This window comes from Camelus ferus, chromosome 10 (assembly GCF_009834535.1).
Source record: "Camelus ferus isolate YT-003-E chromosome 10, BCGSAC_Cfer_1.0, whole genome shotgun sequence".
Lineage (NCBI taxonomy): Eukaryota > Metazoa > Chordata > Mammalia > Artiodactyla > Camelidae > Camelus > Camelus ferus.
Window position 1 is genome coordinate 57,692,804 of NC_045705.1, and position 137,750 is coordinate 57,830,553.

Here is a 137,750-nt window from a genome sequence, read left to right on the forward strand (position 1 = left end):
GGCCCCAGGTAGGGAAAGTCTCTCTTACCCAGGTACTGTATCTTGGAGCACAGGTCTGTGAGAGAGGCTGAGGGACCCCTCTGGCCTAGAACTCAGTCGATTTGAGGTCACCTTAAATTCAGAGAACCAGAAGGATGTGTCCTCACAGTCCGCTCTGCCTGGTGTTCCTGAGTACTTCAGGAATTCCTGAAAGTCAAGGGGAGTCTAATTGCTGGCCAAGGGAGCCCCAAAAGCCCTACCCTCCTAGTTTTTTGATCATAGTGTGAAGCTCAAAAAGTTTGACAGGCCCACATCTTGAGCACCCCCGAAGAGAAATCCTTCCTCCTCTTCCCATCTGCAGGAATGAGAGAAAACCCTTCTGCTGCTTCCTGGCCTCCTTGTCCTGTTGCTCCTCCCTGCTGAGCTGTAACCCTCCCCTGTGTGGTGCCTCTGTGTAGGGTGTGTGAGGACAGATGTGGGAGGGAGGCAAAGAGGCAGGGAGGTCCTGCTCCTTGCCAACCATGGATTGAAAATACTGGGGAAAAAAATTTCAGAAGGTTCCAAAAAGCAAAATTTGAACCTACCATGCACCTGGCAACAATTTACATACTATTTACATCATATGTAGAACTATTTACATAGCATTTATGTTGTATTAGGCGTTGTAAGGAATCTAGAGATGATTTAATGCATACAGGAGGATGTGTAGAGGTTATATGCAAATACTATGCCATTTTATATAAGGGACTTGAGCATCCTTAGATTTTGGTATCTGCAGGGGGTTCCTGGAAACAATTCCCCACAAATACTGAAGGATAACTGTATTAGGAAGGGTGGGGCACAAGATCATTTTTGTGGCCCATATTAGTGTTCATGTCCCCTAAGACATCTGAGGTATCTGAGGTATCTGACTACAAAAGTGTATACTCTGTCTTCAAATTTACTACCGAAATCCCTAGTCTCTGGACATTTTGCTATGATTAACAAGCAATGTTTTTATGCACTATCAGCAGTGACAGTCTTAAAAATGCAATTTCATGGTGATGAATGTTATAATCTAAAGAAATAAACCATTTATAATCACATCTTGCTTTTCTGTTACCTATATATTTCTACAGTTGTATTATTTGCTCAAGAAATTCTCTTAAAGCATTAGATTTGATGCTGGCATTTTCACAGTTGAGAAGGTTCATGTCTCATACTTATCACAGATATCCCTGCAGCCCTGATTGAGCTAGCAATACAAGTGCTGTCTGAGATAAATCCCTCTTCCTACACCACCCTCCAGAAATCCAAGCACTCACCAAGCCCTGTCAATTACATTTAATAATAGCTCCTAAATATGTTCCTTGCTTCTCACTTAAATTATTCTTGAGGAAACAGACAGGTACGTTCTGATGTGCAAACAGCCAGGATGTCCAGACCCAGAGCCTGGTGGTCTACTCACCAAGGGTGGGTTTGGCTAAGAGGCACAGAACTCAACTCACTTATCATTCCCCACTCTCCATGCTTGAAGAGTGCCCTGCTCTTGGCCTACCAAATTACAAAGCTATTGAGACAGATTACAAAGAAATGGTAAGTGACACCATAAAATAAAATGGTATAATAATAGACAAAAAGAACATTGGAGAGAATAAAGAGTTAAGACAAAGATCTATGCAAGCACAGGCACTCCAGATATGGCAGGGGGTGCCTCACAAGTCAGGCGGAAAAGGTTGTTACTGAATTCAACCTTGTACTGCTTGCCACACAACAGGCCAATAAACCAAGAGACGAGGTGTTGGGGCAAGGAACAGCGACTTTATTCAGAAAGCCAGGAGACTGAGAAGATGGTAGACTAGCGTCCCAAAAAATCATCTTACCTGAGTTAGAATTCAAGCTTCTTTTATACTAAAAGGGGAGAGGGTGTGGTTGGTTGTTGCAAACTTCTTGGTACAGGAATCTGTTCTTGCAGTTGTCCAGGTAGGTCAGGTCACAATGTTCTTATAAACTTCCAACAAGATAAATATTAGTCTCTGTTGTGCAACTTTTTATCTCTATATGAATGGAAAAGCGTTATATCTTTAAAGGTCAGAGCTTTGAGAATAGGCTATCCTGTGTATTTCAGGCTATAGGCAACATTCTTAACTTGTAGCAAAAGCAACAGAATAGAAGGTTAAAGTAAAAGAAACAGATCCAACATGGAGTCAGATTTGTTCTTCCCTATTACAAGATGAGTCAATGAATAGTGTTGGGATGACTGGCTCTCCATATGAAAAAACAAAAAGAAAAAGGAATTGCACCATCTATAAAAGTAATCACAAAGAAATTAAAGACCTATATTTGAAAAATAAACCTCTAAAACTATTATCAAAAATGTATAATTTTTTTAACCTCAGAGAAGGAAGATATTTCTTATAAACAGACAAAGAAGAGGTTTACTTCTTATTCCTGCTTAATTCAGGCCACAACAGGGCTCTGTTCATAGTCACACAGGAAAGCAGGATGCTGGAGGCTCCGTCACAGAACACACTTTCGTTATTACCAAGTTGGGGAACGGGAAGGCAGTGCATGGCTGACTGTATCCCTGATCTCATCACTTCCACTCCCATTTTGTTGATCAAATGAAGTGGCACGGCCACATCAAACTTCAAAAGGGGCCTACAATGTTCCTACAAGAAGAAAGGAGAAAAATTTGTGGTAAGTCCTATTGACTGGGTAAGTATTAACTAACTAAGACCCAAAAGCACAAACTATAAAGAGAAAATCAATTTAACACAGTAAAACAATATAGCTAAAATTTACTGGGTGCCTGCTGTATACTAGGCATTCATTGTTCTAAGCACTTTACATGTTTGTTTACTCATTTAGTCTTCATAATAACCTTATGAGGTAAGTTCTATTATTTTTCAATTTTCCAATTGAGGCACTGAGAGGTTGTATAATTGATGGTCAAAGAATAAAACACAAGTAAGAAACAAGGGAAGGGAACATACTAGGGAAAGATGGTAGGGGATGGGGGAGGAGGTTAAGTGTTAGGAGGGCTTAGGCTAATTATGCAGTGAAAACTAGCACTCTAGATAGGATGGATTGAGTCCAGAGATCCCCACACAATTGGCTACAATAAATCCTATTGTTCTTTGGTAAGGACAGAGTCTTCAGTTAGAATCTTGCATACAGGAGTCATTAAAAATTCATGATTGTTTATCAACTTCAGCAAGAAAGAGCCACTTGTGATGAAATAAAGCATTCTGTTTTACTATCTCCTCAGGAAGTGCTTCTGCCAATCAAATTTTTCCTCTAACACAGCAGGTAAATGAAGTCAGGGTCAAACATTTAAACTTCTGAATGGCAAAAGACACCACAAACAAACTTAAAATGCAGAAGCAGACTAGGAAAGGATCTTTGCAGGATTTATAACATGTAAAGAATATCTACAAATCAATAAAAAAGACAAACAATAGAAAAATTGGAAAAACATATGAACAGGCAATTGATCAGTGAGAAAAACAAACATTTTTAAATGCTCCTTTTAATGCAAATTGCAACTGAAATGCAAATTGAAACGAGATATTACTTTACCTATAAGATTGGCCACTGACCTTATCAAGCTGTTGCTATTTAAGCAACATCTTATTCTAGCTATGAATCTGCATGAGATTCTGTAATCGAGCAGGACCCTATGAGGCCTTCCCAGGACAGACTCCTACTGCTTCTATCCCAGTGTCCTCCATCTGCCTCTTGTTTGTAGCAGTAAAGCTTTAGCCTCCTAGGCTTTTCTCAAGTTCCAAAGAATAAATTTAATAAGAGAAGTGAGAAAATGCAGAAACAAAGAAAACAGTGAAGCAAGACAAAATAATAATAGTTTAGCCATTAAACAAAGTCAAGGACATTTAGTTTCTTCTCAGGGGCTATAAATAATTTCTGAGCCAAACTCTTCGAGCTGTTTTGCAGATATTGAAACCCCTACCAGGTAGAAGAAGTTAACTGTATGCTACCCACAAGCACATAGACCCAAGACCGTTGAAACCAGAAGGCTGATGATGTTGACTCCTGATTACCTCACCACCAACCAATTAGAAGAATGTTCATGCACAAATGAAATTGTTTGCAGGACAGGGACAGACTCACAGACATAGAACACAGACTTATGGTTGCCAGGGAGTTAAGGGGGTGGGAAGGGATAAATTGGAAGTTTGAAATTTGTAACTCTTGGGGAGTGATGGAAATATTAGCTATCTTGATTGTGGCAGTGGTTTCATAGGTGTATACATCTATCAAAATTCATCAAATTGTACATCTGAAATATGTGGTTTACTGCACAGAAATTATACCACAATAAAGTTGTTTTAAAAAGAATGTCTATGAACTGATTATACACCCCAAACCCTCTCCCTCACCCTGTCCTTAAAAATCTTTCCCTGAAAGCCACTGGGGAGTTTGGGTCTTTTAAGCACTAGCTGCCTGGACTCCTTGCTGTGAGCCCTGCAATAAACACTGCACTTTCCTTCACCACAGCTTGGTGTCAGTAGATTGGCTTTACAGCATGCCAACAGACCCAAGTTTGGTTCAATAACAATTCAATATCTCTTGTTCTTCTATTTTCCTTTTCAGTGGACATTGTTTATTTAATATCCTGAGAAGAGGGGTCTGGATGTATCCTTTAAGGTTATAAAGTATATAACAGTTAATAAGCAATCCTGTGTATAAGCTAGTATTTCCATACCAGTGAAATATTTTGTATAGTTTTTCATTCTATTCAAGAATGCATAAGTTTGGGGGGAGGGTATAGCTCAGTGGTAGAGCACATGCTCAGCATGCATAAAGGTCCTGGGTTCAATCCCCAGTACCTCTATTAAAAAAAAAAGAATGCATAAGGTCAAGAAGTGTGTGATGCCTCTTTCCTTTTTTTCTCTTCTGCATCCAGACATCCATGACCCTTTCATTTTCACTTTCCATTTACCAGACCTTGTTCTTGTGGGCTCTAGCAGACCTCTCTTTTCCCTTCTCTGCTTTTCCCTTTCCACAATCACAACACTTCTGCAAGTTCCTTTTCTTTCAAGTCATCGCATGCCCACCCAACAGACATTAGCTTGTAGAAGAGGTCAGCTGCACACTGAGGCTCGGGCCTCCTTAGAACACTCATGCTAGGTGAGAATGAGTAAACTGGGCTTCAGAGATACTTCTATAACTGAAAGACTCTTTTTCCTCAGTTTGTTCAATAAATCGTGACTGGAATCAAACACAAACCAAAAATGGCAGAGCCTGACCTCTGAAGACAAGGGTCTGTGTTTAGGCTTCTCCTGTTCTCCTGGGCATCAGGGGTCTTGTCCACTCTGGCTGTACCCAGACTCTTCAGCCAGTCTGGTAGTTTCTACTACAACTGTCCAACATCAGGAGGATTCTGGGAAGGTTTTGAAACATGTATCTTCTGGGGGAACATTTTAGCTGATTAAAAAGCCAGAAAGTTTTCAGAGAGAATGTGCTGGAATCTTAAAGCACAAAGGAGAAACAGAAGGAAATTGAAGTGGCAAAGAAGAACAGCCGAGGTTTGGTGGGGGAGCAGCTGGAGGCTGCATTATGAAGTAAGACTGTGATATTCCTGAGCAAAGATGCTCGTGGGAGTTTGGCCCAGTTCATGACAGACTCTTGCTGGTGGTTGTAGATTTACCAATGCTGACCTGGAGAGCCAGGTGGGAGAATTCAGAGATGCCTTAGGTACTTACTGCTACCACTGCTTCCCAGGATAATGAGGCACTGACAGGACTTCTTATTTACCTAGGAAAAAGGTAGCATTATATTCACAAGGGTCTTATTGTTGGGATGACCTAGAGCAGTGGTTATAGAATCCTGGTTCACAAGGCCCCATCAACAAGAGTCGAGGTGGAGCCCTAGAACTGTTTGTATTGATAGACCTCCCACCCTTCCCTCACCCCAACATTCACAGGCTCACCACCCCTTTCTGCCTGGGGACCATAAGGACCAATCTCATTTTGCCCTTGGCCCCTTTTTATGAAGCCCAGATATCAAGGTCATCCACATAAGGCTCCACACATTCCCATCTCTAGCCCCAGATCCCATACTTCTTTACCTTCTGAAATGCTTCCACCATGCCCCCTGGAACTCATGGTCAATGGTTAGTAAGATACCCCAGATTGTCAACCTCTGTCTAAGGGTTGCCTTCACCTTTAGGCTCCAATTGAAACATGCCCACCCCTTAAGACACTGCAACTTCATTCTCCAAATGCTTAGACTGAGAAAGTTGGGGTTATCCTTGACTCTTTCCTTTCCCTCACACCCCACATCTGGTCTACAAGCAAAACTTGTTGTTTCTAACTTCCAATTATATACTGAATCCAAAACAATCATTTCTCACCACTGCATTGCTACCACTTTGGTCTCAGCCCCCACTATGTCTCACCTGGATTGTTTCAGTGACCTCTGCTATGGACAGCAATCAGATTGTCTTTCTCAACCTCCCTCATTGCTCTCCTCACTCTTGGGGAGATTGGAGAGCTAAGAACTACATTTCCCAGACCCTATTGCAGTTAGTGTCTGTCAATTAGTTCCTAACAGTAATCACACACACACAATGCAGAAGGTGGAAGAGGAGCTCATCTTACTGCTGCTGTGACTGCAGACAAGCAAAGGTAGACAGACAGGACTATTTCAGTTGTCAGATTCTGGGCTCCTGGTTCCTTGCAAGGTCTCTCCATCAGCTTCATGGGTGTGAGAGCCAGTTGTGGGTGTAACAATAATTGTAGTAGAATCAACTTTCTGATAACTGGGTTTCAGTCACAGTGGTGAGACTTTGAAGTCCATGCCAGTGAGGACCCCGACTGCTACTCCTCCAAGCCCTTTCAACAATTTTATAAGCTCTTATTTCCCTATATTGAATCCCTTTCTGTTTAAAATGCCTGAGCGGTTTCTGTTTCCTTCACAGAACCCCGACTGATACAACCTCCTAACCAATCTCCCTGCTTCCAGTCTCACCAGAATGACTGTAAGCTTCAGTCTAAACATGTTGCTTCTCTGCTCAAATACTCAAATGGCTAACAGCCAAAGACTATCTACTGTCCCAAAATGGCCATAGCCAGTTTGGCATCCCATAAACATTCTGATCTCATCTTCTATGACTCTCCAAATTGCTCACTCTGCTCCAGCCATACTGACCACCTTATAATTTCTGAGACATGCAGGCACATTTTTGCTTCAGGGCCTTTGATTTAAGTTCTTGCTGCCTGGAGTTCACTTCCCCCAGATATCTGCCTGGCTGACACAGCTTACTTCAGGTCTTTACTCAAATGCCCTGTTTTCAGTGAGGCATGCCATGTTTATGTGCAATTGTAATTGCCTCCCTAGACACACACACACACACACACACACACACACCTCCTGCTTTATGCTTCTCCTTAGCACTTGTCACAATTTAAAATAATATACATGTATTTTTTACTCTATTTCGTATCGCAATCCACCTGCTTCATACTCCTGGTCATTCTTGTCCTTCTCTAAGTTTTCTTTTTGCCATAGCAGTTACCACCTGCAAGCATCCTGTATTGTTTATTTCTTTGTTTGTTTATTGTCTGTCTCTTCCCATCTCTGGAATTTAAGCTCCAAGAGGGCAGGGCTCTCTGTATGTTTACTTCACTGATGTGTCCCGAGCACTTAGAATAATGCCTGGCATGTATTTGGAGTTTAGGAATCCTTTAATGAAAAAATTAATTACCTTCATTCTACAAATGGGGAAACTAAGATGTAGAAGAGGATGCTTCCTCGGGGTAACCAACCAAAAAGAGGCAAATCTGGAGTTATCCAGGGCAATGGTGGGGGTGGAGCAGGGGAACTGCATTAATTTTTAAATGTTTTATTAAAGTATAGTACGCGTACAGGAAGTGCACAAGTCATAAAGGTACAGCTTGATGAATTTTCACTAAATGATCATACCTGTGTAACCAGCACCCTGATCAAGAAAGAGAACATTACCAGCAATTCAGAAGCCCCGGTGCACCCACTTCCCACAATAGTAATCACTACTGTAACTTCCAACATCACAGATTTGTTTTGCCTATTTTATTTTTTTACTTACTAGATTACCAGTTTATTATACAAGAATACAACTCAAGAACAGCCAGATGGAAGAGATGCACGGGGCATGGTATGGGAGACCGGGAGCTTCCACGTCCTCTCTGAGCATGCTACACTCCCAGCACCTCCACATGTCCACCAACCTGGAAATTTGTTTTGTCTGTTTTAGCATTTTATATAAATGGAATCATATGGAATCTATTCTTTCGTGTCTGCTTTCACTCACTTAAAATTTCATTTTTGAGACTCCTTCATGTTTCTTCATATAGCTGTGTTTCTTTGCTCTATTCTGTTCCATAGTATGGAGGGAGATATGACAATTTATTTGCCAATTGTACCACCCATTTTGTTTTTTTCAAATTTCAGCTAGTTGGAATAATGCGACTATGAACACTGCTGGACATGTTGTACACATGTGTACACACTGTTTTATACATCACTAAATTCTGTTGGGTATATACCTAAGGGTGTGATTGCTGGACACACGATAAACATACATCCCATACGTTGGTGTTCAACTTTAGTAGGTACAGCCAAACAATCTTCCAAATGGTTCTATCAGTCCACATTCCCACAGAAGTGAACAAAGTTCCTCTTGCTCCATTTTATCATCAATACTTGGTATTGCTGATCTTTTTAACTTAGCCATTTCGGTGGGTATCTCATTGTGGCTTTATTTGCGTTTCCCTGATGTCCACTGAAGTTGATCATTTTTTCATATGCTTACTGATCTTTTTAATATCCTTTTTTTGTGAAGCGCCATTTGTCTCCTGCCCAATATTCTACTGGATTTTCTGTATTTCTTTTATTGATATGCAGGAGTTCTTTATATAGTATTTTAAACAAGCCCTTTGTTGGCTATATGGGTTACAAATATCATTACCCATTCTGTGGCTTACATTTTCACTCTCTTAATGGTATTTCTTTTAAAAGAAATAGAAGTTATTTATTTTAATGTAGCCCAATTTATTTAGTCTTTTCTTTTATGGTTGGTGTTTACTATGCCAAGTTTAAGAAAATGTTCTCTACCCCAAGATCAAGAATTTCTCCAATGTCATCCTCTATAAGGCCTGTTATTATGTCACGTATAGATCACCAATTCACTTGGAATTGATTTTGGAGTATGACTGAAGAAGAAGTCAAATTTAATCATTTTTCATATAGAAATCCAATTAATCTCAGGTCAGGGTTACGGTAGAGGACCAGCCTGCTGCTCTATAACACTGCCAGGAGTTTCCTGGAAGCTGTCATATCCTACCTGGACCTCAAGTGAGAAGCAACTGGTCCCTATGTTTAAGAGAAAAACAGGGAGTCATAGCAAGAAGCTGTTAGATGGATGGGGTACATTTTCTTACAGTGAGAACACAGGATCTAAGACTAAAGTCTCTGGCACTCCATTTGGCACCCCAGTTTAGTACTTAGCACAGCTTGGTACAATCCCTTCCAATGAAGTTCCAATGATGTCTTCCTTTGATAAACATTACATGATCTCAGTAAACAGCTTTTGCCATTCCTCTGTCTATAGAAGTAAGTTTGTTGCTGATACACAGCTTCCATGCCCTAGACAGAGTTTTGGATGAAGTAGAAAAGGCAGCTTTATGTCTTTGCCAGGCTAAGGAGGTCACAGTGAGCTAATGCCTCTAAGACTGTGAGCCTGCTGGGAAGAGAAGACAAGGAGTTTTATAGTAAAACTTCAAGAGCTCAAGGGGTGGAGCTAGTTTCCATAAAGATCATACACAGGGTAACAAATTGTTGCAAAGTTGTCCTTGTTTTTGCAGATGCACTGGTCCCCTTCCCTCTGCTGGGTATGAAGTTCGCCTCTGGCTTTGGGACTCTCTTAATATTCTTGTACCTAGAACAAAGGATGCATAGGAAGAGGCTCTGTGGAAAAGATCTCTAGAGAAGAACATATGCAGTTTAAAGTCAGGATGATAAATGCTTTTAGCCTTTTAAGCAGGCTGAGGCCTGGGACCTCCTGAGGCCTGCAGCTTGAACAATAGGATACAAGGAAATCACAAGGGGTCAAACACAACTGCAGACATGCACAGTTGGGACAAGTTATGAACAACAAGATGCATAAAACATCCAACTACCACTTCTGAGGTGTTAGGGTCAAGAGGAGGACACTGAGGTCAAAAGCAGGACACTGAGCATGATCCTTGCACACAACACCAAGAGTGTGTTGGGCAGACCACCCAAGCCTCCCTCCTCTCCAGCCTACCCCAGTCGGCAAGAGCATGAGAAAAATCCTTTAAACCGTTATACAGTTAAGCAGTTACAAACAGTATTACAGATATCAGATGGTCACCGATGACAATAGGGTCCTACTCAGTAGGTAGTTGGTAGTTGCACCTGGAATAGAATCCTTGGATGCTCACCATTAGTGCTTTGACATAATCAATATAACATTATCTTGCTCACAAATGCTCTGCCAGGGAGTGGCTACCAAAAACTGCACAGGCCTCCCGCAGATGGATCAGGTGCAAAGTCTTGATCTTTATTTTGTGGTAGATATCACACTCATAAGGACATCTTAATCTTTTTTAGAATCTCATTTTGAAGTTTCACCACCTTCCCTGATTCCAGATAAACATGAACCAAAATGGCCTGCATGAATCAAGAGGGCTTTACAAACTATTTATAGACAAGATTAATCTGAGCTTAAGAATAAACCTTTAGAAAACATTTAGAACTCTTTGCCAACAGACACTGTATCAATTCTTGCACCTGGACCCGCTTTAAAAGTGCATACACTCAACTAAAATCTACTCATGCATAAAATTATCCTCCCAAGTTGGGATGGGGTGGGGAGGAGGAGTTGCATTTCTCTCTCTATCTTGACAGGTTTTCCCACATTGTAGTCTTGAAAAATGTGTAGTTCTTTATGATACTATTGAAAAGTTCTGAAAATTCTTGGTGCATTCCAACATGCTGATATTTCCTGGATTCCCTTTGTGTTTATGGGAGTCATACCAAGGGTGGCATGTACAAGATGAAAGAGAAAATCCTTGGTGCTGCCAACCAACCATTTGGGGAGCACTGAAAGTGGTCTAGGAGAAAAGATGCCATGGTCAGTCTCCAAAGGTTATGAATGTAGTGGCTGATCTTAGAGTGAGGCAACATCTGAAAGAGATGCTGGAAGATGTCTGTTGATTAAAAATGAGAACAAATTGCCTGAGAAGAGGAAATGGCTTCAGCCTGTTCAGTTATTAATCAGAGTAACAATAGTTTATGATAGCCATAGTAGAAGGTAACATAAACACCATAAGAAATTTTAGTTCCTCCACTAGTGAGGAAATAGTGGCATTTTTCCCCCCACAGTTGTCTAAGGTTATGAAGTATTCAAAAGCATAGTGAGAACCAATACAAAGGTGAAAAGACTTCTGAGATGTGAGACTACAGATTCAGGGAATGCAACGAGTTTTGCTACCAAAGCAGAAAATATAGAGCAAATTTTACTATCTCATGTTTAGAGTAGATTGCACAACCAAAGGCCATTTTCCTTTCTCTTGTCAATAAAAAATTAATCAGTCAAAGGGGGAGGGTATAGCTCAGTAGTAGAGTGCAGGCTTGTATGCACGAGGTCCTGGGTTCAATCCTCATCAAAATAAATAAGTAATTAAATTAATCTAATTATCTTCCCCCAAAACAAAAACAAACAATTTTTTAAAAAAATTTTAAATTAATTAGTCGATCTAAGAAAGAAGTGGAAGATGTTATTCTAGCCAAATTTGAGGATTATAACCTGGGAAGAGCATCTCAGAAAGCTCTGAGAACTGTTCTGACAGTTAGAAATCAAGGCACAGCAGGGTGGGTATAGCTCAGTGGTAGAGCACATGCTTAGTGTGCATAAGGTCCTGGATTTAATCCCCAGTACCTCTATTAAAAAAAGAAAAAGAAAAAGAAATCAAAGCACAGTTTTAAAAGTTTTTGAGACAGTGGACTATACATCAAATTACAAATTATTGACAGTTTACATAATCCAGATCTAAGTGTCATCCTGGTGGGTCATGTGACCCCTTATAAGATCAAGAAGGAATGTTATCTTTTAAGAAGTTGCCTTGTGGGTGCTAGGAGAATGTTGCTTTCTATGGTTGAGCAGACATTCCTGCCAACGATGACGGGGGAGGTTTGGTCGATGCATAATGCAGATACACAATGCACAGTCAGGGGAGAGGAGGCCAAAGGGCAGAGAAGAATTTTTTGTTTAAATTTTTATTGTTTTGCCATAAGATACGAATTTTATCCCCCACACTGACAAGCCAGTCACTATTCTTGAGGGATTTTCAACCATTAACTTTAACGTATGCATGTGCACGCATGTGCACACGTGTGCATAATGTATGCCCTGCATACTGTATGTGTGCATGTGCACTACCTCACATTCTCTCAGCCTCATCTACAATTCCTGTCACATCTGCAGTGAACAGTTCCATGCTGGCTTCTGTTGCACACCTCTCCCCAGACGTGCTCTGCCTCTCTCTTCCAGCCTCTAGCCTCTAACACAGAGGCACAAAATGCCTGGGAGAACCCACTTTGCATTCATACCTCTGCAATCCACAAGTATGAGGAAGTCAAAGTTCCACGGGGCAACCCTTAACCAATGGAGGTCACAAGCTAGAGAATTAAAATGTCTCTCTTTTTTCTCACAGCTAGACAATTCTGAGACCCACTTCATACAGCTCCTCAGAGGGCCCCACAGGATCAAGCCCCAGTTGCCCACAGCAGTGGTCCACTCTGTTATGCATTCTTATGTTGACTTTGCTCCTTCCCTGTTCCAACCTCTAGGCCCTGCCCTTCTGCTTTTAGGACCCCAAATAAGCCTCCTAAATGTGTAGGGGCAGGGAAAAAAAACTCTCTTGGGTTCTGTCCTCGGAGGCTGTGAATTAAACTGACAGAAGACAGATAAGAGAAAAAGAGTTTATTTCTGCATGTAATGTGCATAAATGCAGGAGTACTGAGTAATGAGTAATTCAAAGGCATGGTTAGAATTTGGGGCTTATATGCCTAACTTAGTAGGTGAAGAGGAACGGAAGAGAGGGCACTTATGGGAAAACAATTGACTTTTTGGAAAGATAATTAGGCTCTTAGGAGAATAGATGGAGACATGATAGTCTTCTGACAATATCTCATTGGATGTGGTGCCAAATTCTAGACTCTAAGAGTACAGTTGCTCCTGGGGAGGGCATTTATGACAATTGAGTTCTTTTGGGAAGCTCCGCTTTTAGGCAGATAAAGGATTCCAGGAACTCAAATGCCTCAGCTCAAAATAGTTCTTATGCTAAAGTGGCACATTTTGGGGTGGGCACATCTTGATCCCCTTCAAATGCGAGCCCATGTCTCAGGTTAAATACATACTCACATATAATCATACCAAACAATATGCTTAAATGACACTATCTAGTTTTTAAAATCACAATTAATAGTATCAATCACATTATAAAGCAATGTTTATAATACTTAGATAATTTACCCTCTTGATTTGAATATTTCAAACACCAAATGTGTTTATACGTAAGAAATAATACACAGATTAGAAATCTGCATGGGATTATATGGAAAGCACATACTTTATTTTCTGTCTCTCTGGATTTTAATTTCTTTAAAAATCTCCAGATAAATAATAGTAATTTATTAATTAGCATAATATTTCATCACCTATGATTCAGAATCATTTCCAGATTTTGGAAAATATACCAAGTTAACATTTAACAATCAATAATTATTGATTAGAAGATTTTGTAAGAAAAATGTGATAACAAAATATTATGCATTTTAAGTGAAAACTGTAGATGCATATAATTTGCAGTATTACATAAATACTATATAAGGCCCAGTAGTACAGGAACCAATTTATAAAACATTGGTTCTTTAAAAGAATTAAATTAGTTGACTACTCATTTACATACTCTTAAATATTAGTGTAAGTAATAACAATCAGGAAACTTGAAATTTCCACTTCACTTAGTTTTGGGGTGGGGGAATTAAAAAATTAAATTCAAAGTCTTGCAGGAACTAAAGTACCACATTTGCATTTTCTTTTCCCACTGTGGTAAAATTAAGGAGAAGACTTATAGTCACTTTTTAACAAAAAATCACAGTATAATTTATTTTATCAAAGGGTTTGCCTTGACTGACAATACTATGGGCACATGTATTAGCATTTAATTTCCTGGTATTTATTTCCATTTCCATTTTATGTCTGTTTGAGAACTTTGCCTGTAAAACTCCTAGTTGTTAAAGGCACAGGGTTGCAAAATACCGGGGGGACAAATAAGGCAGAACTCCATCTGATAAAGGATGCATACAAGCAAGATTAGATGGCTGTTACTTCCTTCTTCTCCCTTTCCTCCCCCAGTTCCAAATCACAAGCAGCAGCTGATTTCAAAGCCTAAGCTGTTCGACCAGCCCCATCCCGACTGTGAGGGCTTCTGTTACACTTGTCTAAGATTAATTCCTCAACTAAGAAGGATCATACAAAATGCACATTCACATCAGAACATGTTTTTTCTCCTAAACTCGAGGATTCTTAGGGACCCATGCAGATCAAGAGTCCATGATTTTTGATTCTGGTAAGATTCTCCTTCAAACAAAACAACATTCAGAGGACACTCCCCAAGGGTGAGGGTAAGAGTTGCTGGATCAGAATCAGCAGCTGGTCCACACCACCGGAGCTGGGCAGTGAAGGTCCTTCTGTCTTTGGAAACACACCCTTGGCCTGTGCTGCAGGGAAAGCTGAGCTAATCAAAACACCAGATACTGACTCATCAGAAACCAACATTTCTTCTCTCAGAATTCTAACAACTTAATTTTATTGTTTAACCAGATATTTCCTTAGAAAATGAGAAACATTCAGGAGATACACTGAGTAAAGTGTTGTGTGCTGGAGAGGGTAGAAGGGTTCCCACCCACAGAGCAGCTCTGTGTAGAGGTTAGAAAAAGCTAGGGTGTTTGTTTGAATCAGAGGAGTGAAAGATTCAGCCCTCATCCAGTCACTTAGGAGCCCTTCCAGGTTGTATCAGCAGCAGTTGGCTAATTAACCTTTAATAGCCTGACACAATGGATTCAAATGGTAGGCAAGTGCAGCCACCAGGGGGAGTGGTGTGCAATTCACTCTGGTTTCTGAACACCCAGAGTATCCATCACAAGTCTTCAATGTCTAGAACTCTCAGACAGGTCAGTAGCTTGAGTCCCTTGACTTGGGAAAATGATGGGTCATCAACATAAACACGGGGGAAAACACCCTTGAAGAGACTGTCGACTGAAAAAAACACACAACCTGAAAGTTGAGAGTTATGTTTTACTTGGTGGACTGAGGACTCACGCCCAGGAGGCAGCCTCTCAGATGGGTCTAAGAGACTGCTCTCAAGAGGCAAGGGAGGAGCCAGAACATACGTGAATTTTTGCAACAAAGACCATGTCGACTGAAATAAATGCACAGCCTAAGAGTTAAGAGTTATGTTTTATTTGGCGGGAGGACTCGAGCCGGGATGACAGCCTCTCAGATCACTCTGAAGGACTGCTCCGAAGTGGTAAGGGAGGAGCTAGGATATATAGGAGCTTTACAACAAAGACCAGGTAGTTGGAACAATAAAAGATTGCTTGTTATCTAAAGAAAAACAGGCATCTTAAGTTAAAGAATTTAGTGCTTTTCTATGTATGGGAGGAAGCAAACATTTGGGCTCAATGAATTCATTCCTTTGACAAGCACCTAGCTATCTAGGGCCAGCATCCTGTGCTTTCTTATTCTGAGTCCCCTCAGAGTGCACCATTGTGAGCGGCTGCAGAGGCTGGGCTGCAGGCCTGTCCTCACTAGGGGGTGGCAGCAGCTGCTGATGACTTAGTTTCAGCATTCTTTGTTTACTGATATGGTTGCAGTATTTTCATTCACATTGCAGTATTTTGGTTCACAACCAGGTAGTCAAAACATCAAAAGATTACTGTTAATTTTAAAAAATTAGATACCTCAAGTTAAGGAATTTAGCACTAGTCTATGTATGGGAAGATGCAAGAGTCTGGGCTCATTGAACTCATTCCTTTGATAAGCACCTAGCTATCTAGGGCCAGTATCCTGTTCTTTCCCATCCTGAGTTCCCTCTGGGAGTGGCTGCAGAGGCTGGGCTGCCAGACTGTCTCCATTCTGAGTTCCCTCCAGCTCACTGTTGGGGGCAGTGGCAGTGGCTGATAACTTGGTGGCCGCATCATCCTTTGTTTACTGGTATGGCTGGCAATATTTTTCATTCACAAGACTAAAATTAAGAAATTGAAGAGCATTGTCAGTGATTTGTGCACACACTGTCATTTACTGGTAATATCCTCCAGATAATTAAACAAGGAACAAATTACTTTAGAAAAAAGGGAACTCTGGAGAGGAAATGAGGGAGTTTGGAGGTTCTCAACAGAATTCAAAGGAAGACTATGCTGAATCTCTTCATCTTCAGTAAAATATAATCTGGGTGGTGGTGTTATGTGTGAAAGAAGCAAAAGAATTTTCCATAATTTCCAGACCTGGAAGGAAGCACCTGGGCTGTGGCTGCAGACAGGTCACTTGGCAGAGGGGATCAAAGGCTTCCTTATATTTATTTACAGACTAGTGGAATTCTCTGAACCTTATTAGAAGTCTTAGTACTGAAGCTTTTCTTAAAATCTTTGTGCCTACCAATTTTTGGCCTGGTGTGAATTTGCATATCATTGGACCTGATCTGCATATTTATTTTGTAACTCAGCAGGAACCACGAAGCCATTAAACCAAAGTTAGATTTTCCTGTTTCCCAGCCAAAAACATTTTGAATAAAGGGCTTAGCTCTGAAAACAGGAATAGTGCTTAAATTTGTATTAACAACATAGTTTATTTTCCAAAGTTATTTAGACATGCTCTATTTTATTCTTTTAATAATATAAAATTTACCTTTTACCCAAAGGTCTTAATACTCAATTGAACAGTTTCACTTTTTTCACTTAGAAGTCATTTTTCTAAGTTAAATACTGTTAAAAGATTCATTCTTTTTGTAACCAAGCGGGACCCTATGGGCCCCCCAACCAGGGGCAGAACTTTCCGCCATATCCTCTGCTGTAGCTCCTCTCTGAAGTACCTAGAAAATAGTATCTGATGCACATTTCCTAAGTTTTACAGATAAGAGAAACTCCCACCAAATCAAAGATGTTAACTACTTGATGACCACGAGCACATAGCTCTCAGATCTACTGGTGCTTAAGAACTGATAATGTTAACCCCTGTGACACCGCTCTGTTACCTTGTCATTAACCAGTCATAGAATTGTACATGTGCTGATTGCATACCCTATGACACCCCATCCCTCACCTGGTCTTTAAAAATGCCTTGCTGAAACCCTTCAGAGAGTTCGGGGGTTTAGAATACAAGCCACTCGTCCTCTTTGTATTGGCACCTTTACAGTAAATGTTGTGTTTTCCTTTGTCACAACCTGGTGTCGGTAGGTTGGCTTTACTGTGCATGGGTGAGCGGACCCAAGTTTGGCTTGGTAACATTTTAAAGTATGAATGAAAAATACTGCCCGTCATATCAGTAAACAAAGGACCCTGCAGCCATCAGCCACTAGCACCACCCCCAACGCTCCCACCAGCCAAGGTGAGCTGGAGGGAACTCAGGATGGACAAGCAGGCTGCCTGCTGACAAGTCCTCAGCCTCTGCAGCCACCCCCAAAGGTGCCCCCTGAGGAGACTCAGGATGGGAAGAAAGGGATACTGGTCCTACATAGCGAAGGTGCACATCAAAGGAATGATTTCAATGAGCCCAAACTTCTGCACCTTCCCATACATAGAAAAGTGCTAAAAATCCTCAAACTGAGATAATCTGGTTTTCTTTAATTAACAGTAATCTTTTGATGTTCCAACTATCTGGTCTTTGTTGCAAAAATTCCTATATAGCCTGGCTCCTCCCCTACTTCCCTAAAGCAGTCTCTCATAGCTATCTGAGAGGCCACATCCCAGGCTTAAGTCCTCAGAAATGTTCACCGAATAAAACATAACTTACAACTGAGACAGGAAGGGGGCAGGGCACAGCCATTCAAGGAATGCCACAGCAATTAACATCAAAATGGTGAAAGATTCAACCCTCAGTAGGTCTTGAGGCTCAGGATGATGAGATTTAACTTCTGGCAGAATTTGAGCTTCATTATACGCCCATTGTAATATATTAACATGGTGAGTAACACACCCACAGGCACCATGGCAGTCCCAAGCTAGCCACAAAAAGGTCAAAGAGTGGGAAATGGCCAAATTCCTGGGAATCCCAGCCCCTTCCCCTTAGACTGGTACTTCTACTTATTAGCATATGAAGCCACCAAGCCCATAAAAACCAGCAACACGGCACCTCGTGGCTGCCCCTCTCCCTCTTCGGAGATGGCCCGCACTCTGTCTATGGAGTGTGTACCTACTTTTAATCTGAGCACTCAACCCCCACACCTCGTGGCCTTTCTCTTGCCTTTCAATGTATCTCTCTGAATAAATCTACCTTTACTCAACTGTGGCTCACTCTTGAATTCTTTCCTGCACAAAGCCCAGGACCCATGCCTGGTGGGGCATATCCCAGGGGCTCAACTGAAGCCTCGGACACAGCCCTTCTCACGCCCCACATCTGTTTTCCTGTATCACACCTTTTAGGTTGTGCATTTTTTTTCCAGTTGACAGAAGACTAGTTTATTTAAACGTATTAACATAAATTACAGTGTAATTTACAGCTCAAGTCTACTTGTGTACATGGTGTTCAGCAATTTGGAAGGTTTTCTTTTCTTTTTCTCTCTGGAGGGCTTTTCATAAAGGGCTAGCACATTTAAAGTATTGGAAGTGTGGCTCGAGTTCCTAATTTTCCCTCTGGGAGACACTGAATCCCTTTATCTTAGATTTATATAAGCACTCGGGCGTTTCTTGAAACCAATATGAATAAGAAATCCACTGATGTTGAGAGACATTACAGAAGTGTTTTCTACAAACCTACAGAGGAAGCCTAATTAACTCAAAAGTATCTTTGATATCAAATTAATTTCTGTGTCATCCGTTGTGTGTCCAGTCCAATCCTCCAGAAACAGGCAAGCTGAAATATCTATTGGGGTTCCAACCCCTGGGTTCCCTACTCCCAGTTCCTCATACTAATTCAAACACAACGCAGATGGGCTTTTACAAAGAGAGCCAATTTCTTACTCCAACAGAAGAAATTAAATTATTGGACAATCTGAAGATTAAGTAGTAGCATTTTCCCCCTAAAGGGAAGAAACCAGGCATATGTTGGGAAAAGTACACAGTTGCCCCAACTTCCATGAACCGTCACACACATATTTATCCTCTAGGGGGCAGCAGTCCCCTGTTTCTGGGGGAAAACAACCTTCTTCAGGCCAGAGTTTTGCCTCCTGGAGCCTCCAGGGAAAATTCCCTTAGAAATCACTCTAGCTTTAAAACAGATAAAATTCTAATCTAGAAACCAGAAACATTCATTCAAGGAAACAGAAGAACCAGAGCCCTTCCATCTGCTCTGACCGCTGGCAGGCACACAGATAAGACTCCGCCTGAATTCCCTGGATTCATACCGATGAACACCTGGCAAAAGCCACAAGACAATAACCCACACCAGAAAACAGAAACTGCACTTTTTCACTTCCTAATGCTCCATAGATGTTCTTAGCCAGCTGAAACTTGCTGTCCTTGTTTCAAAATGGTTGGAAACAAATCTCAGAGACAGGCAGGTAACCCAGCAAGACCAAATGGGTTGTCACTGCCTGGGTTCCCTCTGAAAACAGAGCCCCAGACAAGGACTTGCCTGGAGGGGATTTATTGGGAAGGAGATGCAAGGGTACAGGAGTGAGGATCTGTTAGGATGACCAGCCATCCATGCTTGCTGAAGGGTTCCCTGAGATGCGAGACTGTCATTGCTAAAATCCAGGAAGTCCCAAGCAAACTGAGACAAGTTGATCACAGTGGGAACTGGAGAGCTAGCCCCAGAGGAGTGAAAACCAGTACAAGGCTGAGCTGATGAGTTGGTTTGATCTCACAGGACCTTCTAAGATGCATCTCAGAACAGGAGAACATTTACCCACCACTTCTCATCCCCTACTGGTTAAGCATTGCCCCTTGGAGTGTTAATCCGACCCCAAATTCAGGGTTCATATGCATGAGGGCTGATGAGTTCCTATTGGCATTTCCCACTGTGGCTTCAGAAAGTGAGAGAAACACAATGCACCTGAGGCCCAGCACCGCTGGGTAACACCTACACAGATCTGGTTGTGGCTGCAATTTTTCTGGAATCAAAATTGGACTGAAGAGGTAGGAAGTGGGGCACAAGAGTCCAATGAATGAAGATTAACATTACCTCCCTTTGGTTGGCTCATGTTTGACTCTTCATGAGGTTATCAACCCCTATGGCTTAGCCTCTCATTCGTTTATTAATTTAAATGAGATAAAACACTCAAACTCTTTGTTTAAATAAAAGTTCTGCAGAATAGCTTTATTTTACCTCATGTATATTGAGGAAGATGCCTGCTAGTGAAAAAAAGACAATTCACAGGTGTTTGCATCTCCCTCCAAAATGGAGATGGCAATTTAAATGTCATAACTGGTATAAAACATTAAGACAACCAATCAAAATCACAGACTTTTTAGAAGTTAAGGTATACATACAAGACACAGCACAAACCTCTGAAGCCTGCATGTCTTGCCAAATTTTTTGGAAATAATATTTGCAAGGATGATTTAGAAATATTTTTATCTCCATAGTTCTTTTAAACTTTTTATTACAGAAAATTCTCAGAATCCCCTTGTACTATCAATAACCAACTTTTGGCCATCTTTTTCCATCTCTCTCTCTTAAGAATGCACAAAGCAGCAAGCAACAGAAAAACTAATTATATGATCATAACCAAATAAAAGCACTGTTTGTCTCAGATAACATAAAATCTAGAGACAGGCAGCCTAGGCTGGTGTAGAACTGAAATGATGTCCTCGAAAATTCCTCTACTTTTTTGGTCCACTGTCTTTAGAATGTGATTGCAAGATGGCTGACAAGCCTCAGGAACTCACATCCTTGTTCCAGGAAGGGAGAATGAGGAAGAGCAAAAGGGACCCTAGGATACAAAACCAGATACTTCAGTTTTCCTTCAGAAACCTTTCCCAGATGCTGTACTCAGCAAGGGAGTATGGGAGGTGAGCAATTTTAGCTGGAATACAGCCACCCTGAATCAGAACAGGGTCCTGTTAGTCAGAAAGAAGGGGCCTCGGTCTTTTCCCATGTTTTTCTCTGCTTCCAATGCCCTCCCTCCCCTGACCACCCAGGTTATTCCTTTATTTAACAAATATTTATTTAATACTCACTCCCTGCCAGTCCCAAGGCCAGGTCCTGGGGCTCTAAAGGGAATACAAAGTAGTGTTTGCTCTTTCTTGAACAAGCCCTAATCTCAACTATAGCAGAAAGCCAATACATAATACCTGAACTTGCTAAATGCAGAGTCACACAAACACACACCTTATTTATAGGTATAGAAGATACAGAAGGAATTTCTCAAAGATATAAAACCAGAAATGGTTCAAAGGAGCTGCCTCTGGAGGCCAGACTGAGACAGGAAGATGAAGGGCCAGGGATTGCTGACACCATTATAAGCCCTTCCATACTGCTTGGCTTTTTTTTTTTTTAAACCACGTGCCTACATAACTTTGATAAAATGTAAAAAGTAATTCTGAAAAATAATACTGCAGCAAACATCTTTTTGCATAAAGAATGGTTGCCTTTTTTGGTTATGTTTTCATGATGTATTCTTAGAATTTCTGTGTTAGAGACTGCAGATACAAATTTGTCTCCAGAAAGTATGAAAGATGGTTGTTTAAACGGAGTGATATATGTAAGCAACCAAGCTCATAGCCGGCCCTCAGTATACATTCGTGAGAAACAAATAAATCACCCAGCATTTTGTCAGGATTCCAACCCTTCCCAAGAGCTGCCCCAAAGAAGAAGCACAGCTCCCTTGATGTTCCTCTGGGTCTTTTGCTAATACAACTAGCCCTGCAGTGAGTAGTTGGTGCCAGTGTCAATTCAGGTTTGTGCCACTGTGTATTTGGGATCGATTCCTAGAAATGGGTAAACACATACATCTTTTTGCTGGATATTACCATGTTGCCTCCATAGAGGTCTCCCCGTTTTGCACTCCCCGCAGTAATGTGAGTGTACATTTTCCTCACAGCCACATCAAGAGAAATTGGTGTCCCACTGTGGGGTTGATACTCAACTGATAGGTGAGAAATGGTTTCTCCGAGTAGTGTGAATTTGCATTTCTAACTGATACTTACCATTTCTCCCTGCCACAGCCCATTCTAAATTTCCTGCACCTTCAGCCAGCACTTCAGTTGGTCTAGCTGCTTGCCAAGGGGATGACCTAGACTTTTGTCCCTGAGGGATCTGAGCCCTTGGTGGCCTTGCCTTTGTCAGGCCAAGGATGCCTCGGTCACCCAGGCAGTGTTATTACTGAGCACAGAAACACCAAGAAGCATCCCAGGGAATCTGAGCTCCACACACTCTCCTTTCTGCCCCACTAGGTGTCAGTAGCCCTGCTTCTTCATGATAGTCAAGGTTGATTCCACCCTGCCACCCTTGTAAACCCGTTTTTGCCTTCAGAGCCACTGGTATAGAGATTCAAAGTGACCAGGTGGCAGTTGTAGCCTTAGGTTAAGTGGAAGCCTCCTGTGTTCCTTGGTGAAGAGCTCACCCCTCCCTGGCAACTAGGGCTTCTTTCCAGCAGAGCCTAAAGTGGTAAGAAAACAAAGCAAAACTTTTTGCAAGTGAGTCACTGGAGATGACGGTAAGAGGGGCCTCTTCTTCTTCTACCCTTTGGTTCCCAGACTTCTGTATTCCAATGGATGAAGGCAGAGCACCACATAACAGCCATTGGTTCAACACATACTGTATATCCTCCAGGACAGCACTTGACCCCACAAGGAGTCATCCCCAGGCTAGCACCCTCACTGAGACTTTCAGGCCAGGCACTTTCAGGTGACACATTCTACAGGAGGCCCGGTGGATCCCGTGAGAATGTACCCATTCTGCACACACCTTCTGCATCATAAGATGGGGCCCTTAGGGTGAGGCAGGGTGAGACCGAGGGCTTTGACAGGAAATCAGGCACACCGTCAGCTCTGTGCTGAGACCCTGGAGGCTGGGAAGGCAAACCTATCCCCACAGCTAGTTTTAAGTTCCTGGAAGAAGAACCACTTTCCCTTCCAGGTTAGAAGGGATCGGATAGAATCAACTTGCTTGATCTTCCTGAGGGATGGAACTGCACTGGGGACTGTGAGTGGCAAGTTAGAGAATCAGCAGAGGCAGTAGCTGGAACAGCCTTGGTGAGTAGGAACCCATATAGTTGGGCCAGTGTGTAGCCTCTATGCCTTTCACCATGACTACCCCATTCGTGGGTCCATTGCTCCAGCACTGGAGGGGCTCAAGACAGAGGATGGCTGACATCCGCCAGAGAAATCGTCCTGTCCCCCAGGCTGTGGAGTGCTACCTCTGAGGTAGATGCTTCCTAGTGAACACTGACATGAGACATAAACGTCTCCACACTTGTACCCACCCCTATAGGTCATTCGCGTGCCTCTTCCCCCATCTTCCCACGGTGCTTCTTTTAGGCCCCTGACCAGCCAGCCAGTGGTTCACCACTGCTTAGAAGCATAGATTGCTACCTTTGGCCACTTCTCACTCCATCAAATGCTCGCAATGGAAATTAGTGCTCAGAGCTCCGCCCATTAGGAGGATTTTCCTTCTCTATTGCCTTTTAGGGCCACCACTGCCTAGGGCTTTAGTGTGTCAATAGTCATATCAACTGGTAGGTGAACCTACCCATGCATGAACTAGGCCAAGATGTTTTCTTTCTTCATCATCTGGTCATAGGGAAGCCCCCACAAGGCCCTAAGTGTGAGCTGCAGGAGAGGCATCAGTGCAACAGATTACATGACATGGGCCACCTCATTTGTGCCTGCTAGACTTCCTCAGGCCTGAATGTACCCTTTTCATCATACAGTGGGTTGCTACTGCACCTGCCTGACTTTATTATGACTTGATGGACGTGACAATATCCAGCCCATGATAGGCAGCTCCTGTCTCATAATCACTTGGTGTCTGTTCCCTGGTCAGCCTCTACTGGCGCCCAGTTGTCCATCAGGAGTGGCTTTTCGAAGATACGGTTCTTTGATGCAGAAGGCATGGCCTAGTTAGAGGATCCGTGCCATGCATCTCCTCTTGGGGCTTGCCAGAGACTCCACCCAGCATCCCTATATCATGGGATGTCTCTAACACTATAGCCAAGTGGCGGAGCAACTTGTACTGCAGCCTGGTCCTCACGCAGAGTCCTCTCTTCCTGTGGGCCTCACACGAAATTGGTAGACTTCTGACTACTTGATTAATGGATTGGAGTATTATTCTCAATGTGTCATATGCTGCCTCCAAAGTCCAAAGGACCCATGAAACACGTATACTTTGCTTATTAGCAATGAGGAGTACAGGTGATAATTTGTTTTTGACCCTAGAGGAGATGTCCCAGCGTGCCTCAGACCCCTTAAAACTTTCACCTTTGTAGTAGGTTCCTGAATCTTTGTGGAGTTTATTGCCCATCCTCTGGCACATGTATGTCTCATTAGGACATTCAGAGTAACACCATATTTCTGTTCACCCGGTGCACTTAGCATGATGTCATTAATATAGTAGACCAGAGTGGTGTTCGGTATAAAGTCAGGATGACTGAGGTCTTTGCAGACTACACTGTGACAGAGAGCAGGAGTTATCATAGTCTTGGGGCAGGACCATGAATATTACTGTTCTTCCCATATACATCTGAAATGCTCTTGGTTCTCCTTACTAACGGGGACTGAGAACACACTGACAGATCCAACATGATCTAGCATGATCTAAATGGTTTTTGCAGATATTAATACAGGTGGATTACATGGGGTTGGGGATTTAATGGGAGCCATCACCCCTGTATCCTGTAAGTCTTTAAAGGAGACATTAATTTCTGAGCCCAAACAAATTGCCAACCTACAGATTCAGGAACTAAGTAAGTGGTTCTAGTTTTACACTACTAAATTCGGGGCATGGTTGTCATGTAGCAAAAGCTGCATTGGATATGCAGGCTGGGAATATAGAAATCTGAACACGGCATTTAGATGAGACTTTCCTGGGAAATTATGTAGAGGAAGAACAGCTTGAGACCCCCCGAAGTCACCATTACCAAACTACGTGCAGTGATTCCTATCTCAGAAAATGGCACCACTATCTACTCAGGCACCCAAACTGGACACATCATGCCTTTCATGACCTGGCCCCACCAACCTCATCTCTCTCCTTCAGGCACCCTAGTATAGGGAGTATCCAGCAAAACAGACTTTCTGATGCTCCCTACATGCACTATGCCCTCTTCCCACCACCATGCCTTTGCCCACACACTTCCTCCTATCTGGGATACCCTCTGCAGCCCCTTCCTCATACATTTACCTGCCATTTCCACCTCATACATCACTACTTCTGGGGAGCCTTCCTTGACCATCCCTGGCCAGGATTTAGATTCTCCTTGTCCCATATCTTCCTATGCACAGCACACTGCACACATCATGGGGTGACTGCTTTATCTCCGCCAGTTCTTCAGTCCTCCCCCCAACTCCACCTTTGTGGCCCTGAAGGGCGTGGATTGTGTCTTTTACATTTTTGTATAATCAAGAACTTAGCATCTCCCTGACAACAAAGAAAGCTAAGCAGGGTCCTGCTTGGCATGGGGAGATTTCAGAATGGCCAGTCTGAGAAAATGACAAGTCATTATTTTTTCTCTTTTCCTTTGAAAGAGCATATAGCAATCACTGTTGATGGGCTAATATAACACTCATTCTCAAACCACTTCTTCTTTGTCCACTTAACTACAGAGGCTGGAAAACCCAAACTATTGTCTCAGGCTCCCTTATATTTAGTGTGGCCAATATGGTGAAGCAGAAGTCTGCTAGAGGCTTCTGGGAAATCTTTTGCTTTTCAGATCAAAAGGACACATGGGCTGGCCTCACCCCTATCTCCCATCTTCCTGCCAGAAACATAGACGTGAAGCCTGAAACTTCGCCAGCCACCTTGTACCACGAGGTACTAAGGGCGCCAGAGGAGGAAGCCACCACAAGTCCAAGCCTCTGATGGCATCTCAGAAGCACTGCCCCAGCCTCGGGCTGCCTGCCTCCAGACCTCTCCTTGGGTGAGATAATTAAGTGGTCTGACTGTTTAAGACACTGCCTGTCAGGTGTTCTGTGGCAGAGCAGAAAGCAGTTCTAACGGATACAGAGTATATAGAGCAGTGGGAACTAACTGCTGGAAGAGAGTTCGGAGTCAAGATCATGCTGGAACCAGTATTAAAGATAAACCCATCAATTAAGGAATAAATGGGGTTGTTGTTTTTCAATTCAGCTCCTGGTTCTGTGGGGGAGACTTGGAAACAAGAGATGTAGCCTCTGTTCTTAAAGTGTTTACAGTCAAGTGGGAGGTGGTTGGATGAAATAGCACGCTGAACAGCATGCCATCAAGAGCTGGGTTTTATAAAGCTTGGGGGACGAGGATGCTCAGCTAAAGGGAAGTGGCTCAAAAGGGGAAGGTTTCCTGGAGGCTGAGGGGCTTGAGCCTCAGAAGATAAGTGGGATTGGTTGACTTACTATTAGCCCATCCGGGATCTCTGCCGCGGGGTATGAGGATGCTCCTGGAGCTACCTGCTGAGAAGCCCTGAGCACCCAGCGGAGGCTCATTAAGTTTTAATGCCTTCTGCGTCTCCATCCAAGGTGGTTTAAAAAGATGTTTTCCTCTCTCTCAGATTCATTTATTCAACACGTATATATGGAGCCTTTACTCTGGATGAGGAACTGCAATGCGTACAACTGTGGGCAGTGCACACACAGCACCTGACCTGAGAGAGCTTCCGTTCCAATGAGGGAGAGAGATGACAGATAAAGGGAAAACACAGGGCTGGAGGGGGCAGGATTAACCAACTCGGCACCAGGCAGCTTCCCTCCCTTCTTTAGGCTCCTGCCTTCCCAGATTGGTTATACGTCTGGGTTCCTTTGGCCCATGACTCGTTAGGCACCCCGCTTCCTAGAGTCCACAGGAAGTGGCCTGGAAGGACACATGCTGCGGGTGCTGTGTTCATCCTCCATGCCCAGGCCACCCCCATGTTGCTGCAGCCTGCAAGCCTCTGCCATTTCTTTCTGTCCCTCCAGGCTAATCCCTCTGTACCACCGCCTCCATCTCCCTTCCTGCATCACACGTACGTCGTGGGCCACAGCTTAGCTCCATCCTGCCCTCATTCTTCCTGATGTGCCAGGCCACTGCCCCTGCCAACACACTGTCACACTGCTCTAATCTGCAGGGGAGAGCACTGCTCCTTCATCCTAAGGAGCACCTCACTTCCTCCTCTCCCTGGGAAACCCTCCTCTTCATCCGGAGCTGGGTGATCACACAGTTGATCATCCCAAACTGGGACACAGTGAAGAGGGAAAGCAGGCACTATTAACACATCAGACAACAGGCAAACCAAGGTATGTGGTCTCCTATCCAGAGCCCAATGCTGAGGTCAGATGCTCCAGACAGACTCTCCCTCTGTTACCTCACCATTTCCAAAACTGTGTTCTGTGGAACACCTGGGAGAGATCAACAGGGCTCCTCAAAAACAGAAAAAAACTAAAAATTCCACATTGAAATGATTTTGAAAAACTGAATTAACCCAAGATGAATGTGAATTGGCAAGACTGTAACATGTCATGTCTCCCAAGCCCATTTGACCATATAATCCTTGGGCAGAGAGCATCTCATGGAAGTAACATACTTTGAGAAATACTGTTCTACACAAAGGGAATTATTCCCAGAGTTTGTCTTCTCTCTGTCCTAATGTTTAGTATTAAGAAATGAACACCAGGGTGGAGATGGGCTCATACCCAGCTCTGCCTCTTTCCAGCTGGTTGCCATTTTGCAGCAGGCTGCTTGTTGGCAGCAGGTAACAGAAATCAGTAGGTATTATAGCTCATCACTCTCAAAACAACAACTCCTGAGTTAAGTCCCTCCAACCCAGCAGTGTCCTCAATGACCCAGGTGTTTTCCATTTGTTTGCCCTGCCATCTTTAGCTTGTTGCTTATCTCCTCTCATGGTCACAGTGATGGCTCCATCCAAATCCAAGCATAGCACATAGAAACAAAGACATTCAGTGAAGAAAGGCTTGTCCTCCCACATATGTCCTTACCATTTATTCTTAGCAAGGAGAAAGTTTTCCAGATGCCCCACCACATACACACACACATATCCCTGTAGAAGTTTCCTCAGTTCTCTGTGGCTAAGTAGGGTGACCAACCTACCCAGTCTGCCCAGGACTGATGTGTTTCCTGGGAATCAGTCCTAATAGTACTAAAACCAGGACACTCCTGGGCAACTTGAATGAGTTCATAGCTGGGACCATATGGGAACCACATGACTGCTTAAATCAATCATTGCATAGGGGAATGGACTTACCCTTGATTGAATGGACTTACCCTTGATTAGTTTAGACTAATCAAGATTTACATTCAAGGCAAGAGAGGGAGCCAGCTTTCCTGAATGCAGAATGATGAACACCCAAACAAAACCTAGTTCCTTACAATGAAGAAGGAGGGAAATGCTGTCGGGGAGGCAATCAGCAGGACTGCCTTTTCTGTAAATTGAGATACAGTGATTAGTCTCCCCTCATGATGTCGTAGTAAGGACTAGATAGAATGACATAAGAGTGTCTTACATACAGAACTCATAATGGTATCTTTTAAGCACTTACTGTGTGCCAAGCACTACGCTAAAGACATGACATGTGTTGTCACTATATCCTTACAACATTCTAGGAACTGGGGATGTAAATCCCATGTTACAGATGTTGCTGAGACATAAAGAGGTTAATGATTTGCCCAAGGACATACAACTAGAAAGCTGCGGAGCCAGGTCTCAAACCAAGTCTGCCGAACACCATGATGCCCATCTTAATCCCTCTACCCCGCTGCCTTGCAGTTGGGCACTGACTGTGAATTTCCTTCCCTTTAATCTCCAGCACCTGGCACAGAGCCCTGCATACAGCAAGCACTTATTAAATAGTTTTTGAATGAGTAGATGGTAATGGTAGATGACATCCCTCAACCATAGGGTTTACAAAGAACAATTGCCTGATTTTAGGATTTTCTCCCCCAAATTTGGCCCTCTTCCAGGGATCCTTCTCCCAGCAAATGGCACCACCATCTATCCATTTGCACAAACCAGAAAACTAAGAGTTACCATCAGCCCATCTCTCTCCCTCCCACACACCATATCCAACCCATCACCAAGGCTACCTCTCAAATCTGTGCATTTCTTTCCATCTTCCGTGACCTTGGCCCATGTTTCTATCATGTTCTCATCTGAAGTGCTGTGAGAGCTCCCTCACCGTTCTGCCCACAGCACTGAAGCCATCCTCCAGTCTCTTCCCTGTGCCACAGCCAGAGTGGGTGTCTCCATTTCTGACCAGGCCACCTGCCTACTGAAAACCCTTAATGTTCATTCCTTTGGGGATAAAGCTTAAACTGCCTCACACAGCCTGGTCTCTGCCTGCCTCCCTTGCCTCGTCTTAACACACAATCCCCTCAGTCTCATATTCTCCTAGCCACCCCCTCCCCTGACCCTCCTGAAGTCTCTCCTTGTGGTGCCTCCTCCTGCCATGGGACCCCTGCACACACTGTTCCCTCCCCTCTTTGCCTAGTTAACTCTTACTCACCTCAGGCCTTAGCCCGGGCTTCCTTCCTTCTGTTAAAGCCCTGCTGACCACTGTGATGTCAGATTCCCACCCCCAACGCTGTCAGAGGCTCTGGTAGCACCATCTACTTTTCCTTAATGGCCCAGTTGGCACAGTCACGGTTTAACATTCACTTGTGTTTGTCTTGTTACTGACTCGGGTCCTTGGACTCTTTAATTAACAGAAATTGGTTAAAGTCCAGACGAGGAGTTCAGGCAAGACTTTATTGGGATATTGCTGTAGCATGAGGGAGCGAATACAAGTAACAGGTGCCCTTACTTGCTCTTGGCGGTGGGGGGGCTGGTTCCTTAAATAGGTTTGGGAGGGGATCGGTGGGTCGGGTCGGAGGGGTAGTTTAGGTAGACCGCCCACCCTCTTGGTGGTGCTGAGTGCAGGGATCATGCACAGTGCCCTCTATTGCTCCAAGTATCTCCTAAATGGCAGTGGGTTTGTGGCCTTTTCCTATTTTATTGTTCCTAATTGCCCTGACTGCGTGTGTAGTTACTAGTCGTTTCCTTGCAGTCTGTTGCTGGAGGAGGCGTTTGTCCAGGCGCAAGCACTCCAGTGAAGGGCCCCAGGCCCCAGGCCCCATCTCAGTTTGTCTGTCCATCTATAAGCTTGGTGTCTGGTTACACTGATCTCTCCGCAGTCTCTCCAATGCCCAGCTGGGGACGGCATAGAGTATGTTTTCAACAAATGTGTGTTTAATTCATTCATTCATTAACTAGTTGATTAATCAATTAATTAACATTCCACCCAGGTTACTACGACCTCCAGTAGGGCAGGGTCCTGCCTTAGTGCTTCTGCACCACCACCAGCCCCCACAGCTTGCCCAGGGCTGGGCCTGGGGAAGTGTGTGATGAACGCTCTGAGTGAGAGTGACCACGTGGTGGACGGGATGGGAGTGCTTGTACCCTGACCCCTGCCTCACCCACTGGGTTGTTTCCTTGGGCAGTCATAACAAAGTACAGCAACTGGGGAGGCGTCAAACAACAGAAATGTATTGTCTCACGGTTCTGGAGGCCAAAAGTCTGAAATCACAGTGTTGGCAGGGCTGTGCTCTCTCTGAAGGCTCTGGGGGAAGATCTTCCCTTGACTCTTTCCTGGCTTCTGTGGTTGCTAGCAATCTTTGGCATTGCTTGGCTGTGGCAGCATGGTAACAGGGAAGAAGAAATCTGACTCCATATTAGATCTGTTCCTTTAGCTCTAACCCTGTGCTCTGTTTCTGGTGCTGAGTCATGCTGGTTCTGCACCTTTCGTAAAAGAATGTTTGCCTATAACCTGAAATACACAGGAGAACCCATTCTCAAGGCTCTGACCTTTAAGGGTGTAACACTTTTCTGTTCGTATAGAGAGAAAAAGTTGCGGAACAGAGGATAACACTTGTCTTGTTGGAGGTTTACAGGGACACCACCACCTGACTGACCTACATGGATAGCTGTAAGAACGAAGGATTCTGATGCCACAAAGTTTGCAACAATGAACCACAACCCATTCCATTTTTAATATAAAAAGAAGCCTGAATTCTGACTTGGGAAGATGGTTCTCCAGGACATTAGTCTGCCATCTTCTGGGTCTGCCAGCTTTCCAAATAAAGTTTCAAATAAATTCCTTGCCCCAACACCTCGTCTCCCGATTTACTGGCCTGCCTTGCAGTGAGCCAAATGAGTTTGGACTTGGTAATAGCATCATTCCAATCTTTGCCTCTGTCTTCACATGGCCTTCTTCCTGTGTGTCTCTATGTCCAAATTTGCTTCTTTTTATAAGGACCTCATCTTAACTTAATCACATCTGCAAAGACCCTATCTCCTAATAAGGTCATATTCAGAGGTACCAAGGTTTGGGACTTGAATATATTTTGGGGGGGAAACAATTCAATACACTAACCCCAAATGCCACAGTAACCTCTTTCGAATTATTTTGAACCTGCCCTTTCTGTAGCTGAAGCGAAAGCCTTCTTCCTGGGACCACTACCCCGGCCCCTAGCCTTTGCCAAAGATGAAGTTATGTTTCTCATTTTCCTGTTTCCTCCAGAAACGCACCCTGACAAAAGCCTGCAATTCCCCAGCTGGCAGCTTTGACAGTGGCCAAAGGCTGTCACGCCCTTTCTCATTTAATCTTCACAACAGCCTCAAGAAGGTTTACTCTTCCTCCCATTTTATAGATGGGGAAATTGAGACTCGGGGAAGGGGGAAGGGAAGGGCCACACTCAGTCTCACAGCAGGGAACCAGCAGAGCAGAGACTTGACCCAGGTCTACCTGATGCCAGACACCACATCCTTCACTTCCTGTCTCTACCACCCAGCTGCTTTCCTTGATGGGACACCTGCCAGCTGTCAGGAGAGCCCAGGTAAACCCATCTAGCAACTTAGAAGAGTGTTGTGAAAAAACTGGTAAGAGATACGAGAAAACGCAAAATTAGGGGTCTGGGTTTGGTCACTAGAAGAACCCAGGAAGGAGTCACAGGTCACATGAAGAGACAAGAAGAGATGCTTAGGGGCAGTTTGGGGTGACATTTCTTTAGGGAGGAATTTTCCATTAGTGATTGTTTTAAATTGATTTGATGATGATAGAATATAAATTCAGTTATTTTGCCCTGCCCTACTTTTATAATGCCCCACTCTTGGTGAATATCATTTTGCATCCGGTAGCCTGCCGGTGTTCTAGAAGCCAGTTTGTTCTGATTGATATTCAGCGCTAGTGATGCAAGCATGATTCCACTATGAACATGATTTCCTCTGAGGGGATACCTGACTGTTTGTTAGGCAGGCATGGTTTTCCTGAGAAGACTATTTTCTTCAGCTGAAGTAGTAAGTCGTGCGTGTCGGTGATGACTACTGAGATACCCCTCGAGATATGCAGGTCAGCCCCAGGTCCCCTGTGGCATGCAGTCACTCGGGTTGGATTTATAATGCCTAACATTTCATTTAAGCAGTCAATACGTTTGCTGATTGCCTACTCTGTCTTAGGCTCCGTGTTGGGTACTCGTTTCTCCCCTCAGGGAGCTCATGTTTTCTTAGGGGAGATGAACAGTTACAACCAATGGGATCAGTGCTTCAAAAGAACTGTCAGTTGAGGTCCTTAGTTGTATATGCCATAATCCACACAGGTTTAAGCAGAAGGAAAAAAAAATCAGGCTCAGTGCTACACAGCTAAAGGCCAGAGACAATGCAGCCAGCCAACACACCCATCCACACCACGGGAATTTTCTAGTGGAAATATCATCACCCTGCCACTTGTTGCTCGGCACCTATGTGAGGGGCTGGCTGTTAGAAACTCCTTCATGGATGCCCCTAGAACACCCAGACACCCCCAACACAGCTGCTTTCCAGGTGATCTTATCTACCGGCACGCAGACCTCAATGCCTGTACGTACTGCCACCTCCGCGTCGTATCAGGAACACCTTCTATATGGAAACCAGGTTACATGTGAAACCCACGTGGACTGTGGGAAATGTTACATTAGTTTAGTTACTTTAGTTTCCCAGCCTCTATAACAGAGGAAGGCAATCTAGAATCTAGACTTGGAAACTGGATGTTTGCATCCGGAATTCAGGAAAGATATACAGACCAGTGAGCTGGGCCTGATCACCGAGGGTTCACCCAGGTGCAAAGACTGGGGAGGATGGTGATTCAGACCAGACACAAGGGTGCTTCCACTTTGGTTCGTCACCGAAACAGCAAATGAGCTGGTAGAAATAGAGATACAAGTGGGAAGGTCGCCCCTGGTGCCTCCCTATCTCCTCATACAGGTGCACTTGAAGCCTAGTGGTCGAAGAGTAAGAAACCTGCAAGGGCAGGGGAACCCTGGCTGCCTGCGAGCTCTTCTTTATTCTGCTGGGCTGGAACTCAGCATTCGGGGATCTACGTACTGTCATGAAGGGAATCCCCCTTCAATGGGAAATCCAAACTCCTATTCTGAAATGGAGAAGTTCTGAACAGTGAGGTACTAGCCTGTTCTGCATTAAAATGTAACTGTTGACTGAGGCAAAATTTAGAGAAACAGAGAAAGTAGTTTTTCCTTCTCATTGGCCATCAGACAAAGGGTAGAAAGTTTTGATTCCAGGTAAGGATGTCTGGTCAAGGACAGATCCTTGGGTTGTAGATCAGGAGCTAAGGAGAGAGACCATCCCTGGTGATCCTTCTCCTCTCCTGAGGAGGGGTGTGCATTTGAACCCCAAGGACAATAATCTAGTGGTGGATTTAAAATATTTCCCCACCTCTGCATCATTATTTCTTTCCTGTTATCCCAGGAATTCAGTAAAATTTTGTAGAACTTTCTTAGCATGCATTGAATTATGAGAAGTGACTTATCCACACCTGATGAAGATTGAATTGAGAAAAGGGAAAATCATCACAGATTCAGAACACATTATGAATCTCAAGCAGGCTAAACACAGAGGAAAGTATACCTAAGCACATTGCAGTAAAACTGCTGAAAACCAAAAACAAAGGTAAAATCATAAAAGCAGTCAGAAAAAGAGATGCATTACTTTCAGACATGATAACAAGACTGGTAGCTGACTTACCAGAAGCAATGAAAGTCAAAAAAGGAATAGAATGCTACCTTCAAAGTGCTAAAACACTACCTAACCTAGAATTCAGTAGCTTCAAAAACATCTTTCAAGAACAAAAGGAAAACAAAGACATTTTCAAACAGGTAAGAACCAGGAGAATTCAGCAGCAGGAGACCTACACTAAAAGGAAATACTGAAAGTGTTTTCAGATAGAGAGGAATGGTCCGGAGGGAAACTAGAAGATATATATCAGTGGTAGAAGTAGATAAATAAAGATATTCATACAATGGAATACTCAAAAAAAAATATATAAGAATATGTATATGTAAATGGGAACATTGTTTCCAATAGCCAAAACATTACTATCCAAATGTCTGTCAATATTCATACATGGAGTACTATACCGCAATAAAAGTTAATAAAATAGACTTACACTCCCATCAAAGATGAAATAATAAAGACTGGACACCCTCCTGCCTGAAATAATAATTTAAACAAGGACAAAATGTATGAAAAAAGGTTTCAAGGCATTGGATACCAGGCAATGAATGGGATCCTTAGAGGCAGAGAACACATGTAAGCCCTACAATTGCCCCTACTGCCTGGAGGGAGTTTCCAGGCCACCCCACACGGAGGGCGAACCCAGGTGCAGCCTGGAAGTCTCCCTGGGTTGAAGAGATGGAGCTGTGAGTCTGAAGAGGCTAGCTGGCTAGAGTTTACAGGACAGAGCACCAGAGATGAAAGGGCTGCAGAGAGAGAATTCTGCAGATTTTCAGAGGGTCCCTCTCAAGTGTTAAGCTGAGTTTTTGATCAATGCATGCAGTGGAGTCCAGACTCTGCCATGGTCTATCAATCAACAAACCTGTTCTGAGCACCTACTATCCCTGAGGAGGGATGTGGGAAGCCAGAGCTGAGGCAGATCTGTTCTTGCCCTTATGGGATTCCTAGCCTAACTGAGGAGAGAAACCACACACACCCAGCAGGCACATCCCGCCCGGGGAGTCTGAGCTGAGAGCTGGAAGAATGGTTCAGAGCAGACGTGAAGAGAAAAGAGGGTTAGCTGTCCCAACGTGTACCGTCCCCCTCCCTGACCCTGACCCCAGCACTCAGCCATGCGGAGACACAGTGATGTGGGAGTCACAAACCAGGTCTCTGGGGCTGCAGCCAGGGTCCTAGTAAAAGTCTGAGGAAGCAAAGACTGCCATCCATGGGAAGAGGGGAGAGCCCGGGGCCAGGAAGTGGGAGCTGGTGCCCATCCCCACTCTGTTTCTGGATCTTTGTGTGAGCTTAGAGGTCTGTTGGGCTGCACCCCCCCAGGCCTACAAGTCTTGTGCTTGCCCAGCTTCAAGATCGAAAAAAAAGCTGGGAGTCAGCAACAGAGACCACAGTGGTTTAATGGATCGGGGGTCTTACATGTCTAAGACGAGGACCTGGAGCAACACCCCACTGCGTGTGTGGATGGTGGGCAGGACAGGCGACACCACTGGGGGCTGAGGGAGGTTAGCAAGTTATAGGGGGAATTGACCTCAGGTTGGCTCATCAGTTACCAGGGAAACCTGCAAAGGGACACACCCCTCACCGCCACTTTGATAAGAATAATCACTAGCTGGGACCTGGGACCAATATGTAGGAAGGTCAGTCAGGTGACTAGGGCATAAGTGAAGCAGGCACTGGTTGAGCAGGGGATGTACAGAGAACAAGACAACAGCCATCTTGGGTGGCCTGACCATACAAGGTCACTGCCCTCTCTGGGTCCCAGTTTCCTCATCTGACCCTGGGAAGGCTCTCTAAGCTCCTTTTACTCTGAGGGAGGTTCCCACAAGCTGAGCTTCTGAATCTCAGTTTCTCTTGCCCACAAAGGGGCCAATAATCCCTGTCTATCCGTGGGAGAGCCTCCCAATCAAGAGATCATAGTTTTCCTCCGGCTACTGCCAAGAGAGGAAGAAGCCCCAGGAACGTGTGCAGAGGTGAGGGGACAGGCGGTGAGGCGACAGGCAGTGACTGACAGGGATGAGGCAAGTGCTTTCTGCCAACCCAGCATCCTACTTTTATCTCTCCCCAACTCCCCAACTCCACCACAACCCAGTCGATTTTTCTTAGTTCCTAGAATTCCATGCCTCCTGCTCAGTCCTGTGGTTTCTCCAGGGATGATTCAGGAATAGAGGGTGGCAGCCATCTTGTCAGGAAGTTGCAACACCTACTGTTCTCACAGCTACCACGCCCGCTAGTCTTCAAACTTGACGTGTACTTTGCGTCCTGTTGGGACCCATCTTAGGGTGCCCTCGGAGAACAATCTGGCTGTGCTGTCTATAAGCTGATTTCACTCACACTAACTCCCCAGAACTCGGTGAACTCCCTCCCCGCACACCCTCCTGTGTCCTGAAGGCCTCCAGAGAACGCATCGTTCTGGTTTATGGACAGGAAAACTGAGACCAGTGAGGAATCCCGGTTTTCATCCTGCCAGGAGGGAGGGGAGAGCCCCGGAGGGGCTGCAAACAGAGGAGGGGCCCAGTGTATGGTGATGATGGCTGCTTTGTGTTTCACGAGAATCCAGCAGTGAATTTCTGTCAGGTAGGAGGCCTCCCCTGACATTCCTGATCTTCTCCACACCAGTCATGCTGACTCCTTCTTCCCCCTCCCTTTATTCCCTCCTCAACCCCAACTCTCCCTTCACTCCCCAGGTGCTGTCCAGAGTCTAGCCTTGGGGGTGATGGCTGCCCTGCTCCCCCAGAGCCAGCTTCTGCTCAGAGCAGGCCTCTCTCACCCCTTCACCTCCCTGCCGCTGGCCCCCTCCCAGGAGACCACAGCTGAGGCTGTGAAAACAGCATCTCCCCGCCATCCTTTCCCGCACCCCCCACCTGTCTGGGCCACCTCATGCCATCCTTGTCTGGCTCTGCTTTCCACCCCAGGCCCCACCCACCCTGAATCAAGCTGACTGTGCCCTGGGAGGCTGAGCAGTTGAGGAAGCACTGAGGCCTTGAGCACGACCCCTGCACCTCCCACCACCCAACCTGCTTTCCTGGTCTGTCTGCAAAGCCCTCACCTCCCACCCCAGTCTTTGCCACCCAAACTTCAAGAGCCCCTGAGCCCCAGCCTCCTCCTGATGCCCCTTCACACTCCAGCTTGTTCCTGCTCTGACTCTCCCTCCTCATGGAGCAGGACCAAGCCTCACAGGGCTCTCTCCTTACTTCATACCTAGAGGAGGGGTTCTACCTACACCTGACCACAAAGCTGGTCCTGCCTTCCCAAGGATCCTTCTGTAGAGGGAGGCCACTCGGTGGGCAGACACCCCCAGCGGACATGGGGTCTCGCTCAGGTAGAACTGATGGATCTCAATCCTGTTTGGAGAGGCGCTGAAGGAGCTGGAGGCTCCGGAGAAAACATTTCCCATCTTGCCTGTGGAGTTTGTCTAGAGAGTATTCAGTCTACGTCAAGAGTGTGTCTGTGTGAAAAGAGAATGAGCGTGTGAGTCTGTGTGTGCGTGGGTGTGTTTGTGAGCATGAAAGACGCTTGCACCAGTGGATGGGAGTGAGGTTAGCCCCCACAACCCCACCCACCCACTCACATGCCCTTCTCAGACCTCTGGGCAGATGAGGACAGCAGGGGTTGAGCGCCACCTGGTGGCCATGAGCTGCACTACAAGCCACCATCCTCTATGCCTTTTCTCATGTCCCTCCTGCCCCAGCAACACAGGCACACAGAGCTGATCCCAGACCCTTCTCTGGGGACCCAACCCACTTGCTCACCGCCCCTACCCACCACGACAGCCCTGCAGAGGCAGAGACCCTGCCCTACTGAATCTCCTTCCTCTAGCCCAGAGAAAGAGCCCTTGGAGGAAAGTCAGGCTCCCACCCAAACTTGGCCAATAACTTAACCTGAACCTCAAGCTTCTTGGCTACAGAATGAGTTAATAGTATCTACGCCACAGATTCCTTGTGAGGTTTCATGTAAAATGAAGCTATTAAGTTGGGAGGGCAGGGCAACTACAAAAAGCCCTGGGGCCAAGCCTTGTGTTCTCTGACCTGGTGAGGGGAGTCGGCAGGCTCTGTGCAGAAGCGTGGCCCGCCTCTCATCCGCCCTCCCCGGCTTTCTCCCGCCCCTGTCCCCTGGCAGCCCCAAACAGCTGCCCCGCCCATCTTCGCAGGGAACTTACCTCCTGCCGGAGGCTCCACTCCACACGTGGTTACCGGTAAGGGTGGCGCTGAGCGGCTGCCCACGGTTGTTCCCCGGGCGGCACCATTTTCCCGGGCACTTGCTAGTCCTCCCCCCGCCCCCGTTCCCGCCCCCGCCCCATCCAATTGGTCACAAGTTCTGTCAGTCCAGTGAGTCTGACTTCCTCCTCCCTCGCCCCGCCCAGGGCACCGAGCACCTGCACTAGAATAATCCCCGCCCAACTTCTCCTTGGGGCTCTTGCTGTGCCTTCCAGAAGCCTTCAAAAATGCACGTCTGAGCTACTCCCCACTGAAAACCTTCCCCTACCCACAAAATCAAGCCAAACTCCACAGTCTCGCATTCATGGCCCTCTCTGATCTGGCCTCACTCCCCCTCCAACTCTCCTTTCCCCGGGTGCCAGCCGCTCCCCTTCTACCCTTCTCCCCTTCTCTCCGTCTTTGTAGTAGTTCCTCCCTCTAGAAGTGCCTGCCCTTTTTTGCCACAGGAAAACAGGACCTGCTCATCTTCAAACCTCACTGCGGTTCTTCTCAGGCCCCTGCCTGAGGCCATAGGTGTCATGGCATTCAGAGCCTCCTCTCGGTCCCCAATCTCATGTCCACCCTCTCTGTGCAGAGGCACATACTATTACAGCCAGGAAAGCAGGAGAGTAACCCCACAGACACAACCCAGGGCTGCATCTGATGTAGAGTCAGACAGGGATACTCCTCTGGCTGGACTTAAGGGACAGACAGGCATCCTTGTGCCTAGCATTGGGTTCAGAGGCCCAGGCCCTGGCTGTGAGGGCCCTCATGACCAGGGTAGGCCAGAAGACAGAGGATCTAGGAGGAATACCAGGCCACCTTCTCCAGGCAGCCTCCTTGATTGCTTCAGCCCCTCAATTCTCCCTTTCTAGTCCACGGTCTCTGCCATGTCCTCTCACTGCCCCATGCTCAGGCCTCGCATCTGCCATTCACACCTAAGCCCCCACTATCTGGCACAGGACTGGTCCAGGGGTACCCCCAACAGGTATACGACTCCGCCAGAAGCAGGGCAAGGCAGCAGAGATGGGGGATCCACTAGACTGGGAGTTCTAAAAGGCATTTGCCTCCCCCATTGGTGTTTTCTGCTCCTAACCCCATGCACAAAGTCTGCAGACAGCCCCGTGGGGGAGGGTTGGTAGAAAGAAATAGATTTATTCTCATGTACAAAGCGGTCAGCCCACAGGACCATATACAACAGTGGCACAGAGTCCTAGAAAAACACATCTCTCTAAAGGCAACTCAGAATAGGTAAGGCAGGTGGCCCCCCTCCCCCCACCCCACAACACACATAGAACAAAACAGAGAAGGGGGAAGCCCGGCCCTATGGGGTCTCCCAAGCCCTGGGGCAAGGGTGGATATGGCCTTGAAGACAAGAGAAGCCCTGCCAGGGCTGAGGCCAGGCCCTCCTGGCTGCAGGAATGGGGGAGGGGCTCGGGCTAAGGGGGTACACTCAGGGGGCCACTGAGGGACTCAGGGTCGGCGCTCTGCCTGAGGGTGCCAGGGACATTCCATGGCCTCCTCTGGGACTCCACAGAGCTAGGGGGACTTTGATCTAAAAGTCATCTTAGAGAACGGATTGTCTCACCCTCTTGTTTCCCTCAGATGGGGGAAGGAACTTGCCTGGGTCACACAGCCAAGAGGAAGCACTGCTGACCCATCCTGGGCCAGTCTCCCAGCCCAGGAATCCTTCCTGCCCACTGTTCCCATCCTGCTTTTTTCCTGAGCCCCCTCTCCCCAGAGCACTGAGCTGTCCCTCTGGCAGCTTCCTCGTGGGGCCCTGCGTCTTCCCAAGTCCCAGTCTTCACCATCACTACAGTGGCAGACCTTGGGGACACCTGTGGCCCCATGGCTATTTCTAGTCTTCCAGCCAAACTGATGACTGTCTCTAAGACTCAGCCTCTGCCCACTCAGATGTCCCACATTCTCCTTGCATGGGGATCCTGGGGGGTAGGGGGTGTCTCCAGGAGAAAAGGGCACAGAACTGGTGGGGCAGGAATGAGGCCCAGGAGAAACTATCTGGGCTGCCTCAGAAAAGGAGTGGCTTGAAGGGTGATTTGCCAAGGTGTGGTCAGAGGTGCAGAGCAGAGCCCACTGCTCACTGATCACCCCTGTGCTCTCAGAGGTCATATATATGACAAAGTCTTGGTGAGGCTGGAAGTCTTGTTTCCATTATACAGACAGGAAAGCTGAGGCCCAAGGAGGTCAGCCCTTGCCCGGGATCACACGAGAAGTCCTGGTCTGGAATCCAGGACCCGTGGCTCTGGTCCCAGGGTATGTGGCCAGGCCAGTGAGGGGTTGTGGGGGGCGGCCTGGGCAGGGAGGGGTCCCCGGAGGGACTCACTCAGCATCAAGGCTGCAACAGCCATTGATGGGGGCCCTAGCGCCACCCAGCTCAGGCACCTCATACTCCTCATCCAGGAAATCTAGCGAGTTGTTGCTCGGGAGGCCACGGATCGTGAACTTGTGTGACACCTTGGTCCAATGCTCGCGGTTAGAAGCCACGCGTTCATAGAGCTCTGCTGCCTTGGGGAACAGGTCCTGCAGCAGCCTGGAGGTGCATGGGAGCAGGGTTAGAGGTCAACAGCAAGAAAGGTTAGGGCTGGACCACAGGTAGAACTTCCACAAGAGTGTGAGGCATCGGACTGGATGCGCAAGGAGAGCATGATGGTCACTTTCCACAGGGGGCCAAGGATGAAGTGAAGGGCCCATTGAGGTGCAAAGCAGGAGATGGCTGTGCCCAGAGGCAGGGGGTGGATCAGCTGGAGCTGGGCCAGGCCACCCCCACACCTGTATCTGCTGTGATGATCACAGCCAGGCCCGTCCCACACACCCCACCCTCTGTGTGCTCGCTCACTTGTAGATGGGCATTGCAATGTGCTCCATGAAGCTGATCTGCAGCTCAGGGATGTAGGCCTTCTCACGGTCCATCATCTCCATTGGCCTGTTGCCCATGGCCTTCTCCTGCGGGCATCAAGTCATCAGGTCTGGTCCTCTCCTTCCTCCACCAGGCACCCAGGTCAGGCTAACCCAGTCCCTCCCAGACCCAAGGCAGGAACCCTCCCCCAGCCGAAGTCACTCCTGACATACCAAGTCTCCCTGGGAGAAGAACTCTTTGTAGATCAGCTCCTGAAAGGCGAATACTCTCATTACCTCCTGTGATTGGGAAATATCCTCCTCCACAGCCCACTTCCAAGGAGGTAAGCTGAGGCATTGCAACCTCAGGACCTGTGCTCTGCATCCCCAGCAGACAGGGTTATAACCCCAGATGGGGAGGAGTGGCTGGGTTCCAGCCCACCTTCCACCAGCCACTGATTGCTGTGACCCCTCAGTAAGTCCGTGCCCTTCTCTGAATCTCTCCGTCACCCTGAGGAGATCTAGGTTTCTGTCTCCCCAAAATATAGCCAGGCTGAGCTCAGCACAGGGAGGGTGTTCATGCTGCAGGAGCCACACAGAGCCAGTCAGAGTATGTAGCCTGCACCTTCTCAGGGAGATGGCACTTACTGCAATCTTCCTTGTGGTCTTCCAGCCCTTAGTCTGGTCAGAGAGGTCACATGAGGTCATAAGGAGGCAGAGAAGGAGGCTGTGGTGCTGCTTGTTGGTTTGGTCATAGCCCACTGTTGGGGAGAGGACTGGGTCAAGTAGAGGGGTCCAGGCTTCTGGCACCCTCTCTCCAAGGGCAAGGCCCTAGGGCCCAAAAGGGGTCCAGGGAATTCAGCACCCTGGACGCGAGCCAAGGATGCTGGTCTGGTCTGCCTGGTGGGTTGATGATGGAGGGGGTGGGCGTGAACCCCTGGGGATGCTCTCCAGGCGAATCCCCTTCTTGGTGGTCCCTCCCCAACCATGAGGCCCAGGCTAACAGCAGGCACCTTCAGCCATCTTCTGGAGATCCTTGAAGATGCGGAGGTGGTGGGCCAAGTCCGTGGCCAAGATGATGTCCCGCATCAGATCCAGCATGCGCTGATAATCCTGGGCCCGGTGCAGGGTAGGGGGAGCAGCAGTGTTAAGGCCTCCTGCCAGATACCCCTACCCACTCCCCGAGACCTAAGGAGCCTCCACCCCTCGGCTCCTTCTCCCATCTCAGGACAGCTCCCAGCTCCCACTCCCTCACTTCCACCCCCGACCCCATTACCTTCCGGGAGAAGTGGTCAAAGATGTTGCAACCATGGGTGTTGAGGATGGCTATGGCCTGAGCGAAGTGGTGCCTCTGTGGGGAGAGGAGTGATGGGGGCCCGGCTGGGGCGGGGCCCTCACCACTGACTCCAAGAGTGGGAGCAGGCCCGACCCAGCCCTGGCCCCCAAGGTGAGCAGAGCAGGCAGAACCGGGGAGTCAGGGGGTCCCAATTCCCTTTCTGGGCTCTGTTTCAGTCCTCTATGTGACCCCAGGCAAGTGTCTGGCCAGCTCTGCGCCTCAGATTGCTCAACAGTCACATGGAGGGACACGACGAGGTAAGCTCTGAGGGCCTCTCAAGCTGGAATGATTCTGAAATGATCTGTTGGAGTCCTGGGCACTAATTCATGCAGTCAACGTTTGTTTGCTGACAAGGAGGGTCAGTGATGAGGCGAGGGCAAGGCTCCTGTCTCCTGACGCTGAAGGGCCATCACTCAGAGGAGGAGCAGGCCTAGCCCAGGGCATGGAGGGCAGACACAGCGCTGCCACCAGGCCTCCTAAAAGGGAGGAAGTGAGCCCCTTGTCTCTGGGGGTGTGCAAGCAGGAGCAGTCTCTGAAGGGGCATTGTGGCAGCAGTGTGGGGAGGGGCGACCTTGGAGGTGTGACAAGCCCTATGCCAAGTGCAGGGAACTCAGAGATGTCTCCGATTTTGTCCCACTGGGAAACTAGCAGCTCCCACTGTGGGTAGACAGACCCAAACCAAATAGTCTAAGGCAAAGCTGAGTGTAACAGGAGTGGAGCTGGTGCTGAGCTGGGCCAAGAAGGGAGGCATATAGGGTGTTCCCAGACATGCAAAGAGAAACGTGCTTAATACAAGCCCTCCCTTGGCAAACTTGGGCTCAGGCAGAACCTGCAGCCTGACTCATAGCCCCATCCACACCTGCACCTCTCCAGGAACAAGAGCCAGAGGTTCCCTGGGGGTAGCTGCAGCTCTCACAGCCTGTCTGGAGAGCAGGGCTTGGGAAGGGGAGGAGCTGGGCCACAGTCTAACTTTGTAAGTCACTGGCCTTAAGGGGATGACGGGGACAGGGACATTGGGCAGAATGGGGGTACCTCCATGACAGAGCCCTCGGAGCTGTAGAGTGCAGCCAGCACAGATTTCTGGAAAAGCCCAAGAAAACTCCATCACTCTTCACATCCAGATGCAAGTGCCACCATATCAGGCTAAGTGTTGACCTGCTCCTCCCCACCACCGCCCCCGCCCCCAGCACTCCTCCATCTCCCAAAGCCTGGACAAGCCTCCTTCTGGCTCTAAATCAGCTCCTAGTCTCACCAGCTCCCACCTCTCCTCAGGCTGGAGGGGTGAGACTCCCAGACACCCCGGGTAGGGTGCCCACTGCAAGGAGGGCAGGTCTCACCGAGGCCACCTGGAAGGAGTTGTTAGTGCCTCTGTGGTCCAGGTCGTGACACATGCAGGAAATAAACAAGGCAAAGATCTCGATGTCCCTGGTTGGGAGACAGAGGACCTGAAGGTCAGCCACAGCTCCCTCCCCAGCCCCCAAAGGAGTGCTGGCTGGATGAGATGTCCAGGAGCCATCTGGACAGGAGCACAGGACACCTGGGCTCCCTTCCTGGAAAGAGGCCCTGCGTCTTTCTGGGCTTTGAAGAAGATCCCAGGGGGACAGTGCATATAAAGCACCCACCACACAGGAGGTGTTGCCCCATCCCAAGGAAGGAGGCCCCAGTGGCTGCCAGGTCAGGGGATGCGCAGCTACTTACTCGAGGTAGTTGGTGAGCTCCAGGTTCTTGTAGAGCAGGTAGCAGAAGTGGGAGACAGAAAAGGCGTGCATCCAATTGTGGTAGGGAGGATCCCGGTAGCCCTTCTTTACCATCAAACAGAACCTGGGGGAGGGGAGAGTGGCCTCAGGCTCTCCTCCACTAGGAACCCTCCTGGATCCACCCCACCCCATTCTTTTCCTTTACTCCTGGTCCCAGTGTCTGTGAATTGCCTCTCACTCACAGATCCTCCCCAGACCCACAAGACTGGGCCTCCCCTAGTTGTCCTCAGAGCCCTTCCCAGAACTTGGGGGGCAATGGATGTGAGACTAAAGGACAGAGGGAGGCAGAGATGGGGCTGCTATCATACAGAGGGGAGGGCTAGGGGCACACACCGGGCCAGTGTCGGGCAGTCGATTTTGTAGTTATTGATGAAATTCATGTCCTGCAGCATGCTCAGGATGGCCTGGAGAAGCAGAAAGGAGGTATCAGAGGAATTGTCAGTTTCAAGATGGGATCCCTGCCTTGGCCCTTCTTGAAGTCTCCAAAATCTGGGAGTCTTAGAACTTTAGATCTAAACTGGATAGTCATAAAATGATAGACCAACCATTTTCAGAGCCATGAACTTTTAGAAATATGAGCTAAGAACTCTTAGAACCAAGCTCACACAAAATCTTAGAAAAACAGGGAGGGAGGTGCCAAGCCTGAGGCCATCTTGATTCTAGAGCAGCCCTTGGCAATTAACCAGTTCAGCCCCGGGCCCCTGGGCAGGCCCTGCAACTCATGTTGGCAGACCACAAACCTGCTCCATCTCCGAGGAGACTACAGCCTTCCCTGATGACTCTGTCTTGCCAGGAAGTTCCTATGCACATCTAACTTAAATCTCTGGCTGTACACCCTCCACCTCCTCAGTTAAGTGGGAGTGGGCCAGCTCACCATGGAAGTGTCATCCTCGGGCAGAGAGCGAGGGGTGTAGGTGAAACTGGCAAAGTTGGAGTCAATGGCAGCCACAGGTTGGATCCCATCATGAAGAAGTTTGGTGTATTCATCATCAGAGACCTATAGTGGATGAACCGGAGCATTAGAAGATGACCTCCACCCCAGCCTTCAGTAATTCCCAGGTTGGGAATCATCCCCGGACATAGGGACCACCTGCAGGCATTGCTCTGGGTCTATCTTCTTACCTTCAAGAGAGGGCAATCAGAAAGTACAGCCTGGTCCTGAGCCCCTGAGGATTCAGGGAGGCAGGGAAGGAACAGGTGGGCTGCAGGGGACCCTGGGGCCCTGAGAAGGAGGGCAGATGCTCTGTGCAGGGCTCACCTTCATGTGGTACATCATCATCTCGTTGGCTAGGTGGCTGCGATACTGGGCCTCATTCACTTTCTTGTATAGGAGGGACTAGGGGGAGAGAGATGGGGCTCAAGAAAGATGCCTGTGAAATCTCAGAATGCCCAGGACTGGGACAAAGGGATCAGATAAAGCCCCCTTCCTGTCCCATGCTGGCACCTGTCTGAGCCTTCAAGCACCAGCCCAGAGTAGGGAGCCCCTCCAAATTTCATGCAGACCTCCCCTTGCTCCTCTTCCCCAGGGCCTCTTAGCACTTGATCTGGCACTTTGCACGACCTCCTGAGCCTGCCCCAGTCTTCAGTGATGGAGCCTGAGGCCCATAACAGAAAAAGAGAAGCAAGGAGGGGGAACAGTGTCAGGGACCTTGGGACTGGATTCCCAGGCCAGAGCTGCAAGCTCTGGACACTGAGACCAACATTTCCCAAAAAGAAGCTGGCTTGGGTTGAGGTTGCTTCCAGAGAAGAGGGGAAATAAAACTGAGGTTTCCCATAGTCCTGAGAGGCCAACTGGACAGGACAAGAAAGTATGTCCCCAATTTTCTGATGGGAAACTGAGGCCAGAGGTGACCAGTAGGTACTGAAGGCTGCACAGCAACCTAGCAGCTGGGCTGAGTCCCAGGTGGGAGCAGGGACCCAACTGGACAGAGCAAGGAGAGCCAATGTGAAGAGGAGAACAGAGGTTCCTCCATGGGCCTGTCCTGCTCACATGGGCAATGCTGATGCCGCAGTAGATGGAGAAGGCTGTGGCCAGGTCCTCGTCGAACTTGCTGAACCATGGTCCGTTGATCTTATTCACCAGCTCAGCCACACCAATGACCTCTGGGGACCAAAGAGGGGCTAGGATGGGCCAGTGGATGTGTCTGACGGAGATCTGCCCTCCCAGGCTGTCCTCAAGGGATGTCCCATGCTCGGAGAAACCCTGTCCCTTCTGCTTCAGAACACAAGGGCGCTGGAAAAGGCTTGCAGACCCTTCACTCGGCTCTGCCCCATCCTGCTCAGGCTCTGCCCTGGCCTGGTCCCGCCCCTCTGCCCAGAGCGGCCAGGATCCCGCACCCTGGTTCTCATTCTTGATGGGAAAGCAGAGGATGTTCCGCGTCCGGAAGCCGGTGCTGTCGTCCACGCCGCGGTAGAAAAGTGGATGTGCGTAGGCATCCGGGATGTTCAGGATCTGGCCCGTGGTCGCCACGTGGCCCGCGATGCCCTGATCGGCTGGGATGCGTATCTCATAGCTCTGCAGGGGCAGGAATGGAGTAGAGAGGAAGTTAGCCACCCATCACAGGGCAGACCATCAACCATCTGGCCTGCTCCTCAGCACCTCCTGCGGATTCCTGGCCCCCAGGACCGCAACCACACCCTCCCTCCTCTCGGCCCAGCCTCACCTCATCATCCACCACGCCCCCATCAAACACCTTGGCCACCAGCTCGTTCTGATCCAGCAGGAACACAGAGCAGCTGTGGAGAGATGGCCTTGGTCCACGGGGCCCTGACACCCCTTTCCCACCATCCCCAAATCCCACAACTTGGGGCAAGGCCTAGATTGCTGAGGCCTGGAGGCAGTGACCCAGGGTGAGAGACCCTCCTTAGGGATGGCTGACTTCAGACATTAGTCCAGGCCAATAATTTTTTTTTTTCTTTGAAGTATCTACTTATGTGCCAGGTATGTTAGGAATTGAGGATTCATGGCCAGCAAAAAGGCCCACCCCTGCTGTCAGTGGATGTTACAGTCTAGTGAGGGACATAGGCATGAAATAAAGGATCACACAAAATGTGACTGGGTCCCACAAGAAGGCAGTACAGGGGAAAAGAGAGGGGAAGAAAGGAGAGATGAAAACTAAGGCCCAGGGCCTCTCTCACCCCACTCTGGGGTGGATTCACTCACATCTCAGCATTGCTGAGGTTTCTGGCCTCTGTGATGATCTCCTGGAGCAGAACAGAGACATCATCTGTGGGAGGAAGAAATGTGGGGGGCAGTGGTAAGACCAGGCTGGAGTGCCAAGCCCACCCACCTCCCCTCTTCCAAATACCTGCCCCTGCTCCCACCTCACACCCAGGCATGGAGGAAGGCAGTGCACTCACCCAGGTGCGTGAAGAGGTTCTTTGCCACTTGGAGAAGAGCCTGGAATGGAGAAAATGGAGATCATAGGGGTTCAGGTTACAGGGAGTCACCCTCTGCAGCCCCCTGCCTCCAACAGCCCCAGGGTCTTCTCATTTCTCCCCTAGGGCTCTCTGGATGGGCTGGAGACTGGCAGAGTCTAATTATATCATTTGGCTACTAAGTGAAGGAGTGGGAGGAATAGCCCCAGTGAAGGTGCATAGGAACCCAAGATGTCAGATGCGCATTCACTCCCAGCTCTAGCCACCCAGATGTGCTGTAGTGCCCAATCTGAACACTAGAAGGCGATAGCGTACAGTGCCTGCAGCCAGACGCGCCGTGCTAAGGAGCTACTGACCTCCCTCTTGAAGAAGTCTCCAGGGCCCGAGCTAATCTCCTCACCAACCATCCAAAAACACAAGGACTTTTCCCTTGTGGCTGACTCTCTGGGGCTGAGAGCTGGGCGACTTGGTCCCCGAGAGGGGCACAAGGCAGGGCACTCACCTGACACTCATCCTTGAGTTTCTGCTCCTTCTGGAAGGCCAGGGTGCTGGTGAGCACCGTGCTGGTGTAATGGAAGCAGTGCTGGATCACATGCTCGTCCTGGTCTGTGAATCTGGGGGAAGCGGGACCACGGGGTCACGGGAGAGGGAACAGACGACAGGCTGTTCTCCCCATTTCTCCATACATCCATTCTTCCAGGAAGCCCACTCAGAAGTCCACCAGCTAACCTCCCTTCCCTCTGCTAGAGCCGCTTCCCCCTCAGCCCGGGGGCTTCTGTGGGGAGGGCTCTAATCCTCCTCTGACCAAAATGTCTTTCCCCCTTCAGACTATTTCTTCTTGAAGCCAGAGCCATGTCTCCCTTCTCTGACTTCGGATTCACCCAAATGGAGGCTGAGTCTCCTCCCTCAGACTAGAGACTTGCCCAGGCCAGAGCTGGGTCACCTCCTGCTCTTCTCCAGGAGCCCCTCCAGTCTCAGGGAGGGTTGGTGACACTGTCTTGTCCAGCTCACATCACTGTCCTACCCTCCATGGACTCTGTGGGCTCTGATTTAAAGCCTTCACAAATCCTACGGTGGTCATGGGCAGGGCTGTGGTCATAAGATTCATGGAACTGGCTCTTGTCTGAAAACATCAGCCCCAGATCCCGAGGAGTCATTCAATCCAGCTACCAAATGACTTGTCACCAGGGAGTTTTGTGGGACTCGATGGACCAAGCTGGGGTGGGACCTGGGCTGGGGATGCGGGTCAGCCTTTCCAGGTGGGGATCATGGGGACTGCGGGAGATGGAACAATCTTCAGAGACCTTGACCATTGCTCAGCCCCTCGATTTCCCTGCCTAGCCCCTCCCCATTTGGGGGATGCCCTCAGTGCTCCTCTCTGCCAGGGGATCCCCCACTTGTGCTGGCTGTCTAGTGATTTGGGTCTAGACCCCAATCCCCACCACCCTGTATCTATCTGCCCACCTTCCTTCTCATGGCATCTGAGGCCCCTCTATCTGGTCTCACCCACCTCTCTCCCCTCATCTATGGGTGTCTCTCAGCTTCAGCCACAGTAAGATCTTCATCATTCTGAGAAAACCTCAGGCTCTTTCACACTTTCATGCTTTTTCCCACACTGTTCACTCTGCCTAGAATACCTTTCCCACCCTCCTCCCTCTATACCCTAAAAATAAACACCAAGTCTTGAAGGCAGGGACCATGACTGTATCACTCCTTGTCCAATGCAGAGTCTGGTACAGGGGCGATATTTGGAAAGTGTTTGCTAAATGTCTTAACTGTCCCTCTGCCCTTGCTACCAGCCCCATCATGCTCCCAGCTGAAGGGATTCTGGAGTCCCTGTTCTCTGGGTTCCAGGCAGCTTCTCTGCAGCGCCTCTTCTTAGCTGAGCCCCATGTAGGCTCATGCAATTGTTCAGCACTCACTCCCTGAAGTCTTGGGAACCCAGAGCTGAACTTACCCCTGCCCTGGCCTTGGGACTGTCACCAAGGCCCCATCTCATTTCCCTTCTGGTACCACCTCTCCTCCAAGTCCAGGACTATCTCAGATCCCAGTCCCACAGCCAGCAGCCAGAGGAGAGGTCACAGCCCCTGTAGGACACCCCTACTCTACATTCCCCTTCCCAGAGGCCTTCCCAAGACCATCTGGCCAGCATAGGGCCAGGCACAGTAGGTACTCAATGAGTGATTACTGAATGACACAAATGCTCCCACTACTAGGATGTTCCAAATGGCACAGATCCCATATCCTCCCTGCCTTGTCCCTGTCTTCATTTCCCCAGGCCCATCCAACTGCCAACAGAGCTCCATGCTGGCAGGTCTTGCTACTCAGACCTCTGACTCCCAGATCTCTGCCCTATCCCTGCAGACCCCAACCCTGGACTTCTGATACCTCTCTAGTCCCAACATCTCCAGTCTCCACTTCCTGCAGGAGTCCCAGGCCTCCAAATCCCACCAGCCCCAGGGCCCAAGCAGCTTGTTAGCATCTCTCTGTATCCTGAAATTATAATACAACTCCTCACCTACCTGCTACTCCCTACTGCTAGGCCTGCTGGACCAAGTGTGGCAGCATTCACATCCTGAATCCACACGCAGGATAAATACGGCTAATCAATCACAGCATTGTTTCTCATTAGACTAATACAATGCTTCAGGCAGCGGCTACCAATTAATGAGTTGGTGTAGGACATGAAATCTGGTACCTCTTCTAGACCCCAAATCTGACCTCAGTACTTGAGATATGCTTCCTGACTAAGCCTGTTTACCTGATTCTGTGTCCTGACCGCCTCTCTGTTTCACATGATTCTCACAGCTGCCCTATCAATGCCTCTAAAGACCCTCAGCTTAGCCCAGTCCCCACGCCTATCCCCTCAAGCCATTGTCCACTGTGTCAGCGATGCTCTGTAGGTCCCAGCGAGTCCACCCATCCCAGAGCTCACCGCCCCTCCATCAGGCAGTTCCCAGAAGAAATGCTAAAACAGTGGATGGCAAGTTGGGGGAAGGCCAGTGCCTAAAAGCAGATAATCTGAACTGCAGGAAGTGGGCAAAAAGAAGGGGATCTCGCTTGGACTCTAAAATGATTTTACATAAGCCAAAATGGGTGATGGAGCAGTGGGCAAGGGTCTATCACACCCATAATCCGACAGTCTCTTGCACAGACAAACCATTCAGCCCACCACTGCTGGAGTAGTACCCTCTCTCCAGTAGCCTTCTTGAACTGTTACTCTAGTCCAGCCCTGCCCAGCCTCTCAGCTCCGTCTCCTGAGCCACGTCACTCCGCCCAGACTCACAAGTCTCCTCCGAGCTTGTTGAAGGCGCAGGCCAAGGCCACCACCTTGTCAGTGGCCCGGCTGATGACAGGGACACAGAGCATGGCCTGCACCTCACAGCCCAACATGCTTTGTAGCTGCTGCACATCCTCCTGCAAAGGGGAAGCAAGGGAGAGGTGAGTGAGGGAAGGAGGGAGAAGGTATGCTGCCCTCCCCCATCCCCCATCACACTCTGCAACAGGAGGGGCTGAAGGACTCATGCAGGGTGAGGAGTGCTATGACATTGGGGTGGGATGGGAGAAAGTCCTGGGGTCTTGTCTCCCCCATTCCTAGGCTGCTCTGGCCCAGAGACCCTGGCTCTGGGGACTGGGCAGTGGGCTCTCCTCCTGTCTCCTCCCCTGGCCCAGCCAGGCCATGGCTTACAGAGATGAGATCCTTCAGCTGGATAGACTTCTTGTTTTTCACCACCTGGCCCAGGTGTCCTGTCGTCAACTGGGGAGTGAGGAGAGCCAGTCAGGGCCCAGTTCTCCCCAAAATCAGGTGATCTCCGGACCTTCCCCTCGCCAAGTCTGGAAGTTTCAACTACCTCTTCAGCCAGTCCAAATGATGGATGGGGTTAATACTGAGGAGTGGGGGTGGGGTAAGGGGAGGGGAGTAGGCTCTTGACCAGAATCCTCTATGGAGGACTTGAGGGTCTTCCCTAACCAGGGAAGAGAAAAGCAGAATCCAAGGATTCTCACTGATCTTAACAGATTCCAAGACAATCCAATCCAGAAATACTCTTAACAGAAGTGAATTGGCCCCAAGTAAGCCTTTCTGTAGACTGTGAGAGAGTTCTCCTAATGGATCCTGATTGTGCGAGGTTGTGGTCTCTCAGAACTTTTCTAAGTAGATCCCAAGTCCCAGATAATTCCATCAACTTCCAAGAGATTCTAGCAGATCCCAGTCTCTCTAGGCAGAACCCAGGAGTGCCTACATGGCTTTAACTGCTTCTGCAGACTCCAACACAGGGAATGGACACAAGACTCACCGGAAAGCTGATCTCTTCCTCCAGCACTTTATCTCCGATGACCTGATGAGCAGAGAGATGTGGACCAGTTAAAAGATGGGCAAGATTTTTCCTCTCAAGAGATCCAGGTCCCTTGCCCTACCCCGGGGCCCTCACCTTACAGGAAAGCTGGAGATTGTCCTCGGATACTAGCAGGAGGCAGCAGCGGGATGCCTGGGTTTCCTGCTGCAGCTGAGAAGGAACACAGCGATGGGCTGACCGCGGACCTGGGAGCACCCCCACTCCCCACCCTCCCGCCTTTCTGAGGCTCCTCAGATAGGTGGAGAAGAGAAGAGGGGTAGGACATCGTGGTCTGATCTGGGATGGAGGGCTCAAGGGGGCGTCGGTCCCTGAAGGGACACTGTGGGGGGAGGGGAACGGGGACTCACGTATTGGAGGACTTTCAGCTGCAGGGAAGAGGCATCCAGGTCGTAGAGTTCCCCTGCAATGGAGGGGCGCGGGTCAGAGAGGGACCACAGAGCGTCCCCAAGGGTGCGCCGCCTCCAATTCCACCCGTCTAACCGGCTCTTGATCTCCCGCTAATTGCTACTGGGGCCCGCCTCTGGCCGCGCCCCACCTTCAGGCCCCGCCCATCCCATGCCCTCTACCCCCGATCCAGGTTCGGCCCCGCCCCGCCCCAGGTCCCACCCAAGCCCGGTCCTCACCACACAGCTGAAGGATCTTTCGGTCTTGGTCTGTGTACTCAACCCCGCCCTTCTGGTCTCCCGCCGCCCCCTCTGGAGGATTTTGGGTCTCTTCCGGAGCCGTGCTGAGCCCGCGTTGCTGCAGGGCCTGCACCCTTTTCAGGGCAACCAGGGTCTGGGGCGGGCCGAGCGGTCAGCAAACCACACGCCCCACCTTTATCGTGCTCACTACCTCGGGACTCCTAGCCTTTGCTTGAGACTTTTCCCTCTGCCTGCAGCACCCATCACCCCCACCTCCACCCTCCCAGCCCACCTGAGTGTCCCAAACAACTCATCTCTCAGCGCTCCACCCTCCTGTGGGCTCCCACTGCCTCTGGAGCGTCCCTCGGTCCATGAACAGATAAGTTACAGGGTTGTCTCCACCCCAGCCCTCAAACCCTTACAATAAAGGACAGGATCAGATTTCTCTGTGTCTCTAGCACCCATGGGGAGACATAAGTTCTTGTTAAAAATCGCAAAATCATAAAATCTCAAGAAAGAATCACAATATCATTATGTAGATAGTCCTTCCTAAGTATTAACAAGGTATTTGATTGGCCTCATTTCACCAGTACCCTAAGTAGGTCAGTGCCATCCTTATTTTCATTTTCAGATGTGAAACTGAGGTTCAGAGAGGTTAAGTGACTTGCTCAGGGTCACACAGTCCAAAGTGGTGGACTGGAACCCAGGCCTGTCCAGCTCCTTGGCCAGATCCTTTTCCCATCAGTTGGGAGGAGGGTCTTCAGCAGCCCACATTTTGCCCTAGCCCTACTCCCACTCACATGCTTCTCCATGGCTTGCAGGCTCCACTCTTCACTGTCACTCAGCTGGCCACAGTGCACCTGGAGGAAAGTGGGAGGGGGACAAGCTGTGACATTCCCTAGTCTCTTGTCTCTGCCGGAGTGCCCTCCCCATGCCCGGCACACACCTGTCCTCACCAACACATACACACTCCAGTCTGTGGGCCTCAATGATAAGCCTACCCTCTGACCAAGCAGATGACTCTGGGAAAATCCCCTCCTCCAGGAAGCCTTCTAGGGCTAATTTAAAGAAGTGGATATTTTCTGATCTCTGCCTTTTCAGTCACTGTCCCAACAACAGCACAATCCAGATGTACAGTGAGGGAAGGAAGGTAATCTTGGACCCCTCTCCATCTCTCAGTCCACTCAGCCCTTCAGGCCCTGATTATGGAATCAATGGTATTGGTCTCAGCCTCTCAGCCCCATCCTTTCTGAGCTGGGATTTGAGCCACCCCAAAGCTGGGGTAGAGGAAGAGGTCCAAGATTTATGATGTATCTGCTCTGCCTAAAGAATTTGGGAGAATGGATGGATGAATGAATGAATGAATGAATGAAGTGCCTTGCCTTACATGTGATTCTCACCAACCTGTAAGGCAAGCCTTCACCTTGCAGGTGAATCAAGGCCCAGAAAGGTTGAGTGACTTGCCCAAGTCACAGAGCAGAAAGTGGCAGAGTTGGGACAGTACCACCCACTCCTTCACCTTCTCCGCCCTGACCTTTCCCTATCTGGATCCATTCTCACTACCATCCCCATCATCCTGTCCCTCTCCAACTTCCCGGTATCAGTCACCTGGAATCCCCTCAGCCCATCTTTCATACTTCGTGAAATCCCTTCCCTCAGCCTTGCTTGGGTGCTTGGCAAGGATAATGGAAGAGAGAGGGGCCCCACTGCAGGCCCCACCAGCAAGGCTCCCACCTTCGTCACTAGCTTCTGGCTCCTACTTAGAGCTGCTCACCACCTGCAGGGCTCCCCACAGTGCTTGCACTGGGGTCCCCTCCTTCATGCTCCTTCCCCACTCAGCAGCCCCTGTCTGCCTCTGCTCTAGGTCCCCTGCCAGGAGCAGATGGAGAGGAGGAGGCCAGCAGGTTCTCAAGAAGCTCTCAGTCTGGCTGGGGTGGGATGGAGTGCGGGATGTCATGGGTGGGGCTGCAGAACTTCATACCTGGGAAGAAGCAGAGGGCAGACTGGGTGGGTGGGAACGTAAAGGCTGTGGGAGCTCAGAGGGGGAGGCTTCCAGAACTGGCACTAAAGCCTAAGGAAGACAAGCAGAGTCTGGAGGGGACATTGCAGGCAGGAGGCTGTCCTGGCAGTGCTGGGTAGTAGGTGGTATGGGGAGATGAGGACCTGGGCAGGGGTGGCGTCCATGGTACCACAGGGGGAGGGCCTTGAGTGCAAGCCTAAGGAATCGGACTTTTGCTTGATTGTACTGGGGATCCATGGCAGACTTTAGCATCTGCAGACCATGGTCTATGAGGCAAGGTGAAATGGAGGGAGCAAGACTGGAGGCAGGACATCCTGGAAGAGGCCTCAGCCAACTAGGATGGTGTTGAAGATTAAGCTCTGGGTGAGGCTCCATCTATGATTCCCATAGGACAGGTTGTCGAAAGAGGCTGGGGCATGGTTCATTTGCGTATGGTGTACAGAACCATGTTGGCATTTTACTGTTAGCAGATGGGGGAGGACATCGTTCTTGTTCCTTCCACCTGACTCATATCTCAGGAAAAGGGAAGGTTGGGACCCCTCTAGAGCTGTGGGGGCAACCAGTTCCTGGGCTGGCAAAAGAGCCTGGTCCTAGGACAGAGCTAGGAGACTGAATGAGGGCCTCAGGATGTGGAGGGGAGGAAGGAATCATGGAGCCCTCCTCCACCCACTGGACCTGCCCCTCCCTGCACACGCTCCTGGGCTGCCTCGGCCCATCCCCACCCAGCATGTGCATAAACACACTACACACTCTCATAGAGACCCTCAGCGCCCCTCAACACACACACACTCATAATTCACTGTCCCATAGAGATACTTAGGCATGTGCACACCTGCACACACACACACACACACACACACACACACACAGTGGAGTCACAGACTCAGACATCCACACACCAACACTCACATGTCTACCATCCACACATTCACATGTGCACATTCATACCTGTACACAGGATATCTGAGTTCACAGACCTCAGAACCATGCACACACTTCTGCCCCTCACCAACATGATCACCAGTACACACACAGGGCTCTTCGCTCACTAACAGGAACACACACTTGAACCTACTCTTGCTAACCAGGGAGGAGGTCTGGGGCCCAGTGTGAGCACTCAAGTGTAGGCGCTGGGGCTGCAGAGAAGGTTGAAAGCCCAGCACAGCCCCCACCCCCTCACCCTCACCAAGTTCAACGTGGCTAGTCTCAGGGACACACCATCCCCATGGAAGGAGCTGCTGTAGCTGGCGCAGCTCAGGGGAAGAGTGAGCGCAAATCACAAATCAAATGCCAGAGACCAAGGGCTGCCTGCTCCTCAAAGGGACTTATCATCCCAGAACTGAAGAACAGAGCCAAAGACTCTTTCCACACAAAGAATCTGCAATCAAGGCACCTCAAGCTGCGAGCTGCAGAGGCCCAGAGCTCAGCCAGGCAGCCCTGCACTGGACAGCTTATTCCTCAGAGAGCCCTCCGCTGACCCTGTCTCCATCAGGTCCCAATAGTCCTTGCAGGACCCCCTGGTTTCCTTGCTAGCACTTGCCATCACTTGCAATTCTCTCCTTAATTTGCTCACTCGTTTGATGTCCAGCTCCCCCACCCCTCCAGACCGTGTGGTCTGTGGAAGCAGGGCCTGTCTGGTCTGTCTTAGTCACTGCTGCTGTGTTCACAGCGCCAATGCCCAGTGCCTGGCAGTGCTCAAGAAATATGCCTTCAGTTGATGGATGGATGAGTGGAGGATGGAGGGATGATGAATACAAAAGCAGAGACTCAAAGAGGGGAATGGGGCTAGTTGAGGAAGGAGTTGGTGAGTCAACCCTCCCACCAGATCTGCCCTGTGGCACCCAACCCCATTACCCTCTAGATCCTCAGCCCTCAGGATCTGGTAGCAGCTGGAGGTCTGGGGCCACCTGCATGGACTCTCAGAGAATGTGAGACTCCTTGACCCCAGGAGCACGGGAGTGGAGCAGCAGGACGGGGTCTCTCAGATGCGTATGCATTGGAGAGGGGGTGTCCCACAGAAGAGCATTTCTACATGAGTAGGCTTCGAGGAGAGGCAGACCATAAATAATCCAAACACCTTTCAAAGGCTCTTCACTGCCCAGGGTATTTGAGGAGGTGAGGGGATGGTTATAGGGAACCTCTCCCCACATCAAAGCTACAGGTAGCATCTTGCTCACGAGCACGTACCCCACTCCTCAGCCTTGCCAGGATCACACTCTCCCCCCAGCACCCCACTACCCTGCCTCTGCTTGTGCTGTTCTTTCTGCCTAGAATATCTTTTCCCTTCTTCTCTACCTGTTCACCCCCTCTTCCATGCCCCAAAGCCCCCACTTAAAAGCTGCCTCCACTGTGAGGCACCCCTTAGAGCTCCAGCTCCAATAGTGCTTCTGCTGGCAGCATTTATTTCATTTGGCTAGTGGTGGTCTGAGGGTGACCCTGTCTTCCCCCAGACTGAGCTTCCAGAAGGCAGAAATGGGTCTGATTCCTCTCTCTGCCCCAGCACCTGGCCTGGGGCAGGGCCCAGAGCAGAATTTGTCTAGGGTGGGGATAAATTTAAGTGATCTGACCTACCCCCTTCCCAACACACACTCCCACTCCCCCCCCCCCCCCCCCCCCCGCTCTCTCTCGCTCTCTCGCTCTCTCGCTCTCGCCTTTCCTACCCCCAGAAGGAGCCTGAAGCCTGGACTCCTGGCCGGACCGGAGCCACTGTGGACAATGGTCATGGCAACCATCCTCCTGCCCACAAGACAACAACCTTCCAAGCGTCTTCCCATTGCAGGAGCTGCTTCCCCACTGACCCGGCCCTCAGAGCCCCAACGCAGGAAGTTCTTCTCAGGACCCTGGCACCCCAAACCCTTTTCCAACACAGGTAGGCTACCAAGCCACTGCCACCTATCCACCACTTCCGCAAGGGATCAGCTCTGGTACAGATTGGGACTAAAGGAGGGAAAGAAGCGCCTCTGAGAACTCGGTGCCGACAGCAGATCCGTTCCTTGAGAGGAACAGAAGCTGGGGTGGAGGAGCAGCTTGCGGGAGAAACCAAGGCGGCCGCGTCCCCCTCAGTAAGGCAGATGGGGCGCGGATGAGACCAAGCCAAGTACCCCTTTCTTTCCTCTCCTCTCCCTGCGGCCTCCCCTCACGCCCACCGCCCTCCCCCGCCAGCAGCTCCAGAAAGGTCAGGCGCCTCGGAAACCTTTAATGGCGTTTTAATGAGCTCGGCAGGAGTTCCCCAGGCGGGAGCACCAAGACCTCCTCATTTATCTGTCCGCGCCCCTACAGAAGTGGCGGCCGCCTCCGCGGAAGCCGATCCCCAATAATGGCGATCTGGCCGCGCTAACCCTTCGGTTCTTAGGACAGGACAAAGATTTTGAGCGCCCTCCTCCACAGGGGAGGAGGGACTAGAAGAGCCGCAGAAGTCCGCCAACGCAGCTAAACTCCGCTAACCCCTCCGCCTGGGGAGCCGAAAGCGGGGAGCTCCGCGAGGGGGCAGCAGAGAGCAAGGGGCGCCCTGGCCCGGGTTGCCCGCCCAACTACCCCCAGCAGCGCATCTCGCTTCCAGCTCAGGCCCCCGTCTTTCCGTCACCGGCCACAGGAAGCCTGCCCTGTTGCCTGGGGTCTGTCCCAACCTCGGACGTAGGTCTGGCTGGGGATGGATGCCCTCTCAGGACTCCCCGTGGAAGTCCTCTCCTCAAGCCCCCTAGCTCCAACCACCCCAATCTCTGATTGGCTTTTCCACACTGTCTCGGTCAGTGTCATATCTGCCCATCCCCCTTCAGTGTCTCAGTCCTTTCCCAACTCAGTGTACTCATGCCTTCTCAGGACACTGCCCCCAAGCCACCCTGGAGGATGCCAAAGAGAAAGCAAGCCAGGGCTGTGCCAAGGGCTCCATGGGGGATGAGAGTCCAGATCGGGCTTGTACATCCCGCCGCAAGTTGCTGACTGGACCAGCAACTTTGTCCTTCCCATTCAAGGTGGGGTGGAGGGCTCCTCCCCGACCCCTCCCAGACACCGTTTCCCCCAACTCCAGCCCAGCTTGCTGCTCTCAGCGTACACACACACACACACACACACACACACACACACACACACACACACACCAGACTCCATCCATGCTCCCAGCTGCTCTCCTCTCCCCCATCCCACCCACAACTGCTCTTACCAAGATGACAGCTGCCACAGCCCCGGCCTCCTTGTCCACCAGCGGTATGACCAGCACTGAGGGGGAGAGGGCAATGAGGTGGTCCTGCGGAGCCAGCGAGGCTCAGAGATACTGAGCTGGGACCCAGGGAGGGAGACAAAGACACAGACAGAGAGAGGCCAGGACAGAGACACAGAGAGACCCAGAGACCCAGAGAGACAGAGACATGGGTACTGAGGCAGTGATAAAAATGACCATAACAAGGACCCCTCACTTGACATCTTTCTCATGATCCTCCCAGCAACCCTGGGAGGGAGGGAAGCAGGTAAGGCTGAGCACCCCTATTCTACAGATTGGGAAACTGAGGTCCAGAAAGGGGAAGTGACTTGCCCAAGATCACACAGCAAGTCAGGTCTCCTGACTCCCAGTCTTGTGCACTTTCCACATCGAGACAGAGGACAGAGACCTAGAGAGACTGAGACACGAGGCAGAGAGACATGGCGGGCAGGGGGCATGGAGAGGAAGAGAAAGAAAAATAGACAGTGACAGAGAGGGCATGACAACACCTACAGCCCGTCTAGCCACTGGCACAAGCAACACCCCCTCAAGGTAGGTTCTGTTGTTCCCATTTTAAAGATCAGGAAATTGAGGCTCAGAGAGGTTAGTAGCACAATAAAGAGAGAATTAGATGGTGGGATTGCTAAAGACACAGAGCAAGAGGAAGAAGGAGACAGAGAGATGGAGACAGGGATAGAAGACAGATGAGATCTGGGGAGCAGGGGCCACAGTCCCCCCTGCCCATGCCCAGCTCCCAGCCCTTACCTTGGGTGTCAGAAGCCAGCGGAGCTGCCAGCCTGGCCAAGGGCTTCCCAGGCAGGTCCGAGGGGCCCAGTCCATTGCAGCCCAGCCGCTTCCCGGAGATCACAGCCTCTCTGAAAAAAGGAGACAATCCCACTTCTTAGTCCCTGGATCAGAGGAGGAGGCCCCAGCCTGGGGATACACACAGCAGCTTAAGCCTGCTCATCTGCAAGGATCTGAACAAACTGACCTGCTGCAGGGTGGACATGAGGAGGGCACAAATAAAAGTGTTGACTCTGACCCTCCCATGTGGAGGGGCAGACAGCTACAGTTTGGCCTCTGGTGCCTCCTGCTGGTAGATATGGGAAAGGCACCTTCGGGGTCCCCCAGAGCAGGTAAAGCCAGGGCTCAGAGCTAGTCTGTCTGGGTCCAATTCTGCCAGTTATTACTTGACCTTGGGCAAGTGACCAAACCTCTCTGAGCCTCTCAGGGAGAACTAGGATGCAGGAGAGTAAAATCCTAAACATCAGCATCCTCAGAAAACCATTCTGGAACAACTTTCAGTGTTAAGCACAGAGGGGAACTCCAGAGATCATCGTCATAATTACAGTTTATTGGACATCACTATGTGCCACACACAGTCCAAGCAACTTACATAGATGAACTTGGAATTCCCAATGATCCCATGGATTAAATATTATCATCATTTCCATTTTCAGGTAGAGAAACTAAAATATGGAAAGGTTAAGTCAACTGTCCAAGGTTCCATGGCTTATAAGTGGTAGAGCCAGGATTTGAACACAGGCAGTTGGCACCAGAGCCCATCCTCCTAACTAAGACACCTGAATCTTCCTAAAGACCTGAGAAGGGTTGAGTCTCCAACAGGGAGAATGTCAAGGAGGCAAAGGGTGCCTGTGTGATGGGGGGAAGGGAAGTAGGAACTGAGACAGGGGAACTGAGCTGTAGGAAGGATGAGTTTCTCTCTGCCCTCACCGCACATACCACCCTCCCCACCGGCCTCTGGCTCTTCCTGCTTAATTAAGCCCCTGATTTTTCACCAAATGTCACTCCCTGATGATTAATTGTCCTGGGTTCTTCATCCCTCATGCTGCCTCCACTTAATTGTATTTGTGGAAACTGCCTGGCCTGGAGAGAAGAGAAGCTTGCAGGGGCTAGGACTCTGGAGTGTGCATGTGGGGTCACTAAAGGGGGCCCAGGAAAGGTCAAGTGAAGAAAAGAGAGGGGGCGGCCTGCAAGTCTCCAGATTAGGAGGTTACAGTTGCTAGGAAATCAAGGGCCAAAGAGGTTGAGCGTCTTAGTCAAGATCACGCAGCATTCTGAAACTGACCTGTTCCCTCCTGGCCCCTTGGTTCAGAATCTACAATAACCAGTGGTGTTTCTCATCTTCCAGCCCTCACACTGGAACTTTAGGCTCTGGTTCTGAGCTGCCAGTCACCCCAGGAAGGAACAGAGATCTAGGGTGGCAGGAGGCAACAGCAACCACGCGTCCTGGTGACTCAGTTGATAAAGACTGGGGCTTCATGGCAGCAGGGGGCTGGCCTTGGTGACCCTCAGCCAAACCCCTTCTTGTGGACCCCGCCCAGCCACTTGGCCTGAAACAATCTTGTTATCTGGCAGCCACAAGGTGGCGCTGGTCCCTGCATTGCTGGTCAGTGAGCAATGCTGCAAATTCATCCTGCTGACTCCCGACTCCCAGCTTCTCACCCACAGATGGGGCTACCTTGGCCTCTCCCTGCCTCCCTCCATGGCCCTGATGAAAGAATTGCCCTCAGCCTTTCTTTTCTTCTGCACAAAACTCCTCCTCTGTGCTCATGGCCTCCTGACTCTCCAGCCCCCACTCTCTTGAGCTCCAGACCCCAGATATCCAAAGGCCTCCTGGAGGTCCGCCTTGGGTGTCCCTGAAGTTGCCAAAGGCACCCAGTCCCAATCGGAACTTATCCTCTCCACAACTACTCCATAAATGAAACAACCATCCATCCAGTCCCCTGCAGCTCATCCACAAACTATCCTACCTGCCTCCCTCTTCTCATCTCTCCTATCCAATGGGTGAATCAGCTCCCACATCTCTCACAACTGCCCCCTGCTCTCCATTCCCAAGCCACTACCCAGCTCAGAGTCATGTCTCTTTGAACCTGCAGCAGACTCTCCCCTCGCCTCCTGCTTCCTCTCAAGTCCCTTAAATCCATCCCCCACACTAGAGCCAGAGCAAGTGTTCTCAACCAAAATACTTATGGGAACATTCTACTTAAAGTCCTTCATTCCACAGAGTATTTACCTGGGGTCCTTCTGGGTCAGGTTTGGTATTGAGGACTGAGATAAGAAGAGGAGTCTTGGTGTCACGCGGGGACTGACATACAGACTCACACTTGAGGGCAGGGATGAGGGCTCTTACAAAAGAAGGAAGAGTGGGTCCCAGCCTACCCAGGGGCAGTACAGAAGTGGGATCAGAGAAGGCTTCCTGGAGGAGAAGATGCCTGAGTTGAGTGCTAGAGGACAAGCAGAGGTTAACAAGGCAAATAGGAAAGGATGTGCAGGCAGGCGGAACTGCATGTGCAAAGGCTCAGAGGAAAGAAAGAGCGTGTGTCTGCTGGATGGTTTAACGGCAAGAAGGTTGATGCAGCTGGACATCAGGGAGCATGGCTGGAGAGGGCCAGGGCCCTGATGAGCTGGGCTTGATCCTGAGGATGGTGGGAGCCCCAGGAGAGACTTGAGCCGAAGAAGGTAAAGGTCAGGTTCAATTTAAGGCAGATCATGCTGCCTACTGAGTAAAAGTCTCACTAGAGAGGGAGAATCTGAGAGACATAAACCTGATGTCAGTGAGGGCCCCAGAGTCTCAGTGGTCCCTGGACAGCAGAGGAGAAGCTGGGCTGAGGCAGGTCAACCTTGCCTGGGTCCAGATCTTCCACCAAGTGCTGAGGCCTCCAAGGATCCTCCACCCTCAGCAGTCCCCAAACTGGGCACCTTGTTACATAACCTGACTTCCCCTGGCCTGGCCACATCCCACAGCCCCAGACAGGGCTGTGCCAGGCCATGCTCCCCTCAACCCACCCCTATAAGAGCCCTTTTCTTCTGCTTCACCCTTCCCAGAACTCCTGTTCCTCTGGAGGTTTCTAAGATGCCAGAAGGGAGAGGGGACTTGGAGGCTGAGTCCCTCCCACCCAAGTGGGGCTGGGGGTTTCACCCACTGCCCACACCCCCCAGGCCTTTCCCCTCAACTCAGAGCCCCCACCCTGCCTCCTCTCCTCTCCTGACTCCCCCACCCCCTGTCCCCGCTGCCAGGCTGATGCTGGGGGTGAAGGGACGCCAAAGCCCGGGACCAGCTGTTCAGGTTGAAGGCTAATGACTCGGCTCTTGGTGCCTGAGTGGTCATGGCTACCCAGTGAAGATAAAGACAGATGGAGACAGAGTGGGGAGAGCAACAGGCATGGATTTTATGACGGGTCCATCCCTTTAACAACTATTTGTTTAGTGGAGAGAGTAGAGGAAAAGGCTCTCTGTTGGTGAGGTCAATGGCCTGGAAAGAGTGCAGGCCAGGCCTTCTTCTGCTCCCCCAACCCCTTCTTAGGTGAGGCACCCCCCTCCCCTTTACTGAGCCACCCACCTCCCAGAGCCTCCACCTCACTCTGACCTTTCATCTCTCTTGCAGACGAATTATGATTCAGGCCAGGACCCGGACCCTCCCTTCCTTCTCCCCCTCCCTCTCCCAGAATGTGAGATTCCAGAGATGGGGACACACTACTCTCTGTGTCCCTTGAGACAAGTCAGAGGGACAGAGAGATGCTGCAGTGATGTGGACCAGGTCAGCTCTGAGGAAGAAATTTCTCAAGGTTGGGCCATGGGCCCCCCTCTCTCCCGAAATAGTAGAGGAGGGAGACACCAGCTGGGGCCGGGGTGGGCGTGTCTTCTCGGCAGCCGAAAGGCCCTGGATTTCACTGCACTCAGCAGCAAGTAATCAGAGGCTTTGAGATGGCAGGAGACACAATAAGAAGAGGAAGGCAGTAGGGGCTGGGGACTGAAATAGGCTGGGAGATTGAGGCGAGGAACCCAGAAGAGGGCAGTGAAGACTTTCAGGAAGCCCTTCATCCAGGCAGCCCTCCAGGATTTGCTCCCTCCAGCCCTGAGGCCTTCTTGCAGCCCTCAGGATTCAGAGCAAGACCAGCCCTCAGACATCTCAGTGTCCCATCTTCTCATCTCGCATAGGTGGAGATGGACGCCCAGGGAGATTGCATGAGATTGTGATTGCAGACTTGCTGTCCTGGATCGCAGCTCTCTCCACCTCTAGCCCAGGGTTCTTCTTCTGGACAAACCCACCCCTGAGGGAGGCTGCTATGACCTAGACACATTTTCTGAAAACTGAATCCTCCTTAGTGCCAGGAAACTAGGGAGTGGGCCTCCTAGCGGCCCTCTGATGGGGCTGTGGCAGATCAGGGAAATGTGGGTCAGTGGGGATGGGGAAAGCACAGGGAAGGACTTTGCAGGGGAGGAGAGAGCCGAGCAAACACACGAGGCAGAAAACACAAAACAGAAGAGAAGGGAGGGGGCAGTGGCAGGAGGGGTGGGGTAGCTGGTGGGGCTGCTTCACTCCCCATCAGCCCATCTCGGTCACCACATGCCTCCCCCCACCACCCTCAGCACCTCCTCTGCCCCTTCCCCTGGGCCCTTATTTGTCTTTATGATCTGCCTCCACTTCACACCTGCTGCTGTTTGCCAGCCCCGCCAGCCCTCCAGAGTTTCCGGGAGGAGAACCCCACCACCACACACACACTGGGCATGGCCAAAACTCAGGCTCCACCTCAGCCCAGGGCCAGTGCCTAGTCTCCTGATGGGGCCAGAGCCACAAAGGTCACCTTTGGAAGGACCTTGTACCCTAAAATACCCATTTTATAGAAAAACAGATTGAAGCCAGAAGGGAAGTAATTTTCTCAAGGTCACCCAATGAGTAGATGTGTTGGGACTTGGAGATGGAGAGCAACCAGCAATCATTAAGCTCCTACAGGGAGCTGGGGCTGGGGAATAGCTCCGCGGCTGAGTGCATGCTTAGCATGCATGAGGTCCTGGGTTCAATCCTCAGTGCCTCCATTAGAAAAATAAAATAAATAAGTAAAGATAAACCTAATTGTCTCTCCCCTAAAAAATAAACAAATAAAAATACTTAAAAAAAAAAAAAACTCCTACTGCGTGCTGGCATTGAGCTAAGCACTCGGCATCTGTTACCTCAAGCCAATAGACAGAGCCCACTGTTATCTCCATTCTGTGAATAAGAAAATAGGTTTGGAAGGGGACACAGTGAAGCAGAGATGGGGCTGGGTTAGAATCCAGGCCTGTCTGACTCCCACTGGAGTGCTCTTCCCTCTTCCATGGACCTCTGCCCCAGCCTTAGCCAAGCAGGTGGGCTCGCCACCAGACACATGAGGGTGGGAGGGATGGGAGGGTGGGAAGGTGGGAAGGTGGGCAGATTTTGGAAGATAGGACTGGCCAGAATCTTCACCCCATCCTTGCTGATGGGATTCCCCCACCCACCACCTGCCCCCTCTGCCCCCTCACTGCCTTGCCTCCTCCACCTCCTGGGATTTCTGAGCCCTGTCTCCCAGCAGGCACTCTCCTCCTCATCTCCACTCAACTCTCTGCTAATTGCATTGGAGCATTCACTTTTAATTGCCCTTTTTTTTGTACCTTTTTCAAAGGCTTTACTAAGTCTGAAGTGGCTGGGGGTGGGGATACTGAAAGGGCTACTGAAGCAGAGGCTCTGAGCCCCCTCAAAGATGCCTGGACCACAGCCCTCCACCCCATCCCACACCCCAGCTCACGGCAGAAAGCCTACTAGGAGCATCTCAGGCTCAGAAGGAGCAGAGCAGACCTTACAGGACACTCCCCTCCTGCCATCTGAGCCCACAGTCCTGCATCCCTCTCTCAGGAGGGCCTTCCCAGCTGCTCTGAGGAAACTTCCTGGATGGGGAAAACTTATATTATGCCAAGTTCTTGAGGATGAGGGGTGAGGGTACAGGCTCAGAGGAGAAAAGGGAGAAAAATTATAGCAATTATAACAATTTTTTCCCTTAAGATTCCAAAGAACTTCCAGCCCTATCCTGCCATCTTACAGATGGGACACTAGAGGCCACAGAGGGATATGGCTGGCTTGGTTCACACAGTCCTCGAGGGGAGGAGTTGTCAGGAGATGCTGCAGGGGAGAGTGTCACCCATCACTAGCCCCATGGGAGAACAGGAGGTGGGAAGGCTCTGAGCTATCAGAGGCTCTAGCCCCTTCCATGGGGAAGGGCCAGGGGAGAGAACAGCATCCAGGAATCTAGGGTTCCAAGTGCCAGGAGGGGCCTCAGGATCCCCAGCATCCCCAGCATCAGGACTTCTGGCATCTCCAAACAGCAGTTCCTTCTATGGCCTCTGCAAGAAGTGAGCAGCTGGCCTCAGCTGCTACCTGAAACAGCCACATCCCTGACTGCTTGGCCGGCTAGAGTGAAGTGCTGCCTTCTGGTAACACCCCTACCAGTGTCCACTCAGCCCTCAGCTCCCAACCCTGTGCTCCCTGGACCTACAATCGCCCTGCAGTGCTTAGAAGGCAGTGAGCATGTCCTCTGTGGCCTGCCCTCCTCCGGACCAGCACTCCTGCCTGTCAACACTTTCTTGTCGGACAAGTTCCACTTCCCTTCACTGTTCCCTGGACAGCCAGGAGACTGCCCCAGACCTGGCTCTGTCTCACACCAAGTATGTGACATTGGATACGTCTCACAGTGTTCGCCCATCTGGAAATCTGAATTCAGTAGGCTCAGAAGGGTCAGGGGATGAGAGGGCACTGAGCCCATGATCCTAAAGTTAGTGATTCCAATGTTCTATCATAATGAAAATAAAGCCAGACATTTAGCATTCATTATAGATACAGTTTTAAGCACTTTACATGTGTTAAACACATTTAATCCTTCCAAGATTCCTCCCATAATAGTACTTTGAGATAAGTACTATTATTATTACCATTTTACAAACAAGGAAGCCAGGGCACAGAGAAGTCGAATACCTGGCCCTCGGTAGCAAATGGGAGATGGGATTTGCACCCAGGCAGTCAGTCTCCAGAACCCACAGCGGGATACTGCCTCTGATCTTGCTGTTCTCAGATATGGAGTTGACACTGTGCGGTTCCAGCATTCTATGATTCAGAATTCTGTGATTCTGTAAGAACCTCCCAGGCAGTTTCTCGTAGCCTGCTGGGGTTCTAACTGATAAACTGTAGCCCCAACATTCTGAGATTCAGCTCTGAGGAAGCTGCAGCAATTCTAAACAGCTCTCTAGGAGAAAACCTACCACTTGGCACTTTCCTGTGCCATCCATGCCTCCAAAACAATAAAAGAGAAGACATTGCTTCTCCCCTCCATGCTGGAGTCAGTGACCCCAGCTAAGGAGCCCCACCTGGCAGGGAGGCTGAGGTCAAGGTCAGATGGGGAGGGTCAGACCAGATGACCTTGGAAGGTGCCCTAGACCTGAGACCCTTGACTGTGCAAGAAGGCAATGGGTGGAGAACAGCTCACCGCACTTTCCCCTCCTGGGGCAGCTCGTGGAGTGGCTCCTCACACACCAGCCGGGATTCTTGGTCCAGCAGGTAGGTGTAGACAGTCTCCTAGGACAGAAGGCACTCATGAGACCCTGAACAGAGGCCCTTCCAGCAGCCTACTTCCAGTCTGACACAGGTCTGGGTAACCAGGTCACAGACTCCCTGGGACTGGGCTCAGGCAATCTGTTTGTTTTTACTCGCCAGTGATTCTAAGTGCAGCCAGGGTAGGAAAACTCCCTTATGACCTCAGCACCTCACTCTCTTCTTGGAGGGGTTCCGAGCAGGCAATGATCCATGACCCTCCTGGCTCTTCTTACCCATCACCGCACATCCAAGGCTCTGGGGAGGGGAGGGTCTGAAGGGCTGAAGGTACAGACAGATCTGCACCCCACCCCCAACCCTGGGATATTTCTGTGCCGTGACTCCAAACTGGGCAAACAATAATTGAGCATCCACTCTGGGCTTACTGAAGGAGGGGCTCAGAACATGCTGGAAGCTTCCCTACTACCTCAGATACACAAACAAAGCTACAAGAAATCACACACTGTGACCCAAGCCAGGAGGGCTTCCTGTAGGGAGCATTTTTAACACTGTAACTGAAAGGGGAATTAGACACATTCAGAGAGTGGGTGAGGCACAGAAGAATGGCTTCTGGACCTAGCAGCAGGCGTGTAGGTGTAAAGAGCACAGAGCATTTATAGAATTGACAGTGGGGGCAGAGGGTGCAGGAGGTGGGCTTGGGGTCAGCAAGTGCTGAGCTGGAAGGGAGCCGGGGGAGGGTGTTGGGCGGAGGGGGTCGCTGCCGGGGAGGGTCTGCTGCCGGGGAGGGCGGGTCTGGTGAGTCCAGTGAGACAGGAGCTGATTTGTATTTTGGAATGATCACATTCCAGAGTGAGATCAAAGCTCTGTTTGAAGCATGTCAAATCTGCAGCTCATCGATCTGCCCTCCCCAAGGGCCCAGAGCAGTCTTGACAGAAGCAGTTGCCCTCACTGACTCACAGGTGAAAACCCACATTCCCTCCAAGCAGGCCTGTCTCCAGTTAGGGACCCACAACCAACACAGCCTTGCAGAGTCTCCACTACCCATGCTGTATGTGATGAGGGAGACCCAGATGCTCAGCAGAGACCCTCCCCCAAGCCAGGGGGCACCCGCATGCCCAGCTAAATATCTTGAGAGGCGTTGTTTTCTCAGAACGGAGGACTCTTCTCTCTGCTGACTGTATCAGGGAGGGCTTCTGGAGGAGGTGACATTGGCGCTAAATGTTAAAGGCTCACCCTCAGTAAGTGGGGAATCCTTCTCAGCAGGAGCAGCTGCCTTTCATGACTATGAGAGTGCACAATCCTGCCAGCCACTCTGGTTGCCTTTGGCTGTCTCCAGCCACCCCAACCCTCTCCCAGCCCCAGCCCTACTTCCAGAGAACCTGAGCCAAGCTCAGTGGTGGCGTGGGCTGGGAATGATAGGGCTTGAGTAGTGAGAAGGGCAGACACAGGCAAGGCCTGAAGCCCCCTTGTTCCCCTGGGTGAAGGTCTAGTTGAGAGTTCAGGGATGCAGAAATTAGTGAGGAGGAAGCCACCCACACTTCATCTCTATCCAGCCTCCTTCTTGTCAATCAACCGTTTAAGCAGCCTGGGAGGGGCCTGAGGGATGTGGCTCCCCAGAGAGGTTAAGAGACAACCCAGCAGCCAGGGTCACACAGAGAGTCCTGACCTGGCAGAGAGAGGGGTGGACAATTGAGGGTGGGGAGGCAGGGAAGACAGAGCCTCACTTCACTTCCGGGTGTCCGTCTGCTCCCACCCCCTCACTCTGGGTTAAAATTAGCCGACTTTGTTGGAGGGAAGGAGGGAACCATTTCAGACACATCAGCACCATCTGCATTTGCGGCTGCCTGCCACAATGGGTGCTGATGAGAAGCCAGGTGCCAGCGGCTCCCCTCACTGGGGGTGTAGGCAGACCCCTCCCCGGGTCCCCAACCTTCCCTGGGGGCAGGGCAGACCTCCCATCTCCCTGCCCCTCTTTGGAGGGCTGAGTCCCTCCATGCAATCAAGACAGGGCTCCCCAAAGTCAGGGCTTCCCCAGCTCATACAGGTCTCCTGGATATGCCAAGGCAGACATTTCCCACTGTCCCAGGAACCTAGTCACCTGGACCAGAGCTGTCTTCCCAGCTCCCAGCTTTGGGGATACAGTGAATCCAGTCCAGGGCATCTAAGCTGGCACAACCACCAGGCATCCTGCCTCTGAAGACCCAGACAGTTACCTCCTCCTCCCCACTCCCAGGGCAGCCTTATAGAAGCTGACCTGCTAACCTCTCCACCTCCTCCTTTCCAGATGTTTCTCCACCCCAGCCAGATGATGCCTCAGTCCCATCTCCGGAAGGATTTATTTTGGGAGCCAACATACCACCCACTTCCTACCAATTTCACACTCAGTAAAGCTCACTCATTAGCCCTCCTCCTGGGCTCTGAACTTCCAGGAGGTTTTGAGACAGCAGAGCTGAGGAGAAAGAATGCGGGTGTTTAGGGGCCAAACCCCATTTGTTCCTGTCTTGCTGTGTGACCTTGGGGGAAGTGCCCTCACTCTCTGGACCTCAGGTGGCTCATCCATAGAGCAGATTCAGACACAATAGGCTCTGCTGGAGGGGGCTTGGGGAGGGGCTCAGTTCCGAATTAGTCTTATTTCCTGGAGTGGAGGCCATTCTTGGCTGGTGTCTTAAGTAGGAGAGAGGACATTCCAGGCTATGGGGACTCAGTTTATCTCCTCCTCCAGGAAGTCTTCTGTGCCCCTTAGGGTAAGTTAGAGCCCTCTGCCCCAGACTGACAGTCCCCTGCTTCCCTCTATTTGGCACAACTCAGACACCGCTGCTTTGGGCCTTGAGGGCCAGTTTGTCCTTCCTACTACCTAAGGGGTGGACAGTGGCCACAGGAGCCAGATTGGGGAATGGCCTAGGGCAGCTGAAGAGAAGCACAGTCCCCTTACCAAGGCACTTCTGGCCCAGGCAACCATGTTGACCAGGTGATCATGGGCCCAAGCAACCACCCTCCACCTGCCCCCAGTCTGCAACCTCATCCATGGTGTTGGATGGGTCAGAGAGAAGCTTAAAGGTTTTTAGAGATCATCTTGTCCAGCCTCCTGTCTCCAGGCAGGAAGCTTTAATTCGGCATGAATCCATTCATCAAGGCTGAGCCCCATTCCAGCACCTCCCAGACCTGGCATCAAGGAAATTTGTCCACATATCTACTCTCAATCCTTCCTGCTGTACATATTCCAAAGTTCCCCTGACTCCACTATGTCTTAGCTCTAATCCTAGGTAAATCCATTCCATTATCTGAAACATGATCTTTCCAATAAGTTCTAAGTCCCCTTCTGTCCCAGACATTCCAGGATTCCTATATAAATTCATTCTTTGGGGCTTAGCTTCAGCCCTCTTCCTCCAAGAAGCCCTCTCAGAACACTAACCCAAACAATTCACTTCCCTTTAAGAGTCCTCTGGACAGGGACCCTGCCTCTTCCTTTCTTCTCAACCATGTGGTTACAGCAAGGAGCAAGGCAAAGGTTTAGGGGGCAGGGGAAGTGGGGGTCAAGGCACCTACCACTTTGGGGAGCACCGCTGACAGGGCCTCCTTGACAGCCTGTTGCAAGCCTGCAATGTCGATGACGGAGCCCAGGCTCAGCAAAGCATCCTAGAAGAGAGGAAAGGGCAGTGAGGGCCTTTGCTGGGCGGGCCAGGGCAGTTCCCCTGGCCCAGGCAGCTGTGAGCACAAACTCCCAGCTGAAACCAGAGGCCACGGTTCTCAGACACTTGAATCCCAGGATCTTAGGATCTCAGAATCCAACCAGTCTTAAGGCCATAGAACGTCCAAGTGCCCTTATCTTATAGATGGGCCAGGGACTTAGCAAAGAACTCACTGTGAGTCAAGATGTCGAGTCTAGATTAGACCCCAGGTCTCTTGTCTTTTAGCCAAAGATAACTCTGGCATAGTAGGGAAAGCACAGGCTTCCACATTAATACAAAGCAAAACAAGCAAACAAAACTCCCCAAATTTGAGTCCTAGTTCCACTATTATTAGCAGTTTGCATCTTGGTCAAGTCACTGAGCCTGTCTTCTGTCTGTATGGGGGAACACTGAAGCTATCTCTCCGTACAGGGTGATATGAAGATAAAATGAAACTGAGTCCTAGGAGTGTCTCACAGAGTACCCACATGGCATAGGTGCTCAGCCAAATGTTTGCTGAATCTGGGTCCCATTGGCTTTCCCAAAGAGGGAGGTGGCCTCATACAGTCTCACTTTTCAGCCTAGTGAGGGGCCAGGAATAACAAGAGTCCAGGGGGTGCCTGAGCCCACAAGATGCGAGAAACACAGTTAGGCCAGCCTCCAGCAAGATAGGAAGGGAAGGAGAAGACTGCCTTGACTGCCTCCCAGGCTTCCCATCCCAGGAACAAGCCTCGTCCTTGGAGAGCGGAACAGAGACAAGAAAGGTCCCTGCTTCTTGCTCTATTAACTTGGCCAGAGCCACAGGGATCAAAGAGAAAGGTAACGGAACAGAGGATCCAGGGCCAAGGCAGGATCGTGACTCATACCATCCATTCAGCCATGCCCTCCCCACTATCCCTGGAAGTTCTTTCTGATGTTTACCCTGGTGGATGGCTGGGTCTGTGATCATAAAGCAAAATGATTAACTGTAAGATGGAGGAGACATGGTGTGGCCCCTATTCCTATGAAAAAGACAAGAGGTTGAGGGTCTTAGTGGACTACAGGCTCAGCTCAGCATGCTCTGAGTGTAATTGTGGATGGTAATATATTAAAAATGCTGAAACTGTAGGCTGTACTAATAAAATTATGTTACTCTGAACATGTGAAAATGACAGTTCCTCCACTTTCCATAGGCTGATTAGACCATCTCCAGTGCATTGTGTCCCAGGTAAGGACACAATGAGACTCTTTCAGAGGAAGTGACTCATGTAAGAAGGGAATTGGAAACCAAGTCCTGCATGTGACTAAGACTGGAGAGCCCCGGGGCTCCTAGCTGGAAGCAGAGCCAACCCAGGGGTCTCAGTATTTGACTACAATATCTCAGGCTTTTCTGGGCAGGGAGACTGGACTCTGTGGCTCCAGGGACAGCCTGGAGACCCATAGGATTTCTCAGGAGGCTGGCCTTGGCCCAGTGGATCGAAGACCTTCTTCCAGGCAGAGCCAAGCTACACAGGCAGAGGCCATCAGGAGAAAGAGAGGAAGTGAGCTCCCCATAACTGGGGGTGTGCAAAAATGGGCTAGATGCCCATTTTTCAGAAAGGCTGCAGAGGGGAGTCCTGCATTGGGATCCAGATGAAGCCTGGGGTTCAGACTTCAGCTCCAGATTTCACCCTTGCATCTTCTTGGCTTCAGCTTCCTCCCCTAACCCCGCTCCCACCCAGTCTTGTTTTCCAGGATTGGGGGCAGCAGGGGGCTTTCTCCCTGAATGCTCACTTGGCATTGATTTTCCCCACCCCCAACACATTTTGGTCATGGAGATGGATCTCTGTCCTCAGCCATCAGAAGCTGCTGATTCCCAACAATACAATCCCCAAATTGGATTAATGTTCCTTTAACCTTTAGGCACTGCTCATCACAGTTCACACAAACTCAGCACCACACATACTCTGCCACACAGCCACAGACCTTCCCATCTTTGCAGAAATATTCCAGCCTGCCTTCAGATACCTTCCAGGTACACATACAGAGTCACACAGGCGCAGGTACTTCCTTATGGAGTCACAGGCCAGGGCTCAGTAACACCTGCACACACAGTATACATGTGGGCTATTGTGGCCTTTTGAGATCAATTCTGCAGACTAAAGAGGGGAGGAAGAGCTGATGCCCCAAATAATCCCAGAGTAAAGTCTGCGAACCCAAGCTCCTCAGACTGGGGTTCCCAGGGCTGGTCTCCAGAAGGTGGTGCTGGTTTATGTCTGTTCCTGCCTGGAGGCAGCAGGGATGGACAAGCTGAGACCTGAGGGACCCCGCCCTCCAGTGGAGTTTGATATGTGTTGTGGTGTGGAAGTTGGAGAAGAGGGGCCAAGGTGATGTAGTAAGCGCTGATGTAGGGGAAGAAATTTCTCGAAGCCACAGTCTTAGGACAGCTAAGTCTCCCCATTTGACAGATGAAGAAACTAAGGCTCAGAAAGAAGCAGTGCCCCACCTGTGGTCAGCCAGCTGGTCAGGACAGAGCCAGGTCCAGAACCCGAGTCTCTGGATCTCCAGCCACTGTCTTGTTCCTGCTCTGCACCCAACCCCCGAGCTCCCTCCCCAGGGGGCTTAGAGAGAATAGTCTGTCCTTTGTTCTCATTGGTGGTTCCTCGACCTGCCCTTTACTTGGATTGGGGGATGCCCTGACCTGTCCTTTACTGGAATTGGTAGGTGCCTGTCTGGCCTTTGTTTGGATTGGTCAGTTTTCTGTGACTCCTCAGGCTAAGGGCAGGATAATGGCGGTGAGTGGGGGAATGTGAAAGGAAACTTGGGGAGAGTTGGGAAGGCAGCAGGGAGGGAGCCTGAGTGGGCTGAATGCAGACCTGGCCGATGAAGCCTGGGGCTCTCTGCCTGGCAGCCTTCTGTACATACACCTCTTGGCCCTGCCCTGCCTGCCCCAGGGGTGGGGGATGTTGAGTGCAGGAATCACAGCCACTTCATACCTGGCCCTCCAAGGGGCCTTCAAGACTTGGTCGCATGCCAACTTTTCCTTGAATCTTTCCCAGATCTCAAAGCAACCTCACCTCTGCTGTATCAACTCAGGAAGGAAATAGTTCAAATTCCAAAGCCCATGATGTGTGGGCTCAGAGGGCAGAGTAGCTGCCCCAGAGATGGAAGAAGAGAATCAGTGGGGGGCAGCTGAGAATGGGAAATGGGGAAATTCCCAATTTGGAGGCACAGGTGGGGAAACTAACAAGGCTCAAGTCAAAGGCTAGAATCCCAGAAATCTTAAAAAGATGAGGAAAGGAAAAGCACATACAGACCATGCCTACTCTCATGCACATCTATACATGTCCTGCGTACACATATTGCCCCCACACAAACACACACACACACGGATAAAAATGCAACCCTATGTACAATGCACACACAAATATGCACTTAGGCATACACACACACACACACACACGCACACATACACACACCGCCAAGCTCAGGGCTGGGTGAAAGGGGTCACATTTCCTGTCCTTGCCGCTTTTTGGAAAAACTGTCAGTATAAATATCAGCATAACAACCAGGCAATTTCCCAGACCGCAGAGGAGAATCTGTGGTATGCAGAAAAGAGCAGTGATTTCTAGTCCTGTCCCAGGTTGACTATAGAAGCCCTGTGTGGCCTTATCAGGCCCCATTCCTAGTCTGAGCCTCAACTTCCTCATTAGTAAAAATGGGTCCTTTCAGCTTGCAACAATATAGTTCAGTGGTTTTTGTTTTAACTCAGTGAGGATGGGTGGATGGATATGTGAATGGATGGAATGGTGAATAGATGGATGGATGGATGAGTGGATGGGTGGATGGGTGGATGGATGAGTGGGTGGATGGATGGATGGGTAGTTAGGTGGATGGAGCCTTCCTGCTTTCCCCAGCTCCCTACCTGCAGCTCTGTGGTCGGAGGTAGGTCCACTCAACACTATAGACAGTGCCACTCCTCACACACTGGTCTTTTACCCTGGGTACCGAGACAGGGGAGCCTGTTCTGAGTGAGGACGCCCCTGGAGCCAGCAATGGGGTTGGATCAGCCTCTCTGCACACATTTGGACAGGGGCTAGGGTCTGGACAAAATTCCTTCTAACTCCTTAAAGAATTATATGAAGCCAAGAGACCTTGTAGAGCCACCAGCACAGGGACTGATGCCCTTCTTGAGAGTCAGTGTCATTGTCACAAGCTGCTTTCCTGTCTTGTCTCCATGGGCCTCTATGTCTTTTCCTACCTCTATAAGCCCTCCTATTGCTCTCCCTACTGCCTGGAACTGAGAGCCCACCCCTCCCTCTCTGGAAGCCTCACAGTGCCCCCATGGTGGCCTAGAAGAAGCTCATAACATCAAATCCAATAGTCAGGTACCTTCTAAGAGTCAAACTGTGTTATTGAGACTAGCCATACACAATGATTAATCCAACTCTGCCTGTGCTAGGTCCCCTGTGCGGCCTGGGGTGGCGTGCCCTCCTCTCTCTCTCTGGGCTTTGGTGTCCCTTTCTCTAAAGAGGAGTCTTCTAGGGCCTTGGAGCCCCTCTCCCTCTCTATTCCTCTTTCCTTCCCTCTGGGGCTGTGCCCCTCTCTCAGGCTCTGTCTCCCTGAGTTCTCTGAGTGGGTCTCCCTCCTTCTCTCTAGGCCCCCCTCAGTCAACGTCCATCCCTGTCACAGGCTACTCTCCTGTCTCGTCTCCAAGAGTCTCAGCGTCTTGATGGGGGATGGTATAGCTCAGTGGTAGCATTTGCTTGGCAAGCACAGGGTCCTGGGTTCAATCCCCGGTACCTCCATTAAAAACATAAATACATAAACAAACAAACATAATTACCCTCTCCCCTACAACAAATTAATTAATTAATTTACAAAGGAAAAAAGAGTCTCAATTTTTTTTCCCCACTTCCAAATCCTCTCTCCTGCATACTCCTGCCCCCACCCACTCCTGTCTCTCCTGCCCACTCCTCCCCTAAACGTCCAAGAACTTGGGGAGAGAGCACCTGACACAAGATGAGCACCCACAGAATGAGGAAAGTCAGGAAGTCGGCCGTGATGGGAGAAATCAGGGGGCCAGGGCAGATGCCGGCTACACTCTTGCTTCTTGCCTCCTGTTCTGATGGGCACTATCCCTAGTCTCTTCTCTCCCCAGAGAACAGGGCCTTCAAGGGGAAAGGAGCACATCTGTCTGTGTGCCCGTGTGTGCCTGGTACTAGCAAGCCCATCTGCTCTGCCGGGGAGACTGGCAGAGCCCCTCCCAAAGGAGGCCTCCTGGGGGCTCTGGCCAGAGAAGCCCCCTTGGGCTGGACCTCGGACCCCCAGCCTAAGCCCAAGCACCCCAAGCTTACTCTGTGACTCTCACAGCCCTCGCGGCAGCATGCTGAGCCCTGTGGAGTCAGGGGCCAGCAAGGAAGCAGGAGAGGCGGCCCCTCCCCCTTCCTGCCCCACTCAGGACTGCCACACCCAAGGAACGGCCCCCAACAGGCGCTGGTGCCTTAGATCCGGGGAGAAGAGCTGCCCAGGAGCGCTAAGATCTTGCAGCCCCAGACCTCCCCTCAACAAGGCTGAGCAGGAAAACAGAGGAAAGAGGCTTGGCGATCCTTGGGACACCTGATTTGAGGTAGCAGCAGGTGAGAGACCCAGGCCACAGATGGACAAACTTACATGTCAGTGCCCTGCTTGAGGGGCATCATGCTTTGGGGAAGAAAAGGCACCTTTCTCAAGTACCTACTGTGCGCTAGAGGTGTCCATCAGTAATTCTCAGACTTGAATGTGCACCAGAATCTCCTGGAGGGCTTGTTACCTACAGATTGCTGGCTCTGCCCTCAGAGTTTCTGATATGGAAGGTCTGGGATGAGGCCAAGAACTTGCATTTCCAACACAATCCTAGATGCTGCTGCTGCTGCTGCTGCTGTTGGCCCAGGGAGCACACTCTGAGACCCAGCAACACATGCACTCTCTCCAATCCTCTTATGAACCCTGGGAGGTGCCTGTTTTGACCATCCCCTTTTATAGGGGAGGAGACAAAGGATCAAAGGGGAGGGGCCTTGCTCAGGAGGGAATGGCCCATCCGCTGGGTGCAAGTTGGTGCCACTTCCACCACAAGAGGGGGACTCCTCAGGGAAAGTCTCAAAGGAAGAGAGAGGCAGGGGAGCTGCAAGGAGAGAGTGAGGTGGGACAGTGGGGTGACATGGGATCAGGGTGTAGGGAAGGGGTCCAGTCCTAAAGGAAGAGCCTGACCTTCCCCCCTCCTTTTCCCTCTCTCTTTCTCCCCTCCCTCCTTTGTGTCCCCTTTTCCTCTCCCCTCCCCAGCTTTCTCACCCCTCCCGCACCTTTCTTCCCCACCCCTCCCCCTGCCCTTTGCAGACTCTGGCTTCAGTTGTTACTCCAACAGGGCCGCGTCTCCAGCCTCCGAGCCACACTGGAGACACGTGCACTGTAGAATACACCTGAGCCCTGTCCTGGTGCCCCCCTCACTGTGTCCCCCACCTCCCCAATAAGTCAGCCCCCATCCTGTGGGCTCCTTACCTCCAATATTCACAAGCAGCTCCTCCCAGGCCCCTCACCTTTTCGAATCCAGTCTTGGTTTCTACTCTAGCTCCTGCCTCCTCCAAGATGCCCTCCCAATGGCCTCAGGCCCCCCACTCTTCCTCAAGGGCTAGGTTTGGAGAAGGATGAAGGAGGGGAAGGGGAAGAGGTTGGGGAGAGAAGGGAGGAATTGTATGAACAATCAGCACTCCGGGGCCCTGACTCACTGGGCGCCCTCAGTCCCTGGCACGGGGTCTGGGGTAAAGAAGGTGTAAGGGAACAGCAGAGTGCACAGAGGGCGGCAGCCAGAGCCGAGTGTGGGGGGAAGGAGACAACCTGGGAGGCAGACATCAAATCAAGGGGGATGGGACAGGCTCAGGACTTCTCCCACCCCCTCACCCTCACTTCCGGTCCCCGCTGCCTCATCCAAGCGGCAGAGCCAATAGTGACCCCCCACCCCTATGGCCACAGCCTTCCTCCCACGCATGTCCCCAGCATGCCAAACTCCTGATGCCCCCACTGTCCTTGATTCCTCACCAAGGGCCCGTGTGGGCAGTTAGGCACAGTGGCGCAGTCACCAGGAGGCAGAGGTAAGCTCTCTGAGAGTTAGTCATACCACAACAGAGAAGCCTGGGCAGGAGCGAGGCCAGCTACCTGTCCCCAGTGGTGTGCGAGCAAGGGAGACTGTATCCTGAGAAAGGACTTGGTAAGCGTCGCTGGCCTGCAGCTCTGGCCTGAAGACCCTCAGTGTCTTCAAACCCTCCTCAGCCTCACCCCATCACATGGCCTTTGTGGCAGGTTGGGAGCTGGACAAAGTAAGTCTAGGAGCCTCTGAGAGGCTGGCACAGTGGCCCAAGCAGGAAAGGAAGAGGGAGCTGAGTGACCAGCTGGACCAGCATCAGCAGAGTTTATGTCTCTCAGGAAATGATGGCCAAAGGAAAAATTAGATACATGAATGAATGAATAAATGAGTGACCAGGCTCCCTCCTCTGGGCCTCCCTCCAGGAACATTTTGTCATTGTTCCTTCGCTCAGGCAAATCTGAGCCTCCCATCCAGGGTTCTTACAGCCCTATGCTCCCCATGATGGCATGGCATGCTGAATTGCCACTACTGTCCATCTGGCACCCTCACCAGACTGGGGGCTCTTAGACGGCAGAAGTTGCTTCCTATTCCTCCCTGGGGACCCCAGGATCTCACAGCCCATCACAGGTGTCAGGAGGTGTCTGCTGAGCTATAAAAAGATCCATTGGACTCCTGAGTGCCCAAGGCTATTGGGCTGTGAAGGGCATATGCCATAACCAAGCTAGGGGGTGGACACAATGACCCCCTGGAGGACCCCAGGCCGGGAAGACAGCTGAGCCCTCTCAAAGTCTCACAAGCCTGGCCCAGTGACTATTTTAAAGGAGCCTAAGGAATGAGGGTACCTTGTGCTGAGAAGAAAGCATCTCTGCAGGCTAGGAGGCCCTTCTGCCTCAGGATCATCTCCTGGTGAAGACAGGGCAGGGGATGGTGTGTCAGGAGGGAAGGACTCTTTTCTGAGAGGAGTACTTATTACCTTTTCTGAGAGGATCATTATCACTTTCTTTCATGAGTGATGTCACCTCCTCCAGGAAGCCTTCCTGGGTGGGTCACTTGTCATCCTCCTCCTCAGAATTCTTACAGAACCAGAGTCTACAAAGCCCTGGGCCTATGGCACCCAACCCCAGCTTGATGGGAGTAGATTAAGGCCAGAAAGATAGGAAAGGACTTACCCAGGGTCTCACCTGGGGTCAGGAGGCCCTTACCCCAGCCCAGAGGTCTTCTGGACACACTAGGCTCCTTCCCTCCTGACCACTGTTTGTCTCAGTGGCCCCTCCAGTTCCCTGCCTTGGCCAGCAGATGGGCTGAGCCCCTTTCAGATGCAGGGTGCCCCTTCCTCCAGGCCAGGGAACAGGGCCTCATGTCTTTCCCTCTGTGCCAGACACAGTGCCCATGGTGGGAGGTAAATGCTAGATGGCACTGGCCTGGCACAAGGTCAGTCTGGGCCTGCAGAGGGCCCAGGGAGGGGCTGGTGGGGGTGAAGGGAGGGTGGGCCTGGCAGAGTCTTCTCTGGCACAAAGTGGAAAACAGGGTGCCCAGGGGCTGCCATGGCCGGGGGGGCTTCCCCCGGCTCTGTCCTGGGCTCTCTGTTTCCCCCTCAGCTTCCTGGGTTCTCCGCGTCTGTCCTTCTTGCTCTCTGTTTTTCTCTGGTATGTGTCTCTCCCACAGTCTCACTACTGGGTCCTATGACTGTATTTGGCTCTGTCTTCAGGGCCTGGCTCAACTCAGTTATTCCCCAAATCCCAGGATAGGGTTGGTGGGTAGAATGAGAAAGATACTGGGACAGAGATAAGGACTGATTCAGAGGCAGATGGACAGACCTAAGAGCCAGGAGGGGTCCCTGGGGATGAAAGCCTTCTTAGCCCTGAAGGGAACACCTGGTAGACAAAACCAGAGTTGTGGGGAAGAGTGGGGTCCACCCCCTTCCCTCTGCACTTGCTCCTGGCCCCCCTTCCTTCTCCGTGCCCCTGGAGGAATGCGTGAGCACTTTAATTGGTCCTAAAAATAGTCCCACTGTATTGGGGATTGGAATGAGAAATCTTCTGGGCAGGGTTCCTCTCAGGCGTGCCCCTGCCTCTGGGTTCCAATCCACTATATTCCCTACAGTGGAAGGCTCTCTGAGCTGTCCCCTACCCCTACCTGCGGGGCTGTGGTAAAATGCAGGTCTGGCTGTAGTCCCCGCCTTGCAGAAGATGGCCCTGCAGTGGGCTCCGAGCTCCTGGGCCTGCTGGATGTGTTTGTAAGGCACTAAGCATGACAGACAGGGTCACTGCTGTCCCTCCTGACTCCCCGGTCCACGCTCCAGGCTCTAGCAGCCCTCCAACCTTACTCCCCTCATCCCTTCATTCCCGCACCGCACCCACTGCCACCTCCAGGTCTCGGCTCTTCCATTTCCTGCACCGGGATGCTCTCTCTTCTCCCCTCCTGTCCTTCCAGGCCCCATGCTGATCTGTTCTAGCACCCCGCCCTGCTGTGCTATCCTGCCCCTGTCCTGTCCTGCAGTGTTCAGGGGACTCTCACCTCCACCTCCTGTCCACTGCTCCCCTTGGCAATCAGCAAGGGCTGGGCTGCACCCACCCCCACAAGCAGGTGTAAACATTGAGGTGCAGCCCTTCTCCAGGAAAGGGGACACTGTGGGGGAGACATGGCAGGCTCTGGGGCTCCACGCCCTGCCCTGAACCCTCAACCCTACTGGCCCCTCCATCTCCCCACCCCAGCTTTGGTTTTCTCTTTTGTACCCTGATCCTGGAATGTCTCAGTTTCAATCTCCAGGGGAGAGCCCCCAGTCTCAGCCCCTCTCTGTCCCAATTTTTCAGATGGGGGAACTGAGGCCCAGAGAGGGGAGGTGATGGGCCCACAAGTCCATGGGAAACTGGCCGTGGGCCTCAGTCATGCTGTATCTCTATGCATGGTCCCCATCAGCAGGGCTCCAGAGGCAGGGCCATGTTCCTCACACAACCCACCACCCCACCCACCCGTCCTGAGCAGGCAGGCTGGCATCCAAAGTTATTTGCCTTTGGAGGGCCCAGGAAGCCAGAGAACAAACATCCGGAGTCTCTGGAACTTCTCCTCTCCTTCCTCATATCCCAAGGATCTGGGAGCCACTGAGTATGTACACACACACACAAACACACACACACACACACACACACACACACACACACACACACACACACACACACACAGCCCAGGGCTGGGTAATCATATGAGCCCAGGGGATCTTGTGCAATTATTGTGCCTGTGAATCTGTGCAGGTCCTTTAGAGGATGTCCTCCAACCTCACCAGACATTATATAAATTTTGTCTTGGAAATGGACTTGAAAATCGTTTTTTGTGTGACTTTCCTGATTGCAAAATTCTGTCTACTCTCATCACAACTGCTTCCCCCCCCCCACTTTGTGGGGAGCTCCTGCTTGGCTGGTGACCTATGCACACATGTGGCCTGCCCATTAGTTGTCCATAATGCATCATGTGACCATAGTAGAATATGTCCCCTGGGTCATTAGGAGAATGTCTGTGTGAAAGTATGTGGGTCTGTGATTCTGTGGGAGAATGTGTATGAGGGTGTAAACGTGTGAGCGCCCCTGAGGCCACATCTGTGCACAAGCCATCTGCATGTGTGGGTGCCTGTGCGTGTGTGATGGGGGCTGGCAACATCTGTGTGAGCCTGGGTGTGTGCAGTGAGTGTGTAGCTATCCTCGGGACTGTGAATGCACTGGTGGCTGGTTTTGTCTCTGAATGACTAAATGAATTTATGGCTAAGTGTTGGCACCTGTGCACATGGGGGTCTGATTCTTCTGCCCCATGCTCCCTGCCACCTCCTCCATCACCTCTGCCAGACCTGGACTCACATCCCCACACTGTCACACGTCACCTATGTGGCATCGGACAAGTTTTTCACCTTCCTGGGCTCAGTTTCCTTATGTATAAAATGGTGCCTTCTCCCTGAGCCACTGAGAAGACTAAACAAACCATGCAGTCCTGCCTAAGCTGCTCTCAGCAAGGGGGTAGGTCACCTTGGTGTGAGTTACAAAGAGGTGACTCCACCCCTCTGGACAAATGCAGCCTGACAGGCAAGGGTTGGTCAGGGAGAATGGGCTGGGTTTCAGCACCACCCCACCTCTGCTGGAGCCCTGTGCAAGCAAAGTATGACCTGTGAGGTTTGAAGCTGTGGACCTGCAGGTGACCGAGAAACAGCAGCTCCCTTTCTCTGCAGCCTGGGACTAGAGGGTCTCTGACTCTGGACCTGGGGTGAATGCGTTCCAGATGAGGCTCTAAGGACACCACCCCCTCTTAACTCCCCCTGGGGCTCTGTCCCCTTCACGCACCCTTCACTCTGCCCTCGCCAAAGCCCAACAGAAGGCCCTCCAGAAGTCATGAAGGAGGCTGACCAGATCTGGGATGCAGAGACCAGCTAGGCCAGCCAGAGGCTCAGAAACCACCTCTGCCCCCAGCATCTCACTGTCAGGCAGGGAGACTGAGACACGGAGAGGGCCAGGGACTCTGCTGGGGACACAAGTGAACACAGTCAGTCCAACCTTCCGTCTCAAGATCTCTGTATCTGGAGTTGGGGAGATCCAAGCTCTGAATCCTGTTGGCTCCAGAATGGAGCCCAAGAGAGCAGGTGGGGACCCTGAGAGACAGGCACTTCCAGACCTGTGCCCTCAGCTGTTAGTGTAGAACTCCTACCCATCCCCACCCACCCCACCCCGACCAGATCCCCTACTGGTGTGATTAACCAAATTATGGCATTTTTTTCTTGAGCAAATTGCATCGGCCTAATTGAATGAGGCTGTAGGAGCCTGGGCTGGAGGCTGACAGCGGGTGAGGATGGCAGGAGCCAGGAGAGGAGGGTGTGGGAGTGAGTTGGGGTGGGGGGCCCCTGACAATGCTGAGCAGGGAACAGAAGAGGGAGGGAGAGCAGAGGGCTATGGGCACAGAACACATCTCTTATCACTGCACCCTCTCTGTGCACCCCCAAGTGCTTCCATCAGCCCGGAAGCCTGGGAGTAGGCATGCGAGGGGTCATCTCCCCTGATCACAGAGCATTTGCCTCGTGCCAGGCACTGTGGTCATACAAAGACACCATTTTACATGATCCTCCCAACAGCCCCCATTTTATACTTGAGGGAATTGAGGCTCAAAGGATAAAATGACTTGCTAAATGTCAGAGCCAGAAAGGGCTGTCGGACACCATTGCCTTTGCTCCTCCCGGTAACTGTGGCTCCCATCCTGCCTCAAGGAAGCCCTCCTGGGGAGTACAGAGAAAGGAGAAGGCCTCAGACCAGCTCATTCTTGGGCCCAGACACCATCTCTGTCCCCGTTGGGCATTTCTCCTTGTCTGCTCTGTGATGTCTGTCCTCTGTCTGATGGCAGAACAATCACACAACCCCCATCGCCCACAGCTCACCCAAGATCCCTCTCATTCCACACAGCACCCACTTTGTGTCGTGCTCATCACCTCAGGGTGACACACAGGGACATGATCACTGTCACCTTCACCCATCATGTTCCACATGCTCAGTGACACACAGTCATTTCACAGTGTCCACAGTGTCACACATCCCTGAATGTCACAGGGCCAACACACTGAAACTATCGCTATCACCCTCACTGAAGGTGGCCCACCCTCAGTGTCACACACCGTGTTCCCAAAGTCCCCAGTGTCACCCTCACACAGCCTCACACACACAGTTCCAAGCTGGCTCTGTGTTGCATGGTCTCATTTCAGCATCATCCAGGATCTTCTGACCTTAAAAATATCCACCTTTGCTGAAATGACATCATGTCTGATATTTGTGTTAAAATACTTCAGCAAAGCAACCTACAAACTGGGAGAAAATATTTGCAAATCATATACCTAATAAGGGGTTAATATCTGAAATATATAAAGAAGTCCTACAGCTCAGCCACAAAATAAGCAACCAATCTGACTTTAAAATGGGCAAAGGCCTTGAATAGACATTTCTCTAAAGATGTACAAGTGGCCAATGAGCACATGAAAAGATGCTCAACACCACTACCCAGGGAAATGTAAATCAAAACCACAATGAGATACCACCTCACACTCATTAGGATGGCTACTATTAAGAAAAAAAAAAGGCAGAAAATAAGTGTTGGTGAGAATGAGGAGAAATTGGAAGTTTGGTACACTGTTGGCGGGAATGTAAGATGGTACAGCTGCTGTGGAAAACAGTATTGTAGTTCCTCAAAAATTAAGGATTAAATTACCATGTGCTCCAGCAATTCCACTTCTAAGAATATACATAAAAGAATTGAAAGCAGGATCTTAAAGAGATATTTGTACACTCATGTTCACGGCAGCATTATTCACGTAAGTCAAAAGGAAGAAGCAATCAATGGTGTCCATTGATGAATGAATGGGTAAGCAAAATGTGGTTTATTCATACAGTAGAATGTTATTCAGCCCCAAAAAGGAAGGAATTTCTGATACATGCTACAACACGGCATGGATGAATCTTGAGAACATTGTGCTGAATGAAATGTCAGTCACAAAAAGAAACACTGTAGGAGTCCATTTACATGACGTACCTAGGATAGTCAGAGTCATAGAGACAGAAAGTAGAAAAGTGATTGCCAGGGGCTGGGGGAAGGGGAGTTATTTGATGGACGTAAGTTTCAGTTTTGCAAAATGAAAAAAGTTATGGAAAATGGTTGCACACCAATGGGAATGTGCTTAACTCCCCTAAACTCAACATTTTAAAATGGCTAAGGTGGTAAATTTTATGTAGTGTGTATTTTACCACAATACAAATTTTCAAATAAAGTACTTCAAGAAAGAAAAATGAATAAAACAGGTGGGGCAAGGGATGGATGAATTAAATATGCTTAAATCTTAATAACTGTCAGATTTAGGTGATAAGTACATGGCAAGTTGATTGTATTATTTTCCCTACCATGTGTGTTTTAAATATTCCGTAACAACAAAAAAAATTGTACTCATACCTTGATGCAGCAACCACGCCCCTTCTCTGCATCCCTTCACAACTGAAGGTCTCCGCGGTCTCTGACTACACTCTGTTTCCACCTTCACTCACCACCCACCCAAGCCATCTGGCTTCTGGACCCACCCTGTCACTGACAAGGTTCTTGTCAGGCTGATTCGTGCACGTGGCCCAGCCCAGCACCATCTCCCCGTTCCCACATTACCTAACAGCGAGTCAGCATCCCTCCCCATTGAACCTCCCAGCTCCTGTGACTTCTGGTCTCCTCCACCTCCCTGGCTGCTCCTCCTCTGTCTCTTTGCTACTCCTCTTCACCTCAGGGCTCAGTCCTTGGTCCTCACCTCTCCTCTCGCATGTTCTCTCTGTAGGACATCCCAACCAGGTCCGTGATTTAATAAACCAGCCACATCTGCCAACTTCCAAATATATCCCCAGCCTGGCCTCTGCTGCCCACTATCCTCACTCAGATTTTTGACTCACATCCAAAACAGGTCTCTTAATTTCTGCCTCCTTGCCCTCCCCCATCCCACTAACCCTGGCCTTCCTCCAGTCTTTACCAATCTCAGTAACACCTCCACCAACCATTGCTTGCTTCTTCATGCCAGAAACTGGGAGCCATCCTCCGTTTTTCCTTCTGGTTCATCTTCTGATTCATCATCAAGTTCTGTCATTTCTACCTCCAAATAGCTCCAAAGTTTGTCCATTTCTCTCCAGCTCTTCTGCTGTCTCCTTACCCCAGGTACCACCATCTCCTGCCTGGGCGGCTGCAGTAGCCTCTAACTTATCTATCTACCTGTCTCCTCTCAGCCCCTCCAACTAGTCCTCCACATACACTCTGCAGCCAGAACAAGTTTTCAAAATCATAAATTGAACCATGCCACTTCCCTGTCTGAACCCACTGGGGTCTTCCCATGACAGCATCATACACTGGGCTGTGTGCTCACATTTCACGTTGACGCAACCATTACACACAGCATCACACATTCAGTGTCAGGCTCATGGTCACACGGTCTCACACACTGGCTTTCACGCCCTTCATGTCACTCCTTGTTACACCCTTGGTTGTACACTCAGCCTCACTACATGCTTGGGGCCCACATGGACAATTTGGTGTCAGACACCTGAGTCATAAACATGGTGTTATTGCACAGTGTCATTCGTCTGTGTTTATGTATGTGATCCTCACAGTGTCACACCCTCAGTGTCACACATTATCACTCGGCATCACACAGTCAGTATCACAGAGTATCCACAGTGTCTCACAATTGGTGACACACCCACGGTCTCACACAGTCTTGGACAAGTGGTGTCACACACGTGGTATCACTCAGTGTCACACACTCAGTGTCACCCTCGGTGACTCACCCACTCTCCACACAGTGTCCCATGATTGGAGTCACACTTGGTATCACACAACAGCACAAGATCAGTACCACACAGTAGAATACCTGCTGCTCCTCAGTCAGTGTCTCAGGGTCACCCTCAGCGTCACCCTCAGCATCACCCTGGGTCCCATAAGCTTCCCCTGCCCCCACCCCACTGGGTGCAGTCACCAGAACTGCCGCTCCATGTCAAGGCTGTTTCCTGTTGTGCTCAGAGTCCTCAGCCACTGCTTGTTCCTTCAAGGATTTCCTGTTGTCAGGGCCCCAGTCAGGCCTGGCCCAGCCAGGGATACACAGTCTAAAAGGCCAAGAGCCCACTGGCCAGCAGGAACACTTGGGTCCCCCATGTGCCTGGGCTTGTGCTGTGTCACTGAAAGGAGGTGACCTCTGGGTCCTACCCCCTCCCCAGGCCTGTGCTTCTGGGAATGGGGGTTCTTGGGCTGCCTGGACACAGTTGTCTGCACAGTCTGAGCAGCTTGGGACAAGACCTTAGCTGGTCTGTGGGGCTCAGTCTGAAGCTGCTGTGAGCCAGAGGAGAGGGACAGACCTGGAAAGGCCGGGACAAAGGGTTAGGGGGTTAGAGAGTTAAAGACGGCTTCCCAGGGGAAGCCAGCTGAGAGCTGGGATGCAAGGGAGTGGGAGAAAAGGCATTCCAGGTGGGGGCAGCAGACAGGAGCAAAGGCTTGGAGGCAGGAACCCAGAGGAGACAGGTTGACAGGAATGAGAACAGGATGAGAACATGAGAGCAGGTAAGGTTATGTTATGGGTTTCTCGCCTCTCAGCTCCCTCCTCTCCCCAACACCAGCATTTAGACTCTGCTCAGAGCCGGAGCCACAGGGCACTCCCATCCTGGCCCTGACTTTGAGGGCTCCCCAGATTGCTCTCCAAGGCTGCCAGACCCCCTCACCTCCTGCCCCAGGCCAACCCGCAGGAAGGACAGGCGGAGGCCAGCACACGCTCCCCACACGGCCCAAGATAAATATTTCCTGGGAAACGGAACTTGTTCTCTCTGTGTTTACAGCCAAGGGCCAGGCAGGGCCGTGGGGGAGGGGTCAGCCAGAGGAGCTTTATCCAGTCCCCGGGCCCAGCATGGCCTCAGACCTGCTGCACGCCTCTGAGCCAGTCCCAACCTCTCTCTGAGCCTCCATTTCAACTCTTCAAAGGGATCCCCCTGGGCCTTGGCCTGACCGCCAGCTTGGCCCCAGCTCAGCTGTGTCTCTTCGGGGTGTAAATCCCTGGTACTTGATGCCTCCCCCGTTCAGACAAGGCCTCTGTGATAGCAGGTCCTGTGTCTGCCTGTCTCCGCCTTGACCTTGGTCAGTCAAGGGTGTGGACAGATGGATGGACAGACAGAGAGACAGGCTGGGATGGCAGCTGAGACTGCCTCCCTGGCCCCAAGCCCCTACACACCCCAGGCCTGTGCAGCCCGACAGGTGGGCACAGACAGATGGCAGAGCCTCAGGGCCCCCATGGATGCCAGATGCTACGGCCAACTTGTTGGCAGCAGCCCCCTTGGGGCCAGGGGGCATCATCAAGGCCACTTGCTCCTGATGTGCAGAATCCAGGAGGAGGCTGGCACATCTGCCAGTTAGAAGCATTTACTAAAGAATTTTAAATATGAGCCTGAAACATGCTGCCTGCAGTGGCCCTTCCAGCCTCACCCCAATGCTCCCGGCATAGTAACATGTGCTCCACTGACATGCTGGCCTTCTCCTGTGGAGACCCAGGGCGCATCCTGCCAGCATGCCCTTACACAAACAGCTCCTTTCCCCTGTGAAGCCTTTCCCAAACTCCATGGCTGTCCTACCTGACCTGTACTACCCTGGCTCCTGCCCCTATCCCACCACGTGGGGCCTACTTATTTATCATTGGTGGCCTCAGCTTCACTCCAAACTCTGAGACCACGAATTCTTTAGCCCAGGACCAAGGTGGCGAAGAGGTTTTTGGAGCTGGGGTCTCAGCACAGAGCCAGCCTCCTGCAGCTCCCTCTGAGTCCTTGTTCCAGGCTCCTCTATGTGCTCAGTCCCAGTCCTGTGCTGGTCCTTGTTGCTCTCAGGTGATCCTCTCAGAAGCTGACCATGGACCTCTCTGACTATCCAGCCGATCTCTAGCCTCATCAGCTAATGGCCTTGACCCTCCCCATCCTTCAAATTTCCAAGGCTACCTCCTCCAGGAAGTCCCCGAGACTGCCCCCAATCCAGCAACTGCCCCCTTCTCGGAACTACTCTAAGCCCCTCACAGCTATTCTCATTTGATCAAAAAGCATTTATTGAGCACCTACAATATACCAGGTCTATGTCAGGCCCCAGGTGGGCCCAGGAGAGATAAAGGTTCTAACCTGCCAGGTGCTTACCACTATGTGGGAAAGGATATATAACCCCATGGGGTAAGAAGTTACTGAACTGTAAGCTCAGGGGAGCTTACACACACAGCTTGCGGGCTGTGAGTGCCCAAGAAAGAGGAGAGGCTGAGTTGACCTGGGGTGGAGGAAGCAATCTAAGAGGACTTCATAAAGGAGGTGATATCTAATCTGGGGCTTGAAAAGGGAGTAGGTAGAGAAAGGCATTCCAGAGAAAGGGGTCAGTGCAAACAAAGGCAGAGGGGCTGGGAAGAGCTGGTGTCCAGGAAGTGAGCATTGCCATGTCTGGGGGTGAGGGGTGGACATGATGGGGCCCAGCAGGCACTACCAGCAATGCCACACCAAGGGTGTGGTCTTTCTTTATCCCGTGGGCAGCAATAGAGGAGCCAGTGCCAGGCGGAGCATGAGGGTGCTTGGTGTGGATACCTGTTCCCTTGTCCATGTCTGACTCTCCCCCTGGCCCTTGTCCCAGCTGGGGCTCCTAAGCCCCCTTCTGGGCCCTGAGAGCCAGCACAGAGAGGTCATGGACCCGTTGTGCTTAGCTCACTGCTTGAACTGCCTCAGCCCTGACATCCAGAGAGAGTAAAGACTCTAGCACTGAAGGAGGATTCCAGGCTGAGCCTGAAGAGCACATCCCCCAAGCCGGCCAGCTGACACAGGGGCCAGGAAACCACCCCAAGAGGGTGTGCTGAACAGACACCCGCTAGGTGGGGATGGGTGCTGGCAGCCCTGCTCTTGTGGCTGTCGTACTGCCAATGCAAGTGCTGCGCCCACAGAACCTCCATGAATCCAGCCCTCCAGCGCACCCTATCTCATGGAGCACAGCCTAGACCTGGCTCCAATGATCTCACCCTTGAGGGAAGCAGAAAGGGTGCCAACTCCCTCCAAGGATCTGCTGTGAGGCAGACATCTCACATACACCATCTTTGTAACTTCCTCCAACAGCTCCGCTGCAATTATGTCCATTAATGATAGAGCTTCTTATCTCATTTGACAGGTGAGGAAACTGATGTCCAAGTTGCTTAAGGGACTGGCCCAAGGTCACACAGCTGAGAAGTGGTGCAGCTGGGGCGAGGCCAGTCTTTCTCCCCATGCTCCACCCGGACAAGAGGGCATCAGTCTCCCCATCCCTCTTCTTTCTCTCCAGCGGTCCCTATAGTCTGAGCAACACCCTAGGGTCCCTACTCTCTCCAGTCCTATCCTTTCTATGTTGGGGGGTCCTTGGGGGCAGCAACCTGTCTCTCCCCAGCAGGGCTGAGTGTAGGCCTGGACACTCGGGAAGGAGAGCTAACTGAACCCAGAAAGAGAGCATTCTCTTCCCAGAGGGGTTGGGGGGCAGGACAGAGCTGAGAACTACTGAGGGGCTCATAGCTTAAGATCCTAGGTCTGAGGGAGAGGGCGGCAGGACCCAGGCAAAGGAAAGGCAGAGAGAGCAAATGGGGATGGTGTGGGGATGCTTCATGGTGAGGGTAAGGCTTGGAGCTAGTAAGGGGGGCAGAACTTGAACTTGCAGGTGGCAGGGCCAAGGGCCTAGGCAAAAGGCACTGTGCACAGAGGCATAAATGAGGCGCCTGGGTCTGGCTCCTTCCCTCAGGGCTCAGCTCCCATCACCCAGGAGGGTCTCAGCTTCTCCAAACCCTCTCCCTCTCAGCTTCCTGGGAGGATGACAAATCCAGTCTTTCCTGGCAGGTGGCAGCGGCTGCTGAGACACTGCTGGCTCTCAGGAACACCATCTGTCCCAGCTCTGGGGGGAGCCCCCGCCCCATGGGGAATGCCACAGCCATAAATAAATTAATAATGACTCTCCAGGCCCCTCCTCTCTCCCTTTCCCAGCTCCCAGCTGCAGGCACATGCCCAGGGCTGGGCTCCACATCCCAGCAGTGAGCCCAGGCTGACCCCCTGGGCACCAGGCCCTGTGCGGGCATCTTCACTCCCATTTAACCCAAGGCCAGGGGGAGGGCCAGGGCTGGGCCCGAGACACGTCTCCACTTTCAGCTCTCCCTCCGATTCACTCACCATGTGACCCCACTGGGGCTCAGCTTCCCCAGAGGAGAATTGTAACAGCCCCTGCCTCCTGGGGAGGTTGTGAGGATTAAACAGAGAAGTGTGTCTAAAGCCCCTGGACCAGAGGAGGGGCCTATATGGCAGCAGCCTCTCCTTCCTCGCAGCCAGGCCTGGGCACAGAGGAGACTCATGCTAGGTTTGCTACTTGGTCCGATTTCACACACCCCTGTCCTCTGTGCCAACCTTCACCATCCCCTGCCCACCCCATTTATGCTGCTCAAGGCCCCACTGACACTGATGATTCCTATTAGACACACCAAAGACATGGCAGGGGCTGCAACAGCACCCATCATTGTCATCTCAAAGGAAAGGCACTCACTGAGTTGTCACCGGGCACCCTTTGGAGGGTGGTGAGAGACTCAGGAATGACAAAGGCATATCCCCGGGCTCGAGATGCTCACAGTTCAGAGTGGGAGACATACAGAGTCACACAGTGGAGAAAACAGGGCACTCATGGCACAGACAGCAGAATACCCCAGCATCTGACTGCTGGGGCAGGAGAGCTCAGAGGAGGGAGCGTGAGAAGCAGGGAGGGCTTCCCAGAGGAGGGGAGGCTAGAGCTGAGCCCAGAAGGATTTGGGAAGCTGAGGAGGGGAAGAGGCAAGCAGGAGTGGTTCTAGGGAGGCAGGAGTGGATGAAGGGGGACTGGGACCTGGCTGGGGCTGCAGACGGAGCAGGGGGATGGGGAGGATGGAGAATTTTGGAGCAGAAAAGTGACAAGTTCATGTTTGTGTGTTAGAAAGATCCTTCTGGTGGCCACATGGAGGATGGGAGCAGCTGAAAGTAGACAGATAGGGAGTCATCCGGGGAAAAGTTGAATAGTCCCAGAGCAGGGGCAGGCAGTGGGTATGGAAAATAGGAGAGGAGTTCACAAAATACTTAGGGCAGAAAATCAACAGGGAATTGTTTGATGAAGGTGGCGAGGACAAGGATGGAGTCTGAAATGACTCCCAGGTGACTTGGGAGGAAGATGAATCCTTAGAGAGAGAACTCCAGGCAGGAATAGGGTAGGAGAGGTGGTCTTGGAGTGGGGTGATACTAGGCTAGAGGGGGTGGGGCTGGGATTCGGCTCCAGCCTCCCAAATCCTCCCAGGGGTGGGGGCAATGCTCAGACTGACCCCCAGCCTGTGCCTTCCACCCTCCAGGCCCACCCACTCCTCCCTCTGCTGAGCTCTCACCTGCAGCGTGTGGTCTCTACTCCCTGGGGGCACTGGCTCCTGTGCAAGGAGTTCCGGGCTGGCTGCAGAGACAAGAAGGCCAGGGGCTGAGGCCTGCCAGGCCTAATCCCCTTCTCCCCAGGCTGCCCCCCTCCTCCAGCCCCAGCAGACGGAGGGGCCTCCTATCTCCCACAGGCGCCTCCTCCAGGGAGTCTTGCCTGATTGCACCCTGGCTCTGGTGTATTCTCTGCTCCTCAACTCTCAGAACAGATCCAAACTCTTTCAGCCCGGAGCTCCTCAGGAGTGGAAATGATCATGTTTTTACCCTTTCTGAGGTCCCCTCCAGTTTTGCGTCTCTCCCTTCACTTCCCTTCTCTAAGCCTCAGCTTCCCCATCTATAAAATGGGATTTGTAATGTCCAGCTCAGACAGTCACTGGGCTGGGCTCCCAGCTGGGATTGCTGCTAATCCTAAAAAAAAGGGATCATACATGTGAGTCCTCAACTCCAGCCTGTGCCCAGTTGTCTGGGCTCCAATCAGACCCCCAACCTGCACCGTATCAGCTCCTCTAGTGCTGGCAGACACACCAGGACCCACTCACTTGTTCTCAGGAGCCCACCACCAGGGTGGCATCTAGAACCCAGTCACTATGAGAGGCATTGCCTGGGGCCTGCTGTCCCTCCCTGCCCCCACCCACAAGTGCACCCAGGAATCGGACAGGCACAGGCGGCGGGATATTCTGAGCCTGGCTTTGTTCCCGTCAGCTGCTGGCCGACATGCCAGCCTGGCGCAGGCTCAGGGGCTGATTTGATTTGGCAGCTTCGGAAGCGTGTGGTAGGGATGGGGATGGGGAGGGGGTGGGGGATGAGACACCCATCCCTGCTGGGAAATAAACAGCCTCCGATGCTCAGCAAGCTTGGGGGAGGGCCCAATCTAGCATGGGAGGTGGTCCTGTATTCCCTGCCTGGTGCCCCTTCTTCTCACTCAGGTCCTGGACACCTGCCAAGGACTGCTGGAATCTGTGCTTCTCCTTGGGTCACCGTAGGGGTGACAACAGCTACACCTGGTGTGTGGATGCTTGTGGTGTGGCTATGGCAGGGTGGCTGGTTGTCACACATGTCCCTGTGTCCTGTGGGGTCTCCCTACTCAGCAGTGTCTTCAGCTGGGCCCGAGCATTGCCCACGATGACTGGGTCTGTGTGGGGGACAATGGTCTAGATGAGGCCATCTCCCAGGGCCACTGGGGCCCCATGGCTGAGCCTCTATGAGGGACTGACTGCAGCCCAGGGCATGACAAGGCTACCCATGTGCCTGAGTCTACTGCAGGGCCTGGTGTGCACTGGCTCGACCTGTTCCTTCCCTCTGTGCGATGACCCTACTAACCCAGCCATGTCCGGCAGAGGAAATGACGCGGGCTGAGATAAGCAATGGACCTCAGGGCCCATCCCTTTTGTCTGCAAGCCTAAGCCTTCTTTTCCACCCCAGCCACCACACTGTCCCGGAACAGCCCCTTCCCCTGTCACAGAGAGGAAGCAGTGCTAGTTTCACTTGATTCTAACTGCCCCTCAGGCCCTCCACCACTCCATTCCCTGGAGAGGCTCCTGCCGCGAGCCCTCTGGTTCCCCATCACTCCCTTCAAGCACAGGGAATGTGGACAGGATGAGAAGAGTCTCGGGTAGACCTTCACAGCTCCTCCATAATTCTGCCCCAGTCTCAGTGTTTACCACCCTCCTGCCTACCTTCCACTCAAAGTGGTCCAGCTCACCCCTCACCCAGAGGCCCTGGGAATCCACATCACTCTGTTAATGTGCTACTGGTGCCGTGGGGACCTGGACTCCACAGCCTCCAGTTAGAGACCTGTTCCTGGGGGTCAGGGCTCTGATGCTCTGACCTTTGCACTGAGGCGGGTGGTGGGGGCGGTCAGACCAGGACACTAGTCCTCAGGGGTCCACAGGCCAGGGCTGTGCCCCAGACACCAACCACAATGTCAGGGTAGGGTGGAGCCTGTGTTGGGGAAGATGCAATGTCTCATCTGTCACCATTTTCCCATTGTCCCACTGTCCTCTGGGGACTTCAGGACTCTCCCCACCCAGCCACAGGAAGCCGAGCCCCTCCTGGAGACAGAAGGAGGGAGCACTGAAGGAAGGGCTCCAGGACTAGGGAGAGACTCAGCCATGCCCTTGGGTTACCGAAAAGAACCTAGGCTCATAGAACTCAGTTGTCACAATGGGGCTAGTGGGATGGAGACAGTCTGCAGAGAGGCCCTGGGGGGCTTCCTGGAGGAGGTGTGTGGTTCCTCATAGGAATAGAACACTAGGTTCCAGGACAGCCTCCAAACTATGTGATATAGGTCTGCACCTGGGACTTGTATGTAACTGCAAATGTCTGTGTGTCCGTGTGTGCATAGGTATGTATCCCAGTCATGGAGTCCTGAACTCTGGTCTGTGTCCCAAAGGCAGGGTCTGCCCAAGGTAGCGGTCAGTCAGGCAGCTGGCACAGTGACAGAGGAGAAGGCAAAGAAAAAGAAGGGAGAAGAGCTCAGGGCTGAGGAGGGAAGCCTGTCGGGTTGGTCATAACATAGTCAGTCCTTAAACCCTAGATGCCTGATGCCAAGTCAGTGTGCTTCCATGTGCTTCCTCTGCCACAATTTGCTGTGCAGCTTCAGACAGGACCTTCACTTCTCTGAGCTACTGTCCTCGTCTGAAGAGTAACAGGGATGGGCCTGATGCCCTCCTAGGGCTCTTCCAAGTCTAACAATCTTTTGAGAGACTGACAAAGACAGCAAGGGATGGAGACTTATAGGGATGGGGAGAGAGCCCAGAGGAAGCGGAGATGAGAGTGAAGGGTGGGACAGCAGAAGGAAGAGAGAGGAGAAACCCTCAGGGAGGCCCACTTCCGGTGGGCATCTGGGGAGGGGTTCCCTGCTGGGGCCCCCATTCTCCGGCCAAGTCAGGGTGTAGTAGACAATGGAGCCTTCTGGATGATAGGGAGCAGTTTTTGCCACCCCACCTGCCTTCTGCCTGTGGGAGGAGAAAAGCAGAGGGAGACAGACAGAGGCTCTGCCTCCGTGACCTGAGTCCCATCTCCACTTCTACTCTCCAGGTGCTCCAGGAGGAAGCGGGGGCCACAGGCAATGGGGAGCGCCCAGGACTGGGAATCAGGAAGCTGTGTTTCAGACCCTGCTGTGCTGTGTGACCTGGGCCAGCTCCTAGCCTCCGTCACTTGATCTGTGAACCCACCAGACTGGGACTTGGCAGTGGTACTGGGTTCTGAGGGATGAAGCCAGGGCGGGCTCTCCAGATGGCCAAGATTCTTCCCTCCAGCCAGAATGTTCTTCCCCTGTCTCTAATGTGGGAGCTGACACTGTGCACAACCCAAGAGAGAGCAAGCCGCTGGACAAATGAGCTGGCCTTGTGCCGGGCCGGATGGTGGGCCTGTGCTCAGGGGACCCCCCCCCCCATCAGTCATCAGCTCTCCAGGCCACCTGGCTTGAGACTTCCCTTCCTGAAGCCCTCCTCACAGCCACTCTCAGGGCACAAGGAGGGTTCTCCCTCCTTGGCCTGTGCTCAAGGGGGGCCGATGCCCACACTGTCCCTCTGGCTGCCTGGCCTCTGCCCTAGTCAGAGACCCTTTGTACTTGGGCCCTCACAGGCAGGGGTTCGTGCATTTCCGTGTCTGTGTCCAGGAAGTGTTCATGTCCTGTTTTCCCCCTCAGGCCGGGGCTGCCAGGGAAAGAGGGGGTGGGGGTGAGCAGGCCTCTCCTTTCTCCACTGTCAACATGTCTCCTGAGATTTTTAGGGGCTAGGAGGAAAGGGTAGTCCCCTCTCTGCCATAGTCTGAAATGATTGAAGATTGGAGGCAGGGGCATGAAGGAAATGACCCCTCACCCTGCAAGCTTAGGGAGTGGCGGATCTTGCACGCACACACAAACCAGATCTTTTGTGGCGGGAGAAACTGCCTGTGCGATCCAGGTTGAGAGGGTCTCCCTCCCCACTAATGCCAGCCCAGCCCCTTCTCCCCTCCCTCACTGGGGGTGGGGGCTGCCCAACACCCCAAGCTGTCTCCATTGCTTCTTGCTATGTTTTCAATAACCAAACATTGAGATTAACAAGGCAGGTGGTTGCAGCTCTTCCCAGCAACCCCATTTAGAATCATTGAATCATCAAATCATCAAATCCTAGAATTCTGGATTCACAGAATGTCCGCTTCTTCAGCTCCTGGAGTCTCAGCATCTTAAAGTCACACAACGTCAGAATCACACAACCACACATCCACGCAGCCCTGGCTGGGAGCTGAGAGTTGTGGAAGTCTGGAACCCCACAAACTGACAAAGCCGGATTCTCCTGAGAGCCGTACATCCTGAGAGCTAGAGCTCATCCACCCCAACTTCCTTCTTTTACAGGTGAGAAAATGCAGCCCAGAGAATGGCCAAGATCACTGGAGAGTAAGAACCAAGTAATGTCCACTCCCAGGATTGCAAGATGGGACCTCACTATCCTGGGCTTCTGAAAATGGTGCAACTTTTACATTCAAAAATACAAATATTCAAGTTAGGATGCTGCTTCTCTTTGAGCTTTGTTCACTTCCCCTTCTCCCTCCAACCCCACTCCTACCGGGTCTTGTAGCTGGCACCCCATTTCTCCACCCTCTTATCCTCTGTTCCTGCAACTCCCTTGCCCTTCCGCCTCCCCTAGGTCTGTACCCAGGCTCCTCAAATAAAGACAGCCATAGATGGTAGAGTTTGAGGGGACAAGTCCTTCATGGTGTTGGACAGGAAAAGCAAAATGTCTGCCATCTGAAGCCACAAGCAAGAGGTCAGTATCCCCAGAGGAGGTGCCCTGAACAAGAGACCAGAAGGTCCTGGACCCCTCAGGGGTTCAGCCACACTAGAGGCAGCAGGTTTAAGGGAGCTGAATTCAAAGAGGAGGGAAGCAGTGGAGGCTTACAGTTGACATTAGAACCATCCCGGATGTGATAGCGTTTTCATAAATTTACATTTCAACTCATTTTGGAATGTACTCATCCATTTTTGAATTTTAATTTTATTAAATATTACATTTCACAGATTGTTTTAATTTTGGAATTCTGAACACTCTTTGCCCAGGGCAGAGCCCGAGTCTCCCACGTTACAGCTCAGGAGGCAGCAGACTGGGGGGTTCCAGGTCTCCCAGTCTCCATTTAGCCTCAAAGCTCCTGACCTGGAGGTGGTCCTGAGACCTTCTGCTCCTTAGAGGGCCCTGGCCCCGGCCCAGCATCTACCCTTAACCCAGTCTTCCACCCAGACCCCAGGGTGGCGTTCTTACTTCCTTCACCTCTACAGCTGATCAGCTCCCTCTTCTACTGCCATGCTCCCCTCCCCTCCATTTTTGGTTTTTCCCTGTTCAGCCCATCATCCCTGTCTGGACCACACTGCACTAGCCTCCCACCTCACCCTTTCTATGTGCTCTTCACCCCATGGCCCAGGGAGCTTCCTAACAGGCAGATCTGAGTAGTTCCTGCCCTGCTTTCAATTCTTCCCTTCATGCCCTGTTCTCTCCAGAGAAAGTTCAAATTCCTTGACATGGCGTAAAAGTCCTGCACACTTTGACCCCTGCCAGCCTCACCAGCCTCATCTCCTGATACTCCCCTCCACCACTCCCCATCCCACCACTGAGCCACCCTGGCAGTCCAGGAGCCAGCTCCTTGGAAGTGCGGAACTGCATGCTTGCCTCCCTCTGTCTGTCACCAGAAAGCCTTCACGTTCACATCTCTCCTCCTCTCTGCCCAGAGCTTTCTTCTGGCTCATCCCTCAGCTCTCTGTCTAGATACGTTTCCTCCTGGAAGCTCCCCAACATGCTTTTCCCCCAACTCGAGGCTGAATTAGGGGCCCCTTCTCTTTCCCACCATGGCCTCAGAGTTTCTCTCCAGCGTAGCCCTCCCCATACACTCTACTAGCATCAATCTTGTCTGTGCCCTTCCCCCACCCCATCACCTCTCCACCATCTGCCTTGGTACCTGGGTCGGATTACCCGTCAGAGGACAGATGCATCATTGCTCAGACTTGGGGGAATGTGTGGCTGAACTTTAAGGCCCACACCATGCTCTCTCTACCTATCCTCTCTGTTGGGCACATAGTAGGTGCTCACTAACTGTCCACCTATGAAGGCCTGGCAGTACACAGTGTGTGGCATGGACAGGGAGGGCTGGGTGTTCAGAGGAAGTGAGAAACCCTGGGCTGGGCTGGGAACTTCCTGGAGGAGGCATCTGGGATGATCCTCCATGAGTCAATCCTAAGAGAGCAATTGAGGACAGGCCACAGGAAGTCCCCAGCCAGCCATAGGGCCTTCAGAGCAAGCCATCAGAGTGGGACCAGAGTCTGCAATGAGAAAGATTCAGTGGCCAGGGCCCAGGATAGGGCCACTGGAGGGGCTGAAGGTGCATTCAGGGAAGGCTTCCCGGAGGAGGGGCTGCTTCTGGCTGGTTTGGGGAAGGGGAGTAGGTGGAGATGAATGAGGTTGGAGACAGATATGAAAGAGAAAGCTCTGTTCCTCCTTGCCCTTTACCCTTGAGTGGAAAGGGAGGTGGGAGTTGGATGGGCAAGAGGAGGGAAGAAGGCCAAGGAGACATGGAGGTAACACCAGTGCTGACACTATGGCCAGGGTGGGTATGGATGGCTGGGGCTGGCAGGGAGCAGGTCCCCAGCAGTGGTTGGGAAATGTTTCCTGTCTCCTTGCCAGAGGGGTCATTAATAATCATTTACCCGCCACAGGCAGCACGGAAGCCAGCCAGGGAGCAGCATGGTGCTGGGGCCGGAGCCCAGCCTGGCAGCCAGGAGAGCCGGATTCTGGGACCAGCCCTGCCACCTTGCTGTGAAACCTGGACAAGTCACCTGACCTCTCCTGGTCTCTGGTAATGCTGGTAAAAGGAGGGTGTAAAGAGGAGGCTCCCTAAAGACCTCCTGGCTCTGGGCCTCAGGTTCCCTAGATGGCAGCTGGGCTGCCAACCCTCCAGGGGGTTCGCGACCTTTGATGATGGATATGAGCATCTGGACTATGCTGAGTCCAGCTCAGGACACATGAGACGGGCAGACCCAGCCCAGCCTCTGAAGAGCTTGCATTTTAGCAGGAACCAGACCCCAGCACTGTGGGTTGCACTCCTGGAGCACATGAAGGGCACCTCAGGCTGCGGGAAACACAGAAGGGAGGGCCATCTGCCCAGGGCCTGGGGGTGCTGACGGTGTGGCTGGGCCAGGAAGACAGAATTTCTCAGACACAGAAAGTGGGAGCCCGGTAAGGACTACATGGTTACTGCTAGGGCCCATGGTGCTGAGTAGGTGCTCAGTAAGTGCTTTCAGACAACAGAATGAGTTCATCTGCTAAATGAGAGACATTTGTGAAAGGATCATGGAATTTAGAAAGAGCTGCCTAAAAGGGTGATGAGGACAGTGATTCCAGCCAAAGACAACGGGATGGGAAAAGGTGACATGAAAACTCGAGAAGGCAAGGGATGACCGTCTGAAGCCTGACACTATTGCTTGGGAATAATCAACAGCCTTCAGGATCCCTTTTTCCAGTTGGGCCAGAATATTCCTTAGCCACAGGCCACATTTCTTGGCCCGTCCAACACCCCCTTCAAGGCTCAGCTCAAGCCTGCTCACTTCAGAGAACCTTCTGGAATGTGGTGCTGAGGCCACTTCTCCAACTGCCTTTGATAGTCTCTGTGCCTTCCAACCATGAGGAGTCCTGTCCTTTCATGCTCTCGAATACCTGTTGGCAGGCACTCACCATGGTCTCCCCATCGCTTTCTCTGGAGCGTCTGACCTGGATCCTCCGACTGGATCCATCAGATTAGAGGGTCCCCAAAGGTGTGACTGGGCCTCGTTTTTCAGATAAAGGTCTCTGTGAGGACAAGCACTAGCCTCCCCATCAAATGTGGGGTCAAAAATGTAGAGATAGATAAAGGTCCTCCTGGTAGTCTCCCAGCCCAGGTACCTTTCCGGGGATCACCCAGAAAAGGTTGAGGACAGGCTAGCCTGCAGAAGAGGACATTTGGCCGCTTAGCACCCCAGAAATGACATGAGCAGGAAGGGCACTGGGCCACACATAGGACTAAGACGTCATGGTTGGCAAACTCACCCAAGTCCAAGTCTGGCTCCCTCTGATCTTGGAGGAGGCGCCACTGGGGATACTACCCAGGACTCAGTGCCTGCGCCTGGAGCCCTGCCCTCTGCAGAGCACTGTGAGGTGGTAGTAAACATGGTGACACGTGCATCCTCTTCCCCCCACCCCCCCATCCTGGCCCAACACACGAGCCAGGCTAAAAGGAAAAGAACAAAAGTTCCTGGACTGCGACATCACCCGCCGCCCGCCTGTCCAGCGCCTGCTCAGCCGGAAACCCAAGACAAAGGCCTTGGTCAAAGTGAGGAGGATGAAGGGCAAAGGGTAGAGGCGGCCTGGCTTGGGCATCTCTGGGGACCTAACTGGGAGGGAAGCAAGAATGAGATGGCAGCCAAGCCCTCCTTGCACACACACGTCACTCCACAAACATTTACCAGACACCTGCTGTATTCCCCACACCCTGAACATTACACACCTAGTTCCTCACCCACACACCTTATGCACACGCTCCCTCACCCCCTGCAGCACCTTCAGCCCTCCACACCCCTCACCCCACACACTCTGGGCTCCCCAGAGACCCTTCACACACTGCTCACCATACATGGAAACAGCTCACAGGGAGAAAAGATCACAGAATCCATACGTCACACCGAAAAGTCACACTGCTCACACACCCACACTTCACATCACACTCACACTCAACCTCCCACACACACCTCATCCACCCCACACTCACCTCTCCAAGCACAGACACACATCCAATTAAATTCAATACACACACATCACCCAGACATGGAGACACACCCTGCATAGATAATGCACAGACCTAATGTCACACCAAAATATCACGTTTGTGGGCACACACAGCTCCTCAGCATCAGCAGTCCTGCCTGCGCTCTGCCTCCTTCCCACATGTACTTCAGCACACACACACACACACACACACATACAGTCAACAAGTCCTTGCCTTAGACCCCTGGGCCTGGCTGCTACACTCTTTCCTACCCAGTTGCACAAACAGCTACCACACAGACACATGACACTCAAACACCAGTATACAGATCCTAATATATTTCCTGAGCAACTCCAGGATGTACCACAGTGACTTGAAGCGAGTCCTCTAGGCTGCAAACACACTCGGGCACTCTCAGCTCCCCCATACCCGCCCATTAACTCCCCTCTACCTAGACATCCAGTTAAACCTTTCATCAGGTCCCAACAGTGGCCTTTCCTGGTTACACACAACAGCCCATAACATATACAACCATGTACACAATCCCCCATGCAAGCTGCCCCTACAGCCACTCCACCCCACGATGACAGACACACAACCATGGACACACAATTCCCCCCCCCCAACACAACAGTCATACAGACAGCTAGAACTCCACACCCACAACATGGCCTTCCTAGCAGCACACGACATGTAACGCCACACACTCACAGTCCTCACACTCACCACAAGCCCCCACGATCCCCCCAAATAATCCCACTCGTGATACACACACAACCCCACATGACACAACACACAATGTCACACAGGAGGCATACCAACACACACAATCTAGCCCATCCTACTCAAACACATACCCCCCCAGACTTACCCTGCCCTGGACACCTCCCACTACAGGAACTGACACCAGGTTGCAGTCTATTCCTCCCCTCCCCCATCCCAAGCCTCCAGCTTCCCCAAGTCAAGACTAAGACAGTGAGGATGAGGGGGTTTATAAGTTATGTACTCCAGTGCCCCACAGCATGATCCCCACCCGTCTTAAATCCCTGGGCACTGCCCAAGAGCTGAGTGCTCCATCTTTAGCCCTTTCCACCAGCACCCACATCATGCCTGCCTGACAACGTGGGGAGGGGTGCAGGTCCTGGGTACACAGGCTGGCACTCTGAGCCTGTCCCCTCTTCACCCAAAAGCAGAGGCAAATATAAGGGAAAGAGATGACCACAGGAAAATGCTCTAGAATAAAGATAGAAACCTAGAGAAATTGGGGGGAGTGACGGGCAAACCAAGATAGGGGGGCACATGGGCAAGAGACCAAACAAGATAGAAACAGAGAAGCAGAGAGAGAGGATGGCCAGAAAGACTCGGAGAAGCCAGAGGAGAAACCAGAGAATAAAGTGGGGCCACCACACCCGAGAGAAACAAGAGGAGAGGGTGAGACCAGCCAGAAAATGCTAGGCTCTCCTACACAAGAGGGAGGAGGGAAAGCACGAACAGAGTGGGAGGGGGATGCTGCAGAGGAGTGAGAAGTAGAGATAGATGGAAAGGGGCATTTGGACCCTGGGGTAAGGTCTCAGGAGAGGACTGAAGTCCAGATGTTCCAGTGGAAATCTGAGCTGGGGGCACAGATGAGGCTGTGGAGTAGGGCTTCCAGGGCTTGGGATGAGGCCCCAGCTTTGAAGTGAGGTCGTTGCCGAGAGGTGGGGGTTCAGGTGTTCTGGGTATGCCTGGAGTCTGATATATATTTTGGGGGTTCAGGGCTATGAGCAGGGGTGCTCGTCTAATCTGGGAGGCAGAGAGTTCCAGGCTCGAACAGAGCTCTCGTGTGTGAACTGGGGTCTCACTGTGGATTGGGAGTTCAGTGCTTCAGATAGAGTCCCAGATCTGAAAGGGGTTCAGAGTCTGGCGTGAGGTTTGGAATGTGAGCTGGGGGTTCAAGGTCTCTGCGTATGGGCTGCAGTCCCAGCACAGGAGTGGGATTGACAACTAGGGGAGGGGTCCCCACCCTGGAGGGTTCAGGAGCAGGGTGTACCATGGGTCCGGCGACTGCACGCTCCGCGGAGGACCGGGCCGGGCGCTCACCCAACACCCCGTTCTCCTCGCACCCAGCGCGGGGCCCCCCTACCTGCAGGCTGTCGGCGCATGGCTGCGGCGGCGGCGGCGGCTCGTCCGGCTTGAGGAAGACCTGCTGGCCTCGCCTGAGGAATTGGACAACAGCAATGAGAATATGGTGCAGCACCAGGACCATGCTCGCAGCCGCCCGCCCGCCCGCCGGCCCGGCCGCTGCGCTCGGTCAGCGCGTCCGCGACAGCCTCTCTGGGTCCGTGCGAGTGTCCGCCCCGGCCCCGCCCCGCCCCGCCCACTCCCCGCCCCCCGACTGCCCTGGCCCCACCCACCTTCCCGCAACCGCGGACAGCACCTCTCAGCTCGTCGGATCTTCGGACCCGCACCAGAAACCCCCACCTCTGACCAGCTCTCACCTTCCTTATCTCTCCGCTCTCAAGATTCTTTCAGTTTGTCCGCTACTAGGATCCCCAGCCAGATAGTCGGCTCTTCGCCTTCGCTCCCTTCTCTTGACCCTTCACTCTTTTCACTGCCTCTAAGTGATCGCCTCTCAGATCCCCTCTCCTGTCTGATCACATCCTCTCCCCTCACCACTTATAAAGTCTTGGAGCCAGGCCAGAGCGCCAAGGCAGAGACCAGCGCAGCGAAGGGAAGTGGGGTTTGGAGGGGGAGGTAGAGGGGAAGGGACCACTGACACGACACAAGGAGCCCTGGGCTCGCTCTTCTTCCAGGAAAAACGGGGAAGGCTTGGAAATTTTTAGAGGTCGCTCTGAGTCGGACAGGACCCGGGAGCAGTGGCCAATCTGGGAGGGAGACACGTGCGCACAGACACGCGAGCGCCCATACAGACAGGCACACCACTCCTAAGTTGGGGGGTAGGGACACTGGGCCCCCAGCACTGGGCAGGCAGGTCTGCGTTGGCGTCTCCGCAAGCCAGAGAGGATGCAGGCCCCAAGGCCATACAGTCCACAGTTCCGCGGTGGGACTTGCGAACCTGGAGCGCAGTTCTCTGCAGAGCGGCCCCTGCGCCCTGGCGCTTGCTGCAGCCGTGACGCTCCTGCGCCCCCTGCTGGTCCATCGCGGCGGCGCAGCTCGGCCCGATTTGCTGTAGGCCAGGCCGAGTGGAGCGGGGGCGGGGGCGCCGAGGGAGAAAGGGTCATCTGGGCCAGCTCCTGGCCTGGACCCACCCGGTTCTTAACCTCTGCTTGGCATGAGGTCGGCTGGGGCTGTGGGACGTGTCTGGACTAGAGGGTGCTTTGGGGTCTCTCCTGGACTCTGCCAGCTAGCTACTTACTGCATGACCTTGGTCAGATCCCCTCCCCGGTTTCTGGGGCTCAGTTTTCCCATCTCTTTCACAAGACTGCCAGGACAATCAACCCCACAATGGTGGGAAGGCAGCCAGAGTCCCCTGACACCCCTCGCTGTGGTCTGACATGAATCCTATCCTACTGCACTGTGGTCCCCTCCCCTCCTACCCAACACCCGTCTTGGAGGGTGACTCAGTGAGCCCCCAGCTTTCCAGCTCCCCACCTCACTGGGCTGATTCATCTGGGCCCTTTCTCCCTGGGGAATGATTTCCTCAAGGTTGAGTCATGGAGCCCAGTTCTGGGCACAGTCCTAGCACCTGGCACACAGGCTGGACAGAGTCCTAGCTGTGCCACCAGCTCAGCAGGAGGTCCTCCCTGCCAAGATTTCTCCCACCTCTCTTTCTGAGGCCCAGCTCTGGACATGCCTCTTCCCCTCTCAGACACCTTCAGTGACTGCCCACAGTCAGCACAATAAACCCTCAGCCTGACGTGGCAGACCCTCTGTAATTTAGCCCCAACTTGTTTTTCCAGCTCTGACCCTCTGGCCACTTTTCCTTAAATTTATACTTCCTACTCTACTCAGATGGGTGACTGACTCATTCTCACCTCCAGGCCTTTACCCAGCCACCCTAGCCCCAATGCCCTCCAGATCCTGTTGGCCTGCTTATCTTTCAAGGGCCAGTCAGGAGGCCTTCCTTGGATGGTACCTTAGTCTTCTGGGTCCCCCTTCTTGCATCTTTCCTAGGAGTCATATCTGGGGGCACAGGGAGGGATGCGGTGCATCTCTGCCACTAAGTGATCCAGGGCAAGTCAGTGTATTTTACTGCATCTTCAAACAGGGGGCAATTTGTCCTACTTATTAATGCTGTAGAAAACATGACATGGGTTAATGTATGTAAAGGTTCTGTCCCAGAAAAGGGCCTCCCTTCTCTCTTTTGGCCTTAGTTTCTTGCTATATAAAGGGAATGACCAATGTAAGGGCTATTGTAAGGACTGAGTCTGAACCCAGTGCATAAATCTCTTGGCAAATCCTGAACATCTGTCACCAGCTCAGTCTGGGCTCTGGATAGCCTGGGTGGGACACAAGTATCCAGGAGGTATCCATTATAGTCCCTGGCCAGAGCTGTTTGTTCTTCAAAGGAGGTCATCTCAGACCCCACAATCAAGAGCCAACCATGGCCTGGCACAGCCCCCATTTCCTGGGCTTTAACATCTGCTGAGCACTTATTCTGTGCCTCACATTTCATCTTCTCAACAACAGTATAAGTTAGGATCTATTATTAGCTACATTTTACAGATAAGGAAAACTGAGGCACAGAGAGACTAAGTACACTGCCCACAGTCACATGGCTAGTAAGTAGAGCCAAAATTCAAACCCAGGCCATCTGGCTCCAATCTGTGCTTTCAATTCATTTTCCACCTCTTGAGGAAAGGCATGTGAGAAAACTAGTTTTCTGAACTCCCCTTTTGTCCCCAAAATGCAGTCAGGGTCCTACACTCCCAGTCCCTGAACCCTCTGCCCATCTCTGCCATGAGGAAGCCTCACTGCAGGAGTGTCTGGCCTGGCCCCCAGCTGCCTCTTTTCATCTCCCCACCTTGCAGGCCACGCTAAGCTGCCCAGTGGCCCAGCTATCTCAGACTGGGTATTTTAAGAAAAGGTGACTCACCTAAGAGCCTGTCAATCTGGATACTGGCCCACTTGACCTCAGGCCCTGTCCAGGAACCAGCTCTTCCTTCTTCCTAATAATGACCCCTCTGTGGGCCATTGTGCTTACAAAGGTCTTCCTCACCCAAGACTGGTGAGCAGATATGCCATCTCTCCATTTAAAAGCATGGCACCAGCAGACCCTCAGTAGATCCCAAATCTGCTCCCATTCCCCACGACCCTGCGTCCTGCTTCCAGGAGCTTGTTTGGTGCCTGACGTGCATCTATACCCGGGCTGCTAACCATGGTCAGACTCCCAGGAGCCCAGGTTCAAACCTGAGCCCTGCCCTGGCATGCTGGGTGACCTCAGGCAAGGCTGTGGCCCTCTCTGGCCTCAGAACTTGCAGCAGCTCTGAAGGTTGGCCTGGTTCTCTTTGAGGACTCAGGCAGTGCAGGTGGAGAGAGGCGGGATCCAGGTAAGCCTAGCTGGGCAGAAGGCAGCCCTCCAGAGCAGACAGGTCTGCCCAGGCATGCCAGGCCCAAGGACTATGAGGAAGGGCCAGATCGCAACACAGGGGGCTCCCAGGAGACAGTGTGTGTGACTCAGTCTCTCCATGACTTGAGGCAGAGTCCATGGACTAAAAGAGGGCTTGACCATCCCAGGGTCCCTGGCAAGGGACAATCCAAGAATCATCTCGGAGTAAGCTGATATCTCTGCAGATTCTGCATTCAGCTAGAGCCTGTCCTCAGTGCTTCAGCCCCAAAGAGGGCACAGTTGTGAGCCACCCTTTGTTAGCCTGGTGTGTGCATGTGTGTAATGATGTGGGTGAAGGCAGGAGAGGTATGAGTACAGGTCGGTAAGTTTGTATCTTTGTGAGGATATGTGGTGCTTCAGAGGCAGGGCTGAACATGTGTGTGTGTACACAGATGTGTGTGTATCTACAGGAATGTGCATATTTGTGCGTGTGTGGACAGGTATGTGTGTGTAGGTGTGAGTGTGTACACACAAGCAAGTATGTGTGTACAGCTGTGTTTGTGCTCATGTATCCAAGTACGGCACATGGATGCATTCATATGTGAGTGTACATGCAAATGTGCGAGTCTGAGTGTACTCAAATTCACACCTAACAGAGGTGCTGCCCATGGCCACTAGCCCTGGTCAGCTCTGTGTATCCTCTGGCAGTGGCCCCAGATGTGGGGGTGGCCATTACAAAGAAAGGATCTGGCTACAGGCAGGTGCTGGGGACGATGTGGATTTGGTCTCTGGGTGGGCAAGGCCTGCTCCCAGAGCCCCAGCAGCAGCTCTGAGTGGGAAAGAGCACCAGCTGAGTGAACTGAGGCCCAGGGAAATGAAGAAGGGAGGGTGGGTCAGCCACAGGTCTCATCTATTTCCATGTTATTTGCATACACATTTGTCTGCAGCAGCTGGCCAGCTCCATGACCCTAGCTGGAGAATTCTAGTCTGAGACTAGTCCAAGACCTGCTGGCTCACATCGGGGCTGAGGTCTAGTGGACTTGGGCCTTGGCACAGCTCAGTATCTTCTCCTTATCATCTGCAAACCCCAATAACCTTTTGCCACTCAAGGCTGCCCCAGGCCACACACAATCTTACACACATTCACTGTCTTTCCACAGATATCCATACAGACTCCCATCACTCCTACACACAGACACACACTCCTATACACAGATACATATCCCTATACACACGCTCACTTGGCTCCTACACATAGAACACAAGTAGACACACCTGCCCTAGTGCCTTCTTGGGGGACCACAGTGCCTCCTTCTCCCCGATGCCCACACCTGCTGGAGAGAGATTTTCTTCACTCAGGTCTGACTCTGCCTCACCCACACTTACATGGCTCCCCTTGCCTACAGGATAAAGTTGGAGCCCTGGTCCTGGCCTCTGTAGCCCTTAATACCCACCTGCAAAACATCATTTTTATGCTCTACCCACACTCTGCCTTCTGGCCACACCCCCTCACCGCTCACCAGTCCTCCAGCCAGCACTCTCTGTCACTCCTCTGCACTTTTGCCAGGCACTCAGCCTTCCCCTCTATCAGCTCAAGGGGACAGATCTCTTTCTGTTTTGCTCATTGCTGTGGCCCCAGCACCCAGAACAAGGCTTGACCCAGAGGAACTGCTCAAAAAGACATCAATGGACTATAGGAATCAGTGGTAGAACCCTCCTCCCAGCCTGATCTGTCCTCTTATGCAGGACTTGCCAACTGTATTTGTTTCCCTGTGTGCCTCCCCCATCGGACCCAGTGCTCATGTGGAAAGAAATTGAGTCTGATTCAGCTCTGTGTGTCCATGTGCAACATGGGGCCGGGCACACAGAGAGGAGAGGGGGATAGATGGGGGTGCAGAGCCCAGGGCATGGTGACCCCCTCAGTGAAGCACAGGGATGTCTGGAAGGGGCAGCCCCCTGGGCCAATCACACGAAGCCCCCCTGCCCTGGGGAAGAGGCCTCCCAATCACCTTTACCCATCTGAGCCCCTTTCTGAAGTCACCCTGATTGTCAATCCAGCCTCTGCTTGCAACTCCCAGGGATGGGGAGCTCACTTTCTTCTCAGCCAACCCCTTCTCATGTGGGATGGCTCTGCCTGATGCTGACTCCTCCCACAGCACCATCCTGTCAAGTCCTGATCATCCTGAACCATGATTCCCATGGAAAATGGGAAGGAAGATAACAAAAGGAGAAGCAGATCCCAGCTTTCTCAACAGCTCTAGCAATTTTTCCAGCTTTGGGCAGAAGTAGGAAAAGGAGCTCTTGGCTCTCAGCCTATCCCAGGCTACTATAGGCAAGTAGGTTTAAGGTGCTCAGGCTCCCCCCACCCCAACCAGCATCCCCAGGAGCCTGGGGCAGTGCAGACAGAGCGCAGTGCCGAGAAACTCTTCAGCAGACTCCACTGAGCCCCATTCCCTCACTGAGCCCACTCTTTCTCTCATCCCTCAAGTCCCTACCATACCACCTCCTCCCCTCACCAGTGCCTCATGCCCTCCAGTCTGCAGGACCTTGAGGGGCTGCGAAGTTAGCAGCCCCTCAAGGAGTGCCCCATAGAGTGCCCTAGGAGTGCCCCATGGAGATGCTTCTTCCTGAGCCCTGTAGGGCAGGCTGGGCAGAAGAAGGAGAGCAGGTCCTCAGCCAAGGGTGGCTGCCAGAGTCCCATTCAGTCCCCCTGGACAGCTGCAGCCCACGAGCTTCCCAGTTTTCCTTGCCAGCTATTCCTTGGCTGGCCCTGCTCCAGAGGTGCCTCAGGCTGCTGTTGGTCACCAACCCCAGTCCCCTGTGCGTGTGCACGCGTGGTGCACACATGCACGCACGCGCGCGCGCACACACACACACACTCGGACTGCTCAGAGCTGAGCCCATAAGGGATTCCAAGGCACAAGAAATTTTAAGCAATAGGGATCCAAGTCCCATGCTCTGCAAGCTCCCTGCCAGCTCAGACACTGTCAGAGAGGGAGCCCCAGTCTCTGGCTTCAAGGTTCCAAGAACTACCAGAGCTTTGTGTTCTAAGATAATCAGAGCCTCTATTATAACATCCCATTATTCGAAGAGCTGGCCCTTTTTACATTCAATGAATGTGAGAGCCAGGAGTCCTGAGAATGTAGGAACTTAAGATTCTAACATTCTGTGATTCCAACTGCCTGAAATGCAAGCACTCCAAGACTCTAGCACCAGGGTTTCCATGGCCCTCAGAGCCTGATGGTCTCTGGACTGTCTCTGTGAATACCCAGTGAGGACAGGGGCCCCACAAGCCCCTGCACATGTGAGGTGCCTTCCAGCCTCTATGTTTTTGCTCACACCACTGTCCATGCCTAGGGTCCCATCACCCTCCTCTCTGCTAATTAAATCTTAGACAACTGTACAGGGGCGGGGAGGGCAATGCCGTCAGGGATGACCTTCTAAGTGCCAGGCCCGCCTGGGTGATTCTCTCATTTAATCCTCATGATATTACTAGCCCGACTTTACAGTTGATAAAACTGAGGTCCTGGGATGTGAGGTCATTTGTGTAAAACCACACAGCTAGAAATAATAGAAGAGCAAACCAAACCAGGCTCCTTGCAAACCTGTGCCTCCCAGTGGCCTCTCTCTGACTCCTGAGAAGAACCCAGGGGCCTCCCTCCTTGGCTTCAGGGCCACACTGGAGCAGCTCCTCCTGCCCCAGCGCCCCCCAAGCTCCAGAAGGCAGAGACCGTAGTCCCCTCTTCTCGTGCCTCTCCAAGCTGGAGGCAGCCCAGAGGTAGCCGTGTTTCCTGCCCTGATTGATCGAAAGGCACTTGATTCGCCAAGACTCCGTGTGGGACCTGGAGACGTGGTGTTTGTTTCTAAGCACCCGTCGCTATGGAAGCCAGGTGCTGCCAGACCAAGGCCTAGCAACAAGGCCTGGCGCAATGTGGGGTGGAGGGCAATTGTCAGGGGCATCCCAGGCAGGTGGCAAGAGAGAGGGAGGGTAGACCACTCGGTTCTCCAGGCTGGAGGGCTGGACCTGCTGACCTGGTGGGTCTTGCAAGAGGAGGAAGGAGGCCAAGGGGGCAGGACCAGACAGGCCCTGAGAGACAGATGTAGAGATAAGGGCAGAGAGAGACTTGCAGAGAAAAAGGGAGTCCAGGGACAGCAAAACATAGAGGCACCATCAAGGAGAAGGAGAGGCAGGAAGGTAGAAGAAGACAAGAGCCGAGACTCAGAGACCATGGAGACAGTTGTCTGAGAGGGGCTAACTCCCAGAAAGGCCTGACTCCTGGGAAGGGGGAGGAGGTGCTGGCGAACAGGAGGAAGCCACAGGGGAATGACAGAGATGGATAGAAGTGTGACAGGAGGAGATAAGCCTGAGCAGGAGGCAATATAGAGACAGATAATAAGAGGAAGGGAGGACTAGGAGTGGAGGGCAGGTGGGGCAATGCAGGCTGGGAGGCAGAACAGACTACAGCAGGGGCAGGACCGTGGCAGGCGCAGGAGAGGACAGTCTGAGGACAGTCTGAGGACAACGGCACCAAGACCATGGGAGTCCTGAGCTGGCCTCGGTCCTGAGCCCCTCTTCCTGGATCTGCCCATCTGTGGTATGGGCATCACCAGCTTTGTACCTGGCCTCTCCTCCAAAACATAGAATTTTCTAGGCAAAGACCCTCAGAAAAGAGGCTGGTCAGAGAGTTTTCATGTCTCTCTGACCCGCCAGAGACAGTCTTGCCCAAGCTCCTACAGTGAGACAGTGTCGGAACAGCAGGAACTCAGGCCTTGGGAATCCCAGTCCAGGGCCCCCTCCCCACCCCGACCTGAGTCAAAACACACCTGATTGTGGAGGCACCATCAGTACAGAGAGGCACACTTGTCCCCCCACCAGAGTGAACGAGAAGGTGACAGAGCCTAAAATGGGATCCCCTTTACTTCCTTCTTCCTCAACAACAGGCGTGTATAGGGCAGTGGGAACCCAAGGATGGACTGGACAGCATCAGGTGGAGAGATGGCCCACAGCTGGCCCTCTCAGGGCTGTGACTGGGGAAGACAGGCTCTGGGGAATCCAGAGTGGCCTGGCCCTTTGGGGGCAGAAAAATGGCAGGCACTGGACAGGTGACATCTCATTTAATCCTCATTGTAAACTGTTACAGATGAGAAGACAGAGGCCCCCAAAAGGAAGGTGACTTGTCCTAACCACCACCAGCCAGCAAGTGCTTGAACCAGGACTTGAACCCTGGTCTCTTGGGGTCAGTGCAAGTTGGAGGGCCTGGTGGAGACCCCTCTGTTGGGGTGGAGGCAGCTGCTCGGGGAAGGAAGGTGATCCAGGTCTTTTCAAGGGCCCTTCCCAGAAGGAAGATAAGAAGGGTCCCAAGCCCTGCTCTGGCCCCCACTCCTCCTGCCACCAGCTGTCCCCCTCCCCATGTCAGAATGGGTGATAGCACTTGGCTAGACTCTGTCACCTGTCAGTTACTAATCTCTGTCAGGGCTAATTGTTCATGCGATTGTTAACACTGTCAGTGGCACCTGACAGCTGCCCTAGGAGCTCACGTGCCCTTAGAGGTGCCCCATTGGCCTCCATTAGCCTCACTCTCTCCAGACTCCTAAGGGAGGAACCAGCAAAGACTAAGTGCCTACTACATGCCCTGGTGGTATGGAGCACTTTCATTCACTATCTCATTAAACTGTCCACAGAGGTTTCTGAGGGCTCTGAAGGCTCGCCCCCACCTCTTGCAGCTCCTGGCCCCTGGCCTCCCTGCCTGCCCTCCTCTCCCCTCACAGCACTCACCCCAGGACCAGACTCTGGGGCAGGGTGGCCCCATAGCAGTAGGGGAACACAGGTGTCTGGGAACTGTTGTTTGCTTCTCAGCTGCAGTGTCCATGGTGATGGGCAGTGGGGGGAACAGGAGGAAGGCGTGGGGCTGGCAGGCTGAAGGTGAGAAGGAAGGAAAGGGAGAGCAGGGGGAGGGGGCAGGCAGGCGACAGCAGGCAGCCTCACTCCACATACATACACCCTGCACGCTGAACCTGGGCTGCAGCCCAGATGATCGACCCGCGGCGCCACACTCCCCTGGGCCCAAGTTCCTGGAAGGTGGTGCTGCAGGGATGATCGATCGCCTGCCTCCCAGCCTCCTCTTCCCACTGCCTGGAGGCTGCCTCCTCCGTGCAGCCTCCCCAGCTGATCAGTGTCACTGCCACGATGAGAGGCTGCAGACAATAAGCAGTGACCTCTCCCTCATCTCTTCTTCTACCCAGCACTCTCCCTACTCCTCAGGAACCTGGTCCAGGTAGATGGGCGGTGCCAGGGCAAACACGGAGGCTGGTGTTCGTGCACGCACATGTGTATCTGTGCACGTGTGTGTGTGCATGTGTGCATGCGTAAGTGAGTCTGAAGAACAGAAGAGTTGCAAATAGAAAAGTGAGTTATACAACCTGGGTTCAAACCCCAGCTCCTCCATTTTCTGGATATGTGACCCTGTGCAAGTTACTTAGCCTCTCTGAGCTTCAGTTTCCTTATATGTACAGCGGGGTTACCAACAGTACTCAACTAACAGGATGAATGAGATGATATGAGCAGAGCTCTGGCTCAATGCTTGGCATACAGTATTTTTTGATATATGAAAGCTTGTATTACTGTTAGCGTGTGTGTGTGTGTCTGTGCGTGTGTGCCTGTATGCATGTGTAGGTTCCCTTGGAAGGTTCCGGGGGGATTTCTGGCACTCTAGCGAGGGGGTGTAAGCTGCTCTCTAACCCATGACTCCCCTAGAGAAGGGGCTGTAGAGCAGGGGCTGCAGCCACATCTCAGCTCAGCCTCAGAGTAGGGGGACCTGCTGCACCTCAAAAAACTCCACCTCTGCTGGGCAAGGCTGTGGAGGGGAGACGGATGGCTTGGAGGCCACCAGGCAGGGCTGGTGATTAGGAAGCTAATGGCCCAGCATCCAGAAAGGAATGGAAGGGAGGCTGAGCTATGGGGCCATCCATCAAAGCTGGCAGGCCCAGAAATGCTGCACAGTGGGATGGAGAGAAGCAAGGGACAGCTGTGAGGTGGGGGAAGTATAGACAATCTCAGGGACAGGCAGCCAGGCCCAGCTTAGTGCTGACCTGTTACTGAGTGAGTCACTGTTACCTTGGGACCTCAATTTCTTCATCAGAAAAATGAGGCTAAATGTCTCTCTCTGCCCAGATAAGTTCCAGCCATAACAGGCCAATATCAGGTCCTGGGGCCAGGGAGAGCCCTGGGGAGAGTGTGAGGGGCTCAGAGATGCCCTTACCTCCCAAGGGGGGCCAACTCAGCCAAAGATCCCTGAGGATGTGGAGTAAGGGCATGTGGAACCCTACTGGGGCTGGGTGCCCAAAGACCCAAGTTTGAATCAACTTCTGACCCTAATCCCTTGCTGACCTTAGCCAAGTCCCTGACTTCCTGGGTCCTTCTCTAAGCCCTTTCCTACTACCACCCACCTGCTACCCCCCCACATACCCAATCCTTCCAAGGCAGGGAGGGCCATAAGCACAGCCCTTGTCTATGCAAATTTCATTCAACCTGAAGGCAAAGTCACCCATGAGACCTCCCCACCCTTTGGAGGTAGTGGTTACCTGGAAAAATGCTGGCCAGCAAGTCTGGGGCAAGAGGTCCCAGCTAGGGTCTAGTGGGACCCTAGCAGAGCCCACAGTCTCAGTCTGTCTCTGAGGACCTCGTTGAGCTTAATCGAGTCACTTTCCCTCTCCAAGCCTCAGTTTTTCCATCCCTAAGATTAAACAAGCAGCAACAACAAATTTCTTCAGGGTCCCTCTTCCTCTGTGGGGCAAACTGCAAACTCCTGAGTCCACTCCTTCCCAGTCCTTTCCTGGGCTCCATGCCTCCTCTGCTCCCCACTGCAGCCCCCACACTTAGGCTGTTCCAGACTTTTATCCCTCTTTATGCTTCACCTCTGGACTCATGCCTTATGGTTCACCAGTTCACCTCTGGACCTCTGTCCTCCACCAGAAAATCTCCCCCTTGCTCAACAGGGCCAGAAGTATCGCTCCCTCTGCAAAGCTGCTTGCACAGCCCCTGGCAGAGCTAAGCCAGATGCCTCACAGAGCCACCAGTGGCCCACACACCTCTGGCACCTAGACCAGGATGTGTCTATGTCCTCTTCTCACTCTGAGCTCCCAAGGGTGAGGGCCAGGCTGGGCCTCATTCCTGGGGGGTGAGGGAGAATGGGCATGGGGCCTCCAATAGGGATGGGCCTTAGAGACATTAGGAAGAAGGGAGGAAGGGAGGGAGGAATGAAAAGGAAGCGATAAGAAAGGAGGGAGAGAGAAAAACAGCTGTCCCCAAGGTCCTTTTGGCTCTAACAATCTGAACTCTAGTCCACTGAAGAGGGAGCCCCCATGCCTCATCCTGCCCCATCCCCCAATCCCCTTTGGCTCCTGTCACAGACACCAGTACAAAGGCCCAGAGCCAAAGGGGTCTCTGGCCTGTGCTGCTGCACTGGACTGGAGGCTAAGAATACGTCTGGTCGTCATAGTGATGCTGCAATGCTGTCATCACTAATTCATCGCCTCAACCCTGGGAGGCCAGCGAGGTGTGAGGAGAGCTGGTCAGAATTGATCAGAGTGGCCACTGGGGGCAGAAGTCTTGGGGCTGTGGGCCTGGGTGAGGGTCGGGGATTAAATTTCAACTGATCCAGCTGTGTCCTTCCCTCAGCCTCCCAATGCCCTGGTAGGAAGGAGGAGCACAGACCTTCCCCTAGTCTGTCCTGTGCACCTGCTGTGTGTCCATCTCAGTCCAACCTCAGAGACTGAAGTAGGTAAGGCTGGCATAGGAAGTCCCCAGCCCAAATTCTCTGAGCAAGTGTCCAGGCCCTGCTGTCCTCATGTTACAGGGGCTGAGAAGAAGTGGAGGGAAAGGGGAGGAAATACGCCCGTATGTTGTGCCCTTTTTGGGCAGGCATGTCCCAGGCATTCCTAAGAAGAAACTCATTCTATCCTCCCAGAAAAACTATAGGTCGGAATTATTACTGCATTTTGCAGATGCCTGGATGTTCTCTCTTCCTAAATCCTCCCAGTCAATCCCTTCCCCTCCTCCAGGAAGCCTTTCAGGATGCTGCCCACGGCACTTCATCCCCTCTCCTCTGAACTCCCAGTGATGGTGGGTAAGGGTCCTGGTCTCCCCAGGCAGATGGAACTGCTGTCTCTTCCTCCCATCTAGGGTTGTGGAGGGCACACGAGGTGGACCTTCTAAACCCAGCGACCCTCCTGGTGACCAGAAGACCACACCCATTAACACAGGCTGAGCTTGTCCGTGGCCCTGAACACTCTCAACCTTTCCCTGGAAGTCTGACTTTTTCGTTGAAGTCACCTGTTCTTCAGCCTTGGGGAGAAAGGCCAGACTTCCCCTGTAAGGCTCCTCTGCCCTTCTCACACCTAGTTCCTTTATTGACAAAACCTTGAAACAAGGAACCCATATGGAGCCAGAGAATGGAAATGAAACTAACATGTATTCACTCAACAGCATTTATTGATCAACTACTATGTGTGACCTTGTGAATGGAGCTTGGGACACAACAGCAAACAAAACAGAACTAATTCCTGCCTTTTTGGAGATTCTGAACCTGTAGAATCGATACTGGGGTTTGCTTTATATGTCACATTAACCCACTTGATCCTTACAATATATATATGAAGGTGGATATTATGATGTCCATTTTACAGTGAAGGAAACTGAAGCTTGGGGCAATAAAAGAACCGCCCAAGGGCCACAAAGCTAGTAACTAGTAATGGCAGGATTCAAACTCAGATTTGTCTGACCCCATGTCTCATTCCCATTCCATTCCTGGGTGGAGGGGGCATCGCAGACATAGTTCCTGCCCTCGAGGAGTTCGTGATCTAGTATGCCTGTCACAGTTCCCCAGCAAACACCCCTGGGAAGTGCCCCTTGAATCCCTCCTGCTGCAGCTCTGACTTGGCCTCTCTTTGTTGGGACCTCAGTGGGGCAGAGGATTGGCTTTCATCTCCTTGCAGACACCTGGGGTGCTTCAGAGAGCTCCCAGCCCTTTCTCCAACCCCACCGTGCACAGAGGCCTCCCTCCTCAGGAGGGAGTGAGGTGTGTGCTCTAAAAATACCTTAATCCCTCCCTACTCGTGCTCTAATTAAGATGAATGAGTCACTACTTTAAGTAATTTATTGCTAGTTACATAATTGCTTTAATATTTGGTTCTAGAACTGGGGAACAAAAGACCCCCCCTTCTTTTGGGGAATTGCTAGTCCCCAGAGGGGTTTATGGGCCCCTGGTGGGGGAGATAAAAAGAGAAGTAGAGTCATATTGGCCAGGCCCCAGCTCCAGTCTGGACCAACATATGGCCATTTCCACTTGAGCCACAGGGTACACCTGATCTGAGGAGGGGCAGGTTTTGGGGAACACCAACTGTCTGCTCTCTGTGGCCCATTCTGTGGATTTCTGAGGCCACCACTCCCGGCTGACCCAGTCCTCAGACCCAGAGCCTACCCTCAGGAGCCTGTGGCCTGAGCATCCCTTCCCTCCCTGGCCTCATTGCCTCTGCCAGTCCACAGGAACCAAGGTTCAGAGGCGGCAAGCCATTCCTTGGCATCTCCCAGCATGTCAGACGCAGCCCTCTCTGTGCCTAGGTTGTCAGCTCAAGGAAAACTCAGCACTTCTCACAACCCTGTAAGAAGTCACCCCTTAATAAGGACTGCCTGCAAAGGGCACAAGGGAAGTTTGGGGGGAGGGTGACAAAAATATTCTTTTCTTGATTGAAATGATGGTTGTATGACTGTATAGATTTACCTAAACTCATGGAATCATAACCTTTGAATTGTTATGTTATTATATGTAAATTACACCTCAATAAAATGAATGTAAAAGTTAAATTTAGAAAAGAAGTCACATCCCCTCCTTCTGGACCCCATAGCTTAACAGCTGTGCAGAATTGGCAGCCATGCAGAAACTGAGAGCAGGTGCAAAGAACCAGCTAGGGAGGGCACATAGTAGGTGCTCACACTGCAGATGTTGGTTTCACTCAGTTCCAATTAGCAAGGACTCACTAGGCACCTCCTGGGTGCACTTGCCCTGATCTCATTAGCTCTCCCTTTGCTCTCAGCTGCCTGGGAGGGAGCCAAACTGCGCGCCAGGTGCATCACACGCTTTGTCTCAGCTAATCCTCTCAGCAGCCCTAATGAGGTGGGCTCTATTATCGCCCCCCTTTTACAGATGAGGGAACAAAGGTGGCAGCACTTGGCACAGGTCCTGCAGCTAAGAAGTGGAGGAGCTGAGAATTGAACCAGGAGATAGTCCCCAAGGCTTGGGCTTATCATCACTCACCTCTTCCACCTCCCTTTCCTGCAGTAAGTGGCACAGGTCAGGAAGCCATGCATGGAGGACCTGCCTCTGACCCCAGGCCTTCAATAATGAGGTTTTCACTAGGCTTAGAAGTAGAGACAGGGGACACTCAAGCAAAGATGGCAAGTGAGTGTGTGTGAGCTCAGGGAGGTGGCAAGAGGCAGAGCCAACTCCGAGAAGGAGGGAGCTGGGTCAGGCAACAAGCCTGGAAGAAATCATAAGAAATCAGACAGTCTGAAAAAAATGAGGCAGAGGGTGTCTGGCTATGCCAGCCGCGGGGTTAAGTGCCTGCTCAGGTCCTGAGCAGCCAGGGCTCCTTGCTGCTATTCTTGACTCACTCTCCCCCAAATCTGTCTCTGCCTAGTTTCTAGGCCCTAATCCCCCACTCAGAACTCAGTCACCAGCTCACTGGGTACAGGAAAAAAGCCTTCATCCACAAACTCATAAAGGCTGGTTAGAAAACAGTTGGTGACACTATGACAGAAGAGAGCTCCAAGGCTGGGGAGTATGGAGGGGAAGCCAAGACCTGAAGAATGACAGGAGTTAGCCAGGGAAGGGAGGGGGCATTGAGGAAGAGTGTTCCAGGCAAGAGGAACAGCATACACAACAGCCCAGAGGTGAGAGATGCTGCACAGGCAGGAAACCAGACGTAGCTCCATCTGGCTACTTCGTGGGTATTCTGTGTTTATGCGGAGCTTGAGTGTTTCTGTGAGTGTGCACCATTCATGTGCTGAATCCATATCTGTTTTGCACGTTTGCGTGTGTATACCTGGGTGGTGTGCACAGGTACTGCGGTTCATTCCGTTTCTTCTGTGTCTAGGTCAATTTTTAGATTCATTGTGTCTGTTTCTCGGTGTACACTGATGTCTGTGTTGTGGGTCTCTCCGTGTCTGTGTGCTGTGGTCTGCCTCTTTGTGTGTTGACCTCTGTGTCTGCCATTTTTCTCTTTGTTTGGGTTTGTTTCCCCATGCCTGGAGCTGTGTGTTGGTGGCCAGGGTGCTTGGTCCCGGAGGAGAAGCCTGGGGCCAGTGGGGCTAGAGCTGGCCTGGGTGGCGCACAATAGCACTTGATGACTATCAAGCACTTAGTGGGGTGGAAGGCTGCACTGGGGATACTAATTAAGGCTGATAATGAGTCAGCAGCCTGAGGCCCAGCAGGGGTTGCAAGTGGGTCCCCACCTGGCACAGGGCAATTGGATGAGCTGGCTGGGCCAAGCCCCAGCACCAGGAGGGGCCATCTCACTGACTCATCTCCTAGGGAGGCCCAAAGCCCAGGCTCTGAACAGCAAGAAGGTTTGAGATCAAACTCCAGGATGAAGGCTTTAAAAGGGAGGACTTTGATTAGACTTGACAAGTGGACAGGTCATGAGTGTAATCAAGAGATGAGGCAGCAGTGACACAGCTTTGCCCTTGGGGCCCATGGTCTGAGCGGGTGGCTGATGGGTGCCATGGATGGGTGCTCAGGAGTGTGGAGGACCCAGGAAGAATGAGGCAGGGAGGAAGGCCCCTGGAGGGGGAGTCTCAAGTTGCACACATCCCTGCGTAGGTGGGCAGACACTGGGGAACTAGGGCCGTAACTTAGGCAGGTGAGCTGGGGGATGGCAGCTGTCACTCCTCCCCTGACCTGTCTTGTAAGTCATGTGTTCCCAGCCATCCCTGATGCAGCCTCTTGCCTCTCACGTGGGTCTCCGCACTAACCTCCTCACTTGCCCGTCTAACTCACCCTTCACTTGGAGCTTCCTAAATCCAAAGTTGACCATGGGCTGAATTACACTTCAGCAGCCCCAGTGCTGCCCATACAGGGAGCAGGGCAGTCATGGCAGGAAGTAGCTCCCGCCCAACAGCAGACAACTACATGTACCCACCAGGCCTCAGTGAATGTGACAAAGTGGGTGGGTGTTCAGAGGCAGGGTCTGGCTTCTGGCTCCAGCTCTGAGACTCACCAGCTGTGTGACCTTGGGTAAGTTGGCACCCTCTCTGGGCTTCAATTTCCCATCATCCATTTGTCCCTCCAAATCTTTTCCTACTGTGCTCTGTACCCCAGAGGCTGACTTTTAGTTTTGCTTCACCAGGTTCCCTTGCCCTCCAGCCTCCAATCCCATTCTGCCAATGAGAGCAGGAGAGCAGAGTGAGAAGTGAGAGGGCTCAGGGTGTTCACACCCTCACCCACCCTACCTCCTTTGACAGCCTCTGTAGGGCAACCCTCATCCAGAACCCTGGCTTGGATCTGGAACCCCCTCCTTGCTCCTTGGGCCTCTTGGATGCGAGTCCTAAGTACCTCAACAGGCCCTGTTGGTTCCCTTAATCCTGCCCCACCTCTGCAATCATTGCTTCACCCAACTGCCTGCAATTAAAGCATTTGAGTGTGTCATGTCATCTGCCTCTCCTCTACACAATAGAGCTAGCTCCCTGCAGGGTAGTTGAGGTGATTAAATGAGGTGATTTAAACATTCAATTGGCCTTCCATATCTGTGGGTTCTACATCCATGGATTCAATCAACCACAGATCGAAGACAATTTTAAAAAACAACTCCAGAAAGTTCCAAAAAGCAAAACTTGAATTTCCCACTTGCCAGCTACTATTTACGTAGCATTTACATTGTATTTACAACTATTTACAGAGCATTTACAGTATATTGCGTATTATAATTAATTTAGAGATTAAAGTATATGGGAGGATGTGCACAGGTTATATGCAAATACTATGCCATTTTATATAAGGGACTTGAGCATCCTCGGATTTTGGTGTCTGCAGGCGGTCCTGGAATCAATCCCCACCACCCCTCACCAGGATACCTGTATAAAGGGACAACTGTATAAAGGGCACTCGGCAAACATTACTTCTTTCCTTCAAGCTCCCAAACCCCACTCCACTTGAAGTTTTATGATAACTTGGAATTCTCTAGCTTTGGAAGGATGCAATTCTAGGCCGCCTGCTTCTCTCTTCTGCTACCTCAGTTCCTGCCCAGACTGCAGCACCAGGAAGCTTCTGCCTTTGCCACACCCAGAGCCAATGTTTGAGCTCCCAGCCAGGGACCTCCCATCCTAGACCCACAACTCAGCACAAAGGAAGCTGCCTGTCTGCTCCCTGCTCCCTCCCACCAGCGCTGAACCAGCAAAACCACTGCAGAGTGGCCTAGTCCTACTCATTGCACTCTCATCTCCACCACATCCACCCTCCTGCCTCCAATCCCGAATCTCCAGGAAGACAAATTTCTCTCCAGTTCCCCTCAAAAGTGGGATCTCCTTGCTTCCAGCTGGACAGTCTAACCTCACACTTTTCCACTGCCCAGACCGCCATGGGAAGCACTCTGGGGCTCTGCTGAGAGGGCAGAGGCACGTTCTTCTCTGGCCTCTCCTGGGCAGCTACAGCTTAAACAAACATCAGAAAGTTTGCAAACAGCTTCCCTGCTAGGGCAGGAGTCTCATCTGCCGCCTCCCTAACCAGGCTGCCTAGCCCTCATTCACACCTCCCTGCCCCATGGACAGGAAGCTCACCCTCCTTCCCAGGGCAGCCCCTTCCCTATAAGACTGCCCTGTCCCATTGACACTGAGCCAAGCTGGGCTTCCAGGATTCCCCCACGACCCCAGTGCTGTCTCAGTACTAAGAGCCCAAGGAAAGGTTATAGGGAAAGCCTTGAATGTTAGCACAGCTATCTAAAAAAGCATCTGATGCATAGATGAGGACACAGGCTTCTAGAGAAGGCCCCTCCCTGGCCCCACCCCACTGCTGGGTTCTTCTCCACGGAGTCTCCATGCTCCACAAAATGACAGACTTTACAAGTTCCCAGGAGGAGTCTCACTACAGGCAGAAGCTCTGGTAGAAACTTCAAAGGCAGCATCTAAGGCCTGAGAGGTGTGGAAATGCCCAAGTGCAGGAGGTGGCCGCAAGCCACAGCCTTGGATCTCTACTGTGAGCTCCCTGCTTGCTCTAGAGGCTTGACGGAGGGAGGCCTTCCAGGCCAGACACACCTCCTCTTTCTGCTTCAAGCCCTGCCATCCTGCCCTGGATCCTGCTGTGTAACCCTGGCTTAATCACTACCTGTCTCTGGGCTTCAATATTTGCATCTATATAACAAGAAGACTGGGCTGGGCATCCCTGAAACTCTCTAATGGGGAACAGGTGTGGCCACTAAGAGTTCCCGGGGAGGATGGCAGCTAGATACTTCTCAACTGGGTCCAGCTTCTCAGTCTGATGGCCCAGGATCCTGGCTAGTCCCACCTTAACCTGAAAACAAAGACAACCTGTTCCTTCAGGGGCCCTCACTGACTAGGAGGGAGCCCAAGTCCCCTAAGGGAAGCCCAGCCCCACACATGACAGACCCTGCAGCATAAGTCTACACACATCTTGTCTCTCCCTTCAGGCAGGTGGTACCCAAGAGAGAAAGTACTGAGTAGCCAGACCTTGGGTGTGGCCTTGCTGTCAGCAGAGCAAGTATATGGCCTTCACACACATCTACTCATTCATGCTCTCCTGCTTGGACATGGACACCCACATACCCAGACATGTAAGTCCACAGTTTTTCTAGAACCAGGTACATAACATTACACACAAACCACACCCACATGCATATAACCACTTGCCAATAAATAAGGCATAAAAATGGACACTCACATGTTCACACATATGAATATGTCTCCACTTTTAGACAAACACTGATCCACACACTTTCACCCTCTCAGACCCACATACACACATGTACAACTGGAAACTCACATTCACACACACATACACTCAGAACACAAAGAAACCAACCAATCTCACCCCCATCTCAGTATCAAGGAAATTATGATCCAGTAGAAATCCAGACACCGACTACAATGTCAATCCAAATCCATTTCCAAATCTAAGCCTGCCCACCCCAGAACTATGAAGAAAAAACTTATCACCAGGCTTGCCTCCTCCAGTGTGTCTGTCCCTGCTGTGTGGGGTCCAGCCTCTCTTCAGCCTCCCTTCCTTCCTATACCATTTCAGCAGGGCCCTGTCACCCCCAGCCTGGTGTAAGTGGAGAATGATAGCCTGTCCTCTCCCCAACCTCATCTCTGTTCCTTATCCAACCTCTTCTAACAGGAGAAAGATCCAGGATAGAATGGACTATGGCAGCAACCCCTGCTGGAGACATGTGGCATTACAGCACAGCTCTATGGTACATGGTCATCACTCCCCAGGCTGGGTGGAGGGGAGAAGGGAAGAAGAGTTGAAGGGAGAGGAAGAAGAGGAAGAGGGAGAGGAGGAAGAAGATGTTGAGAGGAAGTGTGGCAGAGGAAGAGGAGTAAAATGCTGGAAGCACCAAGAATGGAGTTCAGAAGCCTCAGGCTGTCTTGGGATACTCCACTCCAATCCATTCAGCCCAGGCTGCACAATTAACCATCCCAAAGCCCAACTCTAATCAGGTCCTGCCTCTGCTCAAAACCCTTGGGTAAATCCTGGAGGGCCACAGCAAGAAGTCCAAACTCAGCCTGGAATTAGTTGTCTGGGGCTGGCTAGTCCACCCTCTTAGCCTCATATCCCAAGGAGCCCAGCCCTTGCCTTCTATCCTTTGAGTCAAGTCTTTGCTCAGTTGCTCCTTTGCTGAGATGTCTGTCCATATCTTGCCTGTCCTTTGAGGCCCAGCCTTTGCCATCTGGGACAATAATCCATGGAAAGGGCAGGAACTTTGGGGACAGACAGACCTGTGCTTCAGGCCTGGCTCCACCAGTCACTGGCTGAATACCTCTGGGCAAGTTATTTCCCCTCTCAGATCCTCTGTCCCTTCATCCAGAAGACAGCAGTCTCTTGGATTTGTGGTGAGGATTAAATGAGATCATAGATGTGAAAACAGTGCTCTGGAAGCTGTAAACTTCTCTGTGAACATGTGAAGAGTCATAATTATGACTTAATCCTTTTATCCCTGCACCCACCTTCACCCGCCAACGCACAGCAGGCTGAGCGATCCCTGAGGGAAGAGATTGAGGTTGCTTCACCTTTGGGCCTTGCACACCCCAGCACTCACCAGGGCCTGCCCCAGGCAGCCTCAGTAGCAGGGTATGGATTTGGATCCCAGGAGGCAGTACTAAAATGCACTCACTGCAGATTCACCCGAAACTACAACTCCCAGAGTGACTCACAGACTGCTATGGGCGTGGCCACAGGCTTAAGCCCTCGTGGAATCCTTTCCTCCATTGTCTTCCCTTGGGATTAGTCTCAGACCAGACAGGGACGCCTAGGGAGGCAGTCCCAAGCCTCTGAGGTCCCTCAGCCCCTCCTACAGAGCATTCATAATTCTCACCATTCCCACCACCACGGCTCCATTTTAGACCACCTTGTCTCTCCCACATGATGACAGCTTCTGGGCTCACTAGCTCTGGTCTCTCTCCCTCCAGCCCCCCCACTGAATCTTTCTAAAAGTGTAGGTGAGTGTGGGTGGTTCATAATGGCAGCAGCTAACTTTTCTGAGTACCTGCTGCATGCCTGGTGCTATGTGCTCCACTTCCAGATCCTTCAGTCATCTGATCAGGAAAGTGTTAGTATTCCCACTCCACTATTCACATGGGTTCAGAGAAGTTCAGTGGCCCAGGACCACACAGCTACAAAATAAAGTTGCTCAAATTGGAACCTATGTCTCTCTGCCACTTTCTCTATTCTATTTTCAAAGCCTCCTCTGAACCCAGGGTAGCCATCCAAAGAGTGAGAGCCCAGAAGCCCCAGGGTTCTCCTATCCCAGCAACTACACTGTTGGGAAGTCCTCCCTGTTGTCTGACTTAAATCCTCTCTGCTGCACAAAGCCCCAGTTGCCTTCTGTTTTTCAGGGAAGGCAGTGAGAAGGGTGATTTCAGGGACTTAAAGAAGTGGGTCACATCACTGGGGACCTGGCCTTTCCCAGGGAGTGGGCAGCTGAACAATGGGAGATAAATGTGTTGAAAAGATCCCCATTACTAAATATATCTACTTCCTGAGAGGATGGGGGTGCTGACAGGGAGCCCATGGCCCCCTCCCCAGAGGCCACAGTCTTATGGCTCAGACAAGCTGGAGTGCTCAGGCTGTCCCGGAGGCAGAGTCAGAGAGGGTGGGAGGCCAGCGTGGAAGGGGGTGACTTCTCATCCTCCCAGCCAAAGCTGCCAAGCCCAAGCTGGTTTATTTGCATATTACTTTGCATTCATTTGCATGCCACTTTCTGGAAGGGGCTCACATTTTCAGCAGCCTCATTTCCAGGGTCTCCGTTTGTTCACTGAATGCCCCATTCTCAAGCAAGGAGAAGACCTGCAGCAGGCCCTGCTGGGGGCACTGGGAGAGACCAAGAAGTTGCACAGGGCCTATGCCAAGGCTGCTGGGGGACATCTTGGCAGCAGAAAGTGCTTCCTACACACTAACTTCAATCCCCTTACTCCTCTCCTGCTCCATCTCTGCTCAGTCCTTCCCCCACCCTTGCACTTCATGCTTAGGCCACTTTGGACACCTACAGTCCTCACATAAACAAAACCATGCTTGCGCTCACCTCAAGGCCTTTGCACGTGGCATTCCCTCTTCCTGGAGCTGTCCCCCAGTTCTGCATGGAGAAGTGCCTCTTCCTTTTAAGGCCAGCCCTGGGGCCCCTCCCCCGAAATGCCTTCCTCCAGCACTGGCAGAGGTAGGAAAGACCATGGGCTTCATTCCATGTGGTCACTTGCTCTGTTCCTCTCCCCACAGGGCTGCCATGTTTGGTTGGGCAGCAATCCACTGAATGGCTGCTGAACAAAGGGAGGAAGGAATCCTGATCCCCCCTCTGTCAGAGCCCCTCCAGTCCCCCTCTCCCTGGATGACATCACTCACCTGCAGGAGGGGCAGGGCTGAGGAGTGCCTCTGCCTCCAACTCCCCCTCCTGCCCCGGGAAGCTTCCCCCTCATGCCCACAGCCAGCTCCTATGAAGCCAGGGGGTTCCACAGTCCCTCTGTGCTGGTCAGAAGTTCTCCTTGTTGTCTATCCTCACTCCCTATTCTGGCTGGGCTTGTTTCTTTATCATTATTTTTGGAGAGGCCTTGGGGACTGCTGCATCTCAGTTTTACCATCTGTAGTTGGAATAAAGGCTGCTCTTCTCTCCTGACTCTGCCAGGATGTGTTCATAGCACTTCTAAACCACTATGCCCCAGCCTGGTCCTTAGGAAGGACAGTGACCCAGGATGGAGAAATGTCAGAAGGCCAGGCAGCCTGGAGTAGATAGGCCCTGTCGAGGAGCCCAGGGAATTCAGAGTGGGTCATGGGGTCAGAGGGAGGGGGGAACCAAGGAGAGCTTCCTAGCGGAGGCTTCCTATTCAGAAGCCTTTCCCAGGCTCCCTAATTCTACAAAGAAGAGTCCAAGCCCCTTAGCCTGAGACCCCACAAAAGCTGACCCCTTCTCCCTTCTGCTCCTCTCCTCAACTCCCTTCTCACCCCTGCCAACCCAAACTCTTTCTGCCCCTTGAATCTGCCGTGCTTTCTCACATCTACCCACCTTTACTGGCTGTTCCCTCTGCCTTTCCCTGCCTGGGCAATTCCTATCCATCCTTCAAGATGCAACTCAAATGTCTCTTCCTCGGCAGCCCTGGCTTGGTGTGGGCCCCCAGAGTTCCCACGGCTTCTCCTTGCACGGCACTGTTCACACTTTGGGGTTGTAGGTTTCCACTTTTGCCTCCCTCATCAGACTGGGCACTCCCTGAGAGCAGGGTCTGGGTTAGAGTCCTCTCTGTGTCCTCAGAGACCAGCCCAGTGGGCACCAAGCAGGCACTGGCAGATCTCTGTTGAGTAAATGAGTGAATGGTTGGCTGCAGGGATGGGAGCATGCTGAGTGGGTAGATTGCTTAGGACCAAGAAGCAGAAGCCTGGGGAGTACAGGCCTGACCTTACAGCAGCATGGCTGAGGGTGAGACTCTCAGTCCATTAAGACTGAAGGGGGTACTGCCAGGCGTTCTGCCTCCCCCATTTGGCTAGATCCCAGCCAAGCCATCAGTAATCCCCAGGGACCAGAGGCTGGAGTGGGAAGCAGCAAGACTGGCAGGAGCTGCTCATTGGGCAGGGGGAGCTGGGAGGAGCATAAAGGCAGTTAACCCTCACTGAGCCATCCCAGCTCAGGCAAACAAGAGATCCTGTGCAGACCTGAAGTGGGAGAGGACTGAGGCTTGGGTCTGATGAAGAGCTTCAGCCCCGACCTTGCAGCCAGAAGAGAATGACAAAGCCACAGCCTCAGTTTCCCCATCTAGGAAGAGGGCTCCATGACCTCTGACCCTCTGCACCCTGGCTAGAAACCCCACAGGGTCCCTCCACTACGTTCCTTGCCTGAGCCTTGTAAGAGCTTTTCTTTCCCAACATCCAGACCCTCTGAGGTCCGGCCAGTGCACCCCCAACCCCAGTCCAAGTCCAAGCCACCTCCATGCTCCTTTCCCCATCCTGTCTCCCAAGCCCCCCAACCTCTCCCTTCAGAAAGCCCTTGGTCTCATCTGCCCCTTGGCCCACCTGGCCCCAGACCTCACTGATACTCACATTGGCCTGGTCTCCACCCGGGCCTCCTGGTCCCCACCCCTCTCTTCCAGTTCACCCTTGACAGTGCCACTGAGGTAGCTTTCTAAATCCCAAATCTGATTATGTCCCTCTGTGGCAATAAAATCTTCCTGGACTCCCTAGGGCCCTCAAGCCCAAGGGCCCTTTATTAGCCCAAGAAGCCTGGAGTTCAAAGTCCTGTATAATGTGGTTCCTGCCTTTCCTTCCAGTCTCCTCACTGCTCCAGGCACATGCCCAACTCCAACCCAGGACCTTTGCTTATGCTGTACCTACCCCATCCTCTCTGCCCCATCTGTTAGCTTGATCCTGGTCCTTATTGCTTAATTATTTCCAATCTATTTTATGTTAGGAAGCTTAGGAGGCCCCAGAGAGCAGAGCCATTATTGCCTATTTCTTTTCTGCATCTCCCCATAGGGTGTAGGATGGATTGTCCTGGGCTCATGGAGGTGATCACACATTCAGCCACCCCCGCCCTGCCTCAGTGGGCCACAGAGTCCCAGCTGTGTCTTTAACCACCAGGGGAAGGAAACAGCCACCCACACACACTCAGCTGAACACATACATATAGACACACACACATACACACACACACACTCATGCACACCATGATCACACACCCACACCAGGACACTTTTGCTAACACAGACACCCACGTGTACACACACACACATACACACAGTAGCACTAATATTCACGAACAAATATACACACAAACACGAACACACATGGAATCAAACAACATGCTCAATATTGAGCCAGTATTTGCAGACACAGCACACTTTTTTGTTTGTTTTATGAGGGGGAGATAATTAGGTTTATTTATTTATTTATATTTGGAGGAGGTACTGGGGATTGAACCCAGGACCTCGTGCATGCTAAGCATGAGCTCTACCACTTGAGCTAGACCCTCCCCCCAACACAGTACACATATTAACATGCATGCCAATAAACAAATTCAAACACACACATACACGCCTACACACGTGCTCTCACATAAACTGTCACAATCACAATGGGATGCTCAAACACCCTGACGGGCTGCTGCTTCTTCAACCACCAAGGATCTCAGAACTCTACATGCCCCTCCATACCCCACACATCCCCTTGAGCCCTACACATGTACACACATACACCCTCATGTAGCCAGGCATAGACCAACACTGCCACTAACTCAGAGACTTGGAGACACATGTCACTTGTCTGTCACCTCAGCAACCTTCAGACAGTGAAGGAGCACCTCCACAGAACCCCCCTCCACTCACCTGCACGTGCATCCCCCTGCACGTGGGCGCACACGAGGCTGGCACACAGGGGCCTCATTCCAACCAGCCCCATGGCTCTCTCTGGGACAGGGGCTTTGGGGACAAAGTCACCTAAATTGGCAGCTCTGAATCCCAATCCACATTCTGTGGAGGGCAGTTGCCCCAGGAATGCTCTCCTGCTCCAGCGACACTCTTACTCATAATTCATGTTGTCTCTTTCTCTCTCTCTCTATCACACACACACACACACACACCCCAGGGTCATCTGGACATCATTCCTCTCCAGGGTCCTGAATCAATCTATCAGACTCCAGAGCTCCTTGGGAATCCCCACGCCCCCACCTCCCTCAAACCTCCCCTACCCTTAAAGGGATGGTTCGGGTTCATTACCAAACCCTCCCCTAGCCACCAGCCCCTTCTATGAGGCCCCAGCCCCAACACCCCCTAGGTTGATGCCAGGTACCCCACCCTGCACAGAGAAACCCCCATGCTACAGTCCAGCAACCTGGCCCCCTGGAGCAGGATCGATCCTCCCACGTGGCTCAGCTCCACACCAACCCCAGCTTCTGGGAGGGACTCCTAGGACACTGTCCATGGCACCTCTTGCAGCCACTCACCCGGACCCTAGCCCCTTGATAGTACTCACGGCTCAGCCGGTCGCGCTGCCGGGTACTGCTGGCTCCTGCAGAGGATGGAGTGGCCGCATGCCTGCCCCATCGCTCCTCATCGTCTGCCTCCCCAGCCAGACTAAAGTGGCACCTCGCCCTGTCCACCCTGCCCGGGGTTCCAGGCAGGGTGCCTGGCCCAGCAGGCACGGGGACCAAGAGCAGTGGCCCTGTCCCCGACTCAGCCTGGACTCAACACCCCAATCCAGTCCTGCTGCCCCGCTGCTCCTGCTTCTCCCGCTGCCACTGCCTCTGCCGCTAGTCTCGCTCTGGGAGGAGGTTGGAGCAGGTCTGATAATGCAGAAGGGGGAGGGAGGAGGGAGGAGGAACAGAGAGGCCCTGACAGAGAGGGAGAGAGGGAGGGAGGGGTAGAGAGAGACTCTGGCTGGGAGAGAGGAAAAGACTCAGAGAGAGAGAGAGAGAGAGAGAGAGAGAGAGAGAGAGAGACTGAGAGGGAAAGAAACAGACGGAGACAGGAAAGGGGAGAGAAATACATGAAGGAGAGGAAAGAAGAATCAGAGCCTCATAGAGATCAAGATGGAAATACAAAGAGATCATAGAGGCATAGGGAAAAACACACACAGAGGAAAAAAGATGGGGGGGAGCAGAGATGGAAATGGAGGGAGGGAGGGAGAGAGAGAGAGAGAGAGGGAAACTGATAGAGGAGCCCAGAGAGAAGTGTGAGGATGAGGGATTTTTGAGAGATTTTCAGTGCTTATGGGCCAGAATGGGATCTGGACATGAGGGGAGGTGGACAGAACCCGGATCCCCTCATAGAGGCCCTCAGGGCAAGGGGACACTCCTGTGTCCTCCTCAAGTATGGAAGGGCCAAGCCTCCAGGCAGAACTAGCTCCTTTGTGGTCCCTTCCTGGGTTTGTATCACATCCTAGGATGCATCCCCAGCATGGAGATGGGTACACAGGAGGCTTGGAGGGCTTTTGCTGATGGTTTTTGGACTCAAAGCCTTGTCACAGATTCCACCTCTTGGTGGCTCTGCTGAGCTGGGACAATGTGGAAGCTGATGCTTGAGCATGGACTCCTACTAGGAGTTGTGGGACCCAGGCCACAGCATGCCCTCCATGGCTTCACTGTCCATAGGTTATAAGCCAGGGGGAAGATATGCAACACCTCTGCCCATCCCAGAGGGCAAACGGACTCCTGACTCCCGAGGAGGAAGCCTTAACCCAATGGAATAGAGGCATTTTAGACAATGGGACAGGTAGGGAGTTGTCTCAGCAGAGACAGAGGAGAAAAGGCTCCACACCTTGAGGCTGGAGATGGGGGTTCAAGTCCTGGCTCCACCGCTAACCTACTCACTCATTCATTCACAAACACCTACCACTGGCCAAGCTCATCAGACATGACTCAGGCTGTGCCTTGCCTTGGAGAAGCACCCAGGCAAGGGGTGGGGGGGACTTGCCATGTGACAGAGGAAAGTAAAGGGTCTGTGGTGCCCAGAGGGAGCCCCTGACCCAGTGAGGGGTTAGCAAGCATTTCCAGAAAAGAGGATATCAGCTGGATGTTTAAAGGCAAGGAAGGGACCCCAGGAAAAGGGGTATATTCCAGGCTAAAGGAGCTATATTTAACCCTCACCAGTAACCCCACCCCTCTGAGCTGTAGGAGTAACCCCTGCCGCAAACACCAAGCTCCAGGCAGAAAAGCCCACGAGGCTGAGTGGAAACCTGACCCTGCTAAAGGGCATGGGGGTGCACAGTGGTGGGGGGTGGGCAGGAATGACTGAGCTTGTGCAGGAGGCCTCTCCAGGCTGAGTGCTAGAGAAAGTATTGTCCGTGGCTTAGGAAGTGTTAGGAAAGAAAATGTGAGGGAGAATGCTTTCCACTGTGGCTACAGAAGGTAGAATTTTAGATCTCTGAAAGCTCTGGGCAAACTGTTTCCTCAGCCTGACCCATCCCTGGGACCTCACTGCTCCATGCCTGCAGGCTGGGAAGGCATTCTGTAGGCTCAGAAAGCCAAGGCCCTGGACCATGTCCAGTTGTGGCCTCTCACAGCACCCCTTCATTCCCTGAGGAGCCTGGCAATAAGAAGCTGAGTTAGAGGAGTTCAAAGGAGGGTGCCTCCTGGACGTGGAGGGGAGCAGGTGCACTGAGGCCTCACATAGCCCTCAGCATCTTTCTGCTCTCCAGCTCTGGAGATGATGGTGGAGGCCTCATCCTCAAAAATCTACTGGGATTACGCTCAAGCAAGTCAGGTGTGTGTGTCAGGGGTGTCTTCTTTACATCCCACTGCCACACCAGCCTCCCCAGTTGCCCTGGAAATAAGGATTCTGTAGGAATGAGGTGCAAGATCCAAGACTATGGGTACTCCAGAACTTAGAGCCAGGCAGGTGGAAGTTTGAATCCCAGCTCTGCCATGTGCCCTGGGCAGTTATTTCACTTCTTGGAACTTCAATTTTATTTTCTCATCTGAAAGACGGGGTAACAAATTCCAAGCTCAAAGCTGTGAGGTCTGGGGAATGTAAAGTTTCCAGTAAAGAGTGAGCTTCCGCCTCCCCTCCCCTAAAGAGGCTGAATTGATAGGGCGAGGGAGTAACAGTCTTGAATGCTGTGGTAGGGGTTCCTGCAGGACATTGCCAGGAGGCACCAAAAACGGAGAAGGCCTGAGACTGTTGAGGCCTCCTCTTCCCTCTTCCACCTCGAATTGGCCTGCAAAACCAGCCAGTGCAGGAACCCAAGGCCCTGTGGGATTACAGCGAAGCCCCGCCCCACCGCAGGCCCCGCCCCTGGTCACTCTCCAGGGTGCTGCTCCATGCGTGCCACGTTCACAGGCCCTGGCCTGCAGCCCCGCTACCGGTCAGCAGACACTGTTTGTTTTTGCTAGCTGGGGAGCTGGAGGGAGGCCGAAGGAAGCAGTATGTTCCTGGGAGGCGCGTGGCTGCCTAAGGCGATGGGAGGATGCGGCCTCAGGGATCTGGCCTCCACCCTGGGCCCACCACCTCGCGTGGACTGCAGGCTCCACAGGTTCTAGCATGCTGAGGGCAGCTTCTTCTGAGTCCTCCCCTGCCACTTCCTGCATGGCTCTATCCCTCCCAGCTTCCAGATGGCCCTTTGTCTCACTCACTGGTTCACCCTATCTTCGCTCCTTCAATAAGGGTGCTCCTCACTGGAGCACCAGACCCTCACTCCCCTCATTCTCCACCCCTCCACCCTCACGGACCATGGAGCCCTCCACCAACACACCTACTCCGAGTGCCCCCTGAGGGCCAGCCCTCTCTCTGGAGCTCCAGATATCCAGTACAGGCTGCCTCCTGAACACATCCTCTGGGAACATCCCATAGGCCCCTCACACTCAAATATTCAACACCCAATACATCTTTTGTTTCTACCAAAGCATCAGCAAACGTCTACTCTCTGTCTGAAAACTTAAAAGTTGCTTTGTTTCTTCCCTTTCACTTCCTGTGTCAAATTTGTCACGAAAGCCTGTCAATTCTCCCTCTATAATTCCTCAGATCTATCCACTCCCTCCTTGCCCTGAGCCCCAGCTTATTCCTCCTCCCTTGATCATTCTCCAGTCCCCACCCCAACTCAACTCCTCAATTCCCCCTCTACCCAGCACCTAGCACTGACTTCCTGAGACATCTAGCTGGTCATGTAACTCCTCTTTACGATCTTTGCATGGCTCCCCCGTGCCACTGAGATAAAGGCCAAACTTCTCAGCCTGGTGTTTGAGGTCTCTCATGATTGACCCTGACTGACCTCTCCATTCTCTGCTCGAGGTGGAGCAAGATCTAGCCCCTAAGCACATGCCAGTCCTTTCCTCCTCCTTGATTTGGTATAGCCTGTTTCCTTTCCTAGGCTAACTTCCCTCTCTTCCTTTTCTCTGCCCATCCCAAATCCTGGCCCAGCTTTCCTGGGCCAGTTCAGCCCACACCTGCCCCGACCCACAGGAGACAGTGTAGGCAGGAGGGGTTACTGGATTCTGGGTGGAGCAGGCCTGTCTGTCTCTCCACTCCCTGACTTGCCATCTGTCCCACCACCTCACTCCCTGCTCAAGTTTATCTCCTTTCTCCTACTGAATCACATCTTCCTCAAGTACAGACCAAAGTCCTATTCACCTCAGCCCTAGGCCTTAGCCTTTGGGCAGCCTCACCAGGTACAAGTAAGAAATGTCAATGGAGGAAAGTAGGAAGAAGACACAGTTGAGTGTGGAAATGAGATGGTGCACTTCAGAGCTCAGTCCAGGGTCACTTTGGAGCAGCCCTCAACAAGAGGCTGCAAGAGGATGCTGGGACACAGGTGGTGCGGGGCGGGGGGGGGGGGTGTCTCACTGACCTGCTCTATGGGAATTCACCTCCCCTCCAGGGGAAGACTGAGGCTGTGGAGTGTGAAACAGTCCTCAGCTCTCCAGGGGAAGGCCAGTAATTGGCAGAACATGGATTTCATGGAGGGTTGGCCTGAAAACCCCTAGGTGATTCCCTCTGGCTGGGGGCCAGGATGTCCACATCTGAGTCTTGGCAACAAGAGCCCAGGAGGCGGGTGGCAGGTACGTGTGAGGGAACCATCTCACAGTGCTTCTCCACCTCCTCCTCGACCAGAAGCTGCTACCTATGGCTCTAAGGACAAAGGCTAGAAACCATGTCCCTGGCAAGGGCCTGGCATAGTTTCCTGCACTTCCACACCAAACACAGACCCCTATCACACCATAGGTGACAAAGCCTTTGCTGACAAAGGAACAAAAAGCCACCACAGCCTCCAGAATGGCTTCTTCACCATCTCAGGAAGTTGCCTTTGGGGATGCAGAATGGAGGGCTGAGGCATTGTGGGCCTGCCTCAGGCTCCAGGATCAGTCAGAGCTGCCCCCTGGGGTAAGGGGTGATCTCAGGTCGGGGCAGTGAGCTCCCCATTCCTGCTGGGCAGGGGGATGAAGGGGTGGAACAGATGGCAAGTTCAGGGAGAGGAGAGGCAGCCCCTCAGCTCAGAATCCTACCTTTCTGCCTATACTGCCCCATGGATTGGCAGGGAGGGTAGTGCTTAACTGGCCCAGGGAAGATGGGCAGATTTAGGGTGGGCAGAGAGCAGGAAGAGGGAATTCAGCTCAGGATGGGGCTGGGCCAGACACTTGGAAGTGCCTTCTGCCTGAGGTTGAGGTCATCTCCAGGGATATGAATCAGGTAGCACAAGATGCTAGAGTCAGTAGAGTCCTCCCTCGCTGTACAGATGGGGAAACAGGTGAGAGAAGGCAGAAACACACCCAGGTCACACAGTGAGTAGAGGGCAGGGCTTGGCCTAGGACCAAGGACTCCTGGTCACTGCCCCACTGGACTACCTCCTCCTCTTTGTAATCTTCCACCTCCCCTCTTCCTTCCTCACATCCTCCAGCTGAACAGAGGGCTGGGAAGGAAGTCTGTGGCTACAGCCTACAACCCTGGGAAGGGATGCCAGGCTGAACGTGTAATTTCAGCAGGGATAGGTCAGAACAGAAGTAACCCTGTGGCTTCATACTCTGGGAAAGGTTTTACTCTCCGTAGGGCCCTGGCCCAGATCCCTCACCTCCACTACCCTCCAATCCAATACATCAGGATCCTCCTTGCCAGGAGGCCCTGAGCCACCCACTCAGCCCTAATCTACCTCTTCCCCCTCAACTCCCTGTACCTGAGGGAGGGGGGCCAGGAGGGGGTGTGACTCAGTGGGATAAAGGCAGCTGCTATATTTGAATGATTACATAAACCAGGAGGGAAGCAGCTACAACGTGACTCAATCAAGGTCGGGAGGAGAGAAGTTGAATCTGGGCCCAGGAGGCAGGGTCTCCTTCCATCCTGAGGCTCCAGCCTGCATTTAGACATGACCCTAACAGGACCTGGGGATTGCGAGCTAGTTTCTGCATCACAGGACTGCAGGGGAGATTTTCGCTAGGGCTAACCATGCTAGGAGGGCTCTGTTCCCTCTCCATTGCCTTAGAAAAATGGCTTCTAGAAACCCTAAGGCCAGACCTAGACTAAGCCCCAGATCTTCCCCATGAACTCTCTCCAGAAGGAAAGACACAACTGAAAACACAGTTTGTCACTGATTTAGAAAAGAACGCCTGCTGGGGAGGGCACTGGCTGTGAAGCCTTGGCTCACCTGCACCAGCTTGGGAGGACCTGTGTTCCTGTCCCAGCTTCACCACTTACTAGTCTCCTGACATTGGCAAGTCTATGCCTCAGTTTCTTCATCGATAAGAAGAGAACAAAAAGCATCTTTTTCATAGGGATTGTTACGATTAAATGAAATGACACATGCAAAGCCTTAGCCCAGTAGGTGGCAGATGCTTCATAATGGCTTATCAGCATAAACTGTTACTGCCAACACTAAGGACTGGCTAGAGTCCTCCCAGGTGGCTGGATTCCAGGTAGGACTGATCCCTCCCCCTCAGTGATCGCTAACCTGGGTGGAAGGTGGGAGACCAGAAAAAAGAATGGAGGTCTGCGAGTTAGGAGTTCGAACAGACGTGCTGTGTGCCCCTGGGCAAACCCCTGCCCTCTCTGGCCCTCAGTCTATAAATGAGCCCTCCGGGTCCCCAGCTCTCAGGTTCATGTTTGAGAAAAGATTTTCCCTGCACTGGGATTAGTGACTTGTGGCACTGGAAGCTGTGGCACAAATAAGGCTGCTCAGGATTGGGGTAGTGGTGGTACAAGCTGGAGGCGGGTGTGGCAGCAAGCACTGGGCACCAACCAGCACAAGGCCCACCTCCTCTGGGCCTCTTGGCAGCTCCTCCTAGGGGGCACTGCCGCCTCCCCCAGGAAGACTGCCCACCTGGGCTGTGTTGCTATGACGCTGGTCTCCACGGTGCGAGGCACAGAGCCCTCCCCTCATCCAGGAGGAGGGAATGGAAATGACAGGAACTGAGGCTCAGGCCACACCTCTGGCCTGTGAGGTTCCTATCCTAACCCCTCAGGAGGGAGGGCAGGGAGGAAGGGCAGTTTCCACCTCAGACGGTCAAAAAGAGTGGCACAGAGAGGACTCAGAGTGACTGAGGTGGAGAGAGATACAGGAGTGCAGAGAAGTGGCAGAGAGGGGAAGGGTGGGGGGGAGATGCCAGAGGGGGAAGGGTGGGGTGGGGGGTGAGGAATGCACTGTAGTCATGGAGGGGGAAGTGCCTTTCAGGCTGACAAGGGGTGGGAGGCACCATCCAGCCCATCTCTTTGGTTTCAGTGTTTTGAGGTGGGTGGTGGTGGGAGGACAGAGTGGAGGAGGAGCAGGAGGGAGGGGGGCAATTTTCCTAGAGAGCTGTGTGCGGGGGTGTTCATACATGTGCCGTGTGTGTGTGTGTAAGTTCAGGCTGAGGTGTGCAGGCACGTGTGTACAGGGATGAGTGTGCATGTGGCACGTGTGCGCCTGTGCCACTGTGTCTCCAGGGTGAATAAATACAGCAGTAGGAGCTGTAACCAGGGCAGAGAAAGTGTGGAAATTTCCACAAGCTGAAAGTAGCATGGGAGAGGGGACATGCTAGGGCTGAACCAGCTTGGGCTGAACTCTGTCCTGATAGCTCTTCCCAGGGCCAGCTGGATACAAGTGACCAGGGCACACACACATACCCCAAGTGCACACAGTACAGTAGGATGGAAGAGCAATCCGGAAGAACTTCCTGAAGGAGGCACCACATTAGAAGAGAGGTTGGGAGGGTCATGCCAACTGTACTTATGCGTATGTAAGAGACAGACAGATATTCCTTAGGATCAAGATCTGGGCACTTAGGTTACAGAGCTGGCTAAGGGAATTAGCAACTATTCCTTTTTGTGATGGGGGAAGACCCCAAGGAGTCCATTTGACTAGGATGGGTCATATTTAAGAGGCAGGGGACAGAGGCAAAGACCCCAACACCAGAAGCACGGGGGTCAGGCCCCAGAGGGCTCGGGGTGCACTAAGCTCCAACCACAACAGGCTGCTCACTACAGGGCCACAGCACCTTGTTTGTGCCATTCCCTCTCTTCAGATGTCTCTGCCTCAACTCCACCTGCAGAAACACCGCTTGTCCTTCTAGGCTCACCTCCTCCAGGAAGTCTTCCTAATCAATCCCTCCACCAGAAGGGTTCCTCCCTTCCCACACTGCTCACAGATCTGCTCTGGCTCAGTGTTCAGCAAAGCCCCGCACACAGTAGGTGTTCATGAAATGCTTGCTGAATAAAAATATACTGGGCCTGAAAAGGACTCTGGTTACCATGACATCTCCCCAGACATATTTGGGGAGGAGGGACAGTGCTAGGTACTTCACACTTATTAGCTCATTTAATCCTCTCATTTGTAGGTACTATTAATATCTCTGAAATACCAAAGAGAACACAGAGGATTAGAGACCTCAAGAACTCAGTCAGAGCTACAGTTTGTAGATGGGAGTGTCGGCATCTGACCAGTTAGCATCCATTCCCGTACTTCTCCAAAACAACCAGCTGTGGGCAGGGGGCTTGGGAGCCACGAGAGCATGGGGCCAGAAGAGAAGGTCTCAGCTCCAGACCAGCCCTCCAATCCCCGGGCTCAGGGGGAAGTGGGGAGGAGGCAGGGCCCATCTTCCCCTCCCCTGTCGCACTGATTTTCTCTGGAGCCCAGGGGTCTCCTGAGGCCCAGAGGCCCTCAGTGCCTGGGTAGC

The 137,750-nt window shown here is 51.7% G+C and overlaps 1 protein-coding gene and 1 long non-coding RNA gene across 4 annotated transcripts; both read right to left on the minus strand.

The window, feature by feature from the left end:
• Nucleotides 1-1,515: 1,515 nt before the first annotated feature.
• On the minus strand, nucleotides 1,516-38,634 carry LOC116666469. Its single transcript, XR_004323348.1, has 3 exons — nucleotides 38,521-38,634; nucleotides 5,685-5,736; nucleotides 1,516-2,630 (listed from the first exon to the last, which is right to left on the minus strand). It is a non-coding gene; the product is annotated as an uncharacterized LOC116666469 (long non-coding RNA).
• A 1,058-nt stretch (nucleotides 38,635-39,692) lies between these two features.
• Nucleotides 39,693-103,246, minus strand: PDE2A (phosphodiesterase 2A). 3 transcript variants are annotated; one of them, XM_032489289.1, is made up of 31 exons: nucleotides 103,059-103,220; nucleotides 92,131-92,192; nucleotides 70,986-71,075; nucleotides 67,375-67,463; nucleotides 59,843-59,952; nucleotides 59,042-59,097; nucleotides 53,663-53,722; nucleotides 52,863-53,016; nucleotides 52,587-52,639; nucleotides 52,315-52,389; nucleotides 52,180-52,221; nucleotides 51,573-51,641; nucleotides 51,171-51,301; nucleotides 48,387-48,498; nucleotides 47,867-47,906; nucleotides 47,670-47,733; nucleotides 47,170-47,242; nucleotides 46,844-47,021; nucleotides 46,497-46,609; nucleotides 45,765-45,842; nucleotides 45,381-45,503; nucleotides 44,840-44,910; nucleotides 44,448-44,570; nucleotides 44,087-44,174; nucleotides 43,782-43,829; nucleotides 42,690-42,764; nucleotides 42,427-42,526; nucleotides 42,062-42,174; nucleotides 41,648-41,686; nucleotides 41,415-41,521; nucleotides 39,693-41,108 (listed from the first exon to the last, which is right to left on the minus strand). In XM_032489289.1, the coding sequence occupies exons 1-31, from the start codon at nucleotides 103,075-103,077 to the stop codon at nucleotides 40,898-40,900; spliced, it is 2,766 nt and encodes a 921-aa protein (XP_032345180.1). In that variant the 5' UTR covers nucleotides 103,078-103,220; the 3' UTR covers nucleotides 39,693-40,897. The 3 variants fall into 3 exon arrangements, with proteins under 3 accessions (XP_032345180.1, XP_032345178.1, XP_032345181.1); XM_032489287.1 differs by lacking the exon at nucleotides 92,131-92,192 and having other exon boundaries at nucleotides 103,059-103,246; XM_032489290.1 differs by lacking the exons at nucleotides 59,042-59,097; nucleotides 59,843-59,952; nucleotides 67,375-67,463; ... (1 more) ...; nucleotides 92,131-92,192; nucleotides 103,059-103,220 and adding an exon at nucleotides 54,637-54,774.
• Between the last annotated feature and the right edge of the window lie 34,504 nt (nucleotides 103,247-137,750).

Excerpts from the sequence above, each read along its gene's own strand:
- PDE2A (XM_032489287.1), bottom strand. The coding sequence starts at position 103,181 with ATGGTCCTGGTGCTGCACCATATTCTCATTGCTGTTGTCCAATTCCTC. Across the intron at positions 42,765-43,781 it reads CCGAGGGCTCTGTCATGGAG|AGGCACCACTTCGCTCAGGC; the intron begins GTACCCCCATTC and ends CTCTCCCCACAG. Across the intron at positions 41,109-41,414 it reads ATTGCAATGCCCATCTACAA|GCTGCTGCAGGACCTGTTCC; the intron begins GTGAGCGAGCAC and ends ATGCACCTCCAG.